Source organism: Hyperoodon ampullatus, assembly GCF_949752795.1.
Source record: "Hyperoodon ampullatus genome assembly, chromosome: 7".
Classification (NCBI taxonomy): Eukaryota; Metazoa; Chordata; class Mammalia; order Artiodactyla; family Ziphiidae; genus Hyperoodon; species Hyperoodon ampullatus.
The window spans coordinates 80,564,807-80,708,985 of NC_136920.1; the positions used below are offsets into that span (position 1 = coordinate 80,564,807).

At 36.8% G+C, this 144,179-nt stretch overlaps 1 protein-coding gene and 1 pseudogene across 2 annotated transcripts; both read right to left on the minus strand.

Moving 5' to 3' along the window:
- Window positions 1-23,646: 23,646 nt before the first annotated feature.
- Window positions 23,647-84,799, minus strand: LOC307055644 (ferritin heavy chain-like; annotated as a pseudogene). Its single transcript has 3 exons — window positions 84,784-84,799; window positions 84,294-84,394; window positions 23,647-24,245 (listed from the first exon to the last, which is right to left on the minus strand). The product of its transcript is annotated as a ferritin heavy chain-like (transcript).
- A 960-nt stretch (window positions 84,800-85,759) lies between these two features.
- On the minus strand, window positions 85,760-103,003 carry LOC307055645 (E3 ubiquitin-protein ligase RLIM-like; the record flags this gene model as incomplete). The annotated part of the gene is made up of 3 exons (XM_079707836.1): window positions 85,760-87,048; window positions 88,626-88,869; window positions 102,971-103,003. The coding sequence occupies 3 exons, from the start codon at window positions 103,001-103,003 to the stop codon at window positions 85,760-85,762; spliced, it is 1,566 nt and encodes a 521-aa protein (XP_079563962.1).
- Window positions 103,004-144,179: the final 41,176 nt, after the last annotated feature.

The window sequence follows — 144,179 nt, forward strand, 5'->3', positions numbered from 1 at the left end:
TTCTTTTCATGAGACTGATCACAACCAGCACTGCAGAGTGCATCAAATTAAGGAATGCTGTTGCCTACATGTGTGAATGAGCTGTGAGTAAAGTACTGAAGTAGAGGACACCTAAAGTGAAACGTCTTCATGAATGTCCATGTGGCTGAGCAGGAAGTTAATCTTTCATAGATGTGCTAAAGAAGAAGAGTTGGCTTTTATTTTATTTACTTTTCCCTGCACTGTGTTGAATGACTATCATCTACAAGTTCAGGCTACTTTTTGCTGAGGATTAATGCACTGGGAGAGCTGAGAGAAAACTGAACAGTAGAGCTGTCTTTTTCTTGACCAGTTCACCTTACTTTCCCAAACTCTAAGTCTTTCCCTAATGCTTTCTCCTTTTTATTGTAGTAAAATGAACAGAACACAAAATTCACCATTTTGATCATTTTACAATTCACTGTACCATTCAGTGGAATTTAGTACTGTCACAATGTTGTGCAACTATCACCACTGTCCAGCTGCAAAACATTTTCATCACCCCAAGAGGAAACCTACACCCATTTTAAGGACTCATTCCCTATTTCCCTCTGTTCCAAACCCCTGGCAACCACTAATGTATAATATTTGCCATGTGTATGGATCTGCCACTGCTGGACATTTCGCATAAATGGAACCATACCATATGTAGCCTTTCGTGCCTGATGATAAGTTGTGCAGTGGTATGAAAAACTAAAATGCGATGTACTGTATGATGTATGTTTTACTGAAGTGGCTTGGTCAGATTATAATGATTTATGATAAAATCACGTAAAGCAAGCATCACAATTCTCCAGGAATGTTCTGAAGAATGCTAATGCTAATTATGAATATGTGAATCCCAAATCTTTCATTTGTATTGACCTTATCTCATTAATTCTTCTCCCAACACCGCTATAACTAGAGTTGACTTCTAAAATATACCTTCCTCTTTTCCCATAGAAATTGTCCCACAACTTCAAAAAGTTCTCAAAGGTGAAAAAGTGCACACGACATTTATCACGTTTGCAAATGCCAATGGAAATGCTAAGCTAACACTGTCCAAAATGCAATATTCTTCTGTGAGAGCGCCCAACTTTAAACAAATACACATATTCTAAATACAACTTAGATCTGTGACATGTTTTGGTCACTGAAGTATGAGCAGACATGATGGCCTTAAATGAGCAGAAGAGGCCTTAAATGGGCTTGTGCGGTTGGGCTCACCTCTTATGTTTCAGTGAACTTTTTGAGAAGACAGGCCCTGGGAGCTGAGGCCTCACAGTTGGGCTCCAGAGGAAGATGTGTGTGAGAGACCTCAAACTGACCCAGGAAACGGAGCAAAACTAGCCATCTAGAGGTCTAAAAGAGAGCCACTGCAGCTAGCCCATAGGTCCAAGAGAAATAAATTCTTGTTTATGTAACTGAGTTTGGGGTGATTTGTTCCAAAGCATTATCACAGCAAGAGCTGACTAACACAACATCCTCCAAATCATTGTTGTGTAAATGGATGCCACCATGCCTACATTTAAGGCAACTGTGTCCTCAAATTGTGAGAATTCTTGAACTCTTGGTGCCTCTCCAACACAATGTACATGGCTAAATTTCCACAAATAAGTTCACTAATATGCCACAAAGATCTCCCTAAACTTTTATTAAATGTAATGCAAAGTTCTTTCTTTTCATTTTCTGCTTCTACATAGTTAAAATGCTGTTTATCAATGGAAAACGGTTCTTGCCGTTTGGCTTCTGTCGTTAGAGTCTTTTGATCTCTTTGGCTTTTCAGCTCTTAGGCTGTAACATTTGAATCAGCAAATGCCCCAAGGAGAAAAGCTGCACCAAATGTGAAGCTTGCTTCTGTTTCCCTTCTCTCCAGAACTTGGCCCACATGTCTTGGTGTCTCTCTAACATTCAGACGCCAGCGAACAGAAGTTTTCCTACTCTATCCAGCTTTTCTAAAATTTCTTTAGACTTTGCCTGATCTTATGTTATTATTCAACTATCATCTCAGTTACCCCTAGGAAGAAAATGTACAATTTTTAGAGAAAACGGAATCCTGGTACACTGTTGGTAGGAATGTAAACTGGTGCAGCCTCTGTGGACAAAAGTACGGAGGGTTCTCAAAAACTAAAAATAGAACTACCATATGACCTAACAACTCCACTCCTGGGTATAAATCCAAAAAGAACAAAAACACGTGTTTTCAAAAACATGTATTTGAAAAGATACATGCACCCCAATGTTCTGAGCATCAGTGTTTACAATTACCAAGATATGGAAGCAACCTAAGTGTCATCAAGTGATGAATGGATAAAGAAGATGTGGTACATATAACCAATGGCATACTACTCAGCCTTAAAAAAGAAAGAAATGTTGCCATTTGCGGCAACATAGATGGACTTGGAGGACATTGTGGTAAGTGAAATAAGTCAAACAAAAACAAACACCGTAGGATATCACCTATATATGGAATCTAAAAAAGACAGCAATCTACCGAATATAACAAAAAGAAGGGGAGTCACAGATATAGAGAACAAACTAATGGTTGCCAGTGCGGAGGGGGAGGAGGGGGCAATACGGGGTGGGGAAGTGAGAGATGTAAACTACTGGGTGTACGACAGGCTCAAACATGTATTGTACAACACAGGGAATATAGCCAATATTTTGTAATAACTGTAAAGTATCCTTTAAAAAGTATACAAAATTTTTTAAAACAGAAATCATACTGAAAATTGGAAACAATTTAAATGTCCATCAACAGGAAAATGCACATATAAATTATTGTATTTCCCTACATGGGAATCCTACATAGTGAGGAAAGTACATGAACTAGACAGATCTTTACGTGTCAGCATGGATGAACCTAGCAAAGATAACACTAAAAAAAGCAAGTAAGAAGAGAAAACATAGTAGAATACTATATGAGGTTTAAGAATACTTAAAAATGTAGCCTAAATAGAAAGACATCCATGCAGTGATGGAGACCAAGTTCAGAAGAGTGGTTACCCAGGGTCAGCTGGGGAGTGGCTGTGTTTGGGAAAGTGGTCACAGCAGGCTCTTCAACAGGAATGGTAATGTTTCAGTTCACACGCTGGCTGGAGGACGGAGGAGTGTCTGCAATGTTATAATGTGAGCACGCTGCATGTGAAAGCCATTGCTGACCACGTCTAGGGCATCTGATACGTGGGAGCTGGTAGTGGGTGGAGGCATCCAGAAGGTGGTGGTAGAAGAGGAACGTTGTATGCATAACGCCTAAGGCCTCACCAGAGGACGACCACTGTTCTAGAAACTGGACACAAATCCAACTTCTACGGCCAATGTTAAAAGACAAACTGAGGCATGTTTAAAAGAAGACTTTACGTGAGCAAAAATAGATTCAATTCAGGCACCGCCAAAGCGGAAGTGGTGAGGAGCGCTCCAGCCACAGGAGATGCAGAGATTTTTAGTTTCAAAGGGCAGAAGCAAAGCAAGGAAGTGACTGACTTGCTATCGCTTTAAAGCCTAGTTGGTGGTTTGTGACTGGTTGTCCTCAGCGGTGTGCGTCACCCTGAGGCATTGACAGGCTTAGATTTTGGTTGCTTTACGTAGGCGGCCGCATCACTAGAGCCACCGCAGGCTAACGGCCTCCTTGCAGGGTTCATTTACTAACACCAATTGTCTGAGTCCTTACTCTTACTCGGTCACTTCACTTCCTACGCCTCAGTTTCTCTTCTGTAAAGTGGATATTCAGTAGTAAATTCTCTGTGGAGTTGTCAGTACAAAACAAAGTGATTATTAGTAACCACGATCATGTCTTGAATGCATGGAACACGTCACCATATGCCAACTACCGTGTCAAGTTAGCAGAAACTACAGAAATTAAGAGCTCTCCGCATAAATTCACACACCCGTGCACCAGGTAAGGGACCACAGGCAGACGTTCACTCAGCCTTTCGTGTGTCCCTCACGGAATACACGCTCTCTCCTGGGCGGGGGGAGCACAGACACTTACGGGAGTTTACTTTTCAAATGCGTTGATACAACCAGGTCTCACTTTTGTTTGGATGAGTCAGCAAACGCGTTTTGGAAACCCCAAAGTCTCCACACCTCCAACGTTTCGCGCTGCCTTAGTCTCAGAGCTCAAAGCCCTACTCTTCAGGCCGCGTCACCATGGGAGACAGGGCTGCATGCGGACGCGACGCACGGCGAGCGTGCTGACGTCCTCGAGCCCCGCCCCCACGGTCCCGCCCGCTGACTTAAACCGCAGCCCCGCGGCGTGGAGGGCGTAGATGCGTGCGCCAACACCAGGCCCTGCGGGGTCTCTGGAGCGCGGCATGGGGGGGGGGGGTTGGCGTAGCTGGGGCCCGTGGCCCTACGTCTTCTGGCTGCGACGCCGGTCCTGCGCACGCTGCGGGGCCGCAGCCGCCGGGCGGTGGGCGCCCGAGGGGCTGGGAGGCGAGCCGGAGCCCCCAGGCGGGTGTGGGCATCGTGTCCGCAGCCAGCGTCCCCGAGGCCGCGCTCGGGCCATGATCACTTGGTGAAGCTGCGCCGGGACAGCGTGGCCGGTATCTTTCCGCGCTCTGAGGACCTGTGCGCGCTGTAGGACTCGGTGCCTCTGCCCTCCGTGCGCGCTTCCCTACAGGAGGGCCTGCTGGACTTAAGGCCGACCGCTCCTGAGCACCCGCTGCCCCTGATCTGTATCCAGAGCTTCTTCCAGCCACGGCTTGTCGAGACAGGTTTGTACTTCCCGCTTCCAGGGCCCCTCGTGTGGGCGCTGAGAAGCGGGGTTTTAAATGGTGCAAGGTGGAGGGTGGGCACTAGAACCAGTGCCCAGTGACCGGGTGTGCGTGCACTAGATGGGGCGTGCGGCCTAGGACTCCTGCCAGCTCGGTGACCCCGGCCGAGTGCCTTAAGGCTTCAAGGTCTCAGTGTTCTCATCTGTAGCGTGGGCTTAACAGGACCCAGTCTCTGTGGCGGTTACAAGGATGCACTGTGTTAATGCTTCTAGACTCTACAAGGTAGAACACTTAGCACAGTTTGGAGCATCGTTAATTGTTGCACAGATGTTACCTGGTCTGTTGAATGACTTTGCCTGGTACACACCAAAGCGATTAGGAAATGGATATATCCCAGCTTCATTTCCTTTCCATTAAAACAGGGCTCAGGAAAAAAAAATATCTCTTTTTCAGTAGTCGTATCATATAGTGGAAAGAGCACTGGTGTGAAGGCAGCCTAGGGTTTGAATTCCAGGGCTTATGCTGTCTGTGGCCTGGGCAGGTTTCTTTTGCACTACAATCCCCGCACTTGTCAAATGACATTAATAACCACTCTTTCTGTGGGTTCTTAGAATTAATTAAGCAGGTTATGTGTGCAAAGTATCCTGGCCCTTGAATGAATTGTCAGAACCAAGGGCTGCTGGAGACGATGCTTCTGCCCTAGGTAATCTTCCCTTCTGCTGGGCAGCAAGTAAACACAAGCACAGTAGTCAGTGCTCTGGAAGAAGTGAGTTCTGGTGCTATAGAGCACAGAATCTCTTTTTTCTTTGATTTAATTTTTATTTTATATTGGAGGATAGTTGATTTACAATATTGTGTTAGTTTCAGGCGTACAGTAAAGTGATTCCGTTATACATATATCCATTGCTTTTCAGATTCTTCTCCCGTACAGTTTGTTCCAGGCTATGGAGTAGAGTTCCCTGTGCTGTGCAGTAGGTCCTTGTTGATGATCTATTTGATATAGAGTCGTGTGTATATGTTAATGCCAAAGTCCTAATGTATCCTTCCCCCCGATCTTTCCCCTTTGCAGAGCACAGAATCTTGGAAGGGAAAGTTCAGGGTAGGATTTTTGGAGGAGGTGCCATCCTTTCTAAGGATATGTAGAAGCTCCTGGGGTGGCAGGAGAGAGCAGTGTGTGTTGAAGTTTGAGAAATATAAGAAAATATGGCAAAACTACTGTACAGGACTGCAACTCAGGGTTTGGGAAAGAAATGAGATTTGATACTGGAAACGTAGTGGGGCCTAAGAGAAGGGGGCCTTGTTTGTCCTGTCAGAAGTTTGGATGTTTATCCTGAAGGCTGTGGGAAACACCAAAGAACAGTGAGATGAACTTGTGGTTTAGAGGCTCACTCGGACCTCCATGTGGGAGGCAGTTGATTTGGTGCAGGGTGAATTGTAATCTGAGGGTCCCACTGAAGTTATGAAAGGTGGGACTGGGTTTTGCAGATCTGAGAGAGAATGGGTGGGGCCTGGTGACCAGTTAGAAAAGGGAGGGCAGCAAGCGTGGGTGACAGTTTACAGCTGCAACTTTTTGAGAGATACAGAGCACAGTGGGAAGGGATTGGGGGTGGCGAGAGGATCTTACTTCATCTTCAGTGCTTTAGAGGGGCCTGGTAGACGGGTCTGGACCCAAGGTACAGATCTGGGCTTTTTGGGAGGCCAGGTGTTTGAAGGCATGGTAGAGACTTAGGTTATCCACAAGAAGATCCAAAGAATCATAGGTCTGAGAGATTTTTAAGTGGGTATATTTGAGGATGTTTATAAGCTGTGAGAAAGTAGCCAGCAGAGGAAGGGTGTAAAGATCTAGGACAGGAAATGATTGTTCATTTGATTTTGAAAAGCTGAATACTTATCGTGTGCCTGGCCCTTTTCTAGGATCTGGGGTTCACACCATGTGTTATCTCTTCTGCAAGGATAGTTCAACTCCTCCCCTGGTGAAGAGAAGTCAGATTATTCTTTGCGTCCCATTCAGGTATAAGAACTGTTCTGTACCTCTGAAGGGACTTTACTTAACCAGAGTAATAAGTTAGAAATCAAAAGAAATTAGAGCTGGAAGGGACCTTAAAGGCCACTGTACTTAATTTTGCCTGATATTTGACATTGAATGTAAGAAAAATTTATTGTAGAGCCCATTCTCTTCAGAGTTCCTTCACTGAGCTTTCTTTATGTCTTGCATCCAGTGGGTCTATCTTGTAAATTTTGGCCTCCTCCTAAATTTGCTTCTTCATCCATATTACATTTTGCCCAGACTATGGCAGAAACTCCTGGGTGGTTTCACGGCCCCTGGGTTCAGTTCCTCTAAGTTCATCTGCCTACTCGGGTTAAGTGATCTTCTAACAGAAAAAGATGTGCTTAAAATAATGCTGCTAATGGCTTGCCCACACAGAGTTAGTGCATACTAGCCGCCCAGCGTGTGCACTGCACGGAGGCGTGTAGTATGAACTGTGCTCGGCCAAGCCTTATAGGGCTCTTTGCCCTTAGGAAGGGGAGCTTTTTGTGATCACTCCCTTTATCTAGTCGGTCCTTCAGCAGCGGGGAGCCTTTTTCTAATCAGCAGAGGCATCCTTACTCAGCCAGTGGTAGCCCCAGGTCTCACCACCTGTGGGATACAAGCCATGCTCTCTCCCAGGCTTGCTTGGACCAACATCTCTATTTTCATTTCTGTCTCTTCTCACACTTGGACCCCTGGCCTTTAGTCATCCCCACCTGCAGTATTTACAGTGCCCAGCAGGAGTCAGGCTTGAGTGTCTTTTCACACATGTTCCCTCTGCAGCTAATGCACCTCCTACTCCACCTCTGCATAGCCTCATCTTTCCAGACTGTACTTCAGGGTTATCATGAAGCCGTCACTTAGATATAACTTTTTGCCTCCATAGGAACCTCTGTGCATAAAGGTTACGTTTATTTATCTCATGTGATTGAACTTTTAAGTTTATACATCTTCCTCCTTAATGAAGGCTTTAAGGGCAGGAGTTGTTTCTAATCCTTAGCCCAGAGCAGATGCTTTTGTTTTTATTTAGATACTTTTTAATGATGATAAAATGTATGGTTTAAATCACTCATTTTACAATAATTTTGCTTTAGGTTGTGACAGAAAAAGAGTTTACAGAAGTCGTGTTCCTGCGATAAGAAATAAAGATGTGACCTTTCAGTTGTGTAAAGCTCATAAATGCTGTGTAAGTGCGTCGGGTGCGCTAAGGAGCATGGAGCTAAGTGGGCTAGTTGTGTGAGAGAGAGACGTAACTATGTTAACAAATGTGAGCCTTCATTGTGTCCTGCCAACATTTGATAGTTGGTTTTGGGGCTAACTAAACCAGTAAAAGTTTAAACTGTTCCTCCCCGTTAAAGGGATTGAATAATTGGCTTCTTTGGTGCACCTGTGTCTTGTGAATTGTCCAGTTGGGGATGGAGGTTTAGAAAGTGGGTTTCAGTCTTGTTTAAGTCTCTTGCCATCAGACTGGTCTCGTGATTTCCTACACACCATGTCTGTCTACCTTTTCCTGTCTACCTTTTGTTGGTAGTATTCAGGCCTGGATTGTCTCCTGTACCTGCTCAAACCTTGGTCCATTCTCATTTGTACCATGGAAGTTTGTCATGCTGGATACTGTCAGAATTAATCTTACTTAAGTTTGTGTTAAGCCACAAACTACATGTTTTGTATATTTTCTGTTTTCTCTGTTTATATTTTTATGGTTTCTCTTCAAGAAATATTATGGGAAGGGAAATAGCAAGATGAAGAGCAAAAAAGTCATCATTCTCTTTCAATTGTTAGAACATCTATGTGCAATCATAATTATGATGCACTGTGGTATGTGTTAAAATAAGAAATATATGTAACGTCCCGTAGGAGCAGCAGACTCAGTGGTGTTGGTGAGGGTGTGTCATGGAAGTAATCACAAAGCAGGTGACTCTTGATTAGGGTCCTGAAAGATTAGTGTGCCTTCCCTGTGTCCAGTAGTGGTCTGGAGGGGTCAGGAAGCCTGCCTTTCAATCTGAGGGAACAGAGAGTTTGAGGTCCTCTCTCTTCTATTGCTCTAGTATACTGCATAGCAGCTAATAAAATACTGGGTTTATAGTTGACATTTAAATCGCTGATTGATCATCAAGATTGGCACGTATCATTGGAAATGAAAATCGGAGGAGTCTTATGCTTTTTAGGTTTTTCTTTTTGTTTCCTTTGTCTCAAAAGTATGTAGTACTTTACTGAGTGGTTGGGAATAAAGTTTGCAGTATTCAGTGCATTCAGTTTTAGTACCTAAATAGAATTAAACTGTTGCTGTAAACTGGAATAACACTTTGTTACTGATGAGTTTTAGGATGCATCAGTTCATCAATTACCTGTTTGGGAAGATTGTAGTTAATGATTTTAAGAATGTGGCTATAAACCTCCAGTTGACTCAAGAAAAGCAAATAAGTCAAGATTGACAAATGTATAGGCTCTTCATCTTATTGTGTGTGTGTGTTTTTTTTTCCTTTTAGTTACTTGTCAAGGTATAAAGAACTCTATCACTGTTAAGACAGTAAACTTCACAGGGTATAATCTGACATAGCAGGGAACAGATCACATGGTCAAGATCTTAAAGGTGATTTGATGTTTAAACTTTCATGAAAACATATGTGATTGAAGCACATTACCATATTGATACAGATGGCAGTTAATTTTTGTCTTTTCATACATGTGAGTGCAGCTTTTGCTTTGTAGAAAGAATATGACCAAACGGTGATGTGAATTGCTGTTGCCTAAACTATAGTGTTGAATCCCCAGTGTTTGCACTTGAGTTTAACAACTCTGTGGTTTCCTATCTTCTTCCTGAGACACTTAATCTCAGGTCCATCCTCGTTACACAGCGTGGTAAATTAGAGAACAATTAATATCACCATTTAAAGAAGTGAGACTGAAATCTCAACCATCCTGAACATAGGAACTGAAGGGGGCTCTCAGCCGTTCAGAGAGTTATTACCAAGCCAGTCGGCTTAATGCTGTTCAGTTTTCTCCATAGCAGAGCCTTCCAGGTCCTTTCTTTTGAGCTTATTTATTTTTATACACTATTCTGTATGGATACTGTACATAATACTAAATAGTTGTATTAACTGGGTTTAACTGGTGATGTATTTACATGAAGATCTAACTTCGTTTTGTTGATATCTTTTTAGGGGCTTTCCATTCATCAAAGCTTGTGATACATGTAAGCAGTTGCTGGTGTGTAGCTATCACATTTATGATATATAGGGCTTGAATTGGGAAAGGTGGATGGTCATTCTTCTTGCTTTTGAAACTGACAGAGCCTTACATGAAGCATTTCCCTCTCTGAAATAAATCCATGTAAAACATGTTTGGTCGCTCTCCCAATGCAACTGTGTAGTTGTGTGGATTTGGCGCACAACTGGCAGCCTTGTGGTGATGTCTGTAAACAAGGAAGCCTGTTTTCCAGTCCGCAAATCAGCTGTTACCCAGTGAAACGAACTTGATTGCCATTTCTGACCCCTCACCTGGAGCTGTCATACTCAAGAATGTTCACATGTTTTCAAGAAACGTTGTTTGCGGGCTATATGTACAAATTCCTGATCTGAAAGCCAATATAAAGCAACATCTCCCAAACCTCTGCTCTCTCACCAAGGCCACAGACATTCCCTCGCTTATGGCCTCGTGGCAAGCTAATACTGTCAGTATCAGATTCTCCTTCCCAGTGGTCTTGGGAGACTGCATAGTTGCTCTGTGAATGGCACCACTGCTGAGGTTGAGAGAAGAGCATCTTGGGCGTCAGTCCTGGCCTTGCATTCCCAGAGAGAGGGGTGTGCACCTCGTTCTCCTGTTAGGGTTTTCCTGTGCTGCAGGGTTTGCTGCTTGTTGTCAAAATGATGTCCTAGTGACTTGTTTTTTGTGTGGTTATATAATCCCAGCACACTTCTTTATGATCTGTAGACTTTTATGGGGTTGTGGCCAGGTCAGTTTTTACATGTTTGGAAATGTCCTATTGAACAACATTGCAGTGGCAGTAAAGCTTGATGGGAGAATTGTATTACTGTTGCCCTAGTTTTGGCTTAAGGGTGGTGAGAAGATGAAATTTTTGATGGGTCAGTTTTAGTTGTGTATGTGTATGTGATTTATTTTTTTAAATTCTAATGTCTATTATTCACAGCTTAGATATGTTGACTTTCTGATTATTCATCAGTCCCTTTACTGATGTATTTTCCTCTGAAAAACTACATTTTCTTCCAGACTGTTTTTTTTTTGCCTTTTTAAATTTTATTTTATTTTATTTATTTAATTTATTTTTTTAATTAGTTTCTGCTTTATAACAAAGTGAATCAGTCATACATATACATCTGTTCCCCCATCCCTTCCCTCTTGCGTCTCCCTCCCTCCCACCCTCCCCATCCCACCCCTCCAGGCGGTCACAAAGCACCGAGCTGATATCCCTGTGCTATGCGGCTGCTTCCCACTGTCTATCTACATTACGTTTGGTAGTGTATATATGTCCATGCCTCTCTTTCGCTTTGTCACAGCTTACCCTTCCCCCTCCCCATATCCTCAAGTCCATTCTCAAGTAGGTCTGTGTCTTTATTCCTGTTTTACCCCTAGGTTCTTCATGACATTTTTTTTTCTTAAATTCCATATATATGTGTTAGCATACGGTATTTTTCTTTCTCTTTCTGACTTACTTCACTCTGTATGACAGACTCTAGGTCTATCCACCTCATTACAAATAGCTCAGTTTCGTTTCTTTTTATGGCTGAGTAATATTCCATTGTATATATGTGCCACATCTTCCTTATCCATTCATCCGATGATGGACACTTAGGTTGTTTCCATCTCTGGGCTATTGTGAATAGAGCTGCAGTGAACATTTTGGTACATGTCTCTTTTTGAATTATGGTTTTCTCAGGGTATATGCCTAGTAGTGGGATTGCTGGGTCATATGGTAGTTCTATTTGTAGTTTTTTAAGGAACCTCCATACTGTTCTCCATAGTGGCTGTACCAATTCACATTCCCACCAGCAGTGCAACTTAATAAAATAATATGGGAAATTCCCATTACTAATCCTAACCATGAACAACAGAGGTCTGTACAGTAACATAGCAAAAATAAGTTCCTGTAATTTTACTTAGTCATTGCCCCGTTTAGACTAAGGAGCAGTGAGAGACATTTATAAATAATGATACCGCAGATCACTTTTGTTAAATGCCCTCTAATATTTGCATATTTGGATCTGGCTTGTGTTATCTATTTTACAATCTTGTCTTCTTTCTTTGCACTTTAGTGTAACAACTCTGTGATTTCGTATCTTCTTCCTCAGACACTCAGGTCCATCAGAATTTCCTGTGACTGTGACAGTAGAGAGTCCTTCCTCCTCAGAAATCGAAGAGGTCAACGATTCCTCAGAACGTGTTCAGGAGGAGCCAGAGAAAATCCGCTGGAAACAAGAAGCATTGCAGGTACAAAGTTATCACTTTAAAGCTATAGAGAAGATTATTTTTCAAACGGAAGGCTGATTGCAACACAGCACAGCTTGTGTGAGGGTTCTGTTTTCTCATGCCATGTGCATTGTATCCCCTTGAATGGTTCCTTAAACTTAGACCAAGGTGAATGGTGGACATTTGAACTCTAAGAAATAAAAATCAAAACTTGTCGTTAGTAATGTATTTTCCTTTCCTTAGAACCTTAGTATATTAGATTTAGGGAGAACCTTAGTGATCATAAGATAAGGAAGTTGAGTTCTGAATGAATACAGTGAGCTGATTCAGTGATCTTGTTTAAAGATGAGAAAATTGACAGTTCTAGTTGAACTCTCTTTTTATAAGAGGAAAATATGGCCTCATTTTAAATAAAAGTAAAGTTGAAAAACGTTTCGATGTTGATATTCTCCTTTCCTAAAATCAAAAATATCAAGAAGCTACATTCTATTACCAAATAAACCTGACCTCTAATGTCATTCCATACTTTTGTTTGTATGGACAGAAAAGAAAAATTGATTTTTATAAGAAATTTTTGCACCTCAAAAATAATATATTTATTTTATTTCAACTTCAATGCAGAGCTGAACACTTCTAGTGAATAAAGCAACACCATTTGGGGGGACCTTGTCTTTGTACTACAAAGTCCATGTTTAATTTTAAAAAATTATTTAAATTTAATGATTTAAATTTAAAAATTATTTAATGTGATTTTCTTTTCATATGAAACATGAACCTTGACAGGTTTCAGAACTAATTATCCCATTATTGTAGGACTATGGGAATTACTCTTTGATTTTCAAAAGAGAAAGTTAGATTTTAATTTTTTTATTTTATTTTATTTTTTTTGCAGTACGCGGGCCTCTCATTGTTGTGGCCTCTCCCGTTGCGGAGCACAGGCTCCAGACGCGCGGGCTCAGCAGCCATGGCTCATGGGCCCAGCCGCTCGACCGCATGTGGGATCCTCCTGGACCGGGGCACGAACCCATGTCCCCTGCACTGTGCCACCAGGGAAGCCCGATTTTTATTTTTTTAATGAAAATTAATGGTAATATAGAGAAATTTTAAGAAAAGAACTTAGAAAATTATGATTTAGAGCAGGAGAAATATTTAGTTCATGTAGAGTTACCCCCTTTCGTTTTATAAATGAGCACCTACAATTTGTAGCACGTAAGTGGTTTATTAGTAAATGGCAGAGTACGACAAGACCCTAGAGCATGTAACCCGCATTCCTTGTCATTTTAGATGTGGTGTATTCATTTCCTTCACGAGTAGACCAGGAGATTGTATTTCTAAAAGCAATGATAGACACTGGGGAAGACCAAGAAGTTTAAACACTGGGACCACAGAATAGCAGATTCAGAATGCATGAGAACCCTTTTAGCTCTTCTCCATTTTGACAAGACACAAAAATGATGGTATCAAAGTGTTTAAGTATATAAGCCCACGACAATCAAGAGATTTCAACATAGTTTGGAAAGACGGAAGACAGGTGGAAGAGTGTGAAACCAAAGCAGTAGAACAGAGGAAAAGCATCACCTAGAATATGCACAGGGACCACGTGCAACTGAGGACATTCTGACCTCACCTGCAGAAGTAGCTCCATGCTTTGATGCGCATGTATGAGAGAGGGTGGAGTTAGTTAAAAGTGTGACTGAAATAGGGGAGCTCATTGAAGGGTTGTGTTTGGAGGAGTGGACACCCAGCCCCGCCCTCACCCTCCTGAAATGAGATGATTTCATTTTGAAAACAGTGAAACTGGCGAGATCTAGGGCAGCTAGTGTGAGTTTTTACACCCGAGAAAATTGTGTTTGGGGGGGATCCTGTTACAGTTACTCCCCGCTTCTTCCTGCATAAGAAGCCAATCAATCGTTGACTTCAGGGAGCTTTCTGCACTCATTCTTTTTTTTTTTTTTTTTTTGCGGTACGCGGGCTTCTCACTGCTGTGGCCTCTCCCGTCGCGGAGCGCAGGCTCCGAATGCGCAGGCTCAGCGGCCATGGCGCACGGACCCAGCTGCTCCGCGGCATGTGGGATCCTCCCAGACCGGGGAACGAACCCGTGTCCCCTGTATCGGCAGGTGGACTCTCAACCACTGCGCCACCAGGGAAGCCCTCTGCACTCATTCATAAATAGAAAATAACTGTCATTTGCCTGATAGCTGAGTAAAGCTTACAACATCAGAGAGGGGGAAAAAGAGTGAAAACATATCCTAGTAGGACCAGGGACAATTTAGGGAACAAAATAATTTAAGGAAAAACCTTAATTAATATCCTGAGAGAGGTTTAAAAACAGCTAGAAACTATAAAACAAGACTAGGGAGTTAATTAAAAAGAGAATGGTCAGAAATCAAGAGAGGTCTCCTGGAAATGAAAATATGGTTGCTGAAATAAATTCAGTAGGAATTTTAAAAATTTCTCAGTGTATAAAAAAGAAAGACACAATGGAAAATGTGATAGAAATATGTTAGAGAGGCTGCATCTGGGAGATCCCACATGTTACTATTAGAAACTCCAGACCCAGAAAAAAAATGGAGGGAAGCTATCAAAGAGCAATAAAATTCCCCACAGCTGAAAGTAGACATCAGGCCTCAGACTGAAAATAGTTATACAAGACAAGCAAGAATAGCCTCATACCTAGGCACCCTTCCTTGTGAAACTTTAAAATACTGAAAAAATAAATTAAAATAGAATGAAATACTAGGAGGATACATCCATTCCAGAGAGAAAAATACTGGCTACCTAAAAAGAAAATTTAAAATCTGACTTTATCATACTTGTCATGAGCACCATGGATCCTGGAAGGCATTAGAAAGATACCTCCAAAGTTTCTCAGGCACATAATTTTCACCCTAGGGGTTTGTATCCAGCCAAACTATGAGTCATAAGTGGAGGCTGAAGAAGATATTTCGTACAGAAAGAAATTTGAAAAATTGACCTCCTGTGCTACACCTTAAGCTATTTATAGACATAATCCAGCCAAATGAGGCAATAAACCAAGAAGGAAGGTAATAGGGGATTCAGTGCAGATTGCAGCTAGTCTAGAGTGGAGAGGCTTCTATTGATTGTGTGATTGAGAGCATAGAAACACCTTGAGGCATATTGTACTTACTAGGTATTAGGCACTGTTGGAAGGGAGGAGGGAGAGGAAGAGGAGAAGGAACTTGAACTCCAGAGGAGAAAAGGCTATACGGACATAAACATAAAGCCAACTAAACTATGGTTGATTTTTAACCTAGTATTGGTGAGGAAAGGAAGAATCCACTTCAACTTGACACTATAGATGTCCCCCTTTTCAGTGACACACAGGGGTAATGACCACCTATCTAATTTGTTGTCCAAACCGGAACTTGTCCAAACTCCTTACACTTCAATAGTGTAAGGAGGCACTCTAATGCTGTAACATCAGGACAACAGGTATAAACTGGAACAGCCCAAGGCGGCTTGGGGTATGTGGTCACCCTGCACAAGGGCAGTGACACTGGCACAGTATGGAACGAGGTGTAGTCTATACACAGAGACACAGTACATCTGCAGTGGGCAATATTAATTTCATTGTAATAATGGCAATACTGTCTTGGTTTGCAGCTTTTATTGTCAACGTGCATGTAATCACAAATAACTAAAGTAAACTGTACTTAGTATGTATTAGTATTAACTTGGTATGTACTGAAATGTATTGTATACTGGTATGTACTTAGCATATATTAGGCTCTAAGTGTTTTTGCATATATTAACTCATTTAATCCTCTGAATAGCCTTATGAGGTTGGTGCTAATATCATTCCCATTTTTGAGAACAGGAAGCTAAGTCAGGGAAGGAACTTGCCCAGGCTGTACCTAATTTAAGGTTGGATCGAGCCTTTGAGTTCAGGCTCTCCACCTGTTCTCTTAAACCTTACTCCGTACTGACTCTCAAATAACAGAAGACTTTACTGCACATAGAACAGAATATAAATTTCAACTTTGACAACGTAAAGGCTAGGTTTGGAAGGTAGACAGGAGGTAGAAAAAAGGGAAGATGGTATGAATGTCCTCATTTTACAAAGCGTGACGTTGAGAGAGTTTCTAGTTGATCAACAATGTAGGTTTTTAAGTATATGACTACAAGTCAAAGAGATCATGAGCAGTGGAATAACTCATGATGACATAACTTTACTGAGCAGTGTGGACATAGGAAAGAGTGTAAAGGAACTAAACCCTTACTTATTAGTAAGTTAGAAAATGAACAGATAATGCCTCCAATTTAGTGAGAAAATAGTCATGTAAGAGTATTACTTGGAAATGGAGAAGAATTGAAAATAACAATAGTTGGACTTCCCTGGTGGCGCAGTGGTTAAGAAACTGCCTGCCAAGGCAGGGGACATGGGTTCGAGCCCTGGTCCGGAAAGATCCCACATGCCGCGGAGCAGCGAAGCCCGTGCTCCACAACTACGGACCCGGCGCTCTAGAGCCTGTGAACCACAACTACTGAGCGCACGTGCCACAAGTACTGAAGCCCGTGCGCCTAGATCCTGTGCTCCCTAACAAGAGAAGCAACCTCAATGAAGAGTAGCCCCTGTTCGCCGCAACTAGAGAAAGCCTGCACGTAAGAACGAAGACTCAACACAGCCACAAATAAATAAATAATAAAATAATAAAAATAATAAAAAATAACAATAGTTGATGTAAACCTCATGAAAAAGGAAATCCAAACAGCCAGTAAACAGAGAAAAGCGTACGACTTCATTAAGTAATAAGAGACAAGTGAGTCAAAACCAAGGAAACTACATGCCAATGAGATGGACAAATACATACAATCTGGTAGTATCAGGTATTGTAGACCTCGAGTACTATGGGAATCTTCTACCCTACTTATACTGGAGTATAAATCGACACAACTACTTTGGAAAGCATTTAGCACTCTCCATCAACTGAAGTTATATAAATAGCCTGTGAGCCAGCAGCCCTCACCCCTGCCCTGTGTAAATGCACCAGAATAACCAGTACAGCAGGATTCCTGTCCATGATTTGCATTAGCACAAACTGAAAACAAACGAAATGTCCATTAAGAGTCAAAAATTAAAGATGATACAAATAGATGGAGAGATATACCATGTTCTTGGATTGGAAGAATCAACACTGTGAAAATGACTCTACTACCCAAAGCTATCTACAGATTCAGTGCAATCCCTATCAAACTACCACTGGCATTTTTCACAGAACTAGAACAAAAAATTTCACAATTTATATGGAAACACAAAAGACCCGAATAGCCGAATCAATCTTGAGAACGAAAAATGGAGCTGGAGGAATCAGGCTCCCTGACTTCAGACTATACTACAAAGCTACAGTAATCAAGACAGTATTGTACTGGCACAAAAACAGAAAGATAGGTCAATGGAACAGAATAGAAAGCCCAGAGATAAACCAACACACATATGGTCACCTTATCTTTGATAAAGGGGGCAGGAATGTACAGTGGAGAAAGGACAGTGTCTTCAATAAGTGGTGCTGGGAAAACTGGACAGGTACATGCATGTAAAAGTATGAGATTAGATCACTCCCTAACACCATACAGAAAAATAAGCTCAAAATGGATTAACGAGCTAAATGTAAGGCCAGAAACTATCAAACTCTTAGAGGAAAACATAGGCAGAACACTCTATGACATAAATCACAGCAAGATCCTTTTTGACCCACCTCCTACAGAAATGGAAATCAAAACGAAAATAAACAAATGGGACCTAATGAAACTTCAAAGCTTTTGCACAGCAAAGGAAACCATAAATAAGACCAAAAGACAACCCTCAGAATGGGAGAAAATATTTGCAAATGAAGCAACTGACAGAGGATTAATCTACAAAATTTACAAGCAGCTCATGGAGCTCAATACCAAAAAAACAAACAACCCAATCCAAAAATGAGCAGAAGACCTAAATAGACATTTCTCCACAGAAGATATACAGACTGCCAACAAACATATGAAAGAATGCTCAACATCTTTAATCATTAGAGAAATGCAAATCAAAACTACAATGAGATATCATCTGACACCAGTCAGAATGGCCATCATCAAAAAATCTAGAAACAATAAATGCTGGAGAGGGTGTGGAGAAAAGGGAACACTCTTGCACTACTGGTGGGAATGTGAATTGGTACAGCCACTATGGAGAGCAGTATGGAGGTTCCTTAAAAAACTACAAATAGAACTACCATATGACCCAGCAATCCCACTATTGGGCATATACCATAAACCATAATTCAAAAACCATAAATTCAAAAAGAGTCATGTACCTATATGTTCATTGCAGCTCTATTTACAATAGCCAGGAGATGGAAACAACCTAAGTTTCCATCATTGGATGAATGGATAAAGAAGATGTGACACATATATACAATGGAATATTACTCAGCCATAAAAAGAAACGAAATTGAATTATTTGTAGTGAGGCGGATGGACCTAGAGTCTGTCATGCAGAGTGAAGTAAGTCACAAAGAGAAAGACAAATACTGTATGCTAACACATATATATGGAATCTAAGAAAAAAAATGTCATGAAGAACCTAGGGGTAAGACAGGAATAAAGACACAGACCTACTAGAGAATGGACTTGAGGATATGGGGAGGGGCAAGGGTAAGCTGTGACAAGGTGAGAGAGTGGCATGGACATATATACATTACCAAACGTAAAATAGATAGCTAGTGGGAAGCAGCCGCATAGCACAGGGAGATCAGCTTGGTGCTTTGGGACCACCTAGAGGGGTGGGATAGGGAGGGTGTGAGGGAGGGAGACACAAGAGGGAAGAGATATGGTAACATATGTATATGTATAACTGATTCACTTTGTTATAAAGCAGAAACTAACACCAAATTGTAAAGCAATTATACTCCAATAAAGATGTAAAAATAAAAAGTGTAGGCTGTTTTTATTATTGGATGCAAGCTAGTGATGCTGTAAAAGCTTTCAGCAAGTATGTGTTTCTTTTTTATATAAAGAACTGCCATTAAGGCTGCCCTAATATTTTTTAGATTACATTTACCTATAGATTACTTACAGGTTCAAATCTACAGTGGAAATAAGTTTTTTTTTTTTTTTACTAGTTTTGGAATGATGTTTTTAAACCAGTTCCTTAGAAGACTCCTATGTGACCCACACTAGTAAAATATACCTTCAGGTGCCTCCTCTGTCTGTAGGCAACAGCAGTGTAAAATATGTAAACAAATGAGTGTCCTTGTTTGCTAAAATTTAATCTGTTGATCATGTTGTATTATTGCTCTTCCCCAAATTCTCTCTCTCCATCAGGTAACATTCCTTATTATTAGGAAGAGGAAGTTCCTCAACATGTTATTTCGACAGCATAATTTACCCAGATGATGGTCATTATGATGATGCTTCATTTGTTTTTGATTTATTTTACTTTTTTTGATGATGCTTTAGATTCATTTAGAGTCCACCATTCAGAGAGGAAGAATATCTGGCCTACATTATTTCTCATACTTATTAAAAATTGCCGCATTACCATTTGTGAGTTTGTTAAATGACTGGGTAGCATACCTCTTTATAAAGCTAAAATGGAGAGTAATAAATGAAAACACTCCCTAGCTGTACTATTGATTTAATTGTTTCTTAAAATAACCTCATATTGGACTTGTATTTTACTCTTAGAAAATTGGCAAAGTGCTAATATATCTAGTTTAACTGGACCAAGTACATGTCTTATTTAACTTTGATTCCCCAGCAGAAACTCATTTATTAAGAATAAATGCTTGGGACTTCCCTGGTGGTGCTGTGGTTAAGAATCCATCTGCCAGTGCAGGGACACGGGTTTGAGCCCTGGTCTGGAAAGATCCCACATGCCGCGAAGCTGCTAAGCCTGGGCGCCACACTACTGAGCCTGCGCTCTAGAGCCCGTGAGTCACAATTACTGAAGCTCACATACCTTAGAGCCTGTGCACTGCAACTACTGAGCCCACATGCTGCAACTACTGAAGCCCATGCCCTCTAGGGCCCATGTGCTGCAACTACTGAAGCCCACATGCATAGAGCCCCTGCTCTGCAACGAGAAGCCACCACAATGAGAAGCCTGCACAGTGCAACGAAGAGTAGCCCCCGCTCGCCACCACTAGAGAAAGCCCATGCGCAACAATGAAGACCCAACGCAGCCAATAAATAAATAAAATAAAATAAAATAGAATAAACAGTCGAGAATATTGGACTTTATTTAAAAAAAAAAGAGTAAATGCCTGTTGAATCGAATTAATCAGCCAAACAGTAGACAAATGAAAGTTGTGGTTAATAAGATGGGCCAGACTGAAATAGTATTCTTGTTGAGAAGCTTACTTTAATCACCTTCTTATTTTCCAGCCTTATATAATCGTGTATTAATGTGATAGAATATTTCTCATATTGAGAAAATAATAGTTTTGTATTACGCTGAATCTGCCTGGGAATAAAATAGACACCTTATCAAATTCAGTGGAGGTGTCATGAGAATTGATACCTAAGGGTTGTTGTGGGAACACATTTAAATTTTAAAAATATACAAGATTTTTGATATTGTCTCATGCCCACTATATTGTTTGGGAATAATGCAGTTTCAATTTATAGAATTGCATCATGTATTTTAGGGCTGGAGAGAAACTTGATAAGTCCTGCATTGAACCTAAAGAGGAATGCATTGCCATAAGGTGCTCATTCAAAAATCAAATAATGATGTGAATAATGTTGATCATCTCTACTGGAGGAAAAACATGCTCCACATTAAACACATTACTTATTATATATTTATTTAACAATCTTGGACTTTATTAATACAATGTTTTGTAGTATGTATGCCTTATTTCTTTTCTTCTAGTTAAATGTCTGAATTCTGAGAAATTTCAGCATGCTTTGGTGAGAGGAACAGTCATCTTATTTTCAAAAAGATGCAGGCACAGACTGTTTTTGACCAAAAGGTGTATTACTGACCAAAATTCAGCCATCTAGTCTGGAAAATAAATGAAGAATTCTGCTGCTGGTGAGATGAATACATAGGTAGAGGGAGGTGAAGAATATAAACTACTTAGCAGCCTTAAACTTTCTCTTGACTTTGATATACGTGCTGGAGAAACATCAATGTTATCATTCCCAGAGACCATTCATTTAGAAATGTAAATTAGAACAGATGGAAAAATACAGTGTTGGGAGTTACCTATCAGGAAACAAAATGGATGTGTGTGATATCTACCCACTGTCATGGTGAGGGCCCTGCATTACACTTACTGTCTAAAGCTTACTGTGCTGAAACCTTCACAGCAAAGGTTCCTGTTCCTCATAATGACCTCTAAGTGAAAGTGAATGAGGTTTAGCTACCAGGTATGTGCTTCTGGAACAACACACGAAGGGCCCTATTTTTTTTTTTTACTTTATTTTTATATTATTTTATTTTTTGGCTGCGTTGGGACTTTGTTGCTGCATGCGGGCTTTCCCTAGTTGCGGCAAGTGGGGGCTATTCTTCATTGTGGTGCATGGGCTTTTCATTTCCCTGGCTTCTCTTGTTGCGGAGCATGGGCTCTAGGTGCACAGGCTTCAGTAGTTGTGGCTTGCAGGCTCTAGAGCACAGGCTCAGTAGTGTGGCACATGGGCTTAGTTGATCCGCGGCATGTGGGATCTTCCCAGACCAAGGATCAAACCCATGTCCCCTGCATTGGCAGATGGATTCTTAACCGCTGCGCCACCAGAGAAGCCCACAGTGGGACCTTTTAATGTTGTTTCCAAAGCTATTTTCTTTGGAATACTGTTCTGTGAGATTTGGTAGAAAAAGAAGCCCATGATCAGAATGTTTGGGAAACACTGAATATTTTATCCCCACGTTATACATTCAAAATGTATATTTTTTACATCAGACATAAAATTCCTAGAATAAACAAAAACTGAAAAAACAAAACAAAAGATCCTGCTAATTCGATTAATACAAGTTTTCCACTGAACACTTGTGAATGTTTTGGAGGCACTGGCTGATACTGAACACAGTCTTGGGAAGGTTGATCTAAGGAATTAAAATTCTGTAAATTATGAGGAAAACACTTTTAGGTGAGAAGAGATGCATATGGTAGCAGGCTTCAGTATTCTGTATTTCCATTTGGGAAATTGTTCTTATTTGATCCCTTCCACCCTTGATCCTTTTTCCTTTCAGTGGACTCTGTAGTAGGGATAAAGGGAAAAATGTCATTTACTACCCTAGAAGAGCTATTTACTCTAGTGTAAATACAGTGGAGGCTGGTAAAAGTGTGTTGATAATAAGACATATTAGCTTAGGTTCTCTTGGTAGCAAATAACAAAAACTAAATCAAAGTTGGATATGTGAAACCCAAGGGCAGAAATACAGCCAGGCTCAGGAAAGGTCTAGGAAGCAGCTATATCATTTCCAGTAATGTGATCGCCGAACTGCTTTTCAACAAAGGGCGTCTTCCTAATGAACTTCAAAATGAGCTCTGCTGCTTGTTGGAGTTAAAATATATATATATATATATATATATATATATATATATATATATATGTTTATACATATATATATGTATACACACACACACACACAAGCATGCATATATACATATGATACAAAGAAAGAAAACATATATAAGTAGATGTTTTGTTATTACAACATGCATGCCAGGCAGTGGTGACCATGGGAGGTCACCTCCGTGTTTCTGAGCAAGACAGCCTAACACTCATTTTTCCATTATCACTGTTGCCCGGAGTGAACTTGTCAAAGAGATACTCCACCATTCAGACTTCCAAACCCCTCCACCCCCCATCTTGCTACTCATACTTAACCATTAGTATTTGCATAATTAATGCACATAAACATTTCAGGTGAAACTGAAGACACCCTTTATTTTAATCCCTGCCCAATCCCATTCCCTTCACTTGTTCCCCAGAGGCAACTGCAATCATGATTTTCAGGCTATGGTTCTATACTTTCAGTATGCACATGCACCCACATTCACCAGGGACCCCTACCTCACCCCACCCCACCCCACCCCAGTCTACCCCCATATACCTACATTATTTATAAGGGGAAGACTGATTTTGTGTTTTCCAGGGCCCCATGGAACACCTTCTCCCTCCCACTGTGGAGATCCTGAGCTGCATATGGTTGGGGTATGGCTGTGTTCAGAAACTCCTGGATACCTGTTTTAAAACTTAAAAAATGAGAGATTTGCCCACATGAATCAACCAGAGACCTTTATTTATTTATGAACCAATAACTTTATTGGAAGAAATGGAAAAACTGGAAGAAAAAAACTTAAGTGATAAAATAAAGTCCAGGAAAAGAGAGTCCTGCCCTTGTTGCCAAAAAAAAACCAAAACCAAAACTTAAGTGAACTTCTTCTGCAAGGGTACTCTTGCTGTCTGCATGGCAGGCATGGTGACCAGGGCTCTGGTCACCCCGTGGCTCTGGGGAAGTCCAGTCCAGGCTCAGTTCTTCTTTTCGCCGTCGCCCAGGGTGAGCTTTTCAAAGAGTTACCCTGCCAGCTCGACGCCTGGGGCCCCCATCATGCTCAGGGTGGTGACATGACCCTCCAGCTGTCTGATGAGCGCCACCTACTGGCTGAGGTAGTGAGTTGCCAGGAAGTGGAGCAGGTGGGGGTCGCACTTGTCGGTGGCCAGCTGGTGCAGTGGAGCAGGCTCCGGGTCACTTGCTTCTCCAGGAACAAGGGGCACTTCATGGCCTTGAGGCCGCTCTTGCACTCGCCACTGACTGGCTTCCTGATGTCTTGGAAGTTGAGGCGGCCCCCCGCGGTGGTTCTGCAGGCGCTTCAGGCCCTGGGCCCACAGTGGCGCAGGAAGAACCGGCTGAAGTGCTTCAAGGCCACGTCGTCGCGGTGGAGGTAAAAGGCCGCGGCCAGGCACACGAAAGAGGCCTGGAGCTGCAGGGTGAAATGGCTGTTGACGGCGGCCTCGCAGTCGGCGTGGTAGCTCTGGCGCACCTGCGAGGGCGGCGTGGGCAGCGTGGTGGGTGTGAAGGCCAAGGTGAAGGCGAAGCCGCGGGGCCTGCGGTACCCGTCTCGGAGTCCCTTTCACGTGATATACCAATTTCCTTCGTCTTGGGTAAGTGCAGACTTCTCTTTTGTTTGTCAGAAAACAAAAGGCTTAGGTGTATTCTTAGAGAAAGAGCTTAACTGTGTGGATGTATTTATCCCCTCCAGCCTCATTTGTCCTTTCACTGCCACTCAGCAAGCATTTTTTTTTAACCCCTCAATGATGTTGTATGGAATGAGCCACAGTGGTAGGAAATACCATTGATCTCAAATTATCTTTCATTCATTCATTCAGTAAATATTTATTGATTACTTAATATGGCCCAGGCACTGGTATGGGATTTGGGCATATATTAGTAACAAAGAGAGACAAAGTCTGTTCCCATGAGGTTTGTATTCTAGTGGAGAAGCAGACCAAAACAAAACAAAACAAAAAATTACTGTTTTTCTCCCTTTATTGTCTCCAGTAAATACGTATAAGATATTACACATGTATATGATATTAAAAAGTCAATATTTTCTTAGAAGTTAAAGATGTTATAGTGGAAGACATAAGACCAATCTAGGTATTTATAATTAATTAATTCAACAGCCATTTCTATACAGTATTCCAAATATGTGTCAGTGTTTGACTCTGGAGACACACAGAAGAATCAGACATGGTCTCTGTTCTCAAGGTACAAGAAAGAGTGATGGACTGTTTTAAGTGCTCTCAATGATTTTAAAGTTTTTGGATAAAATAGCTGTTTTCACTTAGTTTTATTACCATGACTTTGACTAATGTACTTTTTTGGGGGGGTCCCTTTATTTCTCTTTGAAAGCTCATGCTGTGCTATAATCATTGTTTATGAAGGAAGCAAAGGATCAAATATCAACTGTCACTTTGTACACTTATCTAAGCAATTTTAGAGGCATTTAATTGTTGGGTCTATAAAGAAATAGAATAATAACAATGTCTATTTGATAAGTTGATGTTAATGATAGGATCATATATTAGAGATGGAAAAGAACTACATGATCAGTTTCTCAGTGAGATAAAATTGTATTCTATGTTTGCTTAACACCAGTGTTTAGTCTTAATATAATTGCAGTCTTTCAAAAATTTCCTGGGAATAGTCCATTGTAGACTTCACTGGAAGAATCTATTTAAATAGAAGAAATCTTGATTTTGTAGAACATTTTCTCCTTGTGTCCCAAGATTATTTAATAATTAATTTATCTGGACAACTTTACTCTTCAAATATTAAAATAATACTATTGAATGGTTCTATGTGTACTAAGGGGTGATAATGGTGTTTCTCAGATTTTTTATCCCTCATCATTACTCCCTAGGTTAGAAGATAATGTTAAAATACATGTTATAACTGAGAGAAACCTAAGGTTTAAAATCTAACTGTTTTAAGGGAAATCAATAAACTAGCATGAACTGGAACCTCAAATTTCCATGAAGGAAATATACATATATCTAAACAAAAACATTGCATCCAGTTTTTCTTTAATGAGGAATGTAAAGCTAAATACAAACACAGAATGAAAAAACTTCAGAGCAGATCATGTTTTTAGAAAAATTTACAATTTTATTTTTTAAATGTATTTATTTTATTTTTTAATTTTTGGCTGCATTGGGTCTTTGTTGGATGTGGGCTTTTTCTAGTTGCAATGAGTGGGGGCTACTCTTTGTTGCAGTGCATGGGCGTCTCATTGCGATGGCCTCTCTTGTTACGGAGCATGGGCTCTAGGTGCTTGGGCTTCAGTAGTTGTGGCACATGGGCTTAGTTGCTCCGTGTCATGTGGGATCTTCCCGGACCAGGGCTCGAACGGATGTTCCCTGCACTGGCAGGTAGTTTCTTAAGCACTGTGCCACCAGGGAAGCCCCCAAAATTAAAAAAAATTAGATAATCAAATTTTATAGTTTATAACTTGGTCTGTGCTAAGATAATGTCTTTTAAAATATCAATATAGGACTATAAGATGAAGGTTTCTTTGAAATGTTTGTGGTCAGTGTTGGTATTATGTTAGGATTCTCCAGAAAAACAGAACCAATAGAAGATATATTTGTATATTATATAAAATAAGGAATTAGCTCACGTGATTATGGAGGCTGACAAGTCTCAAAATCTGCAGTTGCCGTACTTGAGACCAGGAGAGTCCATGGTGTAGGTCCAGTCCAAAGGCCAGGAGGCTCAAGACCCAGGAAATTCAAGTTGAAGGCAGGAAAAAACAATGTCCCTGCTCCAAGGCAGTCAGGCAAGAGGAGTTCCCGCTTACTCAGAGGAAGGTCAGCATTTTTATTTTATTCAGGCCTTCAAATGATTGTATGAGGCTCATCGACTTTAAGGAAAGCAATCTGCTTTACTTAGTCTACTATTTCAAATGTTAACCTCATGGAAAAACACCCTTTCAGGCACAAACAATAATATTTGACTGAATATCTGGGTACCCCCTTTGAAGTTGACATATAAAAATTAGCTATCACAGTATTATTCATGATAAATGCAGAGTCAACAAATAAAAATTCTCATGCTATAATCTGCGAAAACTGTTTTGACTTTCAGTTCCCTTCATTAATTTACAAATGTTACAGAACTAATAGTTACACAACTGGCATTAGACAATAAGTTCTGACTCCATGTCAATGATTAGCTCTCATTCATTCATTCAGCATATTTCTATTGAGCACCTATTATATGACAGGTATTTTATAGGTACTAACATAAAAACTTGTTCTATAAGCTCCTCATATTTGTATTTCTTTTGTAGCTAAGTGCTAGTAAATGCTACATATAATTCCTTCTTTGAAAATTAATAGATGAAGTAGGATCAATGGTATAATCTTAAGGAAGTAGACCATAAGTAGCAGCAGTTGGTGGCTTATCTCACTGTCTGTGTTTTGTGTGTGTGTGTGTGTGTGTGTATACATACGTATAAATAAATCATTTAATGAGAGGTAGTGAAAAGTGATACATCAATATTCTATATCTCTGGGCTGTTCACTCTGCATTACCTCATTATTACAGATACTGGATTAGATTTGATTATTATTACCCATATTTTACAGATAAAGAAATTGTGAATTACAGTATGTAACATGATCAAACACAGAGCTTATAAATAGCAGAGAGTGACACTCTGAATTGGATTCCTCTCTAGGTAGTTTGGGAAGTTTGGCTGGACCATGAGCTCCATTAGAACAAAGACTGTTCAACTTGTGATGCTAAATTTCACATAGTAGGGGCTCAAAAATAGAAATTAAAATATTGAGTGGCCTATGAAAAGCTTTAGTCTCATTATTTCTCCAAATTAAAAAAATGAGTGGGAGTAGATGTTGAATATATATTTAAACTCTATTTCCTTTAGAAGGAAAAAAAATCAAAGACACCCAATGGTGATAAATTACTATTATAATTTTAATTTAATATGCATAAACATAAAACCAGGCATAGAAATTGGTATGCTTTTATAACTGTAAACCAAACAATTTGTAAATATATGCAAATACAACTATAAAACTATTAAAATTAGGAAGTTCCAATTATGCATCCGATTATGCTTTTTGTCTTAAACACAGTCCCTTGTCACTGAGAACACACTAGTTGACGAGATGCAGGTTTCCTTTCGAGTGCGCCGTGTCTGTGTCCCGACATCCGTGAAAGATCTTAGCGCTCTACCACCCTTCTTTACTGAAGACATGACATACTTTAGCTCATATGATGATTCATAATGTACTTTTGCTTTCAGGTAGTGGAAGTCATCATTCAAATATTGTCTGTCCATGTTCTTTTTTATTAGTTTGTGAAAAGTAATTCTGATGCAGTTTGTTGATTTCATGAAATACCGTTAAAAGCCTCAGTAACTTCAATAACTGAAGAGGCTGTTCAAACTGGGAATTGAGGGGGAAGAGCGCTACTGACAGAATTTTAAGGGATAACACTCTTCCCTTTGAGTTTCATTCTATTAAACTATTTTTCACCTCCCAGTCGTCACTTTAAAAGGAAATTTTAGTGTTTGCAGCTGGTAAAATGTGACTATAAGGGTGGACATGCGACAGTTGTCCTTTTTACACTAGAACATGCCAGCCTAGCAGCAGTCACACTCAGTGTGATTCAAAACACACACGCAGGCATGGACAGTGAGTTTGTGCTGCTGCATTGAGCTATAGACAGATCCAGATAATTCTGAAAATGCTTCCAGGAGTTTTTCATTTGGATGTAAACACAAGAACAGATCCATGGAATTCACCAATACAGGTAGAGAACACTGAATTAGAATGGCATGGACACACCATATATCTAGTCAATAACTATCTAGGACCTAATATATTCCAGCTTTGTGCTAAATGCTGAATGATTGCAACAGGCGTTGACTTTAATCTCATGGGCCCTAGAGTCGGTTTCAGTTCACTATGTTCACTGACAGAATGTATATGGGATGGATGTAAAATTAGATGCTAATGAGTTGATAATAGAATATGTATATATATATTGAAATATTCATATATATTCAATAATATTTTGTTTGAAATCTTTACTACTATTGTCACAGATCCAGAAATTGCTACAGACGTTCTCATACCTTTTCCTACATAGCAATTAGGTTTAGGGAAAATATTTTTGGTGGAATGGTGTTAGTCAACCTACAAATCCAGAATGTCTCGGTTGAAGGTGTAGATACTTTGTTTCACTAAAATCAAGTGTAAGTTTTTCCATACAAGTTAGGAAAAAAATGCAAAATCCTAATAAAATGTTCCTTATGATTCCATACCTTACTATACTATTAACCCAATGTGTTAATAAGCTTGTATTTAATGTAATCATTATTCTTCATAATTTGACATGAGTAATGTGCTCTCACATTTTAATTTTCTAAATTTTATTTTTTTGTGGGACGCGGGCCTCTCACTGCTGTGGCCTCTCCCGCTGCGGAGCACAGGCTCCGGATGCACAGGCCCAGCAGCCATGGCTCACGGGCCCAGCCGCTCCGCGGCACGCGGGATCCTCCCGGACTGGGGCACGAACCCGTGTCCCCCGCAATGGCAGGCGGACTCTCAACCACTGCGCCACGAGGGAAGCCCTAATTTTCTGAACTTTTATACCATATTCTCAATGACTTATTTGCTGATTTCCTTTTTTATAAAAATATGATACCTCAACCAACCACTGTTAAACTCAGCAAAAAGCACGGTTTCCAAAGTAAATGTTTTGTAAAGTGTTTCCTGTGTATTATTCACATTTATTACTTTTCCTCTGAGTTTTTTATATTTCAGTTCATACATGAAAAATAAACAATGTCCTTTTGACTTATTTTCTTGAAGTCTTTTGCCGTTTTCCAAATATATCTGAGTAGTTAAGGTCAGTTAAACCTATTTAAAGTTTCAAATTTCTAGGAAATATCTGATATTTAGTAACTTTCTGCCCAAATGATTTTAAATCTCATTTATTATAAAGTGAATTAAAAGATTGGCATACATTCTTTAAATAGAAAGATTATCAACCTGCTTTTGCTAATGTAGATGGTGCTCTTAAGTTCTGATTTCATACATGACAAACAAGCCAGGATTAAAGGCTCATTAATAATCTGCCAAATACTGTCAGCTGTATGACTCAATGCTCCATTAGTAATGTAATCCCTTGATTTTCTTCTGCCAGAAAAGTGATTCTTTGAAACCATTGACAGTAATATGAATTTATACATTATATGTGTGTGTGTGTGTGTGTGTGTGTGTGTGTATCTCTTGGAAGAGAGACTGAACGCCAAGACAAAACCTTGCATTCCTTTACAGGACGTGCAATGCAGATCTATTGTGGAGTAACTGCTGGATCTGGGAAGGAAGGTGAGGCTAAAGGCAGCCCATTAGAAAGGGAAGAGGCTGTTGGAACTGGGAGTTGAGGGGAAGAGAACTACTGACAATTTTAAGGGATAACACTCTTGCCTTTGAGTGTTTGTGTGGTAGAGTCCATGGCCTAGAGTAGAAGGGGGAAGCTGTACTAGAGCAGCTTCTGGTGGCGGGAATATTATTTTCTTATACATGCAGCTATTGAAACATTGCTTAACATTGCTCAGATCTTAACTGTCAAGGACAAAAAACAGTAATGATAACTGGAAATGTCAGTTCCACATCCACAATAATCTATTCACAATTGCTTCCCTCTTTCACGAGTTCTCTATCAATTATCCACGCTTCCCCCTCCCCCCAAATCATCACTTTTTCCTTAATCACATGTATTCCTCAGTTATGCTGTAGAGAACTGCAATTTTCCCTTCGTGGCCCTTCCCCCTTAATCCTTTTTTTTATTTTCCACATTAACAATCCCTAATTTTTAGAAAAAAGACAATAGCATATAAATGAATCAAGGTGCAGAATTCCTCAAATTATAAAAATCAATTCCTGGAGCGTTATTGATTGGTAACTGTATTGATCACATCAATGTAAGTATTTTAATCAGTCTGTCTACAGAGAGTGCAGCTACAAGATAAAAAAACATAATCAGTTTATTCAGTTGTTACAAATGTAGGAGGGGGGAATGGAAATAGGATTAACAAGATTTTATGCAGAACCAAGAGTCCACTTCCTTTTCTTTCCAGAGACACTATTCTATAAACCATGGTATTGCTTCTCCTAGCCAGACTATGAAGCATGTTTGGTTAGATTACATTTTGAATTATACCAGTTCATTGGAGTAAATGTCTCTATGGGACACTTGGGTTTATAAAACTCTGTTTCATAGCTGGATGATGTAGAGCATCCCTCAGACTATCTTGTTGCAAAAGAATGCTGTTGGGTCAAATGAACAAGAGAAAACAGGTAATAATATAATATTAGAACTCTCTACAAAATAACATCTCAATTCACATTTTGTGCTACGTTCAGTGACATCTTAGAAAACCATTCTGTGTGTATGTATGTATGGAGTGCACAGATTCGTACGTACATATTGAGCTTTGATCACTAATGTTAATGTTCGCTAAAATTAGTACCTTACTGTGGATTGTAGTATGAATATATATGTAGTAAATTATTATAAAGAGATATGATTATTAATATAAAATAGTATTCTGTATTTTATAATTAGGGTTAGAGTGGTATAATTTAAAAATAATAATAATATTGAATATTTTTGCCTACCCTTCCAATATTGGACGTTAGTTAGGTAAAGTAGACATTAGTGGAAACATGCATCTTAGCTGATTGTGTATGTATATACTCTGTCAATTTTTAATTCTTTAAAAAATACAAATGTTGTATTAGAAGCCATGGAGTGTTAGAAGTCAGCGGTGGAAAACTGAGGTTATTGATTATTTTGTGTTTTCATATCCACAATATGAAGTGATTTTGGAAGTTTTTTGCTAGCTACTAGAAAATAAGCTAAGATTTATGTTAGCTCTTTGAATGCATCTACCGAAGTTCCATCACTAGGAAAGTGAGGTCACCCTTCTTTGATTAAATCATCAAACATAACATAGTACCATTTACATGTCCTCAAAGTTTTATTACAACACAATTAATAGCCAAGATTTTAACTATTTACAAGGTCTTCTAACTATATACCAGATAGTTTGATGTGTACATGGCATGAACTACCTTATAAAATACAGCTGCCTCTTTTTATTTTCTAAATATTATAATTTATCTATATTAGTGAACTGGAGCTGTGGATCAGATGATAAGATATGCATAACTGTGTGCACTGAGTGATTGGAATGCCACTTGTTATCTTTTTTCTGGAAATGTCTATATAAGAAAATAAAAGGTACTTTAGAGAAATATGAAAAACATAGCAGCCTGATACTGTTCATTCTTACCCTTTTTGGGAATTTGAATAAGTAATTTATTCTCCCTTAACCTCAAGTTCTCTATTTAAAAAAGTGACCTTGGACTAGATCCTGTTGCAGATACTATGGTCAAATGATTTTATGCCCAGGGATTTCAGCCGTTGGCTGTGAATCAAAATCAGTTGAGGAAATTCTGATTCAGCAAGTTCGGGGTTGAACTCTGGCATATGTACAGCTGACCCTTGAACAACTTTGGGGTTAAGGGTGTGGACCCTCACACAGTCGAAAATTCAGGTATGACTTTACAATCGGCCTTCTGTATCTATGGTTGAACATCTTCATATTCAGTCAACCCCAGAGTGAGTAGTACTGTAGATTAAGTGAACCCACCCGGTTCAAGTCCGTGTGGTTCAAGGATCAACTGTACTTTTAAGAAGTGCCACAAGTGATTCTGATACTCAGCCAGGATATGGAATATTGATTCTATGCTATTTGGTGCAAAGAACAAAATGGGAATCTCTCAGTCTATATATTGATTATAACTTATCTAAATATCATACCTTACTAAGAAAAAATATCATTGGGTGTAGCAGTGGTAAAATAGCTGCAGTGTATTTCATTATAAGAGAAGATGGTTACAGTGTTACTGGTAGAAAAATGATCAGAATAGTGTATTAGTTAGGGTTCTCCAGAGAAACAGACCTAATAGGATATTTATATTATATTGGATTGTATTGGATATATAATAGGTTATTGTATTTTATATAATAGGGTAAACTATCGTATTGCGGTTGACCCTTGGGCAATATGGGTTTGAACTGTGTGGGTCCACTTATACACGGATATTTTTCAGTAAATACTGCAGTGCTACACGATTCGTGGTTGGTTGAATCTGCGGACGCAGAACCGGATCATGCAGTTTTTAACTGCACTCTAACCCCCATGTTGTCCAAGGATCAAATGTATATATGTGGGGAGGGGTGATTTCTTTTAAGGAATTGTCTATTGGCTTTGGTTTATGTGACTGTGGGGCTTGGCAAGTCAGAAATCTGCAGGGTAGGTCAGCAGGTTGGAAATTAAGGTAAACGTTCATGTTGCAGTCTTGAGTCCAAAAGCTAGAAACTCAGACAGAATTTCTATATTTCAGTCTGGAGGCATAGTTCTTTATTCATGGGAGGACTTCAGTCTTCATTCTGAAGGCCTTCAACTGATTGGATGACGTCCAGCACACTATGGAGGAATCATCTGCTTTTCTCAAAGTCTACTGATTTACAAATTAATCACATCTAAAATACACCTTCACAGCAGCTTCTAGACCAAAGAACCAGGCACCATAGACTAAGTTTACATGTAAAATTAACCATCATAAATGGTAAACATGAGTGAGGGCTAGCTGATGCAGGCAGAAGAATGCCGAAGTGGGTTCATTCAGAGGGAATGTGATTGGGTATCAGAGGAGGGCTGGCATATGCTGTGTGGGTGGAGGAGGCAGCAAGGTTGTGGACTACTTGAATCTGTTGGGGCTCAAAAATGGTGCCCTGAGCCAGCATGAATTCTACCACAGTAAATGTGGTAGGCAACTGAGGGTGGGCAGAGACACACAGGATGTCATACTTGAGACCAATTAGGCTTCATTTAACCAGTGAGTTTCATCACGTTGATTTTCATAGTTTATTCTCATTCCCTTGTTCATCTGTTCATTATAGAACACTCCAGTCAGAGCCTTTCAACTTTCTTGAGCATTTGTTTATTAGCTTGGTGGTGTTGGTTTTGGTTGTCAGTACAGCACTATTCATTTTTGGAGTAGTATCACTTCATACTAAGGCAGTTGTTGCCTATTGATTGAACAGGCCCATTGTAATTTCTCTGCACTCCATAGCAATATCACTTTTCTTCAACCCAGGAAGGGTTGATTGAATAAGCAAGTTGCTTCCACTTTTAGTCTTTCAGCTGCCACTTGGATACTTACCATACTTTGAATCCACTTGCCAAACTATCATGACCCTGTTATCCTGTGTGCCCACCAGTTATATACATATTATCTTTCCTTACTATCTTGCATATGCTGAATTTTGACTTTCTTCAAATTTGGTTACCTTGGATAATACCATTACTACTTTGGTTTTTAAAGCCTTTAAAAGTCTTTTGGGACTATAAAAGGCACAGGGCTCTAGAAATGGAATCCTCAGATTTTGGTGTGCATAAGATTCACCTATAGCTATATGAAATGCAGGTTCTTGGCTCCATTTCTAGAAAATTCTGATACAATTTATATGGAGAGAGGGGGTTTTGCAAATCTGCATTTTACAGGAGCTACAGTTTCTACTATGCTTAATAGCTATTCTGTGTTGATTCATCATAATGCAATGCAACTATGCACTTAAACAAAAACTAAACCTTTTTTTGAGAATATTAGATTCATCAAACAGTTGCAGAAATAGTACAGAGAGTTCTCATATACTCTTCACGCATCTTACTCTAATGTTACTATTTTACGTAGTACATATGTTAAAACTAAAAAGACAGCGGTGCATTACTTTTAGCTAAACTCCAGACTTTATTCAGATTTATCGATTTTTTTTTTTTACAATTATGTCTTTTTTCTGTTCTCGGACCTAATCAAGTATATCACATTGAATTTAGTTATAATCTCTCTTCTATGGTCTCTGACAGGTTCCCAGCCTTTCCTTGTTTCCCATGACCTTTATAATTTTGAGAAGTACTGGCCAGGCTTTTGTAGAATGGCCCTGAATTTGGCTTTGTTTGCTGTTTTTCTCATGATTAGACAGACCAGGGTTTTTGGGGTTTGGGGGAAGATTACCATAGAGGTGAAATGTCTTTCTCATCACCTTGTGTCAGTAATGACTTACTGGTGATGTTAACCTTGATCACTTGGTTAAGGTGAGGTCTGCCAGATTTCTTCACTGTGAAGTTACTATTGTTCCCTTTCCATAATCTATTTTTTGGAATCCAGCCAATACTCCTAAGAGGGAGTTTAAGCCCCATCTCCTGGAGGGAAGAGTATTTACATATGTTATTTGAAATTCTTTGTAAGAAAGATTTGTACCTTTTTCCCCATTTATCTATGTATTCAGTTATTTCTATCAGTATGGACTCATGAATATTTATTTTATATTTCTCTATAACTTTAAAGTTTAATTAATTTAATGACTCAAATTGTTCCAGCTTAGGCCATCAGGTGCTCCTTCAGTTGGGTTCTTGTGTCCCTTTGATCTGCCTCTATCCTTTTGATTTTTGAGTGCTGCCTTATTTCCTGGCCCTACATAATGCTCCAGGCTCACCTTGTGTTTTCATTGCCCCAGGCCTAGAATTAGTCATTTCTCCAAGGATGTCTGGTTTTTGTTATTTTGGAGAACCATGTTTAGAAACTAAGGCCTGGATGCTAGATGTGTTTGTTGCTACTTGGTGTCATTGTTTCTAGTCTCTCCGCAGAGTTATGGAATATACGCATGTATATTAACCAATGTATACACATATCTATAATCCTTTCTATAGGTGTCTATCTCTATACCTATTAAACTAAACGTGAGTTCATACTAATGTCTGACTCTAATCCAGTATCACATGGTTCATTCTAGCTTTTGCCTCTTGCTTATTTGTAACTTCTTTTACTAACAGTGAGAAACCTGACTCAAATTATTTACCATTTATTTACTTATTTGTTCTACACTAGTGTAAATGTGTTTTCATATTTCTTAACTGTATTCCTGTGAGAAGCAAACTTACCAACTAAAATTGTGTTTATGTACAGTTATTTTTGCACCTAGTCTTAGATTTACCAATCAAAACATCATTTTCCAAAGTCACTTATGTCAGTTCCTTTTTCTCCACCCCCTTCAGTGCCGTTTTATCATATATTGGGAATACAGTTAAATTTATTTGTCACAGTATGCATTACATCCAGGATACTCTGATTAAAAATTGCATACATTAAAGTTCACCCTTTGATGTACTAGTCTACGTGTTTTGACAGATGCGTAGTCATGTATCTTATGCCTAGTACCATACAGTACAGTTTCATCAACCTAAAATATTCTCTGTGAGTGGCCTTTGTAGTCATTCACTCCCAACCTCTGACAAATGCTGATTTGTCTTCCATCCCTACAATTTGTCTTTTCCAGAATGTTGAATAAACGGCATCATACAATATGTAGACTTTTGAATTTGGCATCTTTGACTTAGCAACATGCATTTAGGATTCATCCATGTTGTTCTGTGAATCTATAGTTTCTTCCCTTTTATCCCCTGAAGTATCCATCATCTTGAATACCAAGTTTGTTTATCCATTCACCTGTTGAAGGATAATATGATATGATTATTTCCAGTTTGGGACAATTATAAAAAAAGCTGCTATAACCATTTGGGTATAGGCCTTTGTGTGAATATAGGTTTTCAATTAGCTGGGGAATATGATTGCCTGATCCTATTGTAAAACTATGCCTAGCTCTGTAGGAAACTGTCAAACTGTCAAACTGTCTTCCCAAATAACTGTATCATTTTATATTCTCACTAGCAATGAATGTATGTTCTTGTTGCACTTCAGCAGCATTTGGTATTGTCAGTTATCGGATTTTAGCTCTTCTAATAGGTGTGTAGTTATATCTCATTGTGGTTTTATTTGTATCTCCCTAATGACATATGATGTTGAGCATCTTTTCATATGCTTATTTGTATATCTGTATATCTTCTTTGGTAAAAATATGTGTATATGTATTTTTCTTTCTTTTGTTCTTATAGATTGTGTGTGTGTGTGTGTGTGTGTATACACACATATATAAAGTTAGGTTGCTTGTTTTCTCATTGTTGAGTTTTAAGAGTTCTTTATATATCCTAGATATGAGTCCTTTATACAATATATTCTTTTGGAAAGTAAAAAAAATGAAATGGATACAAGGTACAAATAAAAGTTTTAATCAACAGTCATATGAAAAATTTTGAAGCTGCCCAGTTGAACTTTAGGATATTTTAGATAAGTGAATACTCATTAGCTTGCTAGTTACAGTATTATTAAAGGGAATGGTTGAAACATTGGCTCTTATATAAGTTCCTCAGAATTTTTCTAAGTAAGGAAGCTAAAATTATACCCTTATGAAAATTCTCTTACTATATAAATAAACATGAAATCTACTAAATGTCTTGAGACTTTAAAGCATATTCCTATAAATAAATGAAAATATTTGTGAGATATAAGAAGATCTCTATGACTTTTGCTTCCCCTTTATGCGTTGAATATAGTTTACTTCTGTTTTCTAATTATAATTATACTGTATGAAATAGCAATATTATACTGGATGCTTATTCTGAGACAGATAACATGCAAAACCATGTTACATAAATTATATTGATTTACAAATAACCCATTTGTTTGATTTCATACGAAATTTAGAAAGAATATATATTGTGTCCAGTTTACAGAGGAAGAGCCAGAGGCAAAAAGAGGCATTTATCGTTCCTCATTCACAAGGAGAAACTAAGGCATACTTGTTAGTTAGGTAGAAAACATCATTCCGCTACATCTAACAAAGGAAATGATAAATATTCCCTTGACAAGTTAATAAACATGTTTAGAACAATTAATTCTGTCATGAAAAATACTGTGATAAAAGAATAATCCAAGATGAATTCAAATCTTTAGAAAACAGCTTTTTCATGGGCATTGTTGTAAGCACCATAAAAGAGATAAAAATCTAACTTATTATTCATGGAAAAATCAAGGATTGCAATTGGATCTATAGAGTAACAAATATAAATCTGTGATGTTAATCACCTACTGCTTAAGAGGTAAATGTCTCAGTTTCCAAAGTCTTATGTATTTATTTATTTAATTTCTTTATTTTTAAAAGTGTATTTATTTATTAATTTATTTTTGGCTATGTCGGGTCTTTGTTGCTGCATGCGGGTTTTCTCTAGTTGCAGCCATAATGTATTTATTTTTATTTCTTTGGAGATTTATTTTCTTCTTACAGATCATATGGTATCACCACTGTTTAAAATTCTCATATTATTCTTTCATTTAAAAATTATTTTGCTAAAGTACTTAAAATTTTTATACAATATTAAAGGTTACTTTCCATTTACGGTTATTACAAAGTATTGGCTGTATTCCCCGTGTTGTACAGTATATCCTTGAGCCTGTCTTACACCCAAGAGTTTGTACCTCCCACTCCCCCACCCCTATATTCCCCTTTCCCCTCATGTCTGGTAACCACTAGTTTCTTTTCTATATATGTGAGTCTGCTCGTTTCGTGTTATGTTAATTAGTTTGCTGTATTTTTAGATGATACATATAAGCGATATCATACAGTATTTATCTTTCTGTCTGATTTATTTCACTTAGCATAATGCCCTCCAAGTCCATCCGTGTTGCTGGAAATGGCAAAATGTCATTCTTTTTTATGGCTGAGTAGTATTCCATTATATATATATTTGTGTATATATATATATATATATATATATATATATATATATATATATCTCGCATCTTCTTCATCCATTTATCTGTTGATGGACACTTAGGTTGCTTCCATACCTTGGCATTGTAAATAACACTGCTTTGAATATTGGGATGCATGTATCTTTTTTTTTTTTTTTTTTTTTTTGCGGTATGTGGGCCTCTCACTGTTGTGGCCTCTCCCGTTGCGGAGCACAGGCTCCGGACACGCAGGCTCAATGGCCATGGCTCACGGGCCAAGCCGCTCCGCGGCACGTGGGATCCTCCCAGACCGGGGCACGAACCCGTGTCCCCTGCATCGGCAGGCGGACTCTCAACCACTGCGCCACCAGGGAAGCCCCGCATGTATCTTTTTGAATTAGTGTTTGTTTGTTTGTTTGGTATATACCCAGGAGTGGAATTGCTGGGTCACATGGTATCTCTGCCATTCGTTTTTTGAGAAAACTCCACTGTGTTTTCCACACCGATTTACTTTCTCAACAACAGTGTACAAGGGTTCTCTTTTCTGCACATCCTCACCAACATTTGTTATTTGTTGACTTTTTGATGATAGCCATTCTGACAGGTGTGAAGTGGTATCTCACTGTGGTTTTTATTGGATGGGCCAAAAGGTTTGTTCAGTTTTTTCTGTAAGATGGCTCTAGTAGCACTTAGTTGTCTTTAACTTTCTTCAAAACAATTTTGTGAGATTGTATGTGACAGCTGTCATATCAGCATGCATATAAAGAAAGACTTATCAAAATTGGTAAATTTTTGTGTAGCCATTTTAATATTGAAGATGGAAGAAAAAAGCAACATTTTTGGCATATTATGCTTTATTATTTCAAGAAAGGTAAAAACGCAACTGAAATGCACAAAAAGATTTGTGCAATGTATGGAGAAGGTGCAGTGACTGATTGAACATGACAGAAGTGGTTTGTGAAGTTTCGTGCTGGAGATTTCTTTCTCGCTGGATGATGCTCCATGGTCAGGTAGATCAGTTGAAGTTGATAGCAATCAAATCGAAACAGTAATTGAGAACAATCAACATTATACCACGTGGGAGATAGCCAACATACTCAAAATATCCAAATCAAGCACTGAAAATCATTTGCACCAACTTGGTTATGTGACTCACTTTGATGTTTGGGTTCCATATAAGTTAAGTGCAAAAAATCTTCTTGACCATATTTCCACCTGTGATTCTCTACTGAAACGTAATGAAAACGTTGCATTTTCAAAACACATTGTGATGGGTGATGAAAAGTGGATACTGTATAACAGTGTGGAATGGAAGAGATCGTGGGACAAGCGAAATGAACCACCACCAGCCACACCAAAGGCTGGTCTTCATCCAAAGAAGGTGATGTTGTGTATATGGTGGGATTGGAAGGGAGTCCTCTATTATGAGCTCCTTCCAGAAAACCAAAGGATTAATTCCAACAAGTAGTGCTCCCAATTAGACCAACTGAAAGTGGCAGTCAACAAAAGCATCCAGAGTTAGTCAACAGAAAATGCATTAATCTTCCACCAGGATAACACAAGACCACATGTTTCTTTGATGACCAGGCAAAAACTGTTACAGCTTGGCTGGGAAGTTGTGATTCATCTGCCCTATTCACCAGACATTGCACCTTTGGATTTCCGTTTATTTTGGTCTTTACAAAATTCTCTTAATGGAAAAAATTTCAATTCCCCGGAAGACTGTAAAAGGCACCTGGAACAGTTCTTTGCTCAAAAAGATAAAATGTTATGGGAAGATGGAATCATGAATTTGCCTGAAAAATGGCAGAAGGTAGTGGAACAAATGGGTGAATATGTTGTTCAATAAAGTTCTTGGTGAAAATGAAAGATGTGTCTTTTATTTTTCCTTAATAACTGAAGGCACTTTTTGGCCCACCCAATATTTGCATTTCCCTGATGATTACTGATGTTAGGCATCTTTTCATATGGCTATTGGCTATCTGCATTTCTTCTTTGGAAAAATGTCTATTCAGTTCTGCCCATTTTTTAATTGGGTTGTTTGTTTTTGGTGTTGAGTTTTATGAGCTGTTTATATATGTTGGATATGAATCCTATATTGGTCATATCATTTGCAAATATTTTCTCCCATTCAATAGGTTGTCTTCTCATTTTGTTGATGGTTTCCTCTGCTGTGCAAAAGCTTTTAAGTTTAATTAGGTCCCATTTGTTTATTTTTGCTTATATTTTCTTTACTTTAGGAGAGGAATCCAAAAAATAGAGCAGAAGTAAATGAAATACAGTCCAAAAAATCAATGAAACTAAAAGCTGGTTCTTTGAAAAGATAAACAAAATTGATAAATCTTTAGCCAGACTCATCAAGAAAAAAAGAGAGAGGGCCCAAATCAATAAAATCGAAAATGAAAAAGAACTTACAACTGACACCACAGAAATACGAAGGATCCTAAGAGACTACTATGAGCAACTCTATGCCAATAAAATGGACAACCTAGAAAAAAATGTACAAATTCTTAGAAAGGTACAATCTCTGAAGACTGAACCTGGAAGAAATAGAAAATATGAGCAGACTGATTATCAGTACTGAAATTGAATCAGTTATTTAAAAACTTCCAACAAACAAAAGTCTAGGACCAGATGGCTTCACAGGTGAATTCTACCAAACATTTAGAGAAGAGTTAACACTGATCCTTCTGAAACTAATCCAAAAAATTGCAGAGGAAATACCACTTCCGAACTCATTCTTTGAGGCCACCATCACCCTGATACCAAAGCCAGACAAAAATACTACACAAAATGAAAATTACCAGCCAATATCACTGATGAACATAGATGCAAAAAGTCTCAACAAAATACTAGCAAACTGAATCCAACAAAACATTAAAAGGATGATACACCATGATCAAGTGGGATTTATCTCAGGGATGCCAGGATTTTTCAGTATCCCAAATCAGTCTGACACACCACATTAACAAAATGAACAATAAAAGCCATATGATCATCTCAATTGATGCAGAAAAAGCTTTTGATGAAATTCAACATCATTTATGATAAAAACTCTCCAGAAAGTGGGGATAGAGGGAACCTACCTCAACATAATAAGGGCCATATATGATAAGCCCACAGATAACATCATACTCAACAGTGAAAAGCTGAAAGCATTCCCTCTAAGATGGGAAACAAGACAAGGATGCCCATGCTTGCCACTTTCATTCAACATAGTTTTGTTGGTTTTTTGGTTTTTTTTTTTTTTTGGTACGCGGGCCTCTCACTGTTGTGGCCTCTCCCGCTGCGGAGCACAGGCTCCGGATGCGCAGGCTCAGCGGCCACGGCTCACGGGCCCAGCCGCTCCACGGCATGTGGGATCTTCCCAGACCGGGGCACGAACCCGTGTCCCCTGCATTGGCAGGCGGACTCTCAACCACTGCGCCACCAGGGAAGCCCTCAACATAGTTTTGGAAGCCCTAGCCACGGTAATCAGAGAAGAAAAAAAAATAAAAGAAATCCAAATTGGAAAGGAAGAAGTAAAATCTGTCACTGTTTGCAGATGACATGATACTATACATAGGAAGTCCTAAAGGTGTCACCAGAAAACCACTAGAGCTCATCAGTGAACTTGGTAAAGTTGCAGGGTACAAAATTAATATACAGAAATCTGTTGCATTTCTATATGCTAACAATGAAATATCAGAAAGGGAAATTATGGAAACAATCCCATTTACCATTGCATCAAGGAGAATAAAATACCTAGGAATAAACCTACCTGAAGAGGCAAAGACCTGTACTCCAAAAACTATAAGACATTGATGAAAGGAATTGAAGATGACAGAAACAGATGGAAAGATATATTGTGTTCTTGGACTGGAAGAGTCAATATTGTTAAAATGACCATACTACCCAAGGCAATCTGCAGATTCAGTGCAATCCCTATGAAATTACAAATGGCATTTTTCACAGAACTAGAACAAATAATTTTAAAATTTGTATGGAAACACAAAAGATCCCGAATAGCCAAAACAATTTTGAGAAAGAAGAACAGAGCTGGAAGAGTCATGCTTCCTGTTTTCACACTATACTACAAAGCTACAGTAATCAAAACAGTATGGTACTGGCACAGAAACAGACACATAGATCAATGGAACAGGATAGAGAACCCAGAAATAAACCCACATACTCATGGTCAATTAATCTGTGACAAAGGAGGCAAGAATATATAGTGGAGAAAAGACAGTCTCTTCAATAAGAGGTGCTGAAAAACTGGATAGCTACATGTACAAGAATGAAATTAGAATGTTCTCTAACACCATGTACAAAACTAAGCTCAAAATGGATTAAAGACCTTAGTTTAAGAGTGGACACTATACAACTTCCTAGAGGAAAACATAGGCAGAACACTCTGACATAAATTGAAGCAATAGTTTTTTGTCAAAATACTTTTAATAGAATTTTAAAAATATGAACATGTGGTGGGAAAATTTTCTTCGCATTTGCATTTTTTTCTTCTTTCACAGAATTGGTCATCTGACTGGGTATAAACTATTGGTATAAAATAGTTTTTATCAGGCATTATTCTGTTGACGTCTAGTATCCAGCAGTTCTGGTAAAGGGTTAGATGTACATCTGATTCCTTAGTAGGTCCCTTGTTTTTCTGCTCTGACATCTTTTTAGAAAGCCTTATACTTAAGTTTCTGAAATTTCATCAGCGTATGTTTCGCTATGAATCTTTTTTTAACACTTTGAACTCTGTAAATTACTCTGTGTACCTATTTCAGTCTGAAAACTCAGATATTTGTTCAGCTAAGGGATATTATTTTATTAATGTCTCTGATGATTTCTTCTCTGTTTCTTATGTTAACTGATTTTAGAACTTCTGCTAGTTTTGTGTTGGACTTAATCACCATATTTCTTAATTATCCCTCATATATTTAATCACTGTAACTTTTATTTAACATTCTGTAGTATTTCCTCAATTTTATTTCCCTTTTGTCTGATTCATTGCATTATTCAGTTCATATACTGAAGATTTAAATTCCAGAAATAGTATTTTAATTATTTATTTATAATATATAAATGTAATATTGTGTTGATTTTTATAACTTGCTTAATCTGAATTGTAAACACAGATAATATTCTCTTACCTGGTGTTTTTCCAAAGGATGTTCCACTTGATATATGAGAGTTTCGTAGGTATTACTTGAAAAAAAAATCTTTTCTAAAGTCAAATGACTTTAGGAAACACTGCGCTTAACAAATATTAAATTTATTTCTTGAATCCATTATTGTAAATGGCATTTAATGAACTCATGGGCATTGGGAAACTCTAAGAAGCGATTTTATAGGGCGAATTTTTCAGATTTATTTTACTAAAATATTTATAAATTAAAGAACATATTAAGGCACAGGGCAGTTTAAGAAATGGAACCATGTCACTTTAGAATATACAGCATTGGAAATACATATTTTACAATCAAATTTTGTTAAATTTAATCTGGTATATTATTAGAAATTTCTAATATCTTTGTATTAAATAAATAAATTAAGAAGTACTTTATGAAGATAGGAGCAAGGGAATATCATTTTTTCCTCCATGCCCATTTCATTTCCTCCTCCAGGATTTTGAAACTAATTTATCACATCTTTATTTTGGTGACAGGTTAAAGTTTGGTTGTCTTTTTCTAGATGATAGCAATTATATTAAATGAAGGGAATTAAAGTACTACAGAAAGGCTTGACTAAGTTTACTTTAGCTTTCCTCCTTATCACTATTAGGAAAACAGTATTCAGTCAAGATCTGTCGGTTTGGAGACTAACTGTTGACAGGGTCTAAAAAAACACTGTGTTAAGATTATTTCTGGTATAAAATTTATTATAATCAGATCAACAGTGGGCCACAGAAATAGCTTTTTAAAAGTAAAACCAATCAGTCAACATACGTATTGACTGCCTATATATTTGTAATAAGAAGAGCTGTATTGTATATTGACTGTTTTGTTGCCAAATTACAAGAAAAACCACAGTTGTTTACAGCAGTGACTTTTTTACCCAGCAGGATGGAGAAAACATTCTCAGAAATGTTATAAATATTTTCAATGTAGTCAATTTTGTGGTTGCAACTGTATTTATTTTGATTGATTTAACTCATGGTTAAGTGTTTGCAAGGCCCTTTGTATGTAAGTCTGTGGTGCATTATTGAACTAGAGTTCATTAGGTAATGGAGTTTTATGAACTTTATTAACTTTTTCATTTTCTTACCCAGGAGTAAATAAATAAGGTTCTTGCTCTAAATAATAATTTCATAAACTATTGGTCAGATGACTTTAATTTTAAAAAGACTAGCAAAAATAAATGAATGAAAAGCTTGTTGCTGTGTTCTGTCATCACCATCTTTGCAGAACACAAATTTCATATTCACATTAAAAAGACATATTGCTCAAGTTGATCATTAACTAGGAAAATGAGCCATAGGGTATACATTATGCTAAAGAACAGTGAAGTGAGAAAAATTCCCAAGACATTTGCCTCTTGAAAACAGCCTATAAGTAAAATCTTTTAAGCACCATGCTGTCATTTGATAAACTGTTATACTGAAAAGGTAAAAGTCAATACCCAAATTTGAGATGTTACCACACACATATACTGTGTGACTTCACTTGTCTGTAAATTGAAGTCCTCTTTTTAATTTTAGTTATAATAGTCAATATTCTGGTAGTTAGCAGAAAGTTAACAATAATAGCTTAATGATATAATAGCAGCCCTGGGAATTGAGATAATTCATGATCTATATATATATATATATTCTCAGTGTACTGCTACTTCATTTAAGATATATAGGTACAAAATGAATGCAGTAAGCATTCTTTATTTCTTTCGCAGGTATGAAAGACTTGGGCTTCTGTGTCAAAAAGTCCTCAGTTGAAAGCTTGTTCCAAGCTATGTGAACTTGCATATAGTGATTTACTCATCAGAAGAATGGGGCTAATAATACCATATATTATAAGTATTAAGTTAGATGATTCATTTAAAATGATGCTAATGTTACACTTAGCTCATTGGCTTCAATTAATATGTGGTAGCAATTATTTTTAAAAGACTGACCTTGATAAAGTAGTCTATTCATTATGAAAAAACTCAAGTTCATTTTTAAACTTTAGGTTCTTCTGTTGTGAGTTTGGAAGGCTAACATAATACTTTCCCCCCTTTTTTCTTTTTTTTTTCTTTTCCAGCTAGTCACTGAAATCTCATTTATATTTTTTCTTGTAGAAGTGTTAGTAGGTAGTACATTTCCAGCATGTGAGTAGCTTTTGGAATCAGTAAATCCTGAAGATTAGTTTGAGACAGAGGAACTAAACTTCAAAAAGTAGCTTATCAAGGGCTACATTTATATGGCCTTTAGACATTTCTTATATTATTGTCCTGAATTTTTATTTAATTTCAAGAGTAACTGTCTTGTCTCTCTAAAAACAGCAGAAAAGGAACCTTAGATATTGTCTGTGTTTCCATTACAGATTTTTCTCTCCCAGAGGCTCAATAATAATGGTGTAATAAGTAGTAGATCTTATGGAGTTTTTTAGTCCACTGAATACAGATCCACTAAATATTGGTACTGATGCACTGTACTGTACTGTGAAAATTTTGAAGGTTCATCATGCTAAATTTGCTTTTTAAAAAAATTGGAGGAAAGATTGCAAACATACAATATATAGTAGATTTCAGTGGTTTTTATTTTTTATTTATTTTTAAAAATAAATTTATTTATTTATTTTATTTGTGGCCACATTGGGTCTTTGTTGCTGCACATGGGCTTTCTCTAGTGGTGGCGAGCAGGGGCTACTCTTTGTTGTGTTGTGTGGGCTTCTTATTGTGGTGGTTTCTCTTGTTGCAGAGCATGGACTCTAGGCTTGCAGGTTTCAGTAGCTGTGGTGCATGGGCTCAGTAGTTGTGGCTCACGGGCTCTAGAGCGCAGGCTCAGTAGTTGTGGTGCACAGGCTTAGTTTCTCTGCGGTATGTGGGATCTTCCTGGACCAGGGCTCGAAACCGTGTCCCCTGTATTGGCAGGCAGTTTCTTTTTTTTTAATTTTTGAATTTTATTTTATTTTTTTATGCAGCAGGTTCTTATTAGTCATCAATTTTATACACATCAGTGTATATATGTCAATCCCAATCACCCAATTTATCACACCCCCACCACCACCCCCCTGCAGCTTTCCCCCCTTGGTGTCCATATGTTGTTCTCTACATCTGTGTCTCAGCTTCTGCCCTGCAACCCGTTTCATCTGTACCATTTTTCTAGGTTCCACATACGCGTGTATGACAGTCTCTAGGTCCATCCACGTCTCAACAAATGACCCAATCTCGTTCCTTTTTATGGCGGAGTAATATTCCATTGTATATATTACCATGTCTTCTTTATTCATTTGTATGTCGATGGCCATTTAGGTTGCTTCCGTGACCTGGCTGTTGTAAATAGTGTTGCAGTGAACATTGGGGTGCATGTGTCTTTTTGAATTATGGTTTTCTCTGGGTATATGCCCAGTAGTGGGATTGCTGGATCCTATGGTAATTTTATTTTTAGTTTTTTAAGGAACCTCCATACTGTTCTCCATACTGGCTGTATCCATTTACATTCCCACCAACAGTGCAAGAGGGTTTCCTTTTCTCCACACCCTCTCCAGCATTTGTTGTTTGTAGATTTTCTGATGATGTCCATTCTAACTGGTGTGAGGTGATACCTCATTGTAGTTTTGATTTGCATTTCTCTAATACTTAGTGATGTTGAGCAGCTTTTCATGTGCTTCTTGGCCATCTGTATGTCTTCTTTGGAGAAATGTCTATGTAGGTCTTCTGCCCATTTTTGGATTGGGTTGTTTGTTTCCTTAATATTGAGCTGCATGAGCTGTTTGTATATTTTGGAGATTAATCCTTTGTCCGTTGATCTGTTTGCAAATATTTTCTCCCATTCTGAGGGTTGTCTTTCATCTCGTTTATGGTTTCCTTTGCTGTGCAAAAGCTTTGAGGTTTCATTAGGTCCCATTTGTTTATTTTTGGTTTTATTTCCATTACTCTAGGAGGTGGATCAAAAAAGATCTTGCTGTGGTATCTATCAAAGAGTGTTCTTCCTAGGTTTTCCTCTAAGAGTTTAATAGTGTCCAGTCTTACATTTAGGTCACTAATCCATTATGAGATTATTTTTGTGTATGGTGTTAGGGAGTGTTCGAATTTCATTCTTTTACATGTAGCTGTCCAATTTTCCCAGCACCACTTATTGAAGGGACTGTCTTTTCTCCATTGTATATCGTTGCCTCCTTTGTCATAGATTATTTGACTATAGGTTAGTGGGTTTATCTCTGGGATTTCTATCTTGTTCCATTGATCTATGTTTCTGTTTTTGTGCCAGTACCATATTGTCTTGATTACTGTAGCTTTGTCGTATAGTCTGAAGTCAGTGAGTCTGATTCCTCCATCTCCGTTTTTTTTCCCTCAAGACTGCTTTGGCTATTTGGGGTCTTTTGTGTCTCCATACAAGTATTAAGATATTTTATTCTAGTTCCATAAAAAATGCCATTGGTAATTTGATAGGGATTGCATTGAATCTGTAGATTGCTTTGGGTAGTAGAGTCATTTTCACAATATTGATTCTTCCAACCCAGGAACATGGTATATGTCTCCATCTGTTGGTATCATCTTTAATTTCTTTCATTAGTGTCTTACAGTTTTCTGCATACAGGTCTTTTGTCTCCCTAGGTAGGTTTATTTCTAGGTGTTTTATTCTTTTGTTGTAGTGATAAATGGGAGTGTTTCCTTAATTTCTCTTTCAGATTTTTCATCATTAGTGTACAGGAATGCAAGAGATTTCTGTGCATTAATTTTGTATCCTGCTACTTACCAAATTCATTGATTAGCTCTAGTACTTTTCTGTTGGCATCTTTAGGATTCTCTATGTATATATCATGTCATCTGCAAACAGTAACAGTTTTACTTCTTTTTTTCCAATTTGTATTCCTTTTATTTCTTTTTCTTCTCTGATTGCCATGGTTAGGACTTCCAAAACTATGTTGAATAATAGTGGTGAGAGTGGACATCGTTTTCTTGTTCCTGATCTTAGAGGAAATGCTTTCAGTTTTTCACCATTGAGAATGATGTTTGCTGTGTGTTTGTCATATATGGCCTTTATTATGTTGAGGTAGGTTCCCTCTATGCCCCCTTTCTGGAGAGTTTTTATCATAAATGGGTGTTGAATTTTGTCAAAAGCTTTTTCTGCATCTATTGAGATGATCATATGGTTTTTCTTCTTCAATTTGTTAATATGGTGTATCACATTGATTGATTTGCGTATATTGAGGAAACCTTTCATCCCTGGAATAAATCCCACTTGATCGTGGTGTATGATCCTTTTAATGTGTTGTTGGATTATGTTTACTAGTATTTTTCTGAGTATTTTTGCACCTATGTTCATCAGTGATATTGGTCTGTAATTTTCCTTTTTTTGTAGTATCTTTGTCTGGTTTTGGTACCAGGGTGATGGTGGCCTCATAGAATGAGTTTGGGAATGTTCCTTCCTCTGCAATTTTTTGGAGGACTTTGAGAAGGATGGGTGTTAGCTCTTCTGTAAATGTTTGATAGAATTCACATGTGAAGCCATCTGGTCCTGGACTTTTGCTTGTTGGAAGATTTTTAATCACAGTTTCAATTTCATTACTTGTGATTGGTCTGTTCATATTTTCTATTTCTTCCTGGTTCAGTCTTGGAAGGTTATACCTTTCTAAGAATTTGTCCATTTCTTCCAGGTTGTCCATTTTATTGGCATAGAGTTGCTTGTAGTAGTCTCAGGATGCTTTGTATTTCTGCAGTGTCTGTTGTTACTTCTCCTTTTTCATTTCTAATTTTATTGATTTAAGTCCTCTCCCTCTTTTTCTTGATGAGTCTGGCTACTGGTTTATCAATTTTGTTTATCTTCTCAAAGAACTAGCTTTTAGTTTTATTGATCTTTGTTATTGTTTTCTTTGTTTCTATTTCATTTATTTCTGCTCTGATCTTTATGATTTCTTTCCTTCTGCTAACTTTGGGTTTTGTTTGTTCTTTTTTCTCTAGTTCCTTTAGGTTTAAGGTTAGATTGTTTATTTGAGATTTTTCTTGTTTCTTGAGGTAGGCTTGTATAGCTATAAAGTTCCCTCTTAGAACTGCTTTTGCTGCATCCCATTGGTTTTGGATCGCCTCGTTTTCATTGTCATTTGTCTCTAGGTATTTTTTGATTTCCTCTTTGACTTCTTCAGTGGTCTCTTGGTTATTTAGGAACGTATTGTTTAGCCTCCATGTGTTTATGTTTTTTACGTTTTTTCCCCTGTAATTCATTTCTAATCTCATAGCATTGTGGTCAGAAAAGATGCTTGATATGGTTTCAAGTTTCTTAAATTTACTGAGACTTGATTTGTGACCCAGGATGTGATCTATCTTGAAGAATGTTCCATGTGCACTTGAGAAGAAAGTGTAATCTGCTGTTGGATGGAATGTCCTATAAATATCAATTAAATCTATCTGGTCTATTGGGTCATTTAAAGCTTCTGTTTCCTTATTTATTTTCATTTTGGATGATCTGTCCATTGGTGTAAGTGAGGTGTTAAAGTCCCCCACTATTATTGTGTTACTGTCGATTTCCTCTTTTGTAGCTGTTAGCAGTTGCCTTATGTATTGAGGTGCTTCTGTGTTGGGTGCATATACATTTATAATTGTTATGTCTCCTTCTTGGATTGATCCCTTGATCTTTATGTAGCGTCCTTCCTTGTCTCTTGTAACATTCTTTATTTTAAAGTCTATTTTATCTGATATGAGTATTGCTACTCCAGCTTTCTTTTGATTTCCTTTTGCATGGAATATCTTTTTCCATCCCCTCACTTTCAGTTTGTATGTGTCCCTAGGTCTGAAGTGGGTCTCTTGTAGACAGCATATATATGGGTCTTGTTTTTGTATCCATTCAGCAAGCCTGTGTCTTTTGGTTGGAGCATTTAATGCATTCACATTTAAGGTAATTATCGATATGTATGTTCCTATGACCATTTTCTTAATTGTTTTGGGTTTGTTTTTGTAGGTCCTTTTCTTCTCTTGTGTTTCCCACTTAGAGAAGTTCCTTTAGCATTTGTTGTAGAGCTGGTTTGGTGGTGCTGAATTCTCCTAGCTTTTGCTTGTCTGTAAAGCTTTTGATTTCTCCATTGAAACTGAATGAGATCCTTGCCGGGTAGAGTAATCTTGGCTGTAGGTTCTTCCCTTTCATCACTTTAAGGGTATCATGCCACACCCTTCTGGCTTGTAGAGTTTCTGCTGAGAAATCGGCTGTAACCTTATGGGAGTTCCCTCGTATGTTATTTGTCGTTTTTCCCTTGCTGCTTTCAGTAATTTTTCTTTGTCTTTAATTTTTGCCAATTGGATTACTATGTGTCTTGGCGTTTTTCTCCTTGGGTTTATCCTGCATGGGACTCACTGCCCTTCCTGGACTTGGGTGGTTATTTCCTTTCCCACGTTAGGGAAGTTTTCGACTATAATCTCTTCAAATATTTTCTCGGGTCCTTTCTCTCTCTCTTCTCCTTCTGGGACCCCTATAATGCGAGTGTTGTTGCATTTAATGTTGTCCGAGAGGTCTCTTAGGGTGTCTTCATTTCTTTCCATTCTTTTTTCTTTATTCTGTTCCGCAGCAGTGAACTCCACCATTCTGTCTTTCAGGTCACTTATCTGTTCTTCTGCCTCAGTTATTCTGCTATTGATTCCTCTAGTGTAGTTTTCATTTCAGTTATTGTATTGTTCATCTCTGTTTGTTTGTTCTTTAATTCTTCTAGGTCTTTGTTAAACATTTCTTGCATCTTCTCAGTCTTTGCCTCCATTGTTTTTCTGAGGTCCTGCATCATAATCTTCACTATCATTATTCTGAATTCTTTTTCTGGAAGGTTGCCTATCTCCACTTCATTTAGTTGTTTTTCTGGGGTTTCCTCTTGTTCCTTCATCTGGTACATAGCCCTCTGCCTTTTCATCTTGTCTGTCTTTCTGTGAATGTGGTTTTTTTTCCACAGGCTGCAGGATTGTAGTTCTTCTTGCTTCTGCTGTCTGCCCTCTGGTGGATGAGGCTATCTAAGAGGCTTGTGCAAGTTTGGCATGCAGATTCTTAACCACTGTGCCACTAGGAAAGCCCAATTTTTATTTTCTTAATTAAAAAAATTTTCAGCTTTATTGAGATATAATTGAGAAATAACATTGTATAAGTTTCAGGTATATAATGTGATGATTTGTTACCTGTATGTATTATGAAATGATTACTACAGTAAGGTTAGTTTATCCATTGCCTCACATAATTAAATGTTTGTGTGTATGTGGTGAGAACATTTAAGGTTTGTCTTAGCAACTTTCAAGTATATAATATGGCACTGTTAACCATAGTCACCATGTTGTATTTTAGGTCCCCAGAGCTTACTCACCTTATAACTGGAAGTTTGTGCACTTTGACCAACATCTACCCATTTCCCTCACCCACCAGTACCTAACAACCACCATTCTGCTGTTTCTGTGAGTTTTTTGTTTTAGATTCGACATATAAGTGAGATCATAGAGTGTTTGTCTTTCTCTGTCGGGCTTATTTCACTTGGCATAATGTCCTCAAGGTCCAGCCCTGTCACAGATGGTAGGAGATCCTTCTTTTTTATGGTTGAATAATATTCTTTTATATTTAGGTATATATGTATGTGTGTGTATATATATATATATATATATATATATATATATATGTATGTATGTATGTATGTATATATGTACGTATATGAGATAACATATTCTGCAAAGCCACTTGCCTATAGCCGCAGGATAACAACATGGCAGTGCTGGACTATGAACTCATTTCTGCCTGGCTCAAAAGGCTGGGCTTTTAATGCTGTTTCATGCAGAGTGTCAGAAATGAAAAACAATTTCCTGTTTCTTTATTAAACTACATATTCCTAGAACGAAATTCTCCAAAGGTTTTGTTACCCCTTATGTGACACTGTAATACAATTGATTATTATAATATTTGTATAATATACCATCACCTTTAGGCACGTGGCTGGCTTAAAGTGGAGGCTCACATGGACACACATATCACCAAAGGGAATTTTAACAGAGAGAAAGTTTGCTCCAGCCTACTGCAACCTATTTTCCTAACCTCAGCAAATCTTTATTTTAAAGAATTTTAATATGAGCATAATTAACCTGGTTAGCAATGTTTAATAATTACACAATGTTTGTTTTCACTAGGGTTGTAGCAAATAGAAAATATATGTTTCAAAAAATAGGATGAGGTATAATATTTTCCCTTTTTTAGTAGGATATCATTTGATGTAAAAAGTTAAGTGCTCTGCACTTGGGCAAAAAAGAAGCAGTGAAAGGGCGATAATTAAGAAATCACAGGTTTCTATTTTGTAAGATATTAAATAACAGGAGTGGCTATTCATTACCTTTCAATTCTTCCATGTACTATCAGTTTCTTCCTCATGATGGAAATATCTGTTGAATAAATTATGCCATAAATATTTGCTTACTTAAAGGCATTGTCTTTATTATGCACAATAAAAGTTCCTTATTTACTCTAATGATAGACTGAAAGAGAACAATATCCTTAAGTTATTTTTAAATGGTGAAAGATCAGGAGAGCATGATACGAGTATGAGTGGCCATGCAGTCCACTTCCACCTTGTCTGTGGCTTTTACATCCAGAAAGGAATTTATTCCCCCTCCTGCCACATAACTGACCAACAACAGGCAAGATGAAAAGCAGGGTACAACTCATTCCAGAAAATGAAAGCATATCTTTGTGTTTTCTTTATTAGAGGCTCTGGTACATATGTTATTGCCCTAGTTTCAATAGTTGGGGTCCAAGGTTTCAAGATGTATATTTCATTTTTCATAATATTGCTGAATGTCAGTGTGGAAATAATGCACACAATTAGAAGACACTGACTCAGATCTCACACTTTAGGTAACTCAAGTTATCTGGAGTTTTCTCAGTTATTAAAATGAAGACAATAATACCCTCTGGTTTCTCTATATCGTTAACCTCAAAAAAACCAAAGATGGGCTTCCCTGGTGGCGCAGTGGTTGGGGGTCCGCCTGCCGATGCAGGGGACACGGGTTCGTGCCCCGGTCCGGAAGGATCCCACATGCCGCGGAGCGGCTGGGCCCGTGAGCCATGGCCGCTGAGCCTGCGCGTCCGGAGCCTGTGCTCCGCAACGGGAGAGGCCGCAGCGGTGAGAGGCCCGCGTACCACAAAAAAACCAACCAACCAACCAAAAAAAAAAAAAAACACAAAGCAAAACCCAAAGATTGTGAATGGACTTTGAAAACTTTAGGAGGCTACACTAACACAGATATATAAGGCTCTCCTGGTTTCTCTCTCCTAAAAACTACAGGTTTGAGGGCAGGTTATTTCTTTTTTTTTTTTTTTTTTTTTTTTTTTTTTTTTATTTTTTTGCGGTATGCGGGCCTCTCACTGTTGTGGCCTCTCCCGTTGCGGAGCACAGGCTCCGGATGCGCAGGCTCAGCGGCCATGGCTCACGGGCCCAGCCGCTCCGCGGCATGTGGGATCTTCCCAGACCGGGGCACGAACCCGTGTCCCCCGCATCGGCAGGCGGACTCGCAACCACTGCGCCACCAGGGAAGCCCGAGGGCAGGTTATTTCTTAAAGTCTCATTGATGCTAAAAAAAAAAAAAATCCAAAGAGATCAAACATTGCTCCTGTTTATTTCTATATGACAACTTATACCAATACAGGTAATTACAGCAGTGGAAAAAACCACATAATTTCTCCAAGGAAAGTTTATTTCACTGGAAGTAGCCATCACCAATAAGCAATAGGAAGCTTTTCTAGTGACTCTCATTTTGCAAATACATTTTTTTTCATCTTAATAGATAAGATCGACTGAGCTTTAATTGAAGGCTATCACACAAGATAAACCCCATTAAAGCTTTTTTTGTCTTGGGTTCTCTGTACCTTTTTGGAACTCTCCTTCCTTCCTCTCTCCCTCCTACTCTTCTACAAATATTTGCTGAGTATCATTCTGTGATGCTTGTAATATTAGGGACTTATGTAAAGTGATCATTTAATTCTCACCAAAGTTTGAGTTTGATGATATGGTTTCCACTTTATAGTTGAGTAAATGTGTTCTGTGAAATGCAAGGTCACGTAACCAAAATGTGGAAAAGCAGATTTTATGGGATGGAATAGTGTAAGGGTGAAAGCTGCTTCAGAAAGTCAAAGGCTTGAATGAAGAGCCACAGAAACCAGATAATGCTGAGCCAGAGGGCATAATATTGGCCTCTTTGATGTGTGAGTAAATAAGTTTTTCAATTTCCTAGATTTTTTTTTGGGGGGGGGTACACGGTCCTCTCACTGTTGTGGCCTCTCCCATTGCGGAGCGCAGGCTCCCGACGCGCAGGCTCAGCAGCCATGGCTCACGGGCCCAGCCGCTCCGCGGCATGTGGGATCTTCCCGGACCGGGGCATGAACCCGCGTCCCCTGCATCGGCAGGCGGACTCTCAACCACTGCACCACCAGGGAAGCCCCAATTTCCTAGATTTTGAAGGCATTAGTTACTCATTTGTCTGGAGTATTAGAATGAATTCTTCAGTAGAAGGCAACTGGCAAATGAGGGTCCTTGTCTAAAAACATAAGATCTTAATAAAACCAATCATAAAATTGGCCTCGAAGGAGAGAGCATTGAAACAAGATCACAGTGGCCTGAGTGAAACCCTAACAATAGGGAAGATCATGTACAAAGACATAGAGGTATGAAAAGGACATGTTGACTGGAATCTGGAATGTAAGAGTGTGTTTGTGTGGCTGTGTGTGTGTGAGAGAGATGTGTTTATGCGTATAGGTAAGTTTAGATGAGCCTGGAGAATTAACAAGCATATGAATTTGACCAGATTTGCATTTTATAAAAATATACTTAAGAAGAGAGACTAATTTGGAAATCATTGCATAAATAAGATACAGCAGTGATATGGACTTAAGGTTGTGGTGAGAAATTTTAGATTAGAGAGCAATTCTAGGCTTTGGCTTCCAAAACTACATAGAAAGGACCTGGTTCTTCAGGCACACGATGCTCACAGGCCAACTTCATTTGAGATAGAATATTTGCACATAAACAGATATCCTCTCCTATAAGGATGAAATATATACATATACTTCCATTTATCTATGAATTCCTTCATTAATGGAAACAGAAGTACACTTTAGGTCTGCACTATGAATTTTTCTAGCTACAAATTTTCCTGTCCCAGACAGTTTTAGCTGTTATTTTGGAAATGTAAAGGAGTTGCTTGATTTCTTAATGAGTGAATTTTAAATTGCTATTCATGAAATGCAAAGCATATGAATAGATTTCTGAGGATATTTGATGTTGCTGTGTAGTTTTGATCACAGATGTCTGTTTTGCAAACTACATTTGCCAGGGACTTGAAGCACCCTGCTGTTCTGTATCTGTGATATAGGATATGGAAATATTCCTTTGTGGTGAATTTTTATGAATATTGTAAAATATAAAAATTATATTTAGTTGGGAGATAAGGTAAAATGGCATAACTCAAGTTTTACCTACAATTTAAGTAAGTAGTATTCAATCTGCTTTTGGGGGCTTGATGGAATTGTAAAAGGGGAGTTAATAATTTCATTAAGGAGAGTTAACATTGTTTTGACCATAGGTTTAAATTTTTGGTTAACAAAATAATTGTCATAATTATTTCATTACAATCTTAATATAAGTGGAGCTATACAATTCTCTTTTTACTCAACACTATTATTTTGAGATTCCTCCCATGCTGTAGTGACTTAACAAGATCTTTTTTTTTTTTTTTTTTTTTTGCGGTACATGGACCTTTCACTGTTGTGGCCTCTCCCATTGCAGAGCGCAGGCTCCAGACACGCAGGTTCAGCGGCCATGGCTCACGGGCCCAGCTGCTCCGCGGCATGTGGGATCTTCCCAGACTGTGGCACGAACCCACGTCCCCTGCATCGGCAGGCGGTCTCTCAACCACTGTGCCACCAGGGGAGCCCAACTAGATCATTTTTTTTTAAGAGTAATTCTGCTTTTACTTATGGCTTCATTTTCACCAGTAATTGATACAACAGTGTAATGTTCATAGCATTACAAAAATATGAGAGGAGTATATATGAATGTTGGTCTCATAGTTGATAAAATATTGATGAACCTGAAGCAAAATTCAACTTCTTTAATAGATATAGGTATATTCACATTGTCTATTTATTCTTGAATGAACTTTATTAGTTTGTGTATTTCAAGGAATATATCTATTTCATCTATCTTGTCAAAATTATAGTCAAAGTATACATGTTACTTCTTGTTATCCTTTAGATAGCTGTGGAATCTGTAGAGTGATGTCACCTCTTTCGTTGCTGATTTTAGCAGTCTTTTTTTTTTACTAATTAGACTGGCTTGAGGTTAATATACTTTATTGGTCTTCTTAAAGAATCAGCTTTTACCTTCATTGATTTATCTCTATTTTTTCTGTCTTCTATTTGATTGAGTTCTCCTCCCAATTTTGTTCTACTGTTGACATCCATTTTGCTCTTATGTATCTTATAAATTCCATACTACCTAAAAAAATACCTTTCTTTAAATACTGAATCACCAATGATTTTAATATATAGGAAATCTTATTTATCTACCCATGTAGTTATCAATTTCACTACTCTTTATTCCTTTAGATACTTATTTCCATCTGGTATAATTTTCCTTCTGCCTAATTGAAATTATTCAACTCTTTTGGGGGTACTTTATGTCTGCTGGTAATGAATTTGTTCATCTTTCATATGACTGAAAAAAATCCCTATTTTGCCTTGGTTTAAAGAGATGTTTTCACTGTACATAGAATTCTAAGTTTACCAATTTTTTTTCTTTCTTTAAGGAGGCTGTCTACTTTTTCTCAGTTGCATTATTCAGATAAGAGGTCTGATTTCATACTGATTTTTGTTTCTTTGTATGTAATGTGTCTTTTTTCCCTCTGGCTGCTTTAAAACTTTTCTGTTTATCACGGTTTTTGAACAATTTGTTTGCGATATGACTTGTTCTTTTTTTTTATGTTTCTTGTGCTTGAAGTTTGTTGAAGTTCTTGGATTTGGGGACATAGTTTCCATTAAAATCGGGGAAAAGTTGCCATTATTTCGTCAAACAGGTTTTCTGTCTTGCCTTCTCTCTCCTCTCCTTTGGAGACTCCAATTTTTTATATATATACATTAGATTGTTTGAAGTTTTCTTCAAACAGTTTACTGATGCTCTGCTCATTTTGAAAAATCTTTTCTTTTTGTTTGTGTTTTATTTTGGTTAATATTTCTTGCTTAGTCTTCAAGTTCACTAATCTGCAGTGTCTAATAATGTCATGGATGCCATTCAATGTGTGTTTTTTTTATTATCTTACACTTTGCATTTTTCATTTCTAGCAGTTTGATTTAGGACTTTAAAAAATATATTCCATGTCTCTAACTTAACTTTTTGAACCTTTTGAGTATAGTAATAAGAATTGTTCTATGGTCATTTCTGCTAATTCTAACATCTGTGTCGATTATGAGTTGGCTTTGATTGCTTCATTTCTTCATTACAAGGGCGATTACTGCCTCTTTGCTTCCTTGATAATTGATTATTGGATGCCAGCCATTGTAAATTTTACCTTTTTGGGTGCTGGATAATTTTTTATTTTTACAAATATTTTTTACCTTTTTTTCTGGGATACTGTGAAGTTGCTTGGAAATGGTTTGATCCTTTTAGGTCCTTTTAAAGATTTGGTAGAAAGAAATATAGAAGTCTCCTGTTATATTATATGGCTAAATAATGTTCCTGTATTGTTCTTTTATAATATATGGTTAAATATTCCCAACCACCGAGGCAAGACCTTTCCATGTATATTGTCCATTGCCCTGTTAATCTTGAGGTTTTACAGTCTGGCTGATAGGAAAAGTCAGTATCTCAGGCCCTATATGAATACTAGGCACTCTTTTCTATAGTCCATTTAAGTGGTTCCTTTCCTGCCCTCTAGTAATGTACTCACACACATAAGCTGATCAGTAATCAGCTGAACAGTTAGCTGAACAGTAATCAGCTGAACAGTTAAGATTGCCAATCAGTGAACAGTAAACAGCTGAACAGTTAGGTGCAAGATTCTGGAGTTCCTTCTCTGTGAATCGTTCTCCTCTCTGGTACTCTATCTTGAAAACTCTACCCACCGTGTTCTGTAGAGTCTCTCAGCCCTTTCTCCTTTATTTAGTGAGACTGCTGGTCTCTGCCTGGGATCCCCCTCCCTGAGCTGTGGCCTGGAAACTCAGGTAACGTGAAGCAACCATAAGGCTCACATCATTTATTTCCTGTCTCTCAGGAATGAGTCTCTGCTCCTTGATGTCCAGTGTCTTGCAAACTGTTGTCTTATTTCCCTACCCTTTTTTTTTAGGTGTTCCAGAGGGTAACTCTGATCCCTGTTACTCTATTTTGGCCAGAACAGAAAATGTAATTGACTTTTTCTTGCTTTGTCTCCACCTGTTTGTCAATCTACCTTCTCAAAAGTCACCAATGACTTCCAAATCATCAAATATCGTCAGTCCCTGACTTACCGTGGTTCGGCTTTGTGATGGTGTGGAAGTAATACACATTCAGTAGAAACCATACTTCAGATTTTGAATTTTATCTTTTCCCAGGCTAGCGATGTGTGGTATGATACTCTTTCGTGATGCTGGGCAGCAGGAGTGAGCTGCAGCTCCGAGTCAGCCACGCTATCATGAATGGGAACAACTGGTACACTTAAAGCCATTCTGTACCCATTAACCATTCTGTTTTTCACTTTCAGTGCAGTATTCAATAAATTACATGAGATATTTAACTCTTTATTAAAAATAGGCTTTTTGTTAGATTATTTTGCCCAAATGTAGGCTAGTGTAAGTGTTCCAAGCCTGTTTAAGGTAGGCTAACAAGCTATGCGGTTTGGTAGGTTAGGTCTATGAAATGCATTTTCAATATATGATATTTTCAAGCTACAGTGGATTTCTCAGGATATTACCCAATCATAAGTTGAGGAAGATCTGTACCTTATTACATTCTTACTGATCTCCATCCTTAGAAATTGTAGCTCACACTCACATCATTGAAACCAAGTTCTCGCTTAACATCCATCCCATTCTATTTTTCTTTTCCCCCAATACTCATGAAATTTATCTACTTTAAAATCCATGAAATAAATACCAAAATCCTTAGCATACAACATTAGGTGTTTTACAAGTTTGATGCAGCATAGCTCTTCTTTTGCCATAGCCAATAATACTCCAATACACAAATTACATATTAGATATAATTCTTCAGCCATGGCTGCAACTTGTATCTTTCTTAAAATCCATTTTTTATTCTTTTGTTTGCTCAACACATGTTTGTTAAGTTCCCATTTTGTGTCACAGTGTGTGCTGTATCCTCAAACTATTTCAATTAAAGATACAAGCATTACGTTTTCCTATAATAAAATTTCTACCAATTCTTTCCTAGATGAAATAAATTTTGCCATATGAATTATTTCAAATATTTTGTTCAGACTTCATCCTTGAAGTACATTTTTTCTGAGTAAGTTTTGAGTGGGGCAGGTTAAGATTGCAAATCAGTGAAATAGAATTAAATGTGTCAGTACAACCAGGATGACCTAAGATTGGTGTGTCAGAAGCTAAAGTATGAAGCAAAGGACTAAAAATTTAGGTGACCGTCATTCAATGGGAACTTGGTTTAGTCTAGTGACCATTGTGTGTAACTGTTATTATTATTATTATTCCCTGCAGTATGAATCACAGGCAGAACATCTCCACTTAAGGTCAAGGACAACGTGACATTTTCATTTAAAGAAGAAAAGATGATTAGCAAATTGCCTACAGTTAATGGCCAGTTAGGAAAACATCTGATAATCAGATACCTTTGAAAGTTCACTATCTCCCCACTTTGTGATATGGCATATACTTTTTCCATATGATGAGAGATGTACAATTAAAATTACACACACCCATTATTACAATTATCAAGTGAAATGTAATGAATCAGCACCATGTGTTCCAAGTAATGCTTTCAGAGCTCACTTCACTCAAATGAAAGAGATTACATTACTGTATGAAAATCAGAGTCTTCCAATTATCCATCCTATTCTGGCCATGGAAGTCAATATCAGGAGATAAGGCTATTGAAAAGGAGCCTGCTGAGGTTGTTTAACATCTCTCAAAGCCATATTTCTGAAAAGTTATTATCGATGTAGGATCCCATCTGTTTGCTCAATTGCCCAATGTTTTGCTTCTTGAAGTATTAGGGAGCATGTTAATGTTGTATCTTAAAGGTAATTGTTACCATAATTTTGGGTTTTTATACCAATGCACAATAAAAACATTTTTGACATCTTGTTGTCTAGGAAGCCTTTTCAATATCAGATTATTATACTAGCTTTCTCTTTTAGTTTTCATTTTGATTTTCCTTTTTTTTTAATCAACATGACATTGTTAATTCTCTATATGCTTGGCTTCTATGTGTCACTTTCTCTCTTTTGATATGATCAAATATTTGTATATAATTATGTTTCTACTTAGTCATCTGCTTTTCCAAGTTTTCCAAATTTAGTCTCCCTTGTTTAATATTTCTTTATAAATCATTCCAGGCATGCATCATTATGTTCATCTTCTCTGAAGTTCAATTTCATCTAATTTTGCCCTTAATTTTCACTGTGGAAGCATGCAAAGTTTGTTCTTCCTGAAATATCAAGAAACTTCATATTTTATTACTTGAATAATCAAATGAAAAGAATATGACTGTGAAATTGTAGATTCATTTCTGACCTAGCAAACGGAAACACAACCAAGAAGCTGTGTTGTGTAAAGTTTAACTATATAGGAGAAAAGTATCAGCCATTGTAACATTGAAAGCATAATGTGACTAATCACAGACCAAAACTTTGTGAATTTTAGAAATTAAAGTGTTAAAAGATGAAGTTCAGCATTCAACTATCATGAGAGGCACTGATTCTTTCCTGTAATAATGTACTTTATATAGGGAAAAATAAAAAAGTACAGAGTCATTTCTGATTTCTTAAAGAGGAAACACCTTTTATCTTTTCAGAAATATAAGTCTGATACATGTTAGTTTTCCTTCATTTTCCTGGATCAGATTTTCAGTGTGTCTCACCACAAAAAAAATATCATTCTCATGGTCTCTCTTACGTCAGGTTTGTACCCTCCACTTTCTACACTGATGGTAGAATATTACTCTTCTTTTTTTTAAATAACAGCTTTATTTTGATTATGATTCACGTACCATACAATTAACCCATGTAAAGTGAACAATTCAATGGCTTTTAGTACGTTCACTCAGTTGTGCAGCTATCACAACAGTCAATTTTAGAATACTGTCGTCATCCCCAGAAGAAACACTATATCTATTAGTAGCCACTACCTTGTACCCCCATCTCCCTCAGCCCTTGGCAACCACAAATCTACTTTTTGTCCATAGATTTGCCATTCTGGACATCTCATAAATGATTACATAGAATATGTGGTCTTTTGTGGCTGGTTTATTTCACTTAGCATGATGTTTTCAAGGCTCATCCATGTTGTAGCATATATCAATACTTCATTTCTTTTTATTGCTAAATAGTATTCCATTGCATAGATATACAATATTTTATTTTTTCTACTGTGAATAAGGCTGCTATAAACATTTGCATATACTTTTTTTATGTGACATACATTTTCAGTTCTTTTAGGTATATACCCAGGAATGGAATTTCTGGGTCATACGGTGGTAACTCTATGTTTAACTTTTAGAGGAACTGTGAGATTATTTCAAAGCAGCTGTACCATTTTACATTCCCAATAGCAGTATATGAAGGTTCTAATTTCTTCACATCCTCACCAACACTTGTTGTTATGTCTTTTTTTTTTTTTTTTTTTTTGCGGTACGCGGGCCTCTCACTGTTGTGGCCTCTCCCGCTACGGAGCACAGGCTCCGGACGCGCAAGCTCAGCGGCCATGGCTCACGGACCCAGCCGCTCCGCGGCATGTGGGATCTTCCCGGACCGGGGCACGAACCCGTGTCCCCTGCATCGGCAGGCGGACTCTCAACCACTGCACCACCAGGGAAGCCCCGTTATGTCTTTTTGATGATAGCCATGTCAGGGTGTGTGAAGTGGTATCTCGTTGTTGTTTCAATTTGCATTTCTCTGATGGTTAATGACATTAAGCAATTTTTCATGAATTTACAGACCATTGTATATCTTCTTCAGAGAAATGTTTATTCAGATATTTTGCCCATTTATAACTGGATTATTTGTCTATTATTGATCTGTAAGAGTTCTTTATATATTCTAGATTACAGGCCCTTTATTATATATATGCTTTGCAAATATCTTCTCCCATTCTGTGCATTGTCTTTTCATTTTCCTGATGGTGTCCTTTGAAGCACAAAAGTCTTTTTAAAAAAATTTTTATCAAGTCTGATTTATCTATTTTTTTTCTTTTGTTGCTTGTGCTATGATTTTGGTATCATATTTTAAAAGTTACTGCCTAATCCAAGGTCACAGAGATTTACCCCTAAGAGTTTAATAGCTTTAGCTCTTACATTTCCATTTTGAGTTAATTTTTTTCTATGATATGATATGAGAGATGGGTCCAACTTCATTCTTTTGAATATGAATATTCAGTCATCTCAGCTGCATTTGTTGTAAAGACTATTCTTTCCCCCACTGAATTATCTTAGCAGTGCTGTTGAAAATCAATTAAATGTAAATGTGAAGATTTATTTCTGGGCTCTCCATTATATTCCACTGATCTATATGTCTAGCCTTATGCCAGTACCAAACTCTCTCGATGATTGTAGCCTTGTTTTAAGTTTTGACGTATGGAAGTGTGAGTCCTCCATTCTTTTCAAGATTGTTTTTGCTAGTCTGGGTCCCTTGAATGTCCATATGAATTTAGGGTCAATGTGTCAAATTGTGCAAAAAAGCTAACTGGAATTTTGATAAGGATTGTGTTTAAGGTGTAGATAAATTTGAGGAATATTTCTCCCTCAACAATATGAAGTCTTCTGATCCAAGATGTCTTTCCATTTCTTTAGGTTTTTAATTTCTTTCAGCAAGGTAATGCTACTTTCAGAGTATATTCTTTTGTTATAAGCCTCTGCCCTATGAGTAGAGGCTTTAAGTCGTTTTAAAAAAAATCATTTTCACCAGCTATGATTGTTTTGCTGGAGAGTGGGTCTGCTTTTCATATCATCATTCCATAAGTGCTAACATGAGAATAATCTTGAGGTTGATTCTGACTGCATCCATTTCTTCCTTGAATTATATTGCTTTGTTATTACCCTATAAACAATTAATGATCATTTTCTAAATGTGGTGATGTGCCATCTGCCTTACAAGCATTGTTTTTCATTTTTTTCTCCATGATAATCTGGACATAGAGAATGACTCACTATGTCCTGAAAACCCCTGTACCTTTTAGTAATTTTACCTTTACAATGAACCTTTTTACATGGCTCTTTCCTCTACCTCTGTCAAAGAGTTTTCAGTCTTTGAAGGATCCTTCAAGTACCACCTTCTCCTTCATGAATTGTTTTGCATTCTCAGGAGGCAAAAGAAGCATTTCCGTCATCTGCCTATATTAGCACTTTGAAATTCTTCCACAGTCCTTATCCCATTAAACTTCGCTCTAGAGTCATTTTATGTATACTTTTCTAATATACTATTCCATGAGCTCTTTGTAGGCAAGATTTCTTACCTTTTTATTAGTTCACTTCCACAATACTTAGCCCAATTCCTTTCATATAATACGATCTCAAATTTTTGCTGAATCCAAGTGAATGTTTTCTGTGTCAAAGTACTATGCAGCTTTTATTCCCTTAAAGAATTCTATATATAAAACATTCAAGGGGCTTCCCTGGTGGCGCAGTGGTTAAGAATCTGCCTGCGAATGCAAGGGATGCAGGTTCGAGCCCTGGTCCGGGAAGATCCCACATGGCGCGGAGCGGCTGTGCCCATGAGCCATGGCCGCTGCGCCTGCGCGTCCAGAGCCTGTGCTCTGCAACGGGAGAGGCCACAACAGTGAGAGGCCCGCGTACCAAAAAAATAAATAAATAACAGCAAAAAAAACATTCAAAATTGATCATGGAGCAATTTAAATTTGATCTCTTAATTCTTTTACTGGACCATTAAAGCGCTATATTTCATCTTCTAATTAAGGGATCTAGCAAAAGGAGCAAAGCTGGCCTTTCAGTCTTTACTGTGACTGCAGCAACACCATGGATTACAGTGTAGATTACACTGATTTACTGCTAAGTAAATGGAGACTTGTGGACTAGTCAACACTGTGTATACTCTGCTCATTGGTCATATTAGGTCACAGTATTGCTTCTATTTGCAATGGCTTCACTGACTTATGGGGAAAATAAAATCTTTTCCTCCTAGGAGCTTTAACAGATTATATTTACATTATTTTGGTTAAAATAAATACTTATGGAAAAGTAAAATTTCCAAGGAGTGGGTAGCATTAATAGCACTGATTTGCATCGATTTGATAATTTAGGAGTATGAAAAGTGGTTTGAGAAGTGTTATGAGCATTCATAGTCATTTAGATATTTTTTTCTAGAGCTTTTTGGAACTGTGAAATTGAAAACAGATGAGATTTGGACTTGATGGTAAACAGCCCTTAGATTAGCCATGAGATGGCATAGAATCCATTTTCTTCTTTAATACAAAAGATAATGGACAATTTGAATATCATACTTGCACAATCTTATAGACTTGTTTTCCAATCTATACATTTTGTTTCTGTGATAAGGCATGATTCATTTCAAATTTATGTTATATTTTGTGATGGCTTTTTAAAAATTCTTGTTTCATATTGGTTGTTTTGGTTTTTTCCATCTACTAGGATATATATAGGACAGAGAATTATATATATATATATATATATATATATATATATATATATATATATATATATATATATATGACAGAGAATTACAACAGGGCATATGAGTACATACATATTGAGTATATACACACATACAGAGAAAAATACAAATAAGAGAACATAAAATAAGGAAATTCTTAGGATCTTCCTAATATTATTCTAATGTCATTTTTCTTATTTTAACCTAAATCTGTGCTTGAACAAATTCATCAAATAAGATAGAATACTTCTTTAAGATGGGATCATATATTTTTTTCTACTTTAATGTCTTATGACAAGAATTTTGCACTTACATTCCCAGATTGCCTTTCTAAAATTGGTAATTTTTATTAGTGGCATTTAATTGAGTTTTAAAAACGATTAAAACTATGACTTTATAAATAAATTATTTGAAATTTCTCACAACACATGCTGTGTATGTAATCCATAGATACAAGGCAACAACAAGATGTGTGGGCTCGGGTAAAGCTCAGATTTCAATTTAAACAATTAATAGTTTATTTTAGGATAAATGACACAATACTAATAAATTCTGTTGTTTGTATTTGTATGTATGTATGTATTATTTTTTACAAAGAACTGGAAGTGATACAGCATTGGTGGAGTTGTTCCTCTTTGAGCCCCTAGCATCTAATATGAGGGAAATTCTGCTCCGTGCCTCTGTTACCCCTAATTTCTTAGATTTATTTGACCGAACTTCCTATTCTTTTTCCTTTTCACTGCTCCATTTGTGTTCTTCTTGAAGGTGAGATCTTTAACAGGATAAACTTTGTACTTGTTCAAATAGTCTTTAATTCAATTAAAATAAAATTACCAATTAAAAGTCCTCATCACAAGAAAAAAAACTTTTGTAACTATGTATGGTGGTGGATGTTAACTAGACTTTTTGGGATGATCATTTCACAATATATACAAATATCAAATCATTATGTTATACACTTGAAATTAATATAATGTTATATCAATTATACCTCAATAAAATTTTTTTAAGTATTGAAAGAAAGAAAGAAAAATCTGGACCTCAGTAGTCTCTATCATCAAGAAACTTTTCTTTTTGTGATACTTTTTGTGTTCCTGGAACTGCCTTTCAGAGTGGCTGATGTCCCTCACCTCGGACAGACCTGGGAAACTGCTGTGGATGCTTTGGTTGCTGGAAAGAGAGAGTATGATGAAGTTTAAAGTTGGCTAGATTGTGTCAGAGTGATCATGGAATATCCAACTAGGTAAAGAGGTGCCAGAAGAAAAGTTTCCAAATAACCAGCATCTTTCCTTGTCTTCCACAGAAAGCTTCCCCCTTCCTCAGTGCTGGATAGTGTATCTAGAGCAAAATGACCTGCACTCAAGTGCCTGCTTATTAAGAGAAGAGGTAAATATGCACGTTCAGGGGTGAGAATATAGGTATTAAGCATTTAAAGATGAGTTTCAACAATCCCTTTCTTGATCTTTTGCTTAGCAACAAATGGCTTTGACAAAAATCTCTGGGTACACACACATGCGCGCGCACGCGCATGTGCGCGCACACACACACACACAAAGGGTGGGGGGGAGAGAGAGAGAAGCGTTTGTGTTATTGCTTATGTAGCCTTATTTAGAAGACTGTAAGAAGACCATGTTTTTCTCAAACCTCACTGTTGAAAGAACCAGGATTCAGGTTATCTGCTAAAGAGTTCAGTATTTCATTACAATCAACCATTCAGTTAGTTAAATGTATATTTTGCTCACTAAATGCAAGGGGTTTTAGATACAACTTCTGGGTTGAATATTAAATTTCCATATTTAAGCTTTCTTCTTATATCTTGCATTCATTATTCAAAACTTTATCCTCGTTGTGTTGCTTATACTTAGAGTTATCCCTATTGCAAATTTCCTAGACTTTTCTTTCCCACCTCTACCCTACCTACTCCTAATTTTCTTCTTTCTCATTTTCTTTCTATAAATCTGTTTTGCAAAGGTTGGGTCAGAAAGCAAAGTAGATTTTGGAATCCTAGAGGTCTATTTCAAAGTTATTATAATTATTATATTACTATTATTTTTACTATAGTTTTTTGAGCTCATGCTATCTGCCAGATACTTTAAAAATGTTCTAAATATATTAGTTCATATAATCTCCATAAGAAAAAAATTATCATCAAGGCAGCGTTCTCATTTTACAATCAATCACTCTCATAAATATAGTTTCTCTAGATCTGTATTCATCAGTTTAGTAAATAAATAGTCCGTGTGTTCATTTTGTACCGTGTAATGTATAAGTTACTGTTGTTAAACAGTGATTAGTCTCATAATCTTTTTCTTAATGAGGATAACAAATAAGCAAAGAAAAAACTATAATAGCAGGTAACAAATGCAGTGGTACAGATATCCTTGTCATCTCATAAGATAAAGATAGGGATGTCAGGGGAATGTTTTAGAGAAGGTAATATACTTTTCTTCTTGAAAGAGGAATGAATCAGATACACAAGGTTGGTGTGGACATGACCATGGAGAGAGTATCCCAGGTGAATGGAAAAGAATGTGAAAGATCTCAGAGACCTAAAACCTATGATATTTTCAGGTAATTTAAAGAAAGTCAATGAAAGGAAAATCAGAAAAGCAGAAAGTACCAGATCTTGAGAGCTGGCTAAAGCAGAGTTTCTTTTTAAACCCCCCAGTTTTATTGAGGTATAATTGACCAAAAACATTGTGTAAATTTAAAGTGTACAATGTGATTATCTGACATACATATATATTGTGAAGTGGTTACCACAATAAAGTTAGGTAATGTGTTTCAGAAGTTGTGTAGCCTTAGTTCAAATCCAAGTTCTGCCCACTGTTACCTTTTTGTGCCTCAGATTTATATCTGTATAATTGAGATAATAATAATATTTTCCTTATAAAGTTATTTAGGGGTTAAATCAGTTAATAGCTGCAAAGATTTTACAGTAGCCTCTATCATGTAACAAATGCTATATGAATGTTGGCTGCTATTATGCTCTGCTAAAGAGACTGAAGTGACAGGTATATATTTAGATTTTCTTTAACAGGATCCCTGCAGAATAACTGAGATGAATGGATAGTGGGATGCATAACTGCCCTCACTGAGACCAGTATATAGGTTAGAAATATTGCATGAACTAACTAAGATGGTACCTGTGCCTATGGAGAAGAGGGCATGGATGTAGATTGTCCCTGACTCAGGACCTTTATTATATGGAGAAGGAAAATCTGTTTTGAAAAACTGGCTCTACTGTGGTTCTGCTAACAGAAATAGGAAAAAAAAAGTAGGAAGAGGTTTTTCATTTGAACACCTTGTCTTTAGTTGCCTATCATGCATTGTAACGGAGGTATCTGGTAAGTGGTTGAAAATGTATGTCTGGAGCTTACATTTAGATTTGTAAGAGAGTCATCATGAGAAAAATTGGTAAATTTTTGAAGTATAGTTAGAAAAATTATGAATCATAAGTGCATAGCTCAATGAATTTTCACAAAATAAAACACCCATATCATCACGATATTTTAATCTGAAGATAACTCACTTGAACACATGAAACATATATTCTAGTCTGAGAGTGGCATTTTAGTATAAGAAACAGACCATAAACTAAATAAACTTCAAAATAATTGGAGTTATTTAATTGTTTATAAAACATTAGCAAAGATATATGGAGTTTAGAGAAACCCTTATTAAAATGCCATTTTCTTTCTCTTATACTTCCTTTCACCCATAAAATTTCTCAGCTATCTATTCCAAACTCTTCAGTAGAACCCCAACCCTCTCTACAGTTCTTTTTAAAAACTCTGACAAAATATCTTTTCTTTAAGCAATAATATATTTCTTTTAATTGTTTAACTGTTCCTCTTCCCCTAATTTTATGTCCCATGCACCTCAAAGAACTAGGCTGTGAATGTTCAAACCCTTTCAGAGAATGGATATCAGCAAAAACACTAATAAAGAAGAATCAGAACCTCTTTTATAGGAAATTATTGGGAATGCTCACAGAACAATATTTCTTTTATATTGACATTTAAAAAGCTTTGAGAAGGAAGCTCTGGAAAACATCAAAAGTAGACATTGCAGCAGGAAAAATAAGCAAGGGACATCTGGAGAGGAGTCATAGAAATCAAAGGAGGAAGAAATTTCAGAGAAATGGAGGGTGGCAATCAGTATAGTAGGTTTCAGAAGTAATGTAGATGGTTTCCAAAAATTTTCAGTTGGCTTTGACAAATTGAAAGTTTTGGTGATTTTAGTAATTGCTTCTAGTGGAGTGACTAGAGAAGCTAAATTCCAGTGGGTTGGGAAGTGCATGGGGGTTAAAAAGTAGAGGTAGAGGGCCTTCCCTGGTGGTGCAGTGGTTGAGAATCTGCCTGCCAATGCAGGGGACACAGGTTCGAGCCCTGGTCTGGGAAGATCCCACATGCCGCGGAGCAACTGGGCCCGTGAGGCACAACTACTGAGCCTGCGCGTCTGGAGCCTGTGCTCCGCAACAAGAGAGGCCGCGATAGTGAGAGGCCCACGCGCTGCAATGAAGAATGGCCCCAGCTTGCCACAACTAGAGAAAGCCCTCACACAGAAACGAAGACCCAACACAGCTATAAATAAATAAATAAATAAATTTATTAAAAACAAAAAACGTAGAGGTAGAGAATTTAGATGACATTTCAAAAGAACTAAAGTATGAGGGACATGAAAAGAATAGTAAGATTTCTGGCAGGGTGAGGGAGATGCAGAATAGATGGAGAGTTGCTTTTGAAGATTTGAGTGGCTTAAATGAATATTTTCTTAAATTCTGAAGAGGAAAGAACCAGTACATAGGAAGCAGATAATGATATATAAATCAGATGAATTATGCTGATTGAAGAAATGAAAGCATATGGAATCCAGAGCACAGATGGAAGGATTGTCACAGTCATGAGGAAGAATACTTCCTTTAGTGGGACAGGTAAGAGAAGTGGATATGACTGTAGATACATTACAGAGGGATCAGGGAGGTGAGCTATGCCTGGCTGAAAAGGCAGTGTTTCTTGCTGAAACACTTGAAATCAGGTATGTTGCTTCCATGAGAAGTGATTCAAGTCCACTTTCTGACCCTTTCCTAATCCCTCACATAACACGTCTGAAGGGAGAAGGATAGTTTAGGAATTGGTTAGAATGAATGTCTTGTTTACTTTTGGAATTGGATGTGTTAAATTTTAGTTTATCATAGTGGTTCTTTCTCTTTTACTCAAATGGCTGGAACATTAAGCAAACCAATGACCTACTCTGTTAGATAGTCCTTTTTTTTCTTCTTCTGACTCTTCTTGCCACTCAAATAGGAGATAGAAAGTAAGGAGGATTGAGTTTGGATGCATGCCATGTCATCTACATTCCTGCTTACCTGTTTTCCCCTGGTACCTTCCTCTGCCTAATTCCTGTTGGTAGGACCTGGTGAAATTCTCCCTTCTTCAAAGAGATTGCTAACCCCACATCTGAATCATGACCAGTGTTATATTTATGTGTCTCATAGTAGCCCATTTTTTATGTCAAACAACTGTTGATATTTATAATTGCATATTTTTGGTATTGTTGTTTAAATGTTGCTTTCCCATAAGACTGCAAGCTTTGGAAAGGTAGATACAAAGTATATTATAACTTTACATTCCCATTGTTCCTTTTACAATGATCTGTTTAGAGCACCTGCCGGCCAAGGAACCATATGTCTGTGGTCCACAGCAGGATTAAGGTAACCTTGATTCTATGAACAAGCACTGAAGTGTCACTATAGCTTGTATACTAGTTGGAGGTAAAGGCAATTGATTATTAATGATCTGGCTGACATAATGGAAAACATACTCATTAAATTTTAAGAGGACACTGACAATGTATTATTGGGAATTTTAAATGGTCCAGTGTCATTTGTTTCCTTTTTGTATTCTAACTTGCTTTACTGTTTCTTAGTTAAAAAGAATGCAAACATCTGATTACAGACAGCCTAACCAGCTAAACACCAGACCAAACAGGAAAAGAAATGAGAAACAGATTAAAATTAATTTTTGATGTCCAACACATCATTAGTCAGTAGGCACATAAGCAAGTGATTATTTTCTTAGTTAATTCAGGAGTGCTAGACCAAAGAAGTTAAGAAAAAGCTCTTTAACTTTTTGTGTGTTTCTGTTTTTAAAAGTTTCAGAGCAGTGCAAGTAAACCTCAAAAGTGACAGGTAACTTGGTTCAGAGGCATTAGCCCTGCTGGAATTAAGCCTAAAGTTACTGTTAATCTTATAATAAAATTGTATTATATGTGTGTTTAAAGTGCTTCCCCTTTATGAATACGGAATAACTCAGAAGGCAAGGCAAAGCTTATTTAAATAAAGCATAAAAATAATTCCAAGCGTACAATGATTGTTTCTGACCTCTGAGTTTCTATAGGATGATAGCAGCTTCTTAAATCCTAATCTTTCCACACATGCTCTAGAACCCATAGAGATCAACAAGGAAAGAAAATAAAACCATGAGAAACTTATGCCAAAAGCATAGAAGTCAGAGAATACTACAACTTGGGTTTATGTGTAATAGGAAGACATCTGAAACCAACAAAACTCATCTTGAAGCCCAGGGTGAAGGGGAGATTCAGATGAGACTGCTGAAAATCACGAGCATGCAGCAGGATAAAACTGGTGCCAGAACGCAGATAAATTTCTCCTAGAAAAATGAGGTCTTACCCTGAGTGGAAAAATACCAAAAACAAGTAAGAGACGAGAAGAATTAGAAAACACTGGGTACTAAGAATCCAAAGGAAGGGACCTAAAAGTGTGCAACCAGAGGTAACAGTCATAGAAAGGCACTGCTTCAGGGAGAAAGGGAGCAACTTGGAAGGGATGAGCATCCCCTGGACTTTTGAAGATGAAGAGAAAGAAAAAAGTATATGGAGGAGATTAGAGGTCCTACAGAAACAAAATAATGCATAATCAGAATATATAACCCTCTTTTCATTGTGTCATTCATTAAAGAAACTGTACTTCAATATAGCAATTCTATGCTAACTCTAGAAAATAATTAGGAAGAAAAAGAGAGAGTTATACATGATTATAGGGTTTTGACATTTTGACCTGCCAGTAGCAAAGAGCATAAATAATACTGAGATCTTGGTTTTTAAAAATCATTCCTTGCTGAAAGGAACCAGGATTCCTTGGAGATATGGCCTGTTGTAGGAAAGGTCAGAGAAAGTACAGGGTAAACCAGAAAGCAAGGAAGTGCTCAAACACAGATGAGACCATATCCAAAAAATTCAGTAGTTGACTTGAAGTTGGGCCCAATGAATACATTTGGTACAGTGTGAGCATTACAGACAATAATGATGGTAGTACATTAAACAATAATAAATATCTATGAATAAGAGTAAAGAAAATTTCATAATTATTTTGGAAAGAGAGGAGACGGATAGAAAAGATAGGAAATGATCTCTTAAATATAGGATTTAAGATCATACCAAATGATCTCAGCAAGTAAATGTAAAAAGAATTTCAGAATTAGAAACTCACTGTTTTGTAACTCCTGATGTCATAATATTTTCAGTTAAGGGTCAATGGCTGAAACCATATGGTAAAGAAATGTGGAGAACAGGCTCTTCACAATCCCTTAAATTACGAATTAATTACAAATGGAAAATATGTCTTTACAACAGAGAAATCAGTGGCCCTCTCATAAATCACTAATGTTATGACCTGGCATTAATGAAATGCAGAGAAAGTTACACAATATTACCTACGTGGTGTCCTTGCCAGAAATATTTTGTCTGAATTTAAACATGGGAACACACTCTGATGAATCCTGAAAGTATAACATACTGAAGAACAACTGGCCTTGACTCTGCAAAGTATTCAATGTAATTAGAAGTACAGGACAATAGATCAATTCTTCCAGATCATGGAAGACTTCCATGATCATAGCAAAATACGATGGTTGATGGTTGAATTAGATTGAATCAGGGGGAAATTCATGAGAAGTAAAAAGTACATTTTGGGGAAAATAAGAAAAGTTTTAGTGTTGTATGGGAGGAAAAATAATTTTCCCTTTACCCTTCTAGATTCTTGGCTAAGATGCTATAAGGGTAGAAAAACTTTCCTTCTATCCTTCTAAGTTCTTTGGCTGGTCTAATAAACAGATAGACATAAAACAGATTAACAGGAGAAAGACAAATTTAATTTCGTATGTAAGAGAGTCCCATAAAATATGAGACCCAAAAGGCAGCCAGGTAATTGAAGCTTATATAACATCCCGAGCTAAGGAAAGGGGTACGGGTCTGGGGATACAAAAGGAAGGAAGGCATTCACAGGAATGCAGAGGAGATGTTTAGAAAACAATGGTTATCCTATTATGCGGGTAAGTTTCTTAGGTAAAAAGTTATCGCTGGTAATAGCTCTCTTCCTGTATAGGCTCCCTTTCCAATGTAAATTTAGGAACTTGAGGTAGAGGTAAAGAGCTTTTCCTGAATCTGTTGGGTTTTGATTGTTTATAGCTCAAAATAATCCTCCTGCCAAAGTAGCATATTTTGGGGTGGCAAATGTTGCTCCCCTTAAGTTCCACCTTTGAAACTTCAAATAAGTTTCACAACCCAGACGCTAAGTTGATAGATTGCTGCCTATCTCGTTGACCCAGTCTCAGTCTTGAGAATAGGTCAGTTGAGTTAACAGTTGTGTTTCATTTCAGGAGGTGGATGATGCAGGTGGGCTCCCAAAGTTAGACTTGTATTGCATAAACAAGGAAACAGATATTTAATCAGAGGATTTCCATGGAATAGAGAGTTTCTATGGAAGAAAAAGAAAAACGAAGGTTAATGGTTGGAGCAAATTATGAACCCAGTGTCTGAGTCCTGAGAGCTGCCAGTCAAGAAGACCTCTAGATCTAGATATCAGGCTTGAAACATCTTCAGATGGAGAGAGGGCAGACAGACAGTGGGAATCTGATGGATTTTCCTGGTTTGCAGTTTGAATGTCTCTGATGAGGGTACTGGGTGTACCAGTCTGAGTGGCCCATGCAGTAACAGGCACAAAGGCGATTGTCTAAACCAGCTATTGTGGTGATTTCTCTGAAGTTTATATCAAGTCATTCACATTCTGTTTGCAGGGGTGCAGGAAAAAGCTTTTGTTCTCCCATCTAAGGATGGGAGAAAACCAGAAATATTAGTTTGGAGAGTTGTAGCCAGGTATTTGAGGGAACTGAAGGAATTAAAGATCCAGTCCACTTTACAGGCAAATAATAAAACCTCAAAGACAAGAAACAGCTCTACAATCTAATATCCACAAAGGTGTGTTGCTGAAACATACTTTTTCTCTCTAAAAAATTTCTACACCCTCATTTTTACAAAGAAACCAAAATAAGACTAATTTGTTTGCAAAGTAAGTCTAATTTCAATAAAACTTGTCCTGATTTTGTACAGAAGTGCAGCAAGAATAGTGATTGACCACATAAGCTCTTTTAAACATGCTTTGCTGGAATTTTTCATAGGGAATCTCAGATTGAACTTTTGAACTTTTTTTTTTTGGCTATGCCCTGCAGCTTGTGGGATCTTAGTACGCCAACTGGGGATCGAACCTGCACCCTCAGCAGTGACAGCACGGAGTCTTAACTACTGGACCGCCAGGGAATTCCCCAGATTGAACTTGTAAAAGCCTCTCGAGGGTAGGAAGCCAAACCAAAGACTTGCTATCTGACTTCACTTGCAATACCTATAGATATAGGTGAATTCTTCTCTTCTCTAGGTTCCCCAATTATCCTGAGATTACTGCACCTGTCAAGAAGTTCATTACTCACCTGATTAGGCTGTTGGGAACCCTGTAAGCAAGGTTCCAGGCTGTCTTTTCAAGGGTTTTTATTCACTCCATAAAGTCACCCTTAATTTTTTAAAGTTGTCTGGTCATATTTGATTCTATGTACATTATTCTCAAATATTACATTCCAGCCAAAGCCTTGGTTAATATAATCAGTTTCCTATTGTGTCCTGTTACAAGAAAAGCAGATATCTATTGCACTTATGCAGATAACTAACTGTATTGCCGTGAGATGAATACTCAAGAGTTTCCAAAATCTGGAGGGTCAGGTAGGGAGAAAAAGTAAATGTTTCATCTTTGTTTACAAAGGTGTATCTTACCCAATTGCTGCTAGCTTAAGAGAAAAAGTTTTCTTTTTTTTTAAACATCTTTATTGGAGTATTAATTGCTTTACAATGGTGTATTAGTTTCTGCTGTATAACAAAGTGAATCAGTTATACATATACATATGTTCCCATGACTCTTCCCTCTTGCATCTCCCTCACCCCCACCCTCCCTATCCCACCCCTCTAGGTGGTCACAAAGCACCGAGCTGATCTCCCTGTGCTATGCAGCTACTTCCCACTAGCTATCTATTTTAGGTTTGGTAGTGTATATATGTCCATGCCAATCTCTCATTTTGTCACAGCTTACCCTTCTCCCTCCCCGTGTCCTCAAGCCCATTCTCTAGTAGGTGTCTTTATTCCCGTCCTACCCTTAGGTTCTTCATGACTTTTCTTTTTTTAGATTCCATATATATGTGTTAGCATACGGTATTTGTTTTTCTCTTTCTGACTTACTTCACTCTGTATGACAGACTCTAGGTCCATCCACCTCACTACAAATAACTCAGTGTCGTTTCTTTTTATGGCTGAGTAATATTCCATTGAATTGCACTTTATTTTTGACTTGGCCCCCAAATTAGTCACACAATTACACAGTGTTTAACAGTTAATCCTTCTTGGATTTATCTACATGTATATCACTTTCTTTGCTCAGTATTGTTCTTTAATCCCACTTCTTCACGGTGAGTTTAATTCCCTTCAGTAAGAAACCTATTCCTTGGAAGTTTTAGTATTGAGGGTCTATAGGTAGAAATCTCTGTCTTTGTCTGAAAATGTCCTCTCTTTCATTTTTTAATACGGTTAGTTAAATGTTCTATTCTAGGTTAAGAGTGATTTTTCCATTAGTACTTTAAGGATAGTGCTTTCAGCTATCTTCTGGCATCTATTGTTACTGATGAGAAGATTGCTACCAGTCTAATGGCTCTTCTTATTTGATATTCTTTCTTTCTTCCAAATTGTTTTTTAGACTTTCCTCTTTGCCATTATGTGATGTGGTTTACCAGCTGTTTTTTAGCCTTGGTTCCCCAGAAAGCAGAGCCTCAGGCCAAGAGTTTATGTGCTATTATTTAATTAGAGAGTACAATGCAAGTGAACAGGATTGCAGGGAAGGCTGGCGATTCAATATGAGAATGCATGATCAAGCTGGGATTTGACCTCTGGAAGTTCTGTAAACTGGATCTCAAAATTATGGGGAGGGAATGTGAAGAAAGGAGAAAGAATTCATCCATGGGTTTAGCCTGTGGGGGAACTGAAAGGGTTGCTTTAGGAATATTCTCACCTGCTGGAGTAAGGAGAGAGGTGGGGGATAGATTTGTTGGAATCATGAACACAGTGAGACACTGTCAGATTGTATATATAAGTAGTCTGCCAGTGTTGCACATTCTTTTAATGTGGAACAAAGGAAGGATCAGGCTGAGGTGAGGTATATGATACAGGATATAGTCATATATTTGTTTTCATTTCTTTTACTGGTGACTCCATGCACTTCTTTTATCTGAGGATTTATTTCTAACTTAATCTCTGAGAAATACTATTTCTTCAAATACTTGTTAAATTCACTCTAATCTCACCTTCTAAAAATATTATTAGATGAATGTGGGTCTTCCATTTTATCCTTTATTCCTTTATCATTCACATTTTCATTTAATCTCATAATTTTTTCTGGCTTATTTTCAACTTATAAAATTCAAATTCAGTTTTATCAAATATGTTATTAAAACTTTCTATGGAGTTTTGAACTCCAGTGAACATACTTTTTATGCCTTTTTCTGCATCAATTGAGATGATCATTTGGTTTTTCTGTCCTCCATTCTGTTAATGTGGTGTATCACAATGATTGATTTTCGTATGTTGAACCATCCTTGCATTTTACAAATAAATCCCACTTGGCCATGGTGTATAATCCTTTTAATATGGTGTTCATTCTTAATATGGTGTCAGTTCATTTTTCTAGTTGGATTATAGCTTATCTTTGAAGGTTCCAGCTTATCCTTGATCTCCTAACTTTAAATCATCTCTCATTCCTGACTGCCAGCCCTACTGACTTCGGGACTTGCACCAAGAGGCAGGGCAGTGGATTTACATAGACTGCTTAACCAAGTCCCACTATCATGTAAGTTTTAATCTCTATAATAAAGTCCTTCTAGTGGTTCTACTTCTCCAATCAAACCTTAATATAGAGTTTTTCTAATGTCATCTGATATTCTGATCAAGGAAAAAGGGAGAAAGCCAAGGTATAAAGTATAGGAACAGAAAGAAAAAAATACAAAGGGAAATATATTAAATTTAGGATGATGCACTGAACATAAATATGCTGTAAAAATCTAAAAACTGGATGAAATTGATTATTTCCTAGTAAAATACATATCACCAGCATTGATTCAAAAAGAGTATGAAAAACAAAGAGAACCCTTAGAAGACCTTCATTGCTACTTTTGGTGAATTTGTCCACATTTCCATCTGGTTTGGCTTGGAGATCCCACCTCCATATTCTCGTGCTGGGCATGTGACCAAGACCTGGCCAGTTAGAATTCCCTGAACTTGAGGTTTTAACAGAAATCCCAAGCTGAGTCAGTCTTTTGTATAAAGGCTTTCTCTTTGCCTGGGTTCAGTAAATTGGTAATATATAAAAATAGAGTTGCTTTTGGTCATTTTTCTTGCCACCCCTTGGAGAAAGCTTTCCCCAGAATAACAGAAAACAAAACAAACTGCAGAGGGAAGAATATCCAAGTCAGAGAAACATTTTCTATTTATATCCTTTGGGTCCCCACACTTACCTGTGTCTGAAAGTATGAGCACTTTCAAACTTTGGTGTATTGTGAGTCAATAAATTCCTTTTTAGCCTTTAAACTAATTTGTAAGGGTTCTCTAAAATTACAATTTATAATTAATACAATGACCATGGCAGCAATTGCATAAGATTTCAAGAAGCTAATTTTCTTGCAAAAATGAAGTTATGGGTATATACTCTTTCAAGTTCAAATACTCTGAAACTCTTTCCCTGTTGCTGAATTTTTTAATTCCTTTTTATTGGATTTCAAAATACAAAAGAAAATAGGCTCTGGTTCAAGATGTTTGTGAATGTAAGCGTACATAGCCATTAACTTTGCCTCTCAAGTATCTATCATAATAATGGTGAAATCTGAAAGAAAGGGAAGCCCACTACTATAATATGCAAGGAGGGGGCTTCAGCTTCGGAGGTATATATATGTGCCCAGCAGAACTCCTGAGTAACTCAGGATGGCAAGAGGGAGAAGTAGACTGAAAGTCTATGTGGGGCAGAGTTACTTCACCTACACCTTTTTCTCCGAAACAAGAAGCCTGACAGAAAGGCATTTAACCACCCTCTTACCAATTCTTTCTTTTAAAAAGGAGCCTTTTAAAACAGATATGTAAAGACTGTTTCCAGGTGATCTATAATGGCCAGTATGTTTGTTACAGTTCCTGCCAAAGACTTATTCTTTCAACATTTGTAGGTTTTTAGAATAGTGGCAGGTCTCCATCTGTTCATAGTAAAACTAAGCATTTCAGGTTCTGTCCTAGTCCATGAATTATTCCTATTTCTCCCAGGATTTATTTTTCTATTTTTAATATTTATCTTATTCTGTCTTATGTCATGCCTATCTCAAATACCTCAACAAATATTTATGGAACATCTACTTTGGGCAAGGCAGTATTTTGGGTGCTATGACTATTGTAGTGAAAATTACAAAACCCTTGCTTTCCTAGTAGTTTACATTCTTCTTAACATCTAGAGATATTTTGTTTTCTCTTCATATTTACGAATGAAGACCGTGAGCTCTGTGTTTATGATTATCTTTACACCTCTCATTTTTCTGTCTTGATTATCTTTGCTAGCTTCTTTATGTCTGTCTACTTTATAATTGCTCCTGTTCCAAAGGATTCCATCCATCTCCCTCCACTACTACCATGGAACATACTTTCACAGGCAGTACTCATACTTCTTTGACTTCAGTCTGGCATCTTTATCCTGATTTTAGAAGCATACGTGATATTCTGTGATAGCTAGATGAACATTGCCACTAAAATATCACTCTGACGTCTCAAATCTCAGAGATTCCAGCTGAATTGTCATCTATTCCTCTACTATGACAAACAAGTTATATTGCATTTCTTATATCAGTGGAACTTCTCACCATCTACTCAGTCACCTAAACCAGAAACTTAAGGTCATCTTTAAATTATCCAAGCAGCCACCAAATTTTATTGTGCTTCTTTAATACTACTTGAATCTATATGCATCCATATCTCAACTGTCTCACTATTATTTCAGGACTCTATACTTTTTTCTTCCAGTTAATGCCATAACTCCGTAAGTGGGACAATCTAAATTTTGACAATCTGTTCATATCCCTGCTAGTATGACCATTCTAAAAATTGAAAAATTTTATTCCTATTAGAAAAATCGTGTTGATTGTGCATTGCTTAGAGATCTAGTTCAACTCTTCAGCCTGATACACAACACCACTTGTTACCTCTTTGGCCTCATCTCTTCATTTTTTGCTAATGTACTTACATCTCTTCCTCTTCTACCCCAGAGCATGATGATTCATACTTACTGTTTACTGAGCCCTAAATTTTCAGTGCATCTTTACTGTTGCATGCAGTGTTTATTTTGCTTAGAATAAAATTAATGACTCTATTTCATTGGCTAATTGCTACTAGTCCTGTAAGATACAACTCAGATATAACCCAACTTTAAGGAGTTTTGAATTATTGGTGTAGATTTCTCCTCCTAGATCATTCCATTATATCCTGTATCTGAATCTGTGTCAGGGCATCCCTCACATAGAGTGTTACTGTATGTTTATTCATCTGCCTTCTTTAAAATGTAGTACATTGCTTAATGATAAGTGCTATACTTCTTAACTATAACCCTAGCACCCAGCATTGGGCATGGCACATTCTTGGTCAGTGTTGAATGCCTGAAATAGTGATTTAGAAAAGGGTTGACAGATATTATAACTTCATAGGCAAGAAACCCTATACAAATATGTTAAGTAAGTGAGAGAGATCTAGATTGAAATAGATCAAATCCAGGATGGTAGGTAACAGTATTAAAATAGGTTTTCTTTGGAGAACAAAGGGTGAAAAATAAGTCTGAGATGTTCACAGTGGCCAAAAATTCTGAAGCAATGTGTGTGTGTGTGTGTGTGTGTGTGTGTGTGTGTGTGTGTGCCAGTAACTGTTCTAGTTTTTAGAAATGTAGTAATTAAAAAAAAAACTTTTGGAGCTTCTATTTTGGGATAGGAATGGGGAGGAAAACAAGCACAAGATAAATAAAAAATGTTTTGGATAGTCACAAGTGCTACTAAAGGAAAAAAAAAAAAACTGCCAGAATAGAAGATGACAAGGCCAGGGGTGGTAGATAACTGTGTTGTGACTAGTGATGTGAGAATGGAGAACCCAGAGCCCAGAGTTGGCTTATAATTAGTGTCTGTCCTCTACGAATGGTGGATGAGAGAAAAAGGAATTTCCCCAAAAGGCTTTTCCAAATCCCCACATTTTTGCAGTGATGTTAAAGATGCTGGCTTGATGATTAAAAATGGAGAGTTTTGAATATCACACAAAGGAGAGCCTCTTATTTCATAGTGAAAAAGCCTGAGTTAGGATGGTAAAGAATTTTCAAATCTTATCACAGAAAAGGAATGCAGTTCAGATTTCCATTCGAAATTCTTATACCAGGAAACTTCTCATTGAAGGGAGTATACATTCACCTCTCAAATAATGAAAAGACATGAAATGTTTGGTTAATTGTAGTAAAGAAGATACTGAAGATCTCAAAGTATTGTATATGGATAACAAGTAATATTAATTAACAGAAATGTCACATTTCTTTGTGAACTTTCCAGTACATGCAGTGTTTTGATGTTCATGTTGTTCAAGGCTCAGGCTTGTTTGCATTTACAAAAGAATCTTTATACTTAATTCTTCATGGAATATTGAGAGCACAACTTATTTTCATGGTTAGCCAAAAAAAGATAGATTTTATATTGCTATCAAAAACTTATCCACAGGCTATAACTACTTTCAAAAAGAATTTGTTATTCAGATAAGGGTTTTTTTTTGGAATTAGGCCAAAATAAACAAATATTTTTAAAACTACTAAGAAAATACAGAGAAAATTCTTAAGATGGAAATATTTATGCTCACAATCACAGTGATGCTGTGTATTTAAACTGATATACTGTAATGTAAAAAACGTATCAGGTTGAGCTCAGAAGATTCAGGTACAAATCTTCTCCATTTCTGATTTGTCAGGGCAGACAGAGAGGAATATGATTTGGAAGAGCAATATAATACTCAGCAATCGCTTTGAGACAAAAATAAGTGGCTATATAGTTTCAAAGTCAGAGTGTTAAAGTGGGTTTATGATATAAGCAGCATACACTGGTACAATGAGATAGGGTGATGTGAAGTAAAGTTAGAGCGATACGATATTGGTGGTTGTTCAAACAGGAAGGATACTGTCTTCTAGGAGCTTCAGTAGCAGGAATTAGGGATTCCATTCTTGGGAAAAATGGTAGAATATCATGTCATAGTGGGCCTAGAACCAAGACATTAAGCCATTTACTTGTCTAGGACTCATTATAATCATTTTCTAGGTACAGGATGGATCCCAGATGAGAAGTTGTATTAGTTTTCTGTTGCTGCGTAAGAAATTAGTACAAATGTAATGGCTTAAAACAGCATCCCTTTATTAGCTCACAGTTCTATAGGTTGGGATACTGGCATGGAGTGACTAGGTTCTGTGTTCAAGGTCTTAAAGGTCTGAAATCAGCATTTTTAAACCCTTGTCAGATAATTCTAACATCGAATTCATTTTGGGTTGGCATCATCTATCACATCTTATTCAAGCTGTCATGTATCTGGTTCTTGGTATAAGTAGTGATATTTTATTGTCTTTTGGACATTTTGGCTATTATGTTAGGATACTTTGGTCCCTATTTAAAGTGTTTTTTTAAAAATTTTTAGCAGGCATTCCCACTTTATAGGTTTGGCACACATTTCCTGTACTTTTATGGACTGTGGTTCCATGATAACCTAATTTTCAGAACCTTTGTGGTACTCTTTTGGTCTGTTTCTCTTGTGCAGGTGGGGTTACCTCTGGTCCCTTCTCATGCTGCTTATGGGGTCTGAAGTAGCTTCCCCAGGATATGGCACTTGGTACTTCTGCTGAGGGAAGGGAATCTCTGGAACACTTGATGAAGAGTCCTTCCTGGGCCAGGCACTTGTGACAGGGTCTCCCTGGACTATAAGGAGTGGAGGGTGCTTACCAGGTTGAGAGCTTTCTGTGGAGGGATCTCCGTTGCTGGTACGAGCAAGTTGCCAGATGTTTCTGGGGAGGGGAGAGGAGTCTCAGGCCCATCTGAGGAGAGCATTTTCCAGGTGGGAGCTTTTTGTGGTAGGAGCACTTTTGCTGGTACCCTTAGCCACTGATGTGTCTGGGTGATGAAGGGGGATCTCAGGCCCAGTGGGGAAGGAAAGCACTTTCCCTGGTCACTTATTGTCATCAGGGCTTCCAGTTGTTCGTCCTTGCAGGTTCTGCAAGGATTGCCTGGTGTTTGGGGGATTCCCATTTGATGTGATGGAGGAAGAGCCTCTTTGAGCCACTTCCTGTTACTAAGTTGGGAGTAAGGAAATGCTGGGCCTGGATCACATTTTTTTTTGTTGGTAGAGGGTCATAAGGTGCCCTGCCATGAGGTTGTTCATCCATTGTGAGGGTCCCTAGGCAATTCACCTTCTCTAGACCTTTCAGAGATCTCCTTTGGTTGTCTCATATTATTTCCAGAATATATAGTTGTGCGTATAAAGGGGGAGCAGGGAGAGGGAAGTATAAACCATCTTATCTGGATTAGAAGTCCTCTCTGTGCCTTTTAAGTGCTCACCTGATTAGGTCAGGCTCACTCTGGATAATCTCCCAATCAACTGTGCTATATATCATAATCTAATAATGGGAATGATATTCCATCACATTCACAGGTCTCATACTCAAGGAGAGGAGCTACTACAAGGATCATTGGGCATCATCTTAGAATTCTGTCGACCACAGAAGGTGCATGTGAATGTACTGAAGCATTAATTAAGCAATTATCATCCTTTGGAAGGTTTTAGTCTGTTAGGATAGTATGAAAGCCAAGTACTGTTATAATTATTCTACTCACTTTAAATGAAGTATATCTGATATCAAAAATACTTCCTAAAAATCAGACTATTCAAACAACTTTCAGAAGTTAATGTAAATTTCAGAGGTTTGATCCAAGCCTTCATTTCTGGCCATGCAGATATCTTCTGTGTGGAAAATATGCTACCTCAAAGATGTTTTCAAAAACTTCACCACCACTCCCCATTTATATTTTGTAGTTATGTGCAAATACTGTGGCTGCCAGCAATTCACATAGAAAAGAAAGGTCAGTGATGTTTCTGACTTTAACCTTTTAGAGAAGGTGTATACTTAACACTGCCTACACTTGTATAGGTTGCACATTGCACAAAATTTCTGATTATTGCTTTAGGTTATAATAGAATGTACTCTCACCTATACCAGGATTGAAAATTTTAAGCAAAATGTTCTGGACTGGCCAATACAACCCCCAAAAAATAGTTTTCAGGCTGAATTAGGAGAAAAATCCTTCACTATGTTTAGGTTGGAAGGAAGCATGACCTAAATTTTGATTTCACATACTCAGGGTTTTGGGTGATGGTTTTACTGGGGACAATTAGAATTGAACTATGTAGACATGTTTCTTGAAGCCAAGTTTTACCTTTAAGGCTTTCATATTGCAGCTTGTGAGGCTCCAAGCAGCAATTGGGTACTTTGGGTCATTCACACAAGGATTAAGAGTCATATATAAACCATAAAACCCTTTATAAGAAATCAGAATCTGTTTTAAAAATTAATTATATGAACTAAACATATATAGAAAGAAATTGAAGCTTGAATATATTTAAGAAGCAAAAATTAAAGACATACCTCTAACTGCCCTTTTTCCTTAGTTGTTTACAATCACAGCAAATCAAAGTGTGACATGTTTAAGAGAAAGGTAATTAAGTTCTAAGGCTTTGTCATCTTATCACTTTTAAAAATACAAGATCTGAGTAAATGAAAGGAAAATAGAGAGGGTTGTTAAAGAGCTGAGTCATAGAGTGGAATAGAGAACAAGCGGAAGCGGAAGAGGCAAGAAAGCATACACAGACTGGGTTTGAAGAGAGTTGGGAATACTGGTTGCGGTAGATGGTCTCTGATTTGCTTACCGGATCTACTCGCCATCCTTCTTAACCCTGCTCCGTGATTCCAGGAGGCTGACCTTTATCAGCTTCATGGACCAGTCTCTCTGTGTCTTCAGGTTGGGTTTGGTTAATATGAACTACTGACGAGATTAGAAGTCAGGAGGAAAGAAGGCAAGGGTATTTATTTCCATGATCTGCCCCCTTCCAAACTTCAGGTTGACAGTGGATGCCATTTTCTAAGGTTACATCTCTTGTTGGGTGGGCTTCTACTACAACTCTAATAAGACATTCTGGGTTGCAGGAACTGCTGTCTCTCTATGCCCCTTCAAACCTAGTGGTTATAATACTGGCTTCTCACAGCTGCTAGCCTCAAGGTACTTCATCATCTCTTGGTTTCCCTTCATTCTTTACACACTTCAGTCTCTTCATTAAATGCTATTCCATCACTCTTTTAAAGTGTGCCATCAGTTTTTAGCTAGAACTGACTGATACATTGGTAGTGGGGAATAGGAGAAACTTTAAGGTAGTGTTAGGGAGGTGGGATAAACTGCTGTGGAGAGAGATAGGAAGAGAAGGGTTTCAAGCTTTTTATGGCATTCTATGAATGTAACATGACTTCTTTATGTGAATGACTCTAATGTAGTCTTAAATTGCTTCTTAATTATTGATATTTGGTTGGGTTTCTGTTTCTTTGCATGCACAGCCAGGATTGAACAGGGCTAAGAGATATCTGGGATTTACATGACTAGATAATACTACTAGGATCTATCTAGATTCATTATATCATATTAAGACATTTCTCCCATGGAATCAGGAACATCCTAACCCAGTGCACATGCTAAGTTTTTATTGAAATTCAGTGAACTGCTATGGTGTGAAATTAATTTTTATTGTCAGATTGAACAATATTGTTTGACTTTTTAATATTTCCTTTTATTATGGAACAGAAATTGGGGAAAGCCCAATAATTCCTTCAGGAACTAGTGATTCAGTTCAATTGTTACATATGGCACACGGGCCCAGCCGCTCCACAGCATGTGGGATCTTCCAGGACCCGTGAGCTAATTCCTGAATTTTCATCACTTGAGCTGGACCTGGAAATAGGACTAGAACTGGAAATAGACATACAACTGGGGCTTGAATGACAAATCAGTGTGGAACTTGAATGGGTATCATAGCCAGGATTTGAATCAGAGCCAGATATACCACTACTACTACCATTAGGTGACTCTAGCCATTCCATGTTTTGACTTGGAGGTGAGACACTATGCTCTAAATTACTGTCACTGTCCCTAAGGTTACTTGAGTTACTAAATTCTGTCATTGTCTGCCTTAACGTGCTCTGAATTGGAACAGATGTTGTATCATTTAAGGTAGTATTTAATATTCTACAAACGGGATTTCTAATGGTATTGACATAAGCTCTCACACCTGCCTGCTCAGAATGTGAATACATATGCCTCAGTCCTCGTTCACTTTCAGAAGTGACAGTGTTGTTTGGTGTCTCAGATGTTAACTGAGTTCTACTAGCTCTGCTGTCTCTCTGAGAATATGCTCCAGAATGAACTTGTCCTACTTCAAGATTGAAGGGTATGGTTGGATATATTTCCCTCATTCCCCAAGATTCACCACTGCTGGTTGTATCTGGAGAATTTTCTCCATGAACGGCATTCCTTGTTCTAGAAGTTTCAATAAGACCTCTATTTTGCAACTCAAATCCAGTCATTTGCTGTCTCAATATTTCCTGGTGCTCAGTTCTAGAAAATCTCACATTCTCACTTAGCAGAGGCTGCTCAAAATTCTGAGATGGTATACTATGATTAAGTCTTTGTACAATTTCCCTAAGTGAACGTGAAGGCGACCAACTTTCAAGTCTTGCTCTGGTTCTCCGATACTCTGGGCTCCTACTTCTTGCTCTTCTCTGACTTGTGGTAGGTGGGAATTCCATTAATGTTTCAGTTGTATCTTGTTCAGACATAGATGGTCTTGTAAATATTGATTCAGATTGTGGACTTTCCACTTGCCTTTGGCTGTCTTCCATATTTTCTCTTCTGGGAAGTCTTGCAGATGCTACATATTCATTCTCTGGATTTGGACTCCCATTATCAAGGTTAACATTTATTTCTAAACTGAATATGAACTGATCACTTTTAGGATTAATTTGGCTCTCTTCTCTCCAAGATTGGTTTTCTCTTTGTCCACTTGTCATATTTTCAGTTTGTCCAGAACAGTTAAGCCAGTCTATTATAGAGTCACCACTAGACACATCATCTGAAGAGTCTCCTCTGTCTGTTAACAAAAAAAATGGGGAGGGTGCATAAAAGAACTACCAAAATTAGAACCATCATAAAATAGCACTCTGAAACTTTGTTTCAAAAACAAACAAAAAATGAGAACTTAAATACTCAGATGTTTTAAACTGATTTCACATTTATAGAGTTAATATTTTATAAACTGCACTGTGTAGATTTATAAGTAAAGGTAGAAAAGTTTCGATTCCATCCGAAAAGAGTGAGCTAATCCTAGATAAACTTAGAGAATTTTTTAAAAAGAGAATCCGGAGGAAGTCTATTTTCAGTATTTCATCATATACACAGCCCTGTGTACCACTGTAGGAGGAATGTCAAGAGACTTTTTTTTTCAGTCCACTGTCAAAACACTAATGCAATTAAACAAGGTAAACACCAGTTAAGGTACAATGCTAGTATTTTAGTTCAATTTACATTATTGTCTAATTTTCATTAGTCTCCAACATGACTACTTCTAGGCTCTTCACATATGTGCTTTTGATAATAGATAAGCTGTTTTAAAATATAAGGTCAGGGCTTCCCTGGTGGCGCAGTGGTTGAGAGTCCGCCTGCCGATGCAGGGGACGCGGGTTCGTGCCCCGGTCCGCGAGGATCCCACATGCCGCGGAGCGGCTGGGCCCGTGTGCCATGGCCGCTGGGCCTGCGTGTCCGGAGCCTGTGCTCCGCAACGGGAGAGGCCACAGCGGTGAGAGGCCCGCGTACCACACACACACAAAAAAAAAAGAAAAAAAAAAAAAAGAAAAAAAGAAAATATAAGGTCATTGCCCAAACATAAACAAGTTTTAGAGGTTTAAAAGTGTTTGCATTTTGAATACTTCTTAATGTTACCAAGATTTTTAATTGACATTAAATTGAAGGTCAGATCCAATGAATAGACGGAACCTAGCATGGTGCCTATAAGACCATATTCAAGAACCAAAGTATTATAGTCTCCTCTTCACTAGACAGCAAAATCCTCTACTTCACACTGGGAGGGAAGGCACCAGACCTGAGGCTCGAGCAGGGTTTCTCAGCCTTAGCACTATTGACCTTTTGGTGCTGGACAATTCTTTGTTTGGGGGGGGGCTATCCTGTGCATTGTGGGATATTTGGCAGCATCCCTGGCCTCTGCCCACTAGATGCTAGTAACACCCATGCCTCCCCTGTGACAACCAAAAATATCTCTAGCCATTGTCAAATGTCCCCAGGTGTTGGAGAGAGCACAATTGTCCCCAGTTGAGAATATTTCTGTTTGCTTCTTTTACATGTCTATGTAGAAAAAATAATTCAGGAAGTAGGAGGGACTTTCAGTTGAGGTAGAAAACCAAGAAAAATACAAATAGGCTACTTCGCACTGTTTCCCAATTAAAACAACCCAAATGTGAATCAGGAAAACAAACATACCTTGACATGCTCACCAAAAATCAAGTAAATGCCAGTTCTTTTTATGAGGAGTTACTTACCAAATTAATTTAAGTCACTTCCGTATAATTTACTATTTACTATTATGAAGTTACTATTTACTATTATGAAGTTCCTTATTCATCCCATCCTATTCCCTCCAAAAGCAAAATATACCTGTATTTTCATCTGAGTCTTGTGGTGCGTTTTCTTTAATTAGCTGAAGTCTTGTCAGCAACTCTTCTTCCGTACTTTCACCTGGAACGCCTAGAAGATTGTTGTCTCTCATAAGTTCGTAATCTTCTTCACTCAGATTATTTACGAACCTGGAGAAATCTTCTTCCCGAACCAATCGGTCCTTTTGACTTATGTGTTGGGCCGAAACTCCATCTCCTTCATCGTTGGAATCCGAGTTTTCCATCTGAATAAACAAGTGGAAAATTACCTGAAATTCACGACGTGGTGTTGAAATTCACCAATGGTCGTTTAGTTTTCTTCGCTTTCTACTTCCTGCCAGAGTGTCCGGTCCTCCGCATAGATTCCTCCCTTCTCCCTTCCCGACTCAGTTCTGTGGCCCCTGGCGACGCAACAGTTGGGAGCCGCCTCTATCCCAGAACTTGCTAGACGTTGCCTAGGCACCCATTATCTTCCCCGCTGTTACCGAGCAGGGACTGGATTCAGCTTAGGTTTCATTTCATTCAAAACCAGCCAATGTTACTGAGGGTTACAGTGTACCAAGCACCGTGCTTCACCTCGTTTCACCCACATGAGCCTACTCAGGTTTTCAGGAGGCGTTTTCAGGCTCTGATATGCTCTATTTATTCGTTACATTCCATATGACTGCCTTCTTCAAAATGACATGCCAAAGTCAGCCTAGTTCAATGCAGCAATTCTCATTTTCAGGTGCCCAGGGCCCTCCGCCTTTTCTCCTCATGAATTTCTCAAATCATAGACTCTCACTAAGAGCGCCCACAATTTTTGATAATTTACCAGGGCCCTAGCTGAGTCTCTTTAGTGTGTCCTGTCCCTTTTAACTGTTAATGGCTTCATCTTGCATTATACGGTCCTTCAATCTTGTTTCAAACAAACAAACAAGAAACACCAAAACTTTGGCAGGCTTTTCTGCTCAGCCAGGGAATTCCTTCTCCACAAAAGCATCAGGTTCATTTTTGTCCTCCTTTCTCATAAATATTATAAATATTACTTAAGCAAAAGTAGCCAGAACATCACAGGAACTTTTAGGACAGATACATAATAGTTACTTTGTCTGCCACAGTGAGTACTGACTTTGCTGATTTTGTTGCATGTATCACCTGAAAGCCTTGGTGAAAATAAAATAATGCTCATTTGCAATGCTATCTGAAGGAGACCTCTAATTCACTCTCAGTACACAGAAGTTTAAGGAGCTGTGTAAATTCACAGTTGTTGTTTTGTTCACGGTCCACAGCAGGCTTTCTTCTTTGTTCTAAAGGAGACAGAAGGATGGTAACTTTACTGGTGTGACAGTGAAGAATCTAAGTCCATGTCCTGCTTTTGACATTTGTTCGATGCCTCGTTTAACTTAAGCTAGAAAAATCAATCTTTCCCCCTTGAATCAAATCTCAGCAAGTCTTTGGATGAGAACAGAATCCCCTAGACTACCCTGCCTCCTTTATGGACTTCTGAGTGTATTTGTTATCTTTTACTGAAGTTATTATTTTCACAGGGGAAATCTGTTGTAAACTTGTTTGCTGTGCTTCAATCAAAACTAGCAGTATTATGAAAATTCCGCGTGATTTGTACTCTTGATGCAGGAAACCCTAACAGTCGTTAGTGTTCTTGAGAGTGATTGATTCAGTTTAATTCAATTCAATCAAGTCAAGTGTCAAGTATATTTAGCGTTTTTTAAATGTCAGTTATACTATTGGATATTAAGATACAAAGATGAGTATATTTAAGAATCTGTTGTCATTAGAGTATAACAAACAATTGAGCTACACAGAGGTAAAATTACAGTTTTGAGGAGAAAGTGATTTGAGTGAGAGAGAAAATCGGTTTCACTGCATTTGGGTTTTAAAGGATGAATAGGAGTTTTCTAAGTGAATGAAAGGGGGAAATATTTTCAACAGTGAGAACAGCAACTGCTAACACTCGTAAAACAACAAGGATAGTAGATTTTAATTACTAAAAAAAGACATTAGTTAAATTGGCAGAGCAAGGCCAAAAAATGGAGACCTTTATGACATGTTTAGAAGTTGGACTTTTATCATTAGTGCAATGGAAAGATGTTGAAGTCTTTAGACAGTTGATGGTCAAATTTGCAATTTAGAAATAATATTGGTAGTAGTGTTGAGGATGAATATGAAGGGCAACAGTTCAGATGGGAGGGGCAGAAATAGATAGAGGGCAGCCTAGGCTAGTGATGACAAGGATCTGAATCAGGGCAGAGGAATATGATTAAAATGAAGGACTTTAAGAGATCTCTAGGCAGCAGAACTGATTAACCCTAGTAATATATGGGAAAGAGGGAAAAGTGGGGAGGGGGAGTATATGAGGGAAAGGCAGGGGTCAGGATTACTTCTGTATTTCTGTCTTTGCTTAGTGGACAGTGGTACCAATAAGAAGTAACACCTGATTCTGAAGTTGTATGGTTTAGCTTAAGAGGGAGCATGATTGCTTATGATTAGAATAGTATGCAAGTTACCTGAAGATTCAGAAAGTCTTACAGTCTTTCCAAATTTAGGTACAGAAGCACGTGAACTAATAGCCCCGGATGTTTGGTGTTCCCTGTAGTTGGCTCTCAGTGTCAATGACTCTAGCTTCCTGAACTATTTGTTCCTGGTTATGTCCCAATTCTGGTGCAAGTAACAGGGTATAGGGATCATCATCCCAGAGGCCTACTTATTGACCTTGATTATTTAAATAGAAGCCACCAATATAGCTGTGCTTTACACTTAGTTCTCTCATGTCTTGACTTTCCTTCTGAGTATTGCAGTGTAGGTTCAGTAGTTTTTCCTCTGGATGGCAATATTGCTGCTTTGGCCTTTGTTCTATCCCTTGTCTTGATATCAGAAGTCTTCTGAAGATGTTTTTTCTTCACTTCTCATTTCAGAGATGGGAGGTGCATCAGGAAGTCCGGAGGTTGACTAGAGCATCACTCTAAGTTGAGTTGGAGGGGAAGAGGTTGAAGATGGAAAGTTGCTTACTTTCAATCAGAGTCAAGCACTTAAAAATTTGGCCAATCCATTGTTTATGATGTGGTGAAAAAATGGGGTGTGTGTGAGCAGATGTGGCTGTTCTTTTATCCTGGTTGTAATAATGGAGTTTTGTAATCAAGAGTTTTCTTTTACTGACTCTGTCCAAGGAAGCTTCTGAACAGATTCTATGACTCAAAGGGAGACTGAAAATAAGCAAGAGATAGCATTCTCCCTGAATATGGGTAAAAGGAGTTCCGTGGCTTTAGAACTGTAAGAAATGATCAAGACATATATTCCAGATACCTATTGCAGTATAACAAGCCATTCCAAAACGCAGTGGTAGATACAATAGAAACCATGTTGTTATAGTCAGGACTTTGTGAGCTAAGAATAAAGATAAAGAATACTGGGGATGGCTCATCTCTGCTCCATCATGACTGGGCCTCAGCTGTGGTGGCTTGAATGATTGGAGATAGATTAGACAACTTGACTGGCGTCATATGTCTGGGGCCTTGGTTCTGGCTAAGTTTTCTTTGAGTCACATCTTTTGGTGCTGAAATGTCCAACCAAGATGGCATCTTCATTCACAAATCTGGGGCTTGAGTTGGGCTGCACAGGCTGAAAAATCTGGGGCTGGTTTTCCCTCTGTCTCTGTCTTTCTCCATGAAATTTCTCGGTGTAGTTTTGGAGTCTTAGCAACCTGGATATCTCAAAGTAGTTGAATTCTTACATAGTGAGTGGCTTCACCCAAAGTAAACATTTCAAGAGACTTGGCTGGAATCTGTAAGTCTTCCTATGACTTAACCTCACAAGTGCAAGAACACCTTTTCTCTTGCATTCTGTTGATTGAATAAGCCACTGGATCGGCCCATATTCAAGAAGAGGGACACCACATTCTACCTTTCAATAGAGAGGTAACAAAGATTTTATGGTTCTATTTAATGTACTATAGCACATGATGAAAAAAATCTTATAATGATGACTTTTCAGTTTAAGTGGAAATTAATCTCTCCCTCTGTTTTCTGAATTGCATTATTCTCTGGGTAAAAATAAAAAAAGGGAGGACATAAAATCTGAAGTTCTTTGCATTCAGCCTGATTTTAAAGATACCCGATTAAGGATCTTTTTATTATGTAATAGTTTTCCCACATCAGAGACCATTGGTAATATTAAGAGCTATTTACTGAGCAACTGTAATTGCTAGACACTCTGCTTGTGTTTTAACTTATTTGATCTCAAGCCCCATGCAAGATAGGTATTGCTGTTCTCAGAGATAAAGGCATTGAGGCTGATGCAAATTAAGTGATTTTCTCAAAGTTACAGTAATAGATAATATGTTTAGATTCAAACAAGGTCTATCGGATGACTCTCCCTGTTTCGCTCTACTCTGCTATGTTTAATGAAAACACAATTTTAGACATCATTACACAAACGTAGTAAAATCTCAGTTAAATGAGATGCTTGAATCATGTTTGATCATTTTCGTGTGCCATTTCAATTCTGCTTTGGAGTTAGTCTAGAATATCTTCGTTTTAACTTAATAAAGAGTAATTTTAAATCAAGAAGTAAACATAATTAAAGCTTGATAAGATATTTCATATTTTTATGTTTTTTTTCTTTCCCACCAGAAGGATGGGTTAAAAGCTTGAAAGCATTGATGCAGAAAAATGAATATAAATATGCATGTCTCATGGAATCTCTTGGAATTGGTTCTTTGACACAAATACTTGTTTTGAATCTAAACACGAAATTCTGTTAACTGAAATCACAACCTTTCCACTTACATAGGCTTGACACTAGGAATTAGTTTCATCTCTTCCTTATGCTTACCTCTAATTATGGAAATAAAAATGTATTTATTTAGCAAGGTCTCATCCCTCTTATGATTTCCTTTCTTCCCGGTTCTGCTCAGATTTAGACTTTTGATAGCTTTTCTATTAGTGCCGTGTCAGTGGATAGTTTGCTTCTATGCTTTCTCTAGTTTTGAGCCATTTTACACACTTTCTCTGAGGCATGCTCCAGGTCTGTTATTCACAAGCAAGTTAGTTCATATTTCTGCACATTTGTTTATTTGTAAAGTCTTACCTCCTAGATTATTGTAATAAATAAATAAACTTACATATACATAAATAATATTCTGTTTGTTACCTATATAGATATATTTAAAGATGAATTTTACGGTTCCAAGGAGGAAACGGATATCAGGTTTGTTTCTCAAAACAAATGAACACAGAGAACACAAAATGAATAAGCAACACAAAAGCTCACAATATATGAGCAAAACCAAATTAAGCAGGCCTGCCATATACAGATTCACAGGTTGTGCACTCTAAAATTCCCAGGGGGCACCATTCATGTAAAGAAGAAAGTGAATGACACTCGTATAAATATGCAGTGCACCACCTGTACAACTGAACATGCAGACCCTGAAAATGAGCTTTAATGCTATCTTCTGCCTTCCTTCGACCCAGTAGGGAGAAGAGAAGAGGATAATGAACTCAGGGGAGAGTAAATAGTTACTTTATTACTTGTTCTTCTCCAGGCCTAGAATTTTATATGCTCCTATTGAAGGGAGGTTGGTGATTTTGTTCAGTAGCCTGCAGTCACAGGGAGGTGCACTGCCTCTTTCACCAAGTATTTACACCAGTAGGTGTAACCACAATGGCAGCGTGTGGTGTGGGTAAAAATGGTCACCTCACATCTCTGTCATGTCGACTCTCCCTTTTATGGTGCTAACTGGGTGTTGTAGTCGCTCTTATGGAGAGTCACTGAATGGTCAGTCTGGGTTGCCTATTCAAAGAAACTCACCACATTTTCAAATTACATTACAAAAAGGCCCCTACATTTCAGGCATACCATTTTGCTTAAATTCAAACTACTGTACTATACTCAAGTTGCATCTCTTGCTTAAGTCTTAATATCCACAAACCTCAACAAATTCAATGGACAGTAGGTTGACCAAAGGGTGAAAGTTTTTTAAAAAGTAGCATTTGTATTGGGAGCAGAGTTTGGGTTTCCTTATGGTCGGGTTTCCTGGGGCCTCTTTAATATTCAGGCTAAATGCAAGCTCTTATCCACACTATTAGAATGCATCCTCTATCTTCAAACACATTTGACAACTTATTGCATATAGAATAAAGTAAAATGTGTAGTAAGTCCTTACAAAAATCACTCCAGATTTGCCAACATTACTACATTTTCATCTTTCAAACTTCAGTTTAAATGTCACTTCCATGGAAAGGTCTTCCTGACCAGTTTATCTAAAATAAAATTGTGCATGTCATGCTCTGTCACAGACGCTTATCTCTTCCTCCAATAAACTGTATACTATAAGAATAGTGATCTTTATAGCTCAACCTGTGTTTTCCATCTATTCAGTTCCTTAAAGTAGATACTAAATGAATATGCGTTGGAGAGTGAAATAAGTAAAGTAAGGAAGAAAGGCCAGAGGGAGGAAGGGAGGAAGGAAGGACCTCTGGCAAAGATTCTCTCTCTGTCTTTTTTCATTCTGGCTGCTGTAACAAAATACCACAGACTGGGTAGCTTCTAAACAACAGAACTTTGTTTTGTAATGTTATGGAGGCCTGAAGTCCAAGATCAAGATAGCAGCATGGTCTCATTCTGGTGAAAGCCCTCTTCCTGATTCATAGCCAGAACCTTCTTGCTGTGTCCTCACATGGTGGAAGGGGGCTAGTGAGCTCTCTGGAGCCTCTTTTAAAAGACATTGATCCCATTCATGAGGGAATTTGTGGAATCTAAAAAATACAACCAACAAGTGAATATAACGAGAAAGAAACAGACTTACAGATGTGGTGAACAAACTGGTGGCTACCTGTGGGGAGAGGGAAGGGGAGAGGGTAGGGGATTAAGAGGTACAAACTATTATGTATAAAATAAGCTACAAGGATATACTGTACAGCACAGGGACTATAGCTAATATTTTATGATAACTATAAATGGAGTATAACCTTTAAAAATCGCAAATGACTATATTGTACAGCTGTAGCTTATATTGTATACCAACTATATTTCAATTAAAATAATAATAATAGTCACAAAAAATCTGAAATAAAAGGCATGAATCCCATTCATGAGGGTGCCACCCTCATGACCTAATCACCTTCCAAGGGCTCCACCTCCTAATACCACCAATTTGGGGGGTTAGGATTTCAACATATACATTTTGAGGGAACATAAATATTCAGACCATAGCACTCTTCTTTGACCAAACTTGAGTCAGGCTTCTCTGAGTCCTCTTTCTAACTAGTCCCTGACCTTAGGCTCTGTCCTTGGCCCATTTAGACTAGTATTAGCATGAATTCTGGTGGGTCAGTTTAGCAAAAATCCTCTACCCTTGATATATGATCAAACTCTTTATCCCTCACCCTTCATGTCTTATCACCCTAGCCTGACTACAGAACAAAGTTCTGTCAAATTGGTTTAGCCAGAATTCTCCTTACCCCTGATGTTTCCTCTTAGTAATTGTCTATCCACTGACCCCCACCCTGCTCCTTGCCTTTATATCTCTACTTGTTCTTATTATATTAGGAGTTGAGCCCCATCTCCCTCTCCTACTACACAGCCCCTTTGTAGTAGTCTCCCTGACTTATCCTTGCTATCTTTAACAAGTATCATGTATACTTGTTTTCTTCAGTACCTTCCAAGGCTTTCCTTGCCTACATCTCTCTGCATATGCTGTCACTTTTTCCATGCCTTTGTTCACATTGTAATCTGTGCTTGCGATGCCCTAACCTTTATGCCCTAGTTCATATCAGACCTCTCTGTAATATCTGTACCCTTCTAGTCCTGTATTAAATACACTGCCCTTCAAGATGGCCTGTAAAACTCCTGTTTGCATAAATATTTGCCATTTTTCACCTTCCTGTTTCCTCTTAGACTCTTAAATAGAACAATGTGTGCACTTGCCTTCTACTAGATTGTAAACTGTAGTGATGCAAGAAGTAGGCATCATTATGTGCCCCTCTAATGCCTAACACCAAATGTTATGCACAGTTAGAAACTCAATAAATACCTGATTAGTTGAACTATGGTCCTACTATATAGTGAAAAATTCAAAGGCTATTGAATTGGATTCTGATCTCCCCCGCTCATGAGCTGTGTGACATTGGGTAAGTTATTTAATCTCTCAGTTTTAGTTTCATTATTTGTAAAAGGCAATGATACCTAAATGGGTTGTGGTAAACTTTAGTGACATTCTATGTAAAATAAAGTAAATGTGATACTATATGTAAAGGTGTCTCCTGCTTAAGGTCAGGAATCCATTTGTAAAAATCAAGCAGTTTTTGTTAAAATGTAACCAGGAAACGATTTCCTATTATTTTAATGGAAACCTTTAATATGTTTTATATGTTAGCCCAACAACTCCAACAAATTTCCTGAAACGCAATGAAACAAAAGAAACAAAAAATTGTTATAATATAGATATTTAAAATCATCATATCCTAATCACCTAATAATTAATATGGTTTTAACAAACACTGCTTTGCAGTAACATGGCCTCTCTTAACCCCAGTAACATCAGAGTTGCACATCCTCTTCTGTGACACTTTGCAGGCTTTTCAAAATGTCTACACAGGAGTCTGAAGTTTTACCCAATGTATTTGGAATGTAACTCAAGATTTTCTCCAACCACTGTGTTCTTATAAAAGTTACCTTGAGTTTGCAGATGCAAATATGTTTTATTGCTGTATAATCACTGGCTGAAGAATATTTGATTGAGAACTAATTAAATTCTCTGTAGTGTAAGTATTAAAGCAAAGAGCCCTTCTAACAGGGAAGTAATAGGAGATATTTTGTGTGTTATATCTTCATATAGGATTGCTAAACAGTGTTGTTCTTAATAAATGTTATTTTCTAACTTCCTTCCATTATGAATCAAATTAATTCTAAACCCAAGATTTAATTTAGTCTTCATTTCTCAAATTCAGTTAAAACATTCATTTTTGGGGTTTTAAGAATTTAATTCAGTTATGCAAAAATATATCTAGGGGTTTATTTTATTTTTTAGTTTTAATTTAATTTAATTTTTTTCTTGAAGTATAGTTGATTTACAATATTGTATAAGTTTCTGGTGTACAGCAAAGTGATTCAGTTATATATACACATATATATTCTTTTTCAGATTCTTTTCCCTTATAGGTTATTACAAAATATTGAATATAGTCCCCTATGCTATACAGGAAGTCCTTGTTGGTTATCGATTTTATTTTTTTTTATTTTTTATTTTTATTTTTTTATGTGGGCCTCTCACTGTTGTGGCCTCTCCTGTTGTGGATGCGCAGGCTCAGTGGCCACGGCTCACAGGCCCAACCGCTCCGCGGCATGTGGGATCCTCCCGGACCGGGGCACGAACCCGTGTCCCCTGCATCGGCAGGCGGACTCCCAACCACTGCGCCACCAGGGAAGCCCTCGATTTTATATGTAGTCGTGTTTATATGTTAATCCCAAACTCCTAATTTATCCCTCACCTCCTTCCCCTTTGCTAACCATAAGTTTGTTTTCTATGTCTGTGGGTCTATTTCTGTTTCATATATAAGTTCATTTGTATAATTTTTTTTAGATTCCACATATAAGTGATATCATATTATATTTGTCTTTCTTTTTTTTTTTTTTTTTTTTTGTGGTACGCGGGCCTCTCACTGCTGTGTCCTCTCCCGCCGCGGAGCACAGGCTCCGGACGCGCAGGCTCAGCGGCCATGGCTCACGGGCCCAGCCGCTCCGCAGCATGTGGGATCCTCCCGGACCGGGGCACGAACCCGTGTCCCCTGCATCGGCAGGCGGACTCTCAACCACTGCGCCACCAGGGAAGCCCCTATATTTGTCTTTCTGTGTCTGGCTTACTTCACTTAGTATGATAGGTCTATACATGTTGCTGCAAATGGCATTATTTCATTCTTTTTTATGGCTGAGTAATATTCCATTGTGTGTATATGTGTGTGTGTGTGTGTATATATATATATATATATATATATGACACATCTTCTTTATCCATTCATCTGTTGGTGGGCATTTAGGTTGCTTCCATGTCTTGGCTATTGTAAATAGTGCTACAGTGATCATTGGGGTGCATGTATCTTTTCAAATTATGATTTTCTCCTAGGGCTTTATTGATAATGACATACACTCTAGCCCACCTACCTCACTTATATTTCCATATATCCTGAGTGAGTCTCTTTCTTTTGGCTTTTTAAGAAATCTGGATGCTTTCTAGATAATAGTTATCTCCATATGCACATCTGAACCATTTGCATGGTTTCTTTGTAAGTTTATTATTAGGGAAGCTTAGAATAATTTCATAACAACATAGAAAGTGATTGTATACAAACTTTATTTTAACTGTGGACTACCCCCACTCCTACCCCAAATACTCATAGACGGAAAGATCATCAGAGATGAGCTCGTCTTTGGGAATTGGAGCGTGGAAATCAGAGAAAGGAAGGAAATCACGGAACTACTTCAGTTGGAGATGAAGGAGTGGGTAAATGCCCTTTTCTTGGAAAAAAGATGAATTTCCTACTAGAGGAGAAATCTCTTAAAATATTCAGCTGCGCCAGTGATTAACTCTGTTGCAAATTTAGTTGCATTCGGCAGGTACTGCAGGGAACAACCAGTGTGTATGCCTTGGCATAGTAAAAAAAAAACTATGTAAACAGAAAGTATATTTCATTTATCTAGTTATTGAATAGCCTGAAATATAGAGCAGTCGAATACTATTTGTAATTTGCGTGAGTGTGTGTGTGTGTGAGAGTGAGCAAAGCTGTGTTTTGACACTAACATCCATTTTTCCTGACTTAAGAACAATATTTTAATAGATAATTGTGGTTTAAAGAACTGATTGATGCCAGACAGGAAGTTCTCCTCATATTGATTATGTATAAAAATGCCTAGGAGGGCTTGGGACTGACAGAAACCATCAGTAAACTTCAAAACTCAAACGAGAATTTAGTTGACAGCAGGGTGTTCAGTACAGAAAATAGTTTCAGCACTGACACTGTCTTCTAAGGATCAGTATCTATCCATCTGTATAGCAGATATCTGTGCGAAAGACAGTGTGGTATGGTGGAATGAAAACTGAACTTGTAATTGGAATATGGGGATTAGGTTCCAGCTGAGTTCTTTCTACTGGTGCTATCTTGGAGAGTTACACCTCTAAGAATAACATTCTTTGTTTTTAAACTATGTGTAAGGATCTTTTGGGCTCTATATTTCTATGAAACTCTGATCCTATTTTATCATTGTAGGGGTACTGTGTGTTGGAAGATAGCTAGATAGATCAATGGATGCATGTATGGGTGGGTGGAAAGATAAGTGAGTACATACACACATACATATACATACATATGTATGCACAATATATACATATAAAAATATATACTTATATATATAGGACTATATATGTGTGTGTGTAACACCTACAGGTTATTTCCATGCATATGTGTCTACAAAGAGTGACATCACAAATTCTGGCCATGGTTTTCCTTTTCATTTGCAAATATGACAATAAATCATCTATCATCTATTATTAAAGAGGTAACACCTCTTAACAGCAAATGGGTCTTGAAAGAGATTTTAACATTGTGAAAGATACATTAAAATAATCCACAAATATTCATATGCATGTATTGTGAAAATGCTTCTTAGTAGATACAAATGTAAAAGGTGAATAAGCTGTGACAAAGCGAAAGAGAGGCATGGACATATATACACTACCAAACATAAGGTAGATAGATAGTGGGAAGCAGCCGCAGAGCACAGGGAGATCAGCTCGGTGCTTTGTGACCGCCTGGAGGGGTGGGATGGGGAGGGTGGGAGGGAGGGAGACGCAGGAGGGAAGGGATGTGGGAACAGATGTATATGTATGACTGATTCACTTTGTTATAAAGCAGAAACTAATAAAAAAAAAAAAGGTGAATAATAAAAGTATCATGAATTCTTTATTCTTCATCAATAAAGAATTCTAATATTGAAAATTTACTGGGCAGTACTAAATAAGTGAGTATCAGGAGTCTGATCTTGCCAAAATAATAACTTTAACTTTTGATGTATAGTATAAATACTATTAGCAGAAACATATTTTTCTGGCAATGACCTTAATAAAAATAAAGCTCCTGTAAATAACACACAGTGAAATCTACATTTTACTCCGTTAACCAACATGTTTAGGTTCATGGGACACTAAAGACCACAGTCATCAATATTACAGAGCATTTTATTAAGTATATATTATTACACTGTGAGTGGGTAGACATTTAGATCTGTATTCTACACAGACTGAGTGCATTTCTGCGGCATAGTTGTCTTTAGTTGAGTGGAATAGGCCCATTGGTGAGAGGTCACAAGTAATCAGCTATCTATATATACTTGGAAGTTTAGAAATAGTTGAGAGTTTATTTATTTTACTTTAAATGTGTACAGTTTATTATATATCAATTACACCTCACTAAAGCTAAATAATTGCATTTTCTTGGGATTAGAGACAATGTTTTGAGATGGAGAGAGAATTATCTTAGAGAGTAAATGAAGAGTTGGGATAAATGATCATTTTCTCTGGAAGGAAAAGGGTTTATAATAGCAACCCCTGGGCTTCCCTGGTGGCGCAGTGGTTGAGAGTCCGCCTGCCAATGCAGGGGACACGGGTTCGTGCCCCGGTCTGGGAAAATCCCACATGCCGCGGAGCGGCTAGGCCCGTGAGCCATGGCCGCTGACCGTGCGCGTCTGGAGCCTGTGCTCCGCAACGGGAGAGGCCACAACAGTGAGAGGCCCGCATACCACAAAAAAAAAAAAAAAAAAAAAAAAAAAAAAAAAAAAAAAAAAAAAATAGCAACCCCTAAGAAGGCATATTGAACTGGCCTTATTTAACATTTTTTTCAAGGGATCAAGATAAGAAGTACCATGGGAGAATTTCCAAATTTGTGCACAGAACTAAGTTCTTCCAGGTAATAAAAAGATCATCAAAGTAGGATGAACAGGAGTTGAAATGAGCAGAGGAGCTCTAATGAGAGCAGGGAGAAACAGTTCAGGTAAAATCATTGAAACTCTTCTGTGAGATGGAAGACCCTGAGAACTGATTATCACTGCGGAAGAAAGCCTAAGGACTCCGTTGCCTGAAGGTTCAAAGATTACGACCGGGAAACCAACATTGACAAAATTTGTTGGACATTATCACAAAGGATATTGGAAACAAAGTGAAAGGTATTGTCTTACCCTTGGACAAAATAGAAATTTGTCTGAACCTAGAAGTTCTTATGAAGTTTTGATAGGTACACCTTAAGATACAGAGGGAAGCAAAAACCATCGAGGGGGAGAAGGAACTTCCGTTTGAGAATAGGCAGTTGGAAGAACTCCTCAGTCTGGAAGACACGATGTGGGAGGGAATCTGAGTAGCTCCTGTAACATGTGTATAGATTATTCACTAAATCTTGAGTTAGCTCTTAAGATTGAGAAGAAGCAGCATTAGGGAAAAATAAAGCAAGCTGTCCTCCACATCCTAAGACATGGTACCAACTGAGACTATAAACCTGCAGGTCCAGATTCATTCACAGATGGTAGGCTGATGGGAAGCTGTTAGCCAGAGTTAGTGGGGTAGGGAGCAAATCCCCAACTTCAGATGCTGTAGAGGGTAATGACCTGCCTCTCTCATGCAGGGGGAGATGGAATTCTCAGCTCAATGCCTCAGGACTCCGGTCCATTATCATGGCTGTTCTAATCTGTTTCTGAAGTGGTCTTTTCTACAGCATTTAAAAAAGTGACTGCATTATCCTGAACATTTTTATCAAGTAACAAATCAGCTGATATAAATGCATAAAGTTGGCTGAAAGCAGGCCTGGATTTCAAAGCCCCTTCGGCATGTCTAGGTTGGGCACACGTCATGGAGCCTAAGAGTTTATTTAGATGGGGAGTCTTCAAAAGCTGAAACTAAAAGTGACCATAAAATCATCAAACTTTAAAGTCGGAAAAAGTCTCATTCTTTTTCAAATGTAAAAAGCATTAACTGAGTCATTAAATGAGCTTTTAAAAAAGCCTCCTGGCAAGAGTGACAGATATAGAACTTTAAACCCGTGCCTCTGGGGCCAATGCTCTTTCTATCATAAAATGTTTCCCCCTAACATTTGATGAATCAAAACATACACACACAAACACACACACACATAACGTTAAGACCCAGGGTTCACTCTTCAACTTGCTTTCAACCACATGGAAACCTTATGGATTGAGTCTTTCAGATATTATTTCAGAGCAGGTAAGCCAAATGCTATTTCTCTCACCTGGCTCCAAGCACTGTTTAGTCTTCTCCAACTGGGTATAATTATTCACTAGGGATCTCACCTGTTGTTCAACACTCAAACTTGTGATGGCCATGCTGTGGACTCCATTGTCTTGAGAGGAAAGCTTACACACCAAAACATTTGGGTGGGTGAAAGGAACACAGGAGAGGAGACTAGAGGAAAGGTATCGGTAAATATGTAGTGAGTTGTTGCTTTTCTACCTTGATTATGCCTGAATGGCTATTTTTATTAACATGAGCTTGCGCTACATGCTTGATGCATCACACACGCAGACTCCCTTAACTTAGAACATAATTGTGGCACATGTATCTCCAGCTACAAATATAGATACCAAAGAGCCTAAGGAGCTCTGAGGGTCATATAAATTCATTTATTTTTTGAGTTTTTCTTTTTTTGTGTGAGAATTGACTAGAAATAAAAGCTAAAATATATCCCTTACTCACCTGGCAATTTCTTTTCATCTTCCTTTTCTCAGGTAACATCTCCTCTAGGAATCCTCCCATACCCAGGAAAAGATAGTTTCTCCTACTCTATACAATCAAAACCCCCTGAGCAACCCTTTCTCATACCTTTTATAGAAAAGTGTTGAATTGTGGATTTACTTGTCTGAATCTTCTTTAACCTGTGAGAAAATTGAGTGCAGGGGCTGCATCTTCCAACAGTGTATCTTCCAGTGCCAAGCACAAAAGAGTCAACTAACATGTAGCTTTAAAAAAAAGTATCTTGTAACATATTGTAAGTGTTCAATACATTTGTACATCAAATACATGAAATAATCAAGGCTAAGAAATACGCTAGGAAAAAATTAATGTTAAGGAGGATTTATAAATGAGTAGAAAGGGGGTTTTAGGGAAGAAATCATGATTTAAGATTATTAGTTTTTTTTAACCTGGTATATGTTGAGGATTGCTATAGAAGAAAAGGCAATTCAATACTTTGAAAATGTGTGAAGTCTATATTCATTAGTTCATCAGCTAAAATAAGGTGGTATGCACACAGCTGCTCATCTTTCAAAATTTTTCATAAATGTCAACTTGTTGAAAATATTTTGAAACTAATTTTTCTTTACCTTTTAAATTCTCTTGGAATTAAACATGGTGATTTACCACTAAGACCTTCAAGATGTATTAACTTATTTAGGCCACCATAATAAATTTGAGAGAGAGTCTTTGTACGGAGATGCATTTTAAAAAGCACAGTTAATCACCCAAAAGTAATTTATAAAGGAATTCAAATTTTAAGCATTACTCATAAAAAAATGTTGAAAGGAATTAAATTCATAAAAAGTTGAACATTCTTAAATCTTCATCCCCCTACTCAATTTTCTTGTAGTTCACAGTGCTGCAGAATTTCTAATGCAGAAATCCTCAAATATATCCAGCATTTTTTGGCTTTTCCCTTTTCTTTACAAACCCTCCATTATTTTCTTTTTCTTTTTTTTTAAACATCTTTATTGGAGTATAATTGCTTTACAATGGTGTGTTAGTTTCTGCTGTATAACAAAGTGAATCAGCTATATGTATACATATATCCCCATATCCCCTCCCTCTTGCGTCTCTCTCCCACCCTCCCTATTCCACCCCTCTAGGTAGTCACAAAGCACCCAGCTGATCTCCCTGTGCTATGCGGCTGCTTCCCACTAGCTAGTTATTATTTTATATTTGGTAGTGTATATACGTCCATGCTACTCTCTCACATCGTCCCAGCCTAACCTTCCCCCTTCCTTGTGTCCTCAAGTCCATTCTCTACATCTGTGTGTTTATTCCTTTCCTGCTCCTAGGTTGATCAGAACCATTTTTTTTTTTTTAGATTCCATATATATGTGTTAGCATACAGTATTGTTTTTCTCTTTCTGACTTGCTTCACTCTGTATGACAGACTCTAGGTCCATCCACCTCACTACAAATAACTCAGTTTCGTTTCTTTTTATGGCTGAGTAATATTCCATTGTATATATGTACCACATCTTCTTTATCCATTCTTCTGTTGATGGACATTTAGGTTCCTTCCACCTGCTGGCTATTATAAATAGTACTGCAGTGAACATTGGGGTGCATTCATCCTTTCGAATTAAGATTTTCTCTGGATATATGCCTAGGAGTGGGAATGCTGGGTCATATGGTAGCTCTATCCTTAGTTTTTTAAGGAACCTCCATACTGTTCTCCATAGTGGCTGTACCAATTTACAGTCCCACCAACAGTGTAGGAGGGTTCCCTTTTCTCCACACCCTCTCCAGCATTTATTGTCTGTAGATTTTTTGATGATGGCCATTCTGACCGGTGTGAGGTGATACCTCATTGTAGTTTTGATTTGCATTTCTCTAATGATTAGTGATGCTGAGCATCCTTTCATGTGTTTGTTGGCCACCTGTATGTCTTCTTTGGAGAAATGTCTATTTAGGTCTTCTGCCCATTTTTGGATTGGGTTGTTTGTTTTTTTGATATAGAGCTGCGTGAGCTGCTTGTAAATTTTGGAGATTAATCCTTTGTCAGTTGCTTCACTTGCAAATATTTTCTCCCATTCTGAGGGTTGTCTTTTCGTCCTGTTTATGGTTTCCATTGCTGTGCAAAAGCCCCATAGCAGTATTGTGAGTGTCACTGAAGCAAACTTGGGTCCACTTATCCACGTGCAATAAACCCAATCTCCTGACACTGGGTTGTGGTGAAAGAAAGTGCCGTGTTTTATTGTAAGGCGCCATACAAAGAGTCCAGGACAGCTAGTACTCAAAAAGCCTCATTTTCCAGATGGGTTTCAGCAGAGTGTTTTTAAAGGCAAGGTGAGGGAGGGGAGTCCCAAGGTATGTGATCAGCTTGTGCACAGTTCTCTGTTTGGTTGATGGTGAGGTTACAGGACAGTGTCACAGGGGTTAACGTCATCAATTCTTTGGCTCCAGTAGGCCTGGGGGCTATGTGCTCATGGTCATTAAGTAGTTAACCTTCCATTTGGTGGGGGTTTTAGCATCTGTAAAGCAGGAAATGTGCATCAAATACTGTTATCTGTGTACTTCAGAGAGGAGCTAAAGTAGAGGATATGGGGGAGGGGTCTATCCTAGGAAGGCCCCATAGGGTCCTCCTCTGTTACATGAGCCCTGATGTTCTTTCCAAAATCCTCTTAAAGTTGAGGACAGACAGATTTGGTTTCCATTTTTTGCTACCAAAAGCATCCTAACTTATACACTTAGCATAAAAATACTCTAATACTAATTTGGTACCTGCTCAGAAGTCTTGCTCAGGGCTGTACACAACTCCAGCATGTGTCATTCACATTGACATTATTATGAATGGTACCCCCTGGAGTTGTGCAGTCCCCAACTTTCATAGTTGTAAAAGGCTGTGCTGCTTTGTATCTGCTCATCTTTCCAGCTCCCCTTCAGTTGTCTTACATATGTGAGCTACAGTTGAGTCAGTTCCAACTACTTTTGCTCTCCAGAGGAACCACGGTATTACTTGGGCTTTTTGTGATCACTTTGTTCCCAGTGCCAAATACAGATTCTTCACAGTTTGTTCATCTGACAAAGTCGTGTTTATTCTTTGATGCTCTTCTCAGATATCACCTTTACTATAAAACTTTTCTTGTCACATCATTTTCCTGCCATAGGCCCTAGGCACTCATAGTAAATGACTTTATCAAATGTAAACATAGCACTTTGTGCACATTTCTATCAATGCATCTCATGATGGTTTTATGTTAGTCTTCTGTACTGACCTATGTGCTTTTTGAGCAAACAGATTTTTCTAATTGTGGCCTAGTAGAGGAAACCCTAGCACACAGCAGATGCTTAAAGGACTCTCTCTTTGTGGACTGTTTAATGTATTCATTAACACTCATAATTCACTGAATGAACCAAATCATTTAAAATTTAGTTTTCCACAGCAAGATCTTTTTCGACCCACCGCCTAGAGTAATGAAAATAAAAACAAAAATAAATAAATGGGACCTAATGAAACTTAAAAGCTTTTGCACAGCAAAGAAACCATAAACAAAATGAAAAGACAACCCTCAGAATGGGAGAAAATATTTGCAAACAAAGCAACTGACAAGGGATTAATCTCCAAAAGATACAAATAGCTCATTCAGCTCAATATCAAAAAGACAAACAACCCAATCAAAAAATGGGTGGAAGACCTAAATAGACATTTCTCCAAAGAAGACATACAGGTGGCCAACAAACACATGAAAAGATGCTCAACATCACTAATCATGAGAGAAATGCAAATCAAAATGACAGTGAGGTATCACCTCATACCAGTCAGAATGGCCATCATCAAAAAATCTACAGACAATAAATGTTGGAGAGGGTGTGGAGAAAAGGGAACCCTCCTACGCTGTTGGTGGAACTGTAAATTGGTACAGCCACTATGGAGAACAGTATGGAGGTTCCTTAAAAAACTAAGGATAGAGCTACCATATGACCCAGCATTCCCACTCCTAGGCATATATCCAGAGAAAATCTTAATTCGAAAGGATGAATGCACCCCAATGTTCACTGCAGTACTATTTATAATAGCCAGCAGGTGGAAGGAACCTAAATGTCCATCAACAGAAGAATGGATAAAGAAGATGTGGTACATATATACAATGGAATATTACTCAGCCATAAAAAGGAATGAAATAGTGCCATTTGCAGAGATGTGGTTGGAGCTAGAGATTGTCATACAGAGTGAAGTAAGTCAGACAGAGAAAAACAAATATTGTATAGTATCGTTTATGTGTGGAATCTAGAAAAATGGTAGAGATGAACTTATTTGCAAAGCAGAAATAAGAGTCACAGATGTAGAGAACAACCTTATGGTTACCAAGGGGGGAAGGGGTGGGTGGGATGAATTGGGAGATTGGGACTGACATGTATAACTACTATGTATAAAATAGGTGACTAATGAGAACCTACTGTATATCACAGGGAACTCTACTCAGTGCTCTGTGGTGAGCTAAATGGGAAGGAAATCTAAAAAAGAGCGGATATATGTATATGTATGACTGACTCACTCTGCTGTACAGCAAGAAACTAACACAACATTGTAAAAGAACTATACTCCAATAAAAATTAATTAAAAATTTTAGAGTTTTCAATCCCCCATTATCACATATATCCAGATGCAGCAATATTTACTTCTTCTATCAGTTGCCAATGTCAACTAAAAAAAACCAAACAATAGCAGCATAGTAAGGAGAAACTTTACTCAAAAGGGTAAGTGCAAGGAGGGGTCTATTGCAATTGGGGGAGGAGAACTATTGCATTAGGGAGAATGCTGTGACCCTAAGATCTGTAAGCCTCTCAGTGGTTAATCAAAAGGGGTTTTTCTTCTCTTGAGAGGAAGTAACAAGGGTATTAAGGGTAGGGTGTGGGAAAAAATGGGATAAAAGAGTAGCTTGAGTGGATGGTAGATCAGAGAATATTTTACCCTGAGGTCAGATGTTCTTAGGAGAGATTATATGTTGACTCAGTCTGACAGTGAGTCCGAGTTCTGGAGCCTGGAGGAAGGAGTGAAACTTTACAGTGTGATTAATTAGCAGTTTGTTCCAATTGATTAGTAGCAATAAACACTTCAGATGATAATTTATGAGATAAAAAAAATGACAATTTGGAATATCTTTGTCTGGCATTGCCATAGGTAAACAAGAGGAGGCATCTGTGGAAGGGTGGTTCTTAGGAATAAGCTGTTTTCCACAACACAGAGGGCAGAGAGATCTCTTAACTTTTGCTGTTTCCCAGGATTCAAGGGGTCAGGTGAAATTCAACATTGTCACTAATAATAGTTTTCAGTGTTGAAGGACACAATTAGATTATATAAAACTTTATTTTCGTTTCCAGTGGTCATCACACAGCCAAGCAAATGTATCCACTTGTTAAATTTAATTACCTTTTATCTTAGAGAGTTCCCCCAAATTAAGTAGGTCGGAAATTTTTATAAAGAATCAAATATTGCTTTCCTGTCTGAAAATTGTGGACTGAGTATCAGAGACTTACCAGATTCCTTTCAAGCTAAAGTCACCTTCATTCACTTGATAAGACTGTAGAGGGCACAGTTGGACTGAAACAAAGCTTGAGTGAAAGAGTGTGAGAACTTTATTACACCTAGCTAATACCCAAATGTGTGCTGTCAGTGATTCATATCTGCCTTTCAGAGCAAAGGTTTTTTAAAAAATCTTTTTAAAAGAGGGTTTTCTTATTTGTCACTTTACTTTCTTTTTAATTAATCCTAACAACATTTCATGTGGGAAAATGTGTTTGAAGAGATGGAATTATAAATGAGTCCAGCATTATTGTTACAGTCCCTGTATTAAAGTGTTACTGTAAGCTAAGGCAAGGAAGTCAAAGATAGTAGATTAAGAGAAAACTGCTGGGGAAATGAGCAAGCATTATTAAAAACAAGTGACAGGTTTGTATTACTCTATTGGAAGTAGCATATAGTAGTGGAAAGACTAAGGAATTAGTTGGGCTATCCGTAAGCTATTTGAAGCACAGCTTTTCCAAAGCTAAGTAAAGTTTTCTCTAATCATCAGCTAATTTGTGGTTTCAAAATCCTGTAGTGTTCTTGATGCAGTTACCACCAAAATGAAGCATGCCCTTCTTCCTAATGGTCTACTCCTCCCCTTCCTTGTACTATATATGCAAAACAAATGACATATACGAACTCTTTATGTTCTCTTTTCACCCTTTCATTCCACATTGCACCAAGATTTCATTTTCCACATCAGTAATGGCTTTATAATTTCCAAATTCAAAGGTTTTTCTTCTGTCTCATTTACCTTAAAATCTCAATTGCTTTTTATTTTTTGCTCCTCACAGATGACTCTTATCTTTTTGCTGTAATTGTGTTGACTATGTACTACCTGTTACTCTTTTCACATATTTAGCAAATCAGTTTGTTACTTTGAGTGCTTCTTTTTGATTTTTCCCATTCCATTATTTTGGGAATTCACCATACTTCTGTATTTTGTGTGCTGGTTCTCCTCTATCAGACTATTGATTCAATTTTATGCTTCCAGCTAAAACCTGCCATTGGATTGGCTATTCCCTCAGTGGGAAATGGCTATGGTATCCATGTAATGTACTCTCACTAAAGCCCCAACTTTGTATTGCTAATTGCCTTCTAAATATTCATAAATGGATGTCTTGGTATTCCTTGAAAGATAGCTATTCAAAATCATTTTTCTCTCCAAACCTAGTCCCTCTCTCTGATTTTCTCATTCTTCTATCTCTGCCATAGCCTTTAGATAGAAAAAAATTTGACTGTTTTTTCAACTAACACTCTGTAGGCTCCTTGCTATCCTCCTAGGCCAGGTCTTTGGGCCAAGGTAACTAGTCTCTGGATCCATTAGAAAGTCCAAGGGGGCAGAATTTTCTTTATGCTTTGTTCATTAATGTAGCCTAATCACAAAGGATGATGACTAGCTCAATTAATATTCATTAATAAATGAATGAGCCCAAATACCCAAAGTTGTTAGGTTCTCCTATTATTTATTTTACTTTAATTACCAGATGAATATTTTTAATACCACTTTTGTATTGCTACTTTTCTGATCAGAAACTTCATTGAGTCTATTTTGTCTCTTTTTTTCTGACTTTTAAGATTGTCCATTTTTCTATTCTAAGGAGGTCCTAAGAAAGTGAATTAATGTTGTGGGTAAGAGTGAACGTACTGGAGTTAAACAGCCTGAGTTTGATTATTGTTCTTTCATTTACTAACTGGGACAGATATTTAATTTTTCTGTGCCTTGATTTCTACATCTGTAAAATTGAGATAATGGTCATTGGATTGATGTTAGGATGAAATAACTTAGTGCCTCTTAAGCACTCAAACAGTGCCTGGTGTTTAATGAATGATCAATATGCATTATTACTATTATTATTAACCTCTACATTTGAAAAGCGTCTGTACAGTCAGTGACATCCAAATGTTTAATACAACATATCCCATCTTTCAAACAAAATTTTACATGTAATCCCAATAACTTTATGAAATACAAAATAAGTGTAGCTTTGATTATTTGTATCCTCCGCTCTTTCATAAACTCATAAGTGTCCTTGACAAAATCCCCAAACTCCAAGAACTACAATTTAAAAACCACTGGTCTCAGTAACTTTTTTTTTTAATATTTATTTATTTGGCTGCACTGGGTCTTAGTTGTGGCATGCAGAGTTCTTAGTTATGGCATGTGGAATCTTAGTTGCAGCATGTGGACTCTTAGTTGCAGCATGCATGCGGGATCTAGTTCCCTGACCAGGTATTGAACCCGGGCCCCCTGCATTGGGAGCACAGAGTCTTACCCACTGGACCACCAGGGAAGTCCCTGGTCTCAGTAACTTTTGATATAAGTATTTACTGATTGACTAAGTCATTTTGAAAACCATTAGATTGTAGAAAGAGCAGGCATTTTAATAATGCATCTATTATATTCCTGTCTCAAATGAGGGTATTGTAAGACAAGGAAGTTACATTTGAAAATATTATCTAGCACAGACAATTTATATCTATTTTAGTAAATTAATTTAGATCAAAAGAATGAACTTTTTTATAATAAATGAGGGGTAAGTTTGAATTAGAAATCATATTTAAGGAATCAAAGTATTGTGTTATTATGGTTGTCATATATAGAATAGATTATTTGCCCTTTGAGCATTTGGAGATGACTTAAAACATTATTTGTTTCTGAACTAAGCCTATAAGATGTAAAAACCATTTTCTAAATGATAATATTGATATTAACAATACTTATCCTTTTACTTTCAACTCTGTAAGCTTAGTAAAACTTCAGACTTTATTGATATACCCATATCTAAAAGATATTTATCTCTACTGCTTAACTGGAAATTTTTGAGAAAAAATTAATTGATGTTATTAAAAGAAAGGTGTCATCTAAAATTACACTGTCTTATTCTTAGAAAGAATTTCCTGAGTAATCCAATGAACATGTGACTAAGAGTCATGTACCCTTAAAGGGGTTGAGAACACGTTGTTCATGAGATATTTTAGTCCCTTCATTTTACAAATGAGAAAAATATGAGCCTGCTTAGCTAAGCAATTTACCAAAGATAGATGATTGCATATTAAATATTAAGAAGCATTAAAATCTCTGTTCTCAATCCAATACTCTTTCCACCATTTGGAAAATTAATCATACAGTCTCAAACATCAAAATATTTTTTCCTGTATCCAAAAGAGAACAGAATGTCATGTTTTAGAATCCAGATGTCATATCAACTTAAAAAGCAACATAAAAAACAATTTTAAAATAAAACTTTGGATTAAGCAGATGATGACTGCTTGATTGGTAGTGGCTTATACTGGAATATAAAGTAAATCAATAAGCAGAAATACTGCAGTCATCTGTTTTTCTGAACGTCAATAAACAGAGCTGCTCTAAGAAGGATTGAGAAATAGCAAAAGGCTGGTCTTTCTCCAATCTGTGGTTGTCTTTATTGAACTCATTTTCTTTTTTCTTTGCCCTTTTAGGTGCCTCTTATCTCTGTTCTCTCCTCCTCCTACCAAAACTTCTTCTAGGAAACTTATATCAAACTTGTACTGAAATGTAAATGGCTTACAAGCCTTAAGGTGCTGCCTCTCCCAGGGAAGTGTGAGGAGTGAGATTTAAGAGGTTCAAAGAAAGGTAAAGTTATAGAATATATATCTAAATATGAAATTTTAAGCATCAATGAGGAAGAGAGTAGCAGTTTTAAATTGTAGGAGAACACACTTCCCAGTGATTTTAAAACCATTGTTAATCTCCACAAAGAAACAAAAACCAAACAAACAAATATGCAACAAATATAACAGCCAAACACAAAAACAAAAGTAAAAAAACCCAAATTAATGGGACTTGACTATGTTGAAACTGAGATTAATATGTGGAGTATTGATTTCTCTAATAAGTTGAGTCCCTCAGTCTATGAACATGGTATATCCCTTTATTTAGGTATTCTTTAATTTTTCTCAGTAGTGTTTCATAATTTTGCATATAGAAATCTCCATATCTCTCATTAGATTTATTTTTATGTGTTTCACTTTTTAGATATTACCATCAAGAGCATCGTTTTCTGAATATCCTATTTGTTGTTGGTCTGTACAAATACAATTGATTTTTAAAAATACTGACCTTGGATTCAGCAACCTTGTTAAATTATCTTATTCAAATGGCTTACCTGTAGAATTTGTTTCAAATACCATAATGATTAAAAGATCAATTCTCTAAAACGATGTAATAAATCTAAGATTTCATACAAACAATAATGTTTTTAAAAATTCATACAGCAAAACTTGACAGGAAAAGAAGAATAAATATGTAAATCCACAATCATCGTGGGAGATTTTTTTTTTTTTTTGCGGTACGCGGGCCTCTCACTGTTGTGGCCTCTCCCATTGTGGAGCACAGGCTCCGGACGCGCAGGCTCAGCGGCCATGGCTCACGGGCCCAGCCGCTCCGTGGCATGTGGGATCTTCCCGGACCAGGGCACGAACCCGCGTCCCCTGCATCGGCAGGCGGACTCTCAACCACTGCGCCACCAGGGAAGCCCTTCGTGGGAGATTTTAACACAACTCTCTCAGTAGTAGGTAGAACAACCAGCCAAAAGTCCATGGAAGATTTTTAATACAAATACCAAACTTAATCAATTTGAAATATATAAAACGCTCTACACAACAATGATGGAAATCACACTTTTAACAAGTATATATAGACTATATTACAAAATTAATTATATGGTTGTACATAAAGCAAGTCTCAACATATTTCAAAGACTGAAATACAATAAAATATGCTTTCTGACCATTGAGATGTTGAATTAGAAACCAGTAACCAAAATTATTTAAAAATAGATCCAAATGGTCAGGAATTAAACATTTTACTTAAATAATCCACAAAGTAGAAATCACAATTAGCATAAGAAAAGCAAAATTTTAGGTATACTCCCATGGTTTATTATATATGTGTGTACTCTAACACCATCACAGTTTCCCCCACAAGCATATGCACTAACAGAGTTTGTATCCTATTTATCTAGTTTCCTTTAGGGTCTGATAAGGCCAATTGAAGATGCTTACTAATGCTAATTGGGTGTATTGGCAGAACTCTTGGTTTTAAGCAACATGATATGACTTAGATAACTTTAAGAAAATGAATTTATTACAATGATATAGAGTAGCTCACAGAATGGTTTGGAGAGTCAGAGAACCGTGGGTCTAAACTCTCAGCCAGGAGAAATGTCTAAACTTATTTCATGGTCTGATGTGGTGAAGATGAGATTGCCACTACTGCTGGATTACTGATTACTCTGCAGATTGTAATGCTGAGCTCACAAACACAGAACGTTAGATGCTGCTGGAAAGAGGATATTGCTTCCACTAGGGTTCTTTTGTGTGACCAGAATAGATTCTACAATTGCTGTTTTCCACTCACTCACTGGCAGCTTTTAATTGCAAATCTGGGGCATATGCATCCAACTGATAGAATTCCGTTTTTGTGCTAATGCCCTAGTTTCAAAGGAGGCTGAGAAAACAAGTACTTGAGATCTTTAGCTTCTATGGTGAAAGGTGGATTTGCCTCATAAAGAGGGAGATTCCTAAAACATAGGGAATGGACAAGGTTCATGCAATTTATCTATGACTTTCAGGCAGACATGGGTCTTGCCAAGACACTTTGGATAGTCTATTTACTGATCTGTAGGTTCTCTGAACATGATGTCAGTAAAATAGAGGATAAGTGTGATGCCAGAAGGTCAAGGTCCCTATGAGCTAAGCTGTGATATAGAATGAGAAAGTTGAGACAATACAGTGAAATTAATACTGCTGCCTTGTGATTTGCAAGCAAATCGTTCTGATGTTCTCAGCTTTTTAGAGTAAAGGAATAAAAGCATGTGCCTAACCAATAGCTATCGATTACTTAGAAAGCAAAGCAGGTTCCTTAGAACCTTATTGATTTGTTCTAGTGAAGAGACCACATATAGAATAACGGCCTCAATTTGCTGTCTCTAGCTGATCAAATTTATAACAGTCTTCTGTTTTACTCCTGAATACTCTGACTTCTACACTAGACAAATTGAAATTTTAAAAGGGAATATGGTAGAAATCACCAACCCTGAATTTGTAAAATCTTTAGCAGTGAAACTAATCACTGTGATTCTCTTAGGGATTTAATCATGCTTTTGACATATTATTATAATAAATAGAGGAAGCTCTTGGGGCTTTTAGTGGGCTCTTCCTAATAAAAATATTATTCCCTGAGACATGCAGCCAAGATGGTGATTCTGCTTGTGGCTGAGTGTACTACTTTAATGATATACTAGGAAACTAATGAAATATTTATGGACATTTGGGGCATCCTACTAGTCCTACTGGGAGGCAGACTTAAGTCAAACTGCCATTTATCATTTCATCTTCATGTCTCCACCCTGACTAGTGGAGAACAGTGGTATTGCAAGTACCAAGAATCAATACAGTGAAGGCTAAAGAGGTTGGGATGGGAAAAATTGACTTCCATTTTCTAGGTAACTCTTCTTGGCTAAGTCATTACATGTCTGCAATCATGGCGAAAAAAATGTTAATATATATTGTAAAATTGACTTCTCCTTAGAAAGATGGCAAGTGAGGGTTGGAGAGTCCTTTCTTTATTGGAATCTACCATTATATCCTCATCCCACTACAAAGAAGTCCAGTTCTTTTTCAGTCAATGCCCCATTCCAAGATGCCAATTAAACTCTCATAATAAAGCAGTCATCAGAATTAAATGTTTCGAGTTATTCTATCTCAACCTGTGGATGCAAGAAGTAAGACTTTTACCACATTCACAGAAAGTTAATGATATTTGGCATTACCTTGAGCTGGGAATTTAAGACTGGAATATTACATTCTTATTACATTGGTGTATCCTGTTGTCTTTATTTTTAATTTATTTTATCAATTTATGAAAAGAAATTTTATTGTGGTAAGAAAACAATATGCGATCTACTCTCAAATTTTTAAGTGTATAATACAGCCTCTGGCAACTATCATTCTATTCTTTGTTTCTACGAGTTTGACTATTTTAGATATCTCATGTAAGTGGAATCATGCAGTATTTGTTCTTCTGTGACTGGCATATTTCACTTAGCATAACGTCTTCAGGTATATCTATGTTACTGCACATGGCAGATTTTCCTTCTTTTTTAAGGCTGGACAATATTCTATTGTAGGTATATATTACATTTTAAAAATGTATTCATCCATCAATGGAAATTTAGGTTTTGTCCATATCTTGGCTATCATGAATAATGCTGCAGTGAGCATGGTAGTGCAGAAATATCTTCTAGATCTTGGTTTCAAATCTTTAGACTATCTACACAGAAGTGGCATTGCTGGGTCATGTGATAATTCTATTTTTAAGGTTTTGAAGACCCTCCATACTATTTTCCGTAGCAACTGTACCATTTTACATTCTTACCAACAGTACACTGTAGTTCCAATTTCTCCACATCCTTACCAATACTTTATTTTTTTATTTTTATAATAGCCATCCTAACAGGTTCGGGATGATATCTCATTGTGTGGTTTTTTTGTTTGTTTGTTTTTGGGGGGATTTTTTGGTCTGCACTGTGTGGCATGTGGGATCTTAGTTCCCTGACCAGGGATTGAACCTGCATCCTCAGCAGTGAAAGCACAGAGTCTTAACCACTGGACCACCAGGGAATTCCCTCATTGTGGTTTTGATTTACATTTTTCTGATGATTAGTGATGTCGAGCACCTTTTCATATATCTGTTGACCATTTATATTTCTTCTTTGGAAAAATGTCTGTTCAAGCCCATTGACCATTTTTAAATTGGGTTATTTGGGGGGTTTTTTTGCTATTAAGTCATAGGAGTTTCTTATAAATTTTGAATATTAACCCCTTATCTGATACAGGGTTTGCAAATATTTTCTTCTCTTCCATAGGCTGCCTTTTCATTTTGTTGATTGTTTCCTTTGCTGTTCAGAAGGTTTTTAGTTTGATGTAGTTCTACTTGCCCATTTTTGCTTTGTTGCCTGTGCTTTTGGTGTCATATAGATAGGACATCATTGCCAAAATTAGTGTCAAGGATCTTTTCCCCTATGTTTTCTTCTAGGGGTTTTACAGTTTCAGATCTTATGTTTAAGTCTTTAATCCATTTAGAGTTGATTTTTGTGTATGATACAAGAGTCCAGTTTCATTCTTTTGCATGTGGATATCCAATTTCACCAACACCATTTGTCAGTTGTGACAAAGAGCAAAGTTGGAGGCATAAGAGTTTCTGATTTCAAAAAATGTATTACAAACCTACAGTACTCAAAACAGCATGGTACTGGCAAAAAGACAGACTAATGGAACAGAATAAAGAGACTAGAAATAAACATATGCATATACAGCCAACTGATCATTGACAAAGGAGCTGAGAATACAATTGGGAAAGGATGCTCTCCCAGTGCCCTTAGAAGTAACCATGACACCCTACAGATTTGGAATACCCAGGGCCTTCATACTTTTTTAAAAGATAAATTTATTTATTTATTTTTGGCTCCATTGGGTCTTCATTGCTGTGCACGGGCTTTCTCTAGTTGTGGCGAGTGAGGGCTACTCTTCATTGCAGTGTGTGGGCTTCTCATTGCCGTGGCTTCTCTTGTTGCGGAGCACAGGCTCTAGGCTCATAGGCTTCAGTAGTTGTGGCACACGGGCTCAGTAGTTGTGGCTCGTGGGCTTAGTTGCTTCCCGGACCAGGGCTCGAACCCATGTCCCTTGCACTGTCAGGTGGATTCCTAACCACTGCACCACCAGGGAAGTCCCAGGACCTTCATACTTTTACATGTAAGTTACTACTTGATTTTCCCTAGTCAGGTCACTAGTAGGCTTTAAGTTCCAGGACACTCTAAGGATAATTTTTTCTCTATTTGTTTCTTATTGCCAACTAGAGATTTACTGTCTCCAGTGCCAACCAGGCTAGATAACTGATGGCAATTTCCCCTATATCCTCAATGATCTGTTGTCTGTGATCTCTCCTGGTATCAATTTTTATGTTAGAGCAATCGGTGACTTACTCTGGGTTAATTAAGTAGAAAATAAACGATTAAAAAGATATTGGACAGTTTATGGAATCTCTAAATAAAAGATTCAACAACCAGGATTGGTGTTTGGAAGTTTAAACTTATGCCTAGGAATCATGCTATACAATTGGTCCAGGGAACAACCTAGTACAAGAGTCACTGGGCACAGACACTTCAGCTAGAACTACAAATATCAATGATAGGGGATGCTAAATACAGTAATATGAATCACTGATACATTTGTTCTGGATACTGAAAACAGTGTGTGCTTTCCACTTCCAGAATATATTCTAAGCAGTCTTGTCTTCTTGTCAGTAGCTTCTAGTCCAGTCTCCAGAATGGACATTACTGATTGTCAGAGCTAAGGTCATATGCTAGCCTATGGCTTTAAAGGATACTCAGAGATTAAGTAGGTGGCATTTTCAGTCTGTACAATGAGAGACAGATTCTTCCTCATAAGATGGGGATTTCCATAACTTATATATGGGTTCACACACTGGACAAAAACGAGGAGTAGAACTCTCCATTAGAGTTTATTCATGAATAAATACCACAGAAGTCATAATTTTCTTTACAATAATATTTTGGAAACAAGAATAAGGAAGTTTTATATATATATATATATATATATATATATATATATATATATATATATACACACACACACACACACACACACACACACAACACACACACACATACATATATGTATATATGGGTGTGTGTGTCTTTATAAATTCTGACTTTATATAGAGTAGGCCTTTGTTTTTTACTGTTACTGTTCTGAATGCAGAATGGGGATCCTTTTAGTTACAAAGAGGAAAATGAAAACCTTTTTCTGAACTAAACTACATGAAATGTGAACATGAAGATTAACATCATCTCTGAGGCAGGAACCTCAAACTTATACTCCTTCTCAATCAATGCTATTGTCAGTTCTTAGTTTTATTAATTATTAAAGGAAAATATATATCCAAGACATTACTGCAAATAAATATTTTAGAATATGTCTGGCTTTTCCTGTACAGTGAAAACATTTTTATAATATGAAATGTAAGAACAGATATTTTTCCAACATAAGTTCTCGTTGCATATTCTCACATATTATAACCATATATAATTACTGTTAAGTGAAAAGCCTGAATTAGATGAGTAAATTGTTACAGCCAGTGGTAAGAAAATAATTATATATTTTTTAGCACAGTATTTAAATTTTATATTTAAGAAACTTTTGAGGGACTTTTCATCTAGCTAATAAGTGAGTTAATTTAAAACAGAGGAACGTTGTGAAGAGTGGCACCATGGTGTTTTTAGAATCAGAGGGATATGAATTCAAATTATTCAATGATAATTTTTGAGATCCTACCACAGCCAGGTACATGGCTTTTACATTTTCTCTAGGAATTTCATTTTCATCATCTAAACAATAGATATAAAACATTTAACTAATGAAGTTTTTGAGAGCAGAGCAAATCTTCAAGGCAAGACACAAAAAGGTGAAAACCTTTCCAAGGAACTTGACTATGTTCCAGAGCAAAACTCAGTAATATTTATAGAAATATAAAAATATTCATCACTACTACAAGGCAAAATTAATAAGTTATGGCATCCAACCAAAGATTACCAGGCATACAAAGGGACAGGAAAAGATGAACTATAATAAGAATAATCACTTGAAAGTGACCCAAAACTGGCACAGATGTTAGAATGAGAAGATAAGGAAGTCAAAATAGCTTTTATAATTGTACCACACATGTTAAAAAAAGTTATGTCGAAATATAGAAGATATATAAAAGAACCAAATTTAACTTCTAGAGATGAAAGCTACAGTTATTGAGATTAAAACAAAGCAACAAACAAATCATTTGATAGGTTTTGTGTGTTTGAAATTTTGTTGTTTGAAAATTTGTTTCATTTGTTCTACCAGTCAGACCTGGTAGAAGAAACAGTGTTTCTGGGTGAGAGATGATGAAAATACCAGTCCTCCAGTTAGTTCACTGTCACTCTCAGAGAGCTTAAAAGAGAACTCAGTGTGGTCGAACAGTAGCCCAGAGAATAAGTTGGAGAGGGTTATTGCTGGAAGTGACAAAAGTAAGACATGGCTTCCACTTTGGGGGGTTCTTCCGTTGTAAAAGAGGCAAGAATGAGGATGAACCATAAACTCTTCCCATGCTGAAGCCACAGAGTGAACCCATCCCATGTTATTAGAGGCCACTGATATCAGAGGCAGAAGACCAGGATCATAACTGCTAATGGGCAGCTAATTGTGCTTGTAGTCAGAGGAGGGTCTCCCTCTTTTCCCCTTTTTCTTTTTAATTCTGAACTCAGGGTTATAATAAAACAAAACAGGAATTTAGAGAAGAGCATGTGGGAAGCTTTTTGGCTATTTGGAGTTGTTGCTTTGAACAAATATCCCCCCAGTAAAACTAATAACATAATAATAGTGGTACATGAAATGTCCATATATTTACTTAAATGAATTCTTTAAAATTAGATGTAATTTTTGGTCTAGACTGCAAAAGCATTAAATTTCCCTTGTAGCAGTTACTGAAAAAAATTAAACATTTAAATTTTTTTACTTCATCAAGATTGAATTTCTCAATCAAACCACATATGATTAACCTGGTTTTCCAATGTATCTTTTATAACAGACACATAATCTGATAATAAACATGGCACTGTTTTCTAAATTATTTTTAATGACATACATGATAGAACGAACATGAGAGGATCTTGGCCCATTTAGCAACCCCCATACTTTTATTTTAATGGAACATATAGTTTAGGTAGAAAATATAGCCTAGTGGATTTAAAAAAAATTATCTTTGGAAATGAAAAATAATGGAACTGAAAGATTATGTATAAATTAGAGACTATAAGGATTTGATTTATTTGAAGTACAGAGTCCTTAAATTGTGCTTCTGGTTAATAAACTGGCTTTAGACATTGGACAAAGGTCTGTAATTTCTTCTACTACAGTCTGGTATTTCAAGAGCTACCAAGAAAACACTGCTGAATGGCTTTAGGTCTCAGAAGTTAAGACACAAGAGAAGTCAGATATCACCACTATGGTGGTAAATTCCCTCTATGCAAAACGATTTTAAAAAAATTCCACTTCTCTCATTAGAATACCACAGTGCAGAACTTCCCTGGTGGCGCAGTGGTTAAGAATCCGCCTGCCGAGGCAGGGGACATGGGTTCGAGCCCTGGTCCAGGAAGATCCCACATGCCCAGAGCAACTAAGCCCGTGTGCCATAACTACTGAGCCTGCATGGCACAACTACTGAAGCCCACGTGCCTAGAGCCCGAGCTCCGCAGCAAGCGAAGACACCGCAGTGAGAAACCCACACACCGCAATGAAGAGTAACCCCCACTCGCCGCCACTAGAGGAAGCCCACGTGCAGCAATGAAGACCCAACGCAGCCAAAAATAAATAAAAATTAATTAATTAAAGAAGAAAAAAGAATACCACAGTGCAATGTCATCATCTCCTCAAGAAAAAGTGCCATATAATTCTGTTCTCTGTCTTCAGTGTTATGCAGTAAGACAAGATTTGTTTTCTCCAAGTCCCCCCTCCCTTTGTTTGGTCATTTCCCCCTCCTAGAAGAGAGCCTTAGCTTAGATGAGAAAAGAAAGTTTCTATTATCATAACACCAAATAAAGGCTATCAACATTTGAAAGAGAAATTTTGATTGTAGATGTTTAACTGAAAGATTAAAACATATTTCCGGGGCTTCCCTGGTGGCGCAGTGGTTGAGAGTCCGCCTGCTGATGCAGGGGACACGGGTTCGAGCCCTGGTCTGGGAAGATCCCACATGCCGCGGAGCAACTGGGCCCGTGAGCCACAGCTACTGAGCCTGCGCGTCTGGAGCCTGTGCTCGGCAACAAGAGAGGCCGTGACAGTGAGAGGCCCGCGCACCGCGATGAAGAGTGGCCCCCACTTGCCACAACTGGAGAAAGCCCTTGCACAGAGATGAAGACCCAACACAGCAAAAATAAATTAATTAATAAATAGCCACCACTTTCCCTTCTTTAAAAAAAAACAAAACAAAAAAAACAAAAAAAAAACATATTTCCGTAGGACCTTCAAGGTACCTGACCTCTCCCACAGCCTATCTTGCTGAGAAGATGAAAGGAGCCTATTGACTGCTAATCAAGTCTTGCAGAGTAAGAAGAAAGCTAAAAAAACCAAGGTCATGGTGAAGAGGAGAAAAGTTAGGGAGAACCTACAGAGATGCAGCTTTAAGCTGAAACCTGTATAGACTTTAAATGGAAAAGAGGAAAACACTATCCATGCTCTCCACTGTTCTCTATGTGTTTTGTATCGTAAAGTAGGCTTTTCTTCTAGTAACAGACCCACTTTCATGCTCTTCCAGATATTCAAGTCTACATAAATAAGGATTTATATACTTGTGGGCTTGTCTGAGATTACTGTACTGTGACATAACATATGGCTGTGCCTCCATCTCAGACTACCATAGAAATTAGCCAAGAAATACTCCACCGTTTATCTAAACTACCAGATTGTTGCTGAGGAAGGGGAGTGCTCACAGCTTTTGTAAATTGATGTAATGAATACTCTTTCAGCAGGGGAGTAACTTGAGAAAAGTAGTAATCTTGGCCTGGAAGCACTGGCCGAGTGTCAAGTTTGAGAATGCATGGTTTAACATGAATGCCTAGGTTAATACTTTCTTGTGAGTTTATTAGTTTCCCATAGGAAAAATTCACAAGCTGTTATCAGGCTATGAAGAGAGGGAAGAAGTCTGGGGAAGGTCATTTGTGTATCTGCATCATCCAAAATGGATGATAGAAGGGAAATTAGATTGTTTATGAAGGCGGAGGAAAAGTCCCTGAATGATACGGCAATATTGATGGGGGCAATGCAGTTGATACAGTATTTGGCTCCAGCTACATTTGAAACAGGGCTTGAAACTAGTGAGAAGACAGCCAGTAAGTACGTGAGAAGAAGAATGCATTATTTAGGAATTCATGATTCTCTGCCATTCTCAAATAATTCATTGAATAATTAATTGAGAGGATGGGTAAGGGAAATTGATTAAATAAGCTTTAGAGGAACTGATATAAATTATTTAGTGGACAGTGTATATTATGATTGATTTAAGAGATTTTCAAGGGTAATTTTGACTTTACTCCCTTAAACAATATTTTCCACTGATTTTAGCACCTAATCAAATATCAGAGTAATATTTGACTCCAATTTATGGACAGATTTGAATATACAAAATCTTAAGTAACCTAAGAATGGAAGGCAAGTTTAAAGAGAAGTTATAAGGTATGAATACAAATTTTTCCTCTCAATAAGCAGTGCAAAAGGAGAACTACAGCTGTAGAACCCTAGAGTTTGTAGAGTTTGTAGCTTTTCAGTGTGATTGAGCCATCAGAGATCAATGTTTTATGGTACCATAGTAGGAAATCCTATATTATGATATCGTAGTATCGAAGTTAGTAATCTTATTCAATTGTGATGGTATTTTAAAAGACTAAGAAAATTAGGATGTGTGTGTGTTTGTACTAAAGGAAGTTGAAGCAGAAACTATTAATCATTAATTTACTATATCCCAAATTCAGAATTCAGAAGTTGGCATGGTATAGATTCAGGAATTTTTTGGTCTGTGTTAGATTTAAGGAAGGAGTGAATATTATTTGATACCCATAGGAAGACTAAACCTAAAGAGAATATAAATACTTTTTTCTAGGGAGATTTTTTTTCCTTTGAAAAAATGCTTCAGGGTAACACTAGAGTCTAAACTCTTTGGGGACAGTGGCTATTGGTGAGAGTATTTGGAAGTGTAGGTATAGTTAAATAATAAACTTGATTCTTGGAGTTAAGGACTCTGAGAAAGCAAGAAAAGTTACTTCTCTAAGGGCAAGATCACCTTAAGTTAATTTGAAAATGTCATTTAACAGGTGTGAGTTTTGACACACTTCAGTGAATATGTGCACCATGTTGTTTATTGACAAGGGGAAAAGGAATTACTTATCTCATTAACAAGACCACTTCTTACCAATCTGAAAGAACTAAAGATATTTGGAGAGTTCAGATGGTATTATAATTGATTCATCCAAGATTACTCCTAGAGTGAAATAAGTGGATTGGCATTCAGCATCTATTTGATCTATAGTCATTTCCCTTTATTCGAGGTTTCATTTTCTGCTGTTTCAGTTACCCACGGTCAACCGAAGTCCAAAAGTATTAAGTAGAAACTCCCAGAAATAAACAATTCATAACTTTCTGAGTAGTGTGGTGAAATCTTTTATCATCCGTCCACCCACCGGGGTATGGACCATCCCTTTGTCTGGCGTATCTCACCCCTTAGTCACTTAGTAGCCATCTTCCTTATAGAACTGACTGTCTCAGTATCACAGTGCTTGTGTCCAAGTCACCCTTATTTTACTTAATAATGGCCCCAAAGCAAAAGAGGAGTGATGCTGGCAATTTGGATATGCCAAAGAGAAGCTGTAAAGTACTTTCTTTAGGTGAAAAGATGAAAGTTCTTGGTTTAATAAGGAAAGAAAAAATCATTTGCTGAGGTTGCTAAGATCTATGGTAAGAATGAATCTTCTGTATGTGAAATTGTGAAGAAGGAAAAATAAATTCATGCTAGTTTTGCGGTCACACCTCAAATTGCAAAAGTTATGGCCACAGTGCATGATAAGTGCTTAGTTAAGATGGAAAAGGCATTAAATTTGTACAATAAGATATTTTGAGAGAGGAAGGGACCACATTCACATAACTTTTATTATAGTATATTGCTATAATTTTTACATTTTATTATTAGTTATTGTTAACCTCTTACTGTGCCTATCTTATAAATTTTATCATAGGTATGTAAGTATAGGAAAAAAACACAGTATATATAGGATTCGGTGCTATCTGCTGTTTCATGCAACCACTGGGGTCTTGGAATATATACCCTGAGGATAAGGGGGCTACTGCATTTTCTAGTATACCTTCCTAAGGCAGAGGTTAGAAGTTAAGAAAAAAAAAATCCCAAACCCTCTTTCAGCTTGGGATCTTTATATAAAAGAAATTCCACAAACTCAGTGCATTTATGTGAGACTTGGAATTTGAAAATAAGGAAAGGCAGTTATCCTGGTGCTTTAGCTTTTGTGGCCGGCAAGCATCGCTGTGGAGACATAAGTATTCATCTGTAGCATCATTCCTGTGTACTTAACTCCCTAGGTAGTAAGCACAATAGCTGTTTCTCTTTGTGAGTTTAGATGGAAAATCTATAGACTCTATGTACATTTAATGAAAATTATGAAGCAGTAACAATTGTTAACAATCACACGGGTCAAGAAATGGAACATTGGCAACAACCAAGAATCCCCTCCATGCCTTGCATCATCACAAAACCCTCCCATAGCACAAACAATAACCACTTACCTAACTTTTATGTTAACCCATTCATTGTTTTTCTTTGTAGATTTATTACTTATGTGCACATTCCTGTAATACTGTTGATAGATATTTGTGTTGTTTTCTATTTATGGCTGTCATGAACAATGCTGAACAAGATACATGTTTATATATGTATCCTAGTACACAGGAGAACACGTTTCTCTAGGGAGTGAACTACTGGGTTACAGGGAAGTTTCAGGAATGAGATGCTGAGTCACAGAGAAAATATGTCCTTAAACCACAAGATAATGACAAGTGGTCAAATCAACTTACACTTCCAACAGTGGTGGTGACTCATATTTAAATTCCTTGACATTAGTTGTTATCATTTATTTTAATATTTCCTATCTAATCTGTGTGTAGTGGTACCTCATTATGGTGTGAATTTTAGTTTTCATGATTACTAGTGAAAATATAAATATTTTACAATTTTAAATACAGTTATTGGCTTTTGGGATTTGCTGTTTTTTGAAGGGTCTATTGAATTTTTGGCCTACTTTTCTATTGGGTTATTTGCCTTTTTATTCTTGCTTTTAAGAGTTTATTTCATTTTTAATTGAAGTATAAGTTGATTTACAATATTACTTTCAGATGTAGAACATAGTGATTCAATATTTTTATAGATTATACTCCATTTAAAGTTATTATAAAATATTGGCCATATTTCCTGAACTGTAAATATATCTTTGTAGCTGATTTTACACATTTTATACCTCTTTATCCCCTACCCCTATCTTGCCCCTTCCTCCTTCTCTTTCCCCACTGGTAACCACTAGTCTGTTCTCTATAACTGTGAGTCTATTTCAGTTTTGTTATATTCATTCATTTTATTTTTTAGATTCCACATATAAATGATAACATACAGTATTTGTCTTTCTCTGTCTGACTTATTTCACTAATCATAATACCCTCCATGTCCATCCATGTTGTTGTAAATGGCAGGATTTCTTTCTTTTTCATGGCTGAGTAATATTTCTCTCTCTCTCTCTCTCTCTCTCTCTCTCTCTCTGTGTGTGTGTGTGTGTGTGTGTGTGCATGTGTGTGTATCATACCACATGTTATTTATTCATTTGGCTGTTAGCAGGCACTTAGGTTTCTTCCATATCTTGGCTATTGTAAATAATGTACATAATGCTGCTGTGAACACTGGGTGCATTCATCTTTTTGGATTAGTATTTTCATTTTCTTTGGATATATACCCAGGAGTGGAATTGCTGGATCTTATGGTAGTTCTAATTTTAGTTTTTGAGAAACCTTCATACTGTTTTCCATAGTGGCTGCACCAATTCATATTCCTACCAACAGTGTACTAGGGTTCCCTTTTCTCCACATCCTTGCCAACATTTGTTATTTGTAGTCTTTTTGATGACAGCCATTGTGACAGGTATGAAGTGATATCTCATTGTGGTTTTGATTTGTATTTCTTTGTTGATTAGTGATGTGCATCTTTTCATGTGCCTATTGGCCACCTGTATGTATTCTTTGGAAACATGTCTATTCAGGTCTTCTGCCCATTTTTAATTGTTTTTTTAATATTGAGTTTTATGAGACGTTCATATATTTTAGATATTAACCCCTTATAGGTCATATCATTTGCAAATATTTTCTGCCATTTAGTAGGTTGTCTTTTCATGTTGTCAGTGGTTTCCTTTTCAGTGCAAAAGCTTTTAAGTTTATTTAGGTCCCATTTGTTTATTTTTGCTTTGGTTTCCTTTGTCTTAGGAGACAGATCCAAAATAATATTGCTATTATTTATGTCAGAGTGTTTTGCCTATGTTTTCTTCAAGGAGTTTTATGGTTTCTGATCTTGTATTTAGGTCTTTAATCCATTTTGAATTTATTTTTGTATATGATGTGAGAAAGTGTTCTAATTTAATTGTTTCACAAGTAGCTGTCCAGTTTCCCCAGCACCACTTATTGAAGAGACCTTTTTCCTATTGAACATTCTTGCCTCCTTTGTCTTAGATTAATTGACCATAAGTGTAAATAGGTTTATTTCTGGTCTCTCTATTCTGTTCCATATGTCTGTTTTGGTGTCAGTACCATACTGTTTGGTTTACTGTAGGTCTGTACTATAGTCTGAAGTCAGGGCGTGAGATACCTCCAGCTTTATTCTTTTTAAGTTCTTTTCATATTTTGAATAGTAGTCTATTGGTTTTATATGTTGCAATGATCTTTTCAAACTCTGTGGCATGACCTCTCTTTTAACTATCTTTGTGTTTTCTTTTGTTGGAAAATATTTCTTAATTTAATGTGGGTAAATACATCAATCTTTTCCTTTAAAGCTTATACTTTTTTCCATCTTTCTACTTTGTGGCTTAAAGATAGCCTCCTATATTGTCTTTTAAAATATATTTGGTACCATTTCACATATAGGTCATTAATCCATCTGGAAATAATTTTGTTTACAATATGATACAATTTAAATTATTTTTTCTTTATGGATACCCTAGTGCTCAGCATTTTTTAATCAAAAAGTTTGTTATCTCTTTGTTGAGGTGCTGTGATACCTCTGTTATACAGAGGTGCCATATGTATGTGTGTGTGTGTGTGTACATATATATACATATGATTTTGTTTTAATAATATATGTTTTGGTTTGTTTTTCTGTGTCTCTATTAAGTCTTCTTTTGGTTCATTTGTTTGTCTCTATATCAAAACTGCACCCTCTTTGTTACTATAGCTTTATAAGAACACTAAATATTCAGTAGAACAAGTTTTCCCACATTTATATTATTCTTCAAGTGTGTGGTGGGCTTTTGTAATCTGTATAAATTTTTAAAGAAGTTTTTCAGGTCCAAAACAAAATCTTTGGCATTTTCACTTAGATTTTTCTTACTCTATAACTTAATCTTTAGAGACTTAACATCTTTTCACTATTAAGATATCCAACTTATAAACACAAAAAATATCTCTATTCATTTCTGATTTCTTCAAGGTCTTTGAAAAAGTATTATAATGTTGTCTGTAAAGGCTTTGTATATCTTACTGGATTTATTGCTACTTCAGCTTTTTGGTGCTATCTGAAAGGATTTCTTTCTTTTTACTATCACTTTCTGTTTGATGCTATTATATAAAAACACAATTTATTTTTATTGATTTTTATCTAGAAATCTTAAGAAGCTCTCTTACAAATCCTAGCAATTTCCTGTACATTATTTTGTATTTTCTCTGTACACAACAATATCATATATAAATAGAACAAGTTGTGTGTTTTCTTTTCTAATCCTTAGACATTTTAGTTCTTTTTCTTGACTTTCTCCACTGGCTAAACTCTCAAGTACAGTACTGAATAGAGTGGTGACAGAGGGCATCCTTGTCTTCTTCCTGATCTTTAAATCTTTAATCATCTCACCTGTATCTATAATGTTACTCTATGGTAGATAGCTAATTTTCATTTAAGAAAGTTTGTTTCTACTTTGATAAGATTAGCTGCAGGATTTTGTAAAATCATACATGACTACTGAAATTATAAGAAACTTCTGATTTAATTTTTTTGTATGTTTAATTTTATTAATTTTGTTGTGTAAAATAATTTTGGTTGTCTGTCATGAAATTAGCTTTTTATGTTGGACTCAGTTTGCTTATATTATATTTATCATCTGTCTTCCTGGGTAAGGTCACCTCTAATTATGCTTTCTTATACTGCCCTTTCCTGTCTTGAAATGAAGAAAATATTAAAAAGTAGTTGAATAGTGTTCCCTCTTTCTAGTCTCAAAGAGTTTGTGTACTACTGGAATTCTTCCTTTCTTTAGAACACACTAGTGAAAAATCTTGGATTTCAGCTTTCTTCATGGTGAGAGTAGTGAGTGCTGATTCAATGTCTGTAATGTATAAACGTATGTATAAATTTCTATTTCTGTTTGAATCTATTTTGATGTTATATTTTTCTAGGGGACTGTGACTTTTATAAAATTTAAAATTTATTTGAAAACACTTTGTTCATTTTTTTCCTTTGTAAAGTCTGTAACATGTATGTGATATATGACCCTTTTACCTTTCTGATATTGGTTTCTTGTGCTTTCTATCTTTTTTTATTCTTTTTTGGTCTTGAGAAGACTCTCAAGTAGATAGCCATTTTTATTAGTATTTTCAAAGAGCCAAGTGTTAGCTTTTGAATTTGTATTGTTTATTTTCCATGTCATTAATTTCTGCTCTTGCATTTATTATTTACTTCTTCCACTTTCTTTGGGTGTGTCTCTTGAAGATAGCACATAGTTCCATGTAATTTTATACAATCTGACACTTATTTTCTTTTCATTTGGAGCAGCCAATCCATTTGCATTAAACGTAGTTCCTAATTTGGTTTAAATCTTCCTTTTTTTCCTACTTGTCTAAATTCTTTCATATTTTTCTTTTTCTTCTGGAATCATGAAATATTTATAGCAGTCTACTTTTACTCTATTAAGTTTGAAACTGTAAGCTCTATTTTATTATTTAATGACAATTTCTGTCAGAATTTACTACATATTTAGAGCTGGAAAAAAAAACCCTTGCTGGGAACCTGTAAATCAATACTTGTAATCTGTGTCACACACACACACACACACACACACATTTGAAAGGAAACTTATTAGAAATTAATTAGCTAAGTTTGCAACATAAGAATTAAATAGATTGTGCCATAGAAGAAGAGATAATTAATAAAACAAGTAGGACAAACAGAAAACAAACTATAGAGGGTATCAATAATCTCCAACTTGTAGGAGGACTCACACTTCACACTATTTAAAAAAATAGTGGTAGGACAGTAAAATGGCGTCACTCAATTGAAAACCGTCTAAGCAGTTCCTCCAACAATTAAACATGAAATTACCGTATGACCCAGCAATTCTACTCCTAGATGTATACCCAAGAGAAATGAAAACATATGTTCACACCAATTGAACAAGAATGTTTATAGCAACATTTTTCATAGTAGCAAACAAGTGGAAACAGCCAAAATGTCCATCAACTGATAAATGGATGAACAGAATTGGTATGTCCATACAATGAAATATTACTTGGTTATAAAAAGGAATGAAATACTGATGCATGCTATCACCTAGATGAACCTTCAAAATATTATGCTAAGTAAAAAAGTCAGTCACAAAAGACCTTATATTGTATGATTCTCTTTCTATGAAATGTCCAGAATAGTGAAATCTACAGAGACAGAAGATAGATTAGTGGTTGCTTAGAGCTTGTGGGAAGTAGCGTGGGAATATAGGGAGGTGATGCCTAAAGAATATTAGATTTGTTTTTTGAAGTGATAAAAATGTTCAAAATTGACTGTAATGATGGTTGCACTTATATGAGAATATACTCAAAATCACTGAAATATATAAATAGGTGAATTCTATGGTATGTGAATTATATGTCAGTAAAAAATGGGATCTAAATAGACAATAGAGAGGATCAGTAAACTTCAATTTTGTTTCTTTGAAAATATAAAGAATGGTATTTTTTTATGTTCATAGAAGAGGAAGGCACAAACAAAACTGAAAGAAAAGGGGTTTTATTTACATATATTTGGAGTTTTACTAATTATAGGAATAAAGTAAAGAGTATTATGCCATTAATATGAAAATTTATAAAAACTTGAATTAAAAAATAAAATTAGCAAAATTGTCTTAAGAGGAAATAGAGAAACATAGTATACTAACAACTTTTACATTTTAGTCTGGTCAAATGTCTACAAATCAGCAAACAAAAACACCAGGACCAGACATTTTTAAAGTGACTTTGCAAATCCTTCAGGGATCAAATTAACCTTTATCTTATATAAAATTTTTCAGAGAGTGAAACAAGAGGGTATACTCACTTTTTCAATATACAATAGCCAAACCAAAACAAATAAATAAATAAAATATATAACACATCCATTTATAGAAATCAATAAAACTATTCCAAATAAAATATTAACACAAGATTAATTTATATGTACAGAAGCAAAAGCCAGTGGAAAATATATTTGAAAACAAAAAAAGAGGTGGAAAATGTCTGCATACAAAATACAAGAAAATCTGTAATCTCTGAACTTGCTGGATGACTGACGTACAAAAACCAATAAGAATTTAAAATATTAGCAACAACCAGTAAGAAAATGTACTACTATTAGTAAATACTATTCCATTAATACTTTTACTATTAAGTAAAAATATCATTCACAATGAAACAATAAATATCAGGTATTTGAGAATAAATATAATGTGAGTCAAATATTCATAGAGAAAATGAAGCTTTCTTAAAGGACGTAAAAAATTAAATGGAACACTTTGTAATATTCTTTGAAAACATGAATCAATATCTTATAATTGACCATGCCACTAACTTGTGTATGCATTGCTATTACAATGAAAATTGCAATAGATGTTTTCATAAGCCATGACAAGCTAAATCTAAAGTTTATATGGGAGAGAAGTGTATTAGGCAGAGTTCTCCAGAGAAACAGAAGCAGAGCCAATAGGAGATGTGTATGTGCAAAAAATCGGCAGGGCAGGGCAACAGGCTGGAGACCCAGGGAAGAGCTGATATTGCAGTGTGAATCCAAATGCAGTCTGCTGGCAGAATTCCCTCTTTTTGAGGGGACGTCAGTCTTTTTTCTATTAAGACTTTCAACTGATTGGGTGAAATGTTAATCTCATCTAAAAAAATTCTTCACACAAATATCATGAATAATGTTTGACCAAATGTCTGGTTACCATGTCTTAGCCAAGGTGACCATTATGTATAAGTAGGGAGTTGAAAGTAGCCAAAAATTTTTGAAGAAGATATGAAAACATTAAGAAACATGAAGAAAGGGCAACCTATGCTACCTGATATAAACATTTAAGGTCATATTAATTAAAACAGTGTGGTACTGGCACAGCAAAGGTATAGACAAACAAAATTGAACAGAATATAGGGCCCAGGAACATAGATAGATTAAAAAAAAGACTAATGTGGTAACATTACAGATTTGTGGAGAAAGGATGAACCTTTTAATAAATGGTGTTGAGATTATTGGAAATTCATATGGACAAAGGATTAGACCCCTATCTTAAAGAAATGAGAAAATAAATTCCAGTTCAAATCAAAAATTAAATATGAAAGAAAAAACATGAATACTTTAAGAGCAAAATATGGATATAGCTTTATGAAATCAGGTTAGGGAAAGGTTTCTTAAAGACAACATTTAAACAATCACAAAGTATGAAGAAAAGCTGAACAGATTATATGACATTCATATTGAAACATTTCCACAGCAGTATAGACAAATGGACAAATAAAAACACAAAAGAATAAATCTGGGTGGCCACGAAACTTATAAAAGAAAGGTCAGCCTCTCTTATCATTAAGGAAATTCTTATTTATCTACATTAGAAGCTATGTGCATTGGAATCTTAATGTAGTGCTGTTTATAATAAGGTGGATGTTACCTAAATTCCCTTCTTAAAGGTAATTGATAAATAAATTATGGTTTGTTCTCAAAAGTAATATTATACAGTAGGTAAATTGAATGAAATGTTTTTGTGTGTATTAACATGGGTGGATCATAATAACAATGTGAATTTAAAAAATAAATTGCAGTTACAAAAAGAGTATGTAGGTTTACAAATATATGAACTGAAGGGATGGGTGTGTGTGTGTTTGTGTGTGTATGTGAGAGAGAGAGCGAGAGACAGTGTGTGCATGAGTTTTTGTGTGTGTTAAATAAGAATATATATGTAGTCAGATATGGCAGCATGAACATAGAAGATTCACATACCTTTTGGATAGAGATCTCTCTAATGATTGGGGATGATCTGAAGCGAAATGCAGGAATCAGGTCTTTGGAAATACCGTCAGGCTCCACGTGAAGTTTTGAAAAATTTACCACTTTAAACATTTTCTTCTCTGAGTCTGTTAAGATTTATTGCAAGTTCGATCTAATGAGCTGTATAGTAGAATGAACTTTTCAAAGTATGCTTGGTGAGGGATAGATTTCAGATCATTGATTGTTCCCCTAAAGACTAAGGCTATTTGGTGAGGAGGCTCCAAAACAAGGATTTTGTCGATATATAAATCTGTTCTCTTGAAGAGCTAATTCTTTGTAGTTATGGCAGTATAATTTATTGAAGCTTTAATTTGTGTTTATTTTCCCCAATAACTCTATTACCACCACTTCAAGATGGTAGCCAACATTTGCTGTTAATTACTTCAGGGGAGATTTGTGTTAGGGTGAAAAGCTGGTGTTTCCTGGAATTGACCGATTTTCCTTTGTTCTTTGAAAAGCACAAATACTTTGAAAGAATAATGTTAGGTGAGAGAGAGAGGAAACAGAGGAGAGCCATTGAGACTCCAAAGGAAGAGGGATAGATGTCCCTGAGGCTGGAGAGAGGGACATATCTTCATGTAGCAGAAAACTTAAACATTCACTATGGCAATGTGAAAATAGGGCATGTCTCCAGAGATACAGAAAGATTTCAGAAACAGTGGTTATGCACTTCATGCAAGTAATAGGGGCTCAGGCACCAACTTTCCTGTTATTCCAGTTTATCAGTGAAGCAGTAGAGTCAGCAGATTTAAAGCCACCGTGAAAGTTCAACAAGATGTATCTTTTGTTTAAGGCCCAAATACAGAGCCTCTACCACACTTTCTAGGGTTATTTTAAGCCTCTAGAATGTTCATGTGACCTAACGAAAGAAATGGATTCTTGAATGATGACAAATGGTAGAGTTTCTACTTTGCCTGATGGGATGAGGGCTTACATTATTATTAAATTTGAAATAAAAGAAGTAAATAAATGAGCCTCTTCTTGAGCAAACACTTGAAATTCACTTTAGTGAGAATACCACTGTGGTGTTGTAGAATAACAAAATCTCATGCAAGAAGGGAGCCTAGAGATCACTCCATCCAGCCTACCATCTTGTAAATAAGGAACCTGAAATTGATCAAATGTGGACAACTTGCCCGAACTTAATATTCTGGTAATTAATCAAGCTGCAATTCAAACTCAGGTCTTTTGATTCCAGGTCTAGTTTATTTTTCCCATTATATTAGGCTTTGTTTAAATAAATATAATTTTAAAAGTACATGATACCTTTACTCACTGTGGGACAGTATTCCAACATGAAGGTTTTATTTCTATTTGCCTTTCCTTGAACCTAGGACAGTTGAGGATGACAAACACACACACACACACACAGACACACACACACCACTCAGTAAATCTTCATTGCTTGGACTATCAATCCATTGGTATTTTAGCATTTCCTTCAGAGATATGATGCATCCTAAGAAGGTATATTTTCAAATAGCATATTTCAGATGAATTATCTAAATGTGTGGGGGTTAGTTCCTGAAAATCTATTTCTCAGTTAATGGCTAGTTAATGTTTTTCTATTTTTACCACCTTAATCTGCTATCCTTTACCTGGACTCTTAAAAAGGGCCTTCTAAAGTTTCTTCTTGAATCCTTGTTTACTTGTCTATAGGAAACTCCCCATAGATAATCTTTTTTTTTTTTTTTTTTTTGTGGTACGCGGGCCTCTCACTGCTGTGGCCTCTCCTGTTGCGGAGCACAGGCTCCGGATGTGCAGGCTCAGTGGCCATGGCTCGCGGGCCCAGCCGCTCCGCGGCATGTGGGATCTTCCCGGACCGGGGGACGAACCCGTGTCCCCTGCATTGGCAGGCGGACTCTCAACCACTGCGCCACCAGGAAAGACCCCCCCCAATAGATAATCTTAAAAAAATAAATTAGATCATTTTTCTCCCATGTTTAAGCCTCCAAACCCAACTCTGCATTGCACTCTCCTATTGTAATTGAATAAAATCAATATTTTTCACCATTGACTAAAAAGCTTACATGATATGGCATCTCCCAAATACTCCTTTGTTTGGTCTGCTATGACAAAAATACCATAGACTGTCTTTTTCTGTCTTATATCACTTATATATGGAATCTAAAAAAGCCAAAGTCATAAAAGCAAAGAGTAGAATGGTGGTTTCCAGGGGCTGGGGGTGGGGAAATTGGAAAAATGTTGGTCAAATGATATAAACTTGCAACTGGTATTGATAGATAAATAAGCCCTGGAGATTTAATGCACAACATAGTGATTACAGTCAACAATACTGTACTATAAACTTCAAAGTTGCTAAGAGACTAGATCATAATTATTCTCACCACAAAAAAAGAAATGATAATTGTGTGACATGATAGAGGTGTTAGCTAATGCTACTGGTGGTAATCATACTGCAATATACAAATGTATCAAACCAACAAGTGTACACCTTGCACTTACATAATGTTATATTTCAACTATATCTCAATAAAAAATACTATAGGCTGGGTGGCTTAAACACAAATATTTGTTTCTTATAATTCTGAAGTAGTATTTCCCCCAAATACTACTTCACTATTGAGTTGTAAGATCATCTTACATATCCTGGATGCCACTCTATGTTATGTATATATCTATATCTATATCTCATGAATATCTTCTCTAATCTGTGGCTTGCCCTTTCATTTTCTAATGGTGTCTTTAAAAGTGCAGAAATTTAAAATTTTAATGTAGTTATAATTTTTTTTTATAATTATCAAAATGCTATTTTTAAAATTCTGAGGTAACATGGTTTTAATTATAAATTGAAAAGCAGATAGTATAGGTATGTGATTTTGTACCTCATGCAGAATTTGGCAGTCTGGTAGCTTGTAAATATTGTCTATTTGTACTAGTATTGCATGTATGAATTTATTTACGATAAATATACTTATGTGATACATAGAGAATATTTAAATTGTCAGGATTTGCTATTTCCCCATAACCTTTCTGCTCTCAATACTCTGAAGACTTGAAATGTTTACTTTCTTAATTGGTACAAGGCCTTTGTTGAGGTGGGGGGTGGACGGGAGAGAGATATAAAGAATGTAAAGAATACAAATAATAGCCCAGGTTATTCTCTATGAGGAAGAATGAAAGAGGGCAGAGGGGTAAGAAGGATAGGGAACAATAAAGGAAGGGTGAGGACAGGAGAGAAGAGGTAAAAGGAAAGAGCAGTCACTATCAGGAATGGGATTTAGGAAAGGGAGTGTGTAACAAATCTTTCGGAATCCTAGCTGTGTGCTGCCTCCATCTTTAAAACAAATCAACATGATCTTCAGTGCTTTCTGGAGGTTGGTTTCTGTTTGTGTGCATTATCATACTTAGGCTGTGATATATTTGACATCCTAAATTTTCATGGAGTTTATTTCCCACTCTGACATCTGTGTATCTTACTGACACAACTTGAGTACCTCCTACTTTTTCTCATGTCCAATCACCATAAACTCATCAATACAATGGACTATCATAATGCTTTTGTGATATCCAGATGACTAATCTCCCTATGGGCTATAATATTATAGACATCGGGAGACTTGGCATAGCACTCAAGTAAGACAAAGTTTGAGTGTACTTCTGTCTCTGTCAGATAGAAGTAAACTGCTCCATTATCTTTGCTGTTTGATGTGGAGACAACTATTCGCCAGATCAATAGCTGTATATCAGGAGTTAGAGATGTTTTGATTTGTTCCAGGGAAAAAAGGCCCATAAAATCCAGCAGCTTTGATTAGAATTAGTACCTCATTATCTTATGATAATCAACAATCATTGTCCATGACTTATTTGCCTTTTTTACAGGCCAAACAGATTATTTAAATGGGGCAGGTGATGGAGATTACCATCTGCATGGTTATTTTAGTCTCTGCAAATTCCCCAGATATGTGCTATTGCTATTTTTTGGTATTGTTTTCATGTAGGGACAGTTCCAGGAGCTTCCACTTGGCCTTTCCTATGTATTTTTTTCCAGTTGTGGCAAAATATGCAGGACATAAAAGTTACCATCCTAACCATGTTTAGGTGTACCATTTAGTGGCATTAAGTACATTCACGTTGTTGTGCAACCATCATTACCATTCATCTCCAGGACTTTTTTCATCTTCCCAAACTGGAACTCTGTACCCATTAAACAACACCTCTCCATTCATCACTGCACCCAGACCCTGGCAATCACCATTCTATTATCTGTCTATATAAATTTGACTACTCTAGTACCTCATATGACTGGAATCACAGTATTTGTGTTTTCGGTTCTGGCTTATTTCATTTAGCATAATGTCTTCAAAGTTCATCCGTATCGTAGTGTGTGTCAGAATTTTTTACCTTTTAAGGGTCATTAATATTCCATTGTATGTATATACTACATTTTGTTTATCCATTCCTCTGTTGATGGACATTTAGGTTGTTTCCATCTTTTGGCTATTGTGAATAATGCTGCTAAGAACATGAAATTACAAACATCTGTTCAAGTCCCTGCTTTTAATTCCTTTGGATATATACTCTGAAGTAGAATAGCTAGATCGTATGGTAATTCTGTTTAATTTTTTGAGGAACTGCAATGGAGAAGGGTTCAGATTTCTACACATCCATGCCAGTACTTGTTCTTTATTATTGTTTTTAATAATAGTTATCCTAATGGATGTCAGGCAGTAGCCGTTCTTAATAGCACTTACCTTGGTTGAGAGTTCTGTCATTTTCCAAGTATGTGTACTCCAAAAATACATTCAGATATGGGGAAATATAGTGTAGGTCACTGCACAGGATTTCTAGTGAGGTGAACTTGTGTCAAAATTTCAATTATCACATGGCTTCCATAAGCCCTATTATGACCTGAAGACCACAGTGATGTTTTGGAACCTCAGGTGTGTAAATTTATCTTAATAATCTCTGAAAAATTCTGAGTTTTCCACTTTTCTTTCTAAACATTCCCCCTGGAAAATTGTAAACCCCTTTGAGGTAGACCTGAAGAAAAAAAAATCACAATCTATACTTTTGACAGTGTTGCAGCAAAGTTTCTGAAGCTATTGTAGCCACCTGATCTCTGGTTTAGGTCTGGGCGAGGCTGTAATTTTCATTCCTGGAAAATCAATGCAGGTTTCTGCTCATTGTGCTTGAATTTTATTTTCATTTATACAGTTCAAGCCTGCTCATCAATGTAATTCCCAGTGTAAATGTGATTAATCCGTTACTGCTGGAGGTCATTTTGGGTGAAAATAGTGCCACTCTGCCCTGCTGACCTTTATGATAATTGCACTCACCTTGTTTCTCATATTAAATTGTGAAGAATTTTTTTAGATGAGATTAACATTTCACCCAATCAGTTGAAAGTGTTAATAGAAAAAAGACTGACGTCCCCTCAAAAAGAGGGAATTCTGCCAGCAGACTGCCTTTGGACTCACACTGCAATATCAGCTCTTCCCTGGGTCTCCAGCCTGTTGCCCTGCCCTGCAGATTTTTTGCACATACACATCTCCTATTGGCTCTGCTTCTGTTTCTCTGGAGAACTCTGCCTAATACACTTCTCTCCCATATAAACTTTAGATTTAGCTTGTCATGGCTTATGAAAACATCTATTGCAATTTTCATTGTAATAGCAATGCATACACAAGTTAGTGGCATGGTCAATTATAAGATATTGATTCATGTTTTCAAAGAATATTACAAAGTGTTCCATTTAATTTTTTACGTCCTTTAAGAAAGCTTCATTTTCTCTATGAATATTTGACTCACATTATATTTATTCTCAAATACCTGATATTTATTGTTTCATTGTGAATGATATTTTTACTTAATAGTAAAAGTATTAATGGAATAGTATTTACTAATAGTAGTACATTTTCTTACTGGTTGTTGCTAATATTTTAAATTCTTATTGGTTTTTGTACGTCAGTCATCCAGCAAGTTCAGAGATTACAGATTTTCTTGTATTTTGTATGCAGACATTTTCCACCTCTTTTTTTGTTTTCAAATATATTTTCCACTGGCTTTTGCTTCTGTACATATAAATTAATCTTGTGTTAATATTTTATTTGGAATAGTTTTATTGATTTCTATAAATGGATGTGTTATATATTTTATTTATTTATTTGTTTTGGTTTGGCTATTGTATATTGAAAAAGTGAGTATACCCTCTTGTTTCACTCTCTGAAAAATTTTATATAAGATAAAGGTTAATTTGATCCCTGAAGGATTTGCAAAGTCACTTTAAAAATGTCTGGTCCTGGTGTTTTTGTTTGCTGATTTGTAGACATTTGACCAGACTAAAATGTAAAAGTTGTTAGTATACTATGTTTCTCTATTTCCTCTTAAGACAATTTTGCTAATTTTATTTTTTAATTCAAGTTTTTATAAATTTTCATATTAATGGCATAATACTCTTTACTTTATTCCTATAATTAGTAAAACTCCAAATATATGTAAATAAAACCCCTTTTCTTTCAGTTTTGTTTGTGCCTTCCTCTTCTATGAACATAAAAAAATACCATTCTTTATATTTTCAAAGAAACAAAATTGAAGTTTACTGATCCTCTCTATTGTCTATTTAGATCCCATTTTTTACTGACATATAATTCACATACCATAGAATTCACCTATTTATATATTTCAGTGATTTTGAGTATATTCTCATATAAGTGCAACCATCATTACAGTCAATTTTGAACATTTTTATCACTTCAAAAAACAAATCTAATATTCTTTAGGCATCACCTCCCTATATTCCCACGCTACTTCCCACAAGCTCTAAGCAACCACTAATCTATCTTCTGTCTCTGTAGATTTCACTATTCTGGACATTTCATAGAAAGAGAATCATACAATATAAGGTCTTTTGTGACTGACTTTTTTACTTAGCATAATATTTTGAAGGTTCATCTAGGTGATAGCATGCATCAGTATTTCATTCCTTTTTATAACCAAGTAATATTTCATTGTATGGACATACCAATTCTGTTCATCCATTTATCAGTTGATGGACATTTTGGCTGTTTCCACTTGTTTGCTACTATGAAAAATGTTGCTATAAACATTCTTGTTCAATTGGTGTGAACATATGTTTTCATTTCTCTTGGGTATACATCTAGGAGTAGAATTGCTGGGTCATACGGTAATTTCATGTTTAATTGTTGGAGGAACTGCTTAGACGGTTTTCAATTGAGTGACGCCATTTTACTGTCCTACCACTATTTTTTTAAATAGTGTGAAGTGTGAGTCCTCCTACAAGTTGGAGATTATTGATACCCTCTATAGTTTGTTTTCTGTTTGTCCTACTTGTTTTATTAATTATCTCTTCTTCTATGGCACAATCTATTTAATTCTTATGTTGCAAACTTAGCTAATTAATTTCTAATAAGTTTCCTTTCAAATGTGTGTGTGTGTGTGTGTGTGTGTGACACAGATTACAAGTATTGATTTACAGGTTCCCAGCAAGGGTTTTTTTTTCCAGCTCTAAATATGTAGTAAATTCTGACAGAAATTGTCATTAAATAATAAAATAGAGCTTACAGTTTCAAACTTAATAGAGTAAAAGTAGACTGCTATAAATATTTCATGATTCCAGAAGAAAAAGAAAAATATGAAAGAATTTAGACAAGTAGGAAAAAAAGGAAGATTTAAACCAAATTAGGAACTACGTTTAATGCAAATGGATTGGCTGCTCCAAATGAAAAGAAAATAAGTGTCAGATTGTATAAAATTACATGGAACTATGTGCTATCTTCAAGAGACACACCCAAAGAAAGTGGAAGAAGTAAATAATAAATGCAAGAGCAGAAATTAATGACATGGAAAATAAACAATACAAATTCAAAAGCTAACACTTGGCTCTTTGAAAATACTAATAAAAATGGCTATCTACTTGAGAGTCTTCTCAAGACCAAAAAAGAATAAAAAAAGATAGAAAGCACAAGAAACCAATATCAGAAAGGTAAAAGGGTCATATATCACATACATGTTACAGACTTTACAAAGGAAAAAAATGAACAAAGTGTTTTCAAATAAATTTTAAATTTTATAAAAGTCACAGTCCCCTAGAAAAATATAACATCAAAATAGATTCAAACAGAAATAGAAATTTATACATACGTTTATACATTACAGACATTGAATCAGCACTCACTACTCTCACCATGAAGAAAGCTGAAATCCAAGATTTTTCACTAGTGTGTTCTAAAGAAAGGAAGAATTCCAGTAGTACACAAACTCTTTGAGACTAGAAAGAGGGAACACTATTCAACTACTTTTTAATATTTTCTTCATTTCAAGACAGGAAAGGGCAGTATAAGAAAGCATAATTAGAGGTGACCTTACCCAGGAAAACAGATGATAAATATAATATAAGCAAACTGAGTCCAACATAAAAAGCTAATTTCATGACAGACAACCAAAATTATTTTACACAACAAAATTAATAAAATTAAACATACAAAAAAATTAAATCAGAAGTTTCTTATAATTTCAGTAGTCATGTATGATTTTACAAAATCCTGCAGCTAATCTTATCAAAGTAGAAACAAACTTTCTTAAATGAAAATTAGCTATCTACCATAGAGTAACATTATAGATACAGGTGAGATGATTAAAGATTTAAAGATCAGGAAGAAGACAAGGATGCCCTCTGTCACCACTCTATTCAGTACTGTACTTGAGAGTTTAGCCAGTGGAGAAAGTCAAGAAAAAGAACTAAAATGTCTAAGGATTAGAAAAGAAAACACACAACTTGTTCTATTTATATATGATATTGTTGTGTACAGAGAAAATACAAAATAATGTACAGGAAATTGCTAGGATTTGTAAGAGAGCTTCTTAAGATTTCTAGATAAAAATCAATAAAAATAAATTGTGTTTTTATATAATAGCATCAAACAGAAAGTGATAGTAAAAAGAAAGAAATCCTTTCAGATAGCACCAAAAAGCTGAAGTAGCAATAAATCCAGTAAGATATACAAAGCCTTTACAGACAACATTATAATACTTTTTCAAAGACCTTGAAGAAATCAGAAATGAATAGAGATATTTTTTGTGTTTATAAGTTGGATATCTTAATAGTGAAAAGATGTTAAGTCTCTAAAGATTAAGTTATAGAGTAAGAAAAATCTAAGTGAAAATGCCAAAGATTTTGTTTTGGACCTGAAAAACTTCTTTAAAAATTTATACAGATTACAAAAGCCCACCACACACTTGAAGAATAATATAAATGTGGGAAAACTTGTTCTACTGAATATTTAGTGTTCTTATAAAGCTATAGTAACAAAGAGGGTGCAGTTTTGATATAGAGACAAACAAATGAACCAAAAGAAGACTTAATAGAGACACAGAAAAACAAACCAAAACATATATTATTAAAACAAAATCATATGTATATATATGTACACACACACACACACATACATATGGCACCTCTGTATAACAGAGGTATCACAGCACCTCAACAAAGAGATAACAAACTTTTTGATTAAAAAATGCTGAGCACTAGGGTATCCATAAAGAAAAAATAATTTAAATTGTATCATATTGTAAACAAAATTATTTCCAGATGGATTAATGACCTATATGTGAAATGGTACCAAATATATTTTAAAAGACAATATAGGAGGCTATCTTTAAGCCACAAAGTAGAAAGATGGAAAAAAGTATAAGCTTTAAAGGAAAAGATTGATGTATTTACCCACATTAAATTAAGAAATATTTTCCAACAAAAGAAAACACAAAGATAGTTAAAAGAGAGGTCATGCCACAGAGTTTGAAAAGATCATTGCAACATATAAAACCAATAGACTACTATTCAAAATATGAAAAGAACTTAAAAAGAATAAAGCTGGAGGTATCTCACGCCCTGACTTCAGACTATAGTACAGACCTACAGTAAACCAAACAGTATGGTACTGACACCAAAACAGACATATGGAACAGAATAGAGAGACCAGAAATAAACCTATTTACACTTATGGTCAATTAATCTAAGACAAAGGAGGCAAGAATGTTCAATAGGAAAAAGGTCTCTTCAATAAGTGGTGCTGGGGAAACTGGACAGCTACTTGTGAAACAATTAAATTAGAACACTTTCTCACATCATATACAAAAATAAATTCAAAATGGATTAAAGACCTAAATACAAGATCAGAAACCATAAAACTCCTTGAAGAAAACATAGGCAAAACACTCTGACATAAATAATAGCAATATTATTTTGGATCTGTCTCCTAAGACAAAGGAAACCAAAGCAAAAATAAACAAATGGGACCTAAATAAACTTAAAAGCTTTTGCACTGAAAAGGAAACCACTGACAACATGAAAAGACAACCTACTAAATGGCAGAAAATATTTGCAAATGATATGACCTATAAGGGGTTAATATCTAAAATATATGAACGTCTCATAAAACTCAATATTAAAAAAACAATTAAAAATGGGCAGAAGACCTGAATAGACATGTTTCCAAAGAATACATACAGGTGGCCAATAGGCACATGAAAAGATGCACATCACTAATCAACAAAGAAATACAAATCAAAACCACAATGAGATATCACTTCATACCTGTCACAATGGCTGTCATCAAAAAGACTACAAATAACAAATGTTGGCAAGGATGTGGAGAAAAGGGAACCCTAGTACACTGTTGGTAGGAATATGAATTGGTGCAGCCACTATGGAAAACAGTATGAAGGTTTCTCAAAAACTAAAATTAGAACTACCATAAGATCCAGCAATTCCACTCCTGGGTATATATCCAAAGAAAATGAAAATACTAATCCAAAAAGATGAATGCACCCAGTGTTCACAGCAGCATTATGTACATTATTTACAATAGCCAAGATATGGAAGAAACCTAAGTGCCTGCTAACAGCCAAATGAATAAATAACATGTGGTATGATACACACACACGCACACACACACACACACACACACACAGAGAGAGAGAGAGAGAGAGAGAGAGAGAGAGAAATATTACTCAGCCATGAAAAAGAAAGAAATCC